At 38.9% G+C, this 144,179-nt stretch overlaps 1 pseudogene; it reads left to right on the forward strand.

The window, feature by feature from the left end:
• Positions 1-22,066: 22,066 nt before the first annotated feature.
• On the forward strand, positions 22,067-79,583 carry LOC149221783 (glutamine--fructose-6-phosphate aminotransferase [isomerizing] 1 pseudogene; annotated as a pseudogene).
• The last annotated feature ends 64,596 nt before the right edge of the window (positions 79,584-144,179 follow it).

Consider the following 144,179-nt stretch of genomic DNA (forward strand, 5'->3'; position numbering starts at 1 on the left):
TCACTTACCCCATGTTGATTCATTTTTTGTAATTTTTTCTTAGTTTTCTCAATGCACCATTTGAGTGAGGCTGCAACCTCGTTCAGATTGGATCATTATATTATTTTTCATCTATCTTGATGCTTTCAAAGTGGAAAAATTGGAGGAATTCACTCACATGACCTTTTTTACTAGCGGGAACTAGTTTGGGAAATTGAGCTCTGGAAACTTACGGGATCATTTTGATGCATCAAACGAAATTTTTTGGGGGTAAAATGTTGTCACTTTAGTGCAACACCATTTTTTCTTATTCGACACATAGAAACCTTTCCAACAATGCAAGAATCACCTCATTTAGAGATTTTATGCAGAATGTATTCCACTTGAGAGTTGACCTTCCTATTTTAACCACCATAATTCGAGAGGATGCCACTTTAGCCCCCCATTATTCATGGAAAAGGGGCTAGACACATGATTATGATGATGAAGAATCTAGAAGAGTCCATATTGTAACTCTAGTTAAGAGTTGAAGGAGTCAAACCTAACCAATAGTAGGCTATCGGGTAATGTTATAACCGACCCACTAGGAGGAGAAGGGGTTGTATTCTTTTCAAGTGCATTTTGTTCCATAGATGAGTAGAGTAACCAAGAAAGATAGGGAGAGTGCACACAAAGAGTATTTATTGGTGGAAAAAATGAGGAATAGGTTGAGACCTTGGGATCAGGCACAGGGGCCAACAAAGGCTTTATCATAGTCTAGTGTAACACTGACATTTTCACCTTACTTAGAAAGAATAAGGCATCTCGCCAGAGATGCACCACGACCTTACTTAGTTAAGGGGATGGAACCAAGCATCAAGAGAAGTCACATGGAACTATTAATACTCATTAAACATAGAACCAAGACATCGGAGATACAATCATAACATCTTAAGCATTCAAAAGGAACATGTACTATGCATATGCATTCATAACAAAAATTTTAAAAGGGGCACATAAATTCACACAAGAAGACTCTCATATATCCTTGCAACTTCCTCTTTCATTAGTTCCGACAACACAACATCTATACATTCGGCTCGAAAGCCCCATCGATAGAACATAGACTAGCAATATACGATATTACATGACCAAGACAATATAGAATAGTGCAGGCTCAATAGGCTCCACGACAACATTTTGGTACACTTCTCCCTTTTTCTCCTCGTCTGGCTTTTACTTTAGCATTTTTAAACACTTTTCTCACTTGGACTGCTACTTTGCCCTTGGATACTTCGTTCTTTCCTTTTCACCTTCCTCTGTTTCTTGTCTTTGTTTGCTTCCTTAGCTGTCAGTGAACATTCTAATTCGAATACAACTGCATGTGCCTTGATTTCCCTGGTCAATCTCTCACAACTACCAAACTTCCCCAAAGCTTTCTCCTTCCTCGACTACCTTCTTCACGAATTCCGATCGGTCAAATTTGTTCAAAAGGTTGTCAAATGTCAAAACTTGTTAAACTTAGTTCTCAAAATGAAGGAACCAATGGGCCCTGACCATAGTCCATTGAATCATCCCTGAGTCAATAATTTGCTGGTGTTGCTGGTGCTTGCTCCTGTGTTTCTCCCCCTTGGCTTGTTCCTTCAAATGAATGAACCAACTCTGGAGTGGAATCAATGGTTTCATTCTTAAACTGTGTGTATTCAGCTAGTGTTACATGTCATGAGCCTATGAGAGTGCTTTCTTGATCGATGAACTGTGCTGCGAGTTCAGTCGTTGGTTGGGTAGGGCATGTCATAAAAAGGGTATTCCATTGGGTGCCTGCCTCCTCATTGATTTTTTGGGGCATCTGAAGTGATCCTATGTTGGCAACTTAAGGTCTCAGAGTAGACTCTTAGTCTTGCTCGATTCATCCTCAATTTATTGGATATGGATTTCGATGGCATCCACCTGTGCTAGGATCTCCCTCCGATGCGTTTTGTCTTTGGTACCCATGGATTTGTTGAAGAGGTGATTAGCTTGATGGTGAAGTGGTTAAACTAGTTGATTTTTCTTCGCAATGTAGCCTGGCCAGTCACGAACTTGTGCTAAGAGTCCTTGAGCTTCCTCCGTAGCCTGGAAAATAGAGCTTTTAAGACAAGTCACTTTCATAATTTTTTGGTTGATCTCGTTGGCATATTGTGTTGTTGGATCTGATAGCGGCCTCAAAGCGATGACAATAATTCTTTTGAGATCTTTGTTCACCAAGATGAGATCAGTACAAATACTTTTAATATGGTCGCAACACATGGAAAGGGTGCATGCCAAAAAATATTCTAGTGCATCTATTATGATTTCAAAAATTGAGGGTGAAAGAGCTTGGCTCTTTGAGGTAACTTCCTCAACCTATGTCTATAGTGCCTACTTCTCCTAAAGAGTTTGGTCTCTTTCTGCTGCTATCAAGAGAAATTGTTTCTTTTGTTGCTCGTGTTTTGTTGCCAAATTGTTTTGCAATGCCTTTGTTTGGCATGAAAACAATTGAATGAAAGTGAACAGTTGGGGAGACAACCAATTCTGGAGGTCATCAGAGGTCATAGTGATGGGTCCAGGGTATCGACTTTGTAATTGTTGGTTGTTGGAAATTTATTTCTCAGACTGCCTTGTGTTGAGGTCTCTCATTGCGAGGGTTCAATGGTTTGAGTACCAATATGGGCTAGGCTGGACTATGGTGGTGGCAAAGAGATGGGATTGAGAGTTAGGGGTGAGGTGTGTTTCCAAGGTATAAAAGTTAGTAGGTTGAGTGGTGATCGTTAGTAGGCCTGATTCAAGTAGTAAAGATAACAGGTACGTTGTAACGAGCTCCTCATTTAAAGGGTGAACTACAAGTGCCTCATTTTTATTACCCGTAAAGGGATGGATAACAATCTACCCCCATTTCCAATTCAGTAACCAATGGAGTTCCAGATGGAGGAATGTATGAGATAGTGGCTGAGGTGGAGGTTGTTCACAGTGATTGATTGCACGACCTTAGGGATATGACAGAAGTGGAGGGCATATTCTCTTCAGTGATGCTCGTGCTTCCTCGTTAATAATATCAACAACTTGAGTAGAGGTGCTTTTAATCAGTTTCTTGGGAATTGACAATGGCTTGGTAGCAAGTGAGTGAGTATTCCTGATGGTGGTTTTAGTATGCGAATGAGGGCCCATTGGGGGAATTGAAGAAATTGTTGGGCTGCAGGTCAAAGTAGATGTAACAACCTTGGTGGAAATTTCATGTAATAAAAGTTAATAAAGGTAAAAATAATACCACAGGTAAGGGACACTTATTCCAAGCTGAATGCTGGGTAGGAAATCCTGGTGTGGGTGTTCATTTAAGTTTATTATGTCTTAGGAAATTGGCAAAGGCATTAAAAGGCAAAAATGCATTTTTGGCACATTTATTTATGAAAATAAAGGAAATTAGGAGAAAAGGAAGGTGAAAGGTCACAGTGATCCAAGTGGATATTGGTGGTCACCTTCCTATTCTATTTGGACCCCCAACACTGTCTCTCTCAGTTCTTTGGTTTCCTTAATTGTAGCACAATTTACTATTTTTGGCAGTTTTTCGGGTCCTAAACTTTTGAAGCCATTTTGAGGCCCTAAACGACGTTTTTAGGGAAAACGGAGAAACCAGAAATTTCCTATCATCACTAAAGAATTTTTTATGGGTCTCCTCTTCGAAATCTTTGAAACGAGGTATTATGATAGCTAAATTAATATCGTATGCCAAATATATGACCTCGGGAAGTTGATGTACCAATTTACCCAAATGGGGCCCACAGTTTTGGTGCTTCATCTCTTAGAGTTAGGTTTTTGGATGTTTAGGGTTTTCCATTCTTTCTCAATAATAAATAGGCCTTTGAGCCTCATTCTAACACAATTCATAGGCATGTAGCCACCACATCTCTTCTCAGAGATAAGCTACCATCGCCCGAGCTAGTTTATTTCCATTATGTTTGTAAGCATATTTTAGTATTCTAATATTAATGAAATGAAATTATATTTCTGCTGCATTTCTGTATTTATGGTTATATGTGTAATGTTGTTGTGTTCCTCTTTAAGTTCGAATCAGTGGTATCAGAGAGGTCTGCTATCTTTGTTTTTCTTTGCATGTCCCCAACGAGGTTAGGGTATAAGGAGTTAGGGCTCGATATGGTTGAACCTTTGCAAGACGAGCCTCGCAAACACTGATGACCTCCCATGGCAGAATAAAAGAAAGACGAAGGGGGAGGATATCCTTTCAAAATATTGCTCGAGGAAGCTCTCAAGTGATAGAGGAATGTGATGATGGATAAGTTTGCCCAGATCCTTTGACAACTACCCATAGGCAACACATCTTCATCCAAAAGCCACTTTGGAGGCGCCACTCCTTTTAAGGTACAAGTTAACTTTGATATTCCCGTATTTGAGGGACATATATATGCATATGCCATAGATAAATGGTTGAATCTGTTGGAAGTATATTTTTCATTTCATGACTTTTCCAATCGAGAAAATGTTACTTTTGCACTTCTTAAAGTTGCCCCACACGTCAAGGACTAGTGGGAAACCTACTGTGAACAAAAGGATGAGAGGGAATCCTCACTATTTTTAGCCACACCCACTTGGGATTCTTTCCGAGATGCCATCAAGGAACAATATTAACCTATCGGGAGCTATGAAGATAAATACATAAAGTGGACCACGCTACAGCAGGGAAGGGACCAAGATGTGTCAGAGTTCACAAATGTTTTCCATACCATCAACATGAAGTTGGATATCAAGGATTATGAGTAGCATTTGGTACTCAAGTATTACGGTTGTCTACACAAGTAAATCCAGGGTGAGATGGAGTACTTGGACATCTCCTCGCTCAGCACGACATACCGATGCATTTTCAAGATTGAGCAGAAGTTTAAACCGAAGAAGTGACACTTTGGATATATGAATCTGAAGCAAGGAAAAGGTGCCCCCAAACCAAAATTAGAGGCCAAAGCCAAGGCAGGGCGACCCAGGACAACTCGCCGAAGCCGTAAGAAAATAAAAAAAACACTAAGACAAAGAAGGACACAGGAAAATGGTGTGAGTTCCATAAGAGCTTCACTTACAACAGAAGTGTGTGTCGGGCGAAGCACTCACTAGTGGTTGAGTTGAAGGCTTTTGAATTAGACGCATGTTCCGACTCTGAGTTAGAACCCAACAAGGGGAATGAGAAAGGGAAGCATATCATTGATGTGGAGCCCAGTGCCATCGTGGCCACCACTAAGATCCAGAAGAATGAGCCCGAAGATCCATAGGAGGGGAAACAGATTTTCCAATCATAGATGTGGTTGAAAGGTTCTTCGTTACAGTTCATTCTCAACAGCAGGAACCAAAAGAACCTCATTTCAGCAAAGGTCATGAAGTAGTTGGGCCTAACGATGACAACACAACCACATTTGTACACCATTCGGTGGCTTCACCAAGGACGAGATCTCCACGTTAGCTAGCAGTGTCAACTTCCCTACAACATCAAGCCCTTCACGAATGAGGTACTATGTGATGTTTCTCCTCTTGAAGTTTGTGTTGTATCATTATGACAATGATACTTGTGGAAGCGACATGTTGTATATGATTCTAAACCTTGCTATGTGATTATTACTTTGGGAAAAAATTTGTACAGGATACTAGAGGTAGCCTTGCCTACTACCATCTCTTTGATCACTGCATATAAATGCAGTAAAATCATTTCCCAAACCAAGAAATTTGTTTTCCTTATGATTTGAATTGAGGGCAAGAAGAAGGTTGCGGCCACGACTTCGAGATAGGGCTCCTCCGCATAGCAACAATAGATGGACAAGGTCATGGAGGAGTACAAGGACATTTTCGTCTCACCTACAGGGGTACCTCTCCACTATTAGGTCAAGTACTCCATCGATTTGGCCCTAGGTGCGCCACTGCCCAATGGTACGATCTATTGATGCTCTGTTCTGGAGAATGATGAGATCAAGAGGCAGATTCAAGAGTTTTTTCAAAAAGGGCACATCTGGCCAATCTCATCACCCTGTGGGAGCTCAATTATATTGGTACAGAAGAAGGATGGGACCTGGAGACTCTGTATTGACTATCAGGCACTGAATAGGATTACTGTCTAGAATAGGTACCCAATACCACAGAGTGACGAACTTCAAATCCAAGGAGGGCCTTTTCAAATGGTTGGTCATGCCTTTCTAGTTGATGAATTCCCCCAAAACCTTCATGATATTGATGGATGAAATCTTGCGAGCCTTCACCAATGCATTCATGGTGGTGTATTTTGATGACATCTTGATGTTTAGTGAGATTTGGGAAGAGAACCTCTGCCATATTTGACAGGTCCTTCAAACCCTACGACAGCACAAGTTGTGTGCCAATTTGGATAAATGCAGTTTTGGCATGACCCGGGTTCAATATCTGGGGTACATCATTGATGAGCAGGGTGTGCATGTGGACCTAGCCAAGATACAAGTCATTCGGGGTTGGTTAGCTCCAACCACGCTAAGATAGTTCCACAGCTTTCTGGGTCTTGCCAGTTTCTATCGTAGGTTTGTGTTGTGGTTCTCTGATACCACTTGGAATTTAAGTCAAGTCACCAAGGGCGGAGTGACATAATTTTTTTTTTGGTTTGAAACTCAACAGAAGGAATTTTATGAGTTGAAGCATCGCCTCTGCTATGCACCAGTGCTCACATTACTAGACTTGCAACAACCATTTGAGATTGAGACATATGCCTCCAATTATGATATTGGTGTAGTTCTTACTCAGAAGGGGCATCTAGTGGCTTACCACAATGAGACAATTTCAAACACAGTCTGAAAGTATCCCACTTACGACAAGAAATGTATTCCATTGTGCACACATGTCGTCGATGTAAGAATTACATTCTGTGGAAGGAAATGGTCATCCACACAAACCACTGATCCTGACAGTTCATATAGACACAAGGGAAGTTGCAGAACTATCGCCATCAGAAATGGTCTACATACCTACAATAATTCCATTTGAACATTAAGTACAAGAAGGGCAACACCAATAATGTTGCAAACTGCCTTAGCCGACCATCAGTCATGGCGTTGATCATCGTGCTCGACTCCTATGGGAATGAGACTTTGAGGTGTCTGCATCTTTATGAGTGCGATCTAGAATTTCGCAACATATACTAGACACTCCTAGAAGGTAAGCAAGTTCAAAATTTTCACCTCCAGGATGCACTGTTATCCCACTTGGGAAAAATTTGTGTTCCTTCAAGCAAGAACACTAAGATTATTTGGGAGGCGCATTACAATTGGGTTGCTGGAAATTTCGGAGTAGAGAAAACAATGGCAGTACTGCAGAAGTATTTTTATTGTTCGAATGTTCGTCAAGATGTTGGGAGGTACATTAAACCCTGTAGTACCTGCATCATTGCCAAACCAACCATCAAGAAGCAAGGCCTATATACTCATCTACCTACTCCTAGTCGAATTTGGGAATCCATCTCCATGGATTACATGTCGGGACTTCCTTCTACTAAGCATGACAACGACTGTGTTTTCGTGGTCATCGACAGATTCTCTAAGATGGCCATTATGGCAGCCTGCAAGAAGAGTATCATAGTAGAGGCCACTGCTAAGCTCTTCTTTGAGCTAGCGTGGGTACACTTTGGGATTCCATGGTCCATTGTATTTGATCGGGATAGAAGATTCTTAAGTGAATTTTGGTCAAGTATCTATTCGATGTTGGATACCAAACTCACTAAGTTCATGACTTTCCATCCCCAAACTGATGGCCAAATAGAAGTCGTCAACAGGATGATCGTACACATTTTGCGCATGTACAACTCAAAACATCCACACACATGGGATGAAAGCCTCTCCTATGTCCAGTACAGCTACAACAGAGCTCTCCATAGTTCAACGGGCCATAACCCCTTTGAGATAGGGCTGAGATTTCAGCCATTATGTCCCATTGATGTGGCCCTACCATTTGCAGCTACTCGGGCATATTCGGCTCATGTCCAATTCGAAGCTGATAGGGCTAACAACTTCATTGAGCATGTTCAACACATCCACCAACAGGTCCATGATATTTGAAAGAATAACTTCGGCGTAAATCACATGTAGACAGACATTTGTCGACGCGTTTCGAACCAACTAGTGTGGTTCATCGTCAAGACAAGTTGAAGAAACAGATCGAGCTTAGCAAGATAAATAGTCTAAGCAGAGTCTCCAACGGCTAAATTGACTAACAACTAATTTTGACCTTAGGACGCAGGTCTAATTAATATTTATTAATTTAATATTATTATTATTTTTATTATTATTTATCTTGATATTATTTTTTAAAAAAAATACATAAATAAATTAATATCAATGGTTGGTTTAAAAAGAAATTTAATTATTTATTTAAATTAATTATTAATATATATATATATATATATATATAAATATAAATATATAAATTAAAGTTATAATATTAGGTTAATAAGATAAAAGTTGGGATTAATAAGTAAAATAATTTCAATGATTAGTTAAAAAAAAATTAAAAATAAATAATAATAATAATAATGATAATAATTTATTTATTTAAATTAATTCATATATATATATATATATAATAATTAAAATCATAATATTAGGTTGTTAAGTGACAAGTATTATAATGGTTAGTTTATTTTTAATTATTATTATTTATGGAAATTAGTTATATAAAATAATTTTAATGGTTGGTTAAAGAAGTAATTTATTCTATATATATATATATAATAATAGGTTGAGACTTTTCATTTATTAATTTAATAATAATTTATAATGGTTAGTTTAAAAAAGTAATTTAATAGTTTATTTATTAATAATCATATATATATATATATATATAATAATAATAAAAATTATAAAGTTAGAATAAAATATATATATATATATATATATATATATATAATTTATATATATTATAATAAAAATTATAAAGTTAGAATAAAATACTATATAAATAAAGGTTAGTTTAAAAAGATAATTTATTTATTTAATTAAATTATTTATTAAATATTGTTAATGTTGCATATATACATATATATTAAAAAAAAAAGAAAAAAATAGGAGGGGGCAGAAAACCGACTAAGAAGAGAGTGCTGGAATCCAACACCTACTGATTTTCCAGCCATCATCTCTATTGAGATTGCTCGGCTTCTTTTCTATCTCAATAGCTTCCCTCAATTTACGATGGTGGAACTGAGCAACTTTGGAAATAACCTTGGCCTCCTCAATACACACCTGATGCTTGGTCTTTTCCACATGCTCAGCTAATGTTGAAGACTTGGATCTCCCATGTCTTAGGTCGGCCGCATGTGCGCAGATCCTTTGATGGATGGAGCGCCCTGTTTCCCCAATATAGGGGGTCCCACAAGAACAAGGGATCAAGTAGACACCCTTCACGTCTTTAGGGTTAACGAGATCTTTCACCGATCGGAGGGATTTGCGAATGGTGTTGAGGGGCCTAAAGGTTGAGGGAATATCATACCTTTTAAGGATTCGTGCAATCTTGTCTGTGGTTCCTTGAACATAGGGAAGATGGACACCTGGATGACGCTCTTTTGGCTCTTTCTTAATTAACGCGTTTTTAGAGTCTTTATGGAAAGCCTTCTGACCCAGGCGTCTACTATATACATTCTCCACAAAGACATTAAGGAGATGGGATCTATCCTTATCAAAGCTCTCACAATCAGAGATCCTAAGGGCACGAGTAGCAAGGGTGTTAAGAACACCAAACTTTTGAGCAGGGAAATGATGGGAATCGGCATGAAGATACTGCTCAATATGCGTTTTCTTTCGAAACCCAGAGTGGGAGAGAAAGCCATCTTTATTCCGAGATATAAGAATATCCAGGAAAGGGAGGCAACCATTGACCTCTTTTTCCATGGTGAACTTAATGGCAGAGGACCAGCTGTTGAGGTGATTAAAGAAACGATCCAACTCCTCCGGGCCATGGGGCCAGATGACATTAGTGTCATCCACATACCTTTTCCAAAGCTTAGGAAGAAGACGAGATGAGGATAAAGCTTTGGCTTCGAAATCTTCCATAAAAAGATTCGCAACAATAGGGGAAAGAGGGGAACCCATGGCAACACCACAAGTCTGCTCAAAGAATTCACCCTCGAAACAGAAGAACGTGGAAGTGAGACAGATCTCTACCAGATGCGCGGTATCGGGATCTGTTAGGCGATAGATCACTTCCAAGGCCTCCTTTATAGGTATGCAAGTATAAAGGGAGACCACATCAAAGCTGACGAGAATGTCCTCCAGGCTAAGCTTAATATCCTTAAGCTCCTTAATGAAGGATGCAGAGTCTTTCACGAAGGACTCAGTGCGGCCAACCAAGGGCTTAAGTTTAAGGGCAAGGAACTTAGCCAGAAGATAGGTCCATGATATATTGGACAGAGCCAATGCTAACTACAAGCAACACCATGATCAACATTGGGTGTCGCACAAGTTCTAGGTGGGTGACAAAGTTTGGCTACATTTGCAGATGGAGTGCCTCACTTGACCCTGCCGCTAGCTTCGCCCACTCTGATATGGGCCATATACCATCACCAAGGATATAGGGGAAAACACCTTCGAGCTTAGCATTCCACTGTTCCTTGGTTTTCACACAATGTTCAATGTAGACTACCTTCGACCATACTTTCCACATTGTTGGACACATCTGATGTTGCAGAACGACTCACACCAACATAGCTAAACCCAGTCTGCATGGAACACACCACAACTAATTGGATCATGGACACATAGATCAAGAACACTTGCCAACAGAAGATACAACTATATTTGGTTATCAAAGCTGGCCAATTCCTTCACCAAGGCATGTGGCTCACCAGGGACCAAGTTCAACAGAAGTTTCCCCATCTCATGGAGGCACTCAATGCAATGGGGACCATTGATTCCAAAGGGAGGAGGAATGATATAGGTGGATATTGGTGGTCACCCACCTATTCCACTTGGATCCCCAATAGTGTCTCTTTCAATTTTTCAGTTTCCTTAATTGTAGCACAATTTACTACTTTTAGTAGTTTTTGGGGTCTTGAACTTCTGAAGCATTTTTGAGTCAGCAAATGACGTTTTCAGGGAAACCGGAGAGACCAAAATATTTTCAAGTTGGATTACATTTTTATTTTCGGCCTCCTCTTTGAGATCTTTAAAACAAGGTAATATGATAGCCAAATGGAGATTGTATGCCAAAGTTACGACCTCGGGAATTTGATGTACCAATTTACCCAAACGGGGCCCATAGTTTTGGCACTTCATCTCCAAGGGTTAGGTTTTTGGATGTTTAGGGTTTTCCATTATTTCTCAATAATAAATAGGCCTTTGAGCCTCATTGTAAAATAGTTCAAAGGCATGTAGCCACCACATCTCTTATCAGATATAAAATACCATCATCCAAGCTAGTATATTTCCATTATGTTTGTAAGCATATTTCAGTATTAATATATTAATGAAATGAAGAGTTATTTATGCTGCATTTATCTATTTATGGTTATATTTGTAATTTTTTTGTTCTTATTTAAGTTTGGATCACACGCGTTGCATGTGAGGAGGAAAATGAAGGAAAATAATGGAAAATGAAGAAAATAGAGGCCTCATTAATAAAAAGGCTTCTGAGGATTAGTCAGCAAGCTCTTAGTCAGTGCAAGTTCTTGGCTCAATCATAGTTAGTGTTAAGCTCTTGATTAGTTCAAGTTTGGAGCTCTCTCATTATTCTATCCCTCTCTCTCACTCTTGGTCACTTATAGTTTTCTTGGAGCACTCTAGCTCTGGATCAAGGAAGGAAAAGAAAGCAAAGGGAAATCAAGGAAATCAAGGATCAAGGAAAAGAAAGAAGGGTCAAGCAACTTCAGCAGGAATACTTCCAGGTAACCTTTTTCATGAGTGATTTCCTAGTTGGCTTGGACATGCATGGCTTTGTATAATGGTGTATGATTCTCTTGCTGTCGGTGGCAGGGTTTTGTCGGGTTATGAAAGTGGTTTTCAACCTAGCCTTTCCTTTTTCTAGATGTAGAGGTGGTCTAAAGTTTCATTCCCAAAGGTCTAGGAATCCCTTGATCGATTTTGGCGAGATACACGGTAAAGCATAAGGGAGAAGTATCACTTTAGGGCCTAGTGATTTGGGTTTGAATTGCCATAAAGCCTGAGAGACTGGTCTCAGTTTAGGGCCTATTGATCTGGGATTGGATTGCAGTAAATCCTCAGACACAAGGAGATAGAAAATTCCTCAAGGATAGTGATGGATTGCGGATGGCATTCCAAGTTCAGTTTGGTTGTGATCAGATCACCGGTTTTGGTGCGATCACAGTTTGATGAGGGTGGATGTGGTTTAACCTTTGGATTCCCATGGTTGTTCATGTATTGGTTGTTCTATGAGATCCCACATTCATGCTTGGAATATGGAACATGGGTGACTAGATGAAAGAGAGATTTGGTTCAGCCATGTCTATGGCTGGGTGGTATGTGGAAGTCTTGAACCTGGTCGGATTTGCCTATGATTAATAAAAGCTACGTTCTCTTACTTTTGCACTGGTTTATATGTGGATTTAATGGCTATCATATCTCTTATATTTATATGGTTTTATGTTGGTTGTAAGCATGGTTATATGACTGGTTCATGTCATGGTTATTTCATGTATTTACTTGTAATTGTTAAATGATGGATGCAAGACCTAATGGATGTTATAAAAGTTCAATGGAGAAGTTGGTGATCCTTCTTCTTATGTTTCATAATTATTTTAAGTCATTTATGCTTTGTCTTGTATCCTAGACTTGTAGGTTGCATTGATGCCAAGTGTTCGACAGAATGTCAGTCTTGGTTGGGGATGCCCAAGCCTAGTCCTGAGGTTGATTTTTGATTTGTTTATATTTTCATCATGTCTTTGATTAATTCTGATGGTTATAACAAGTTTTTGGCAGAGGTCAAGATTCTGGGCTAGAAAAGTGGCTCAAATCTCGGGGACGTTGGCACAGGTCTGCTGAAAAGAGTTCAAGGATGCTGGAACATAGGCCCGTGAGAGAGACTTTCGCTTATGGTAATTTTCTTGCATATAGCATGAGAGCAAACAGGGGTTAAAAGGCTTAAATCATCAGTGGGACTTAGGGACAGGATGTATGAGTGGCTGACATGTCTCCTGAGGATGTTGTTGTTGATGTGGATGGGTTTTTTGATATGTTCCATCGGTTCCATTTCCTTAAGGTCACCGAGGAATTTGAATCCCTTATAGTAGCCTCCCTCGTGCATGTTTACCCTAGCTGGCCGGTTTCTTGGGTGGACCTGGGAGGAGGGTGTGTTACAGATTTGTATCAGAGCATGGTTGTGCTCTCCTTGGGTGGATGTGTTGGTCATGCATGCATGTTAGTTGCATGTGTGTCTCTTACACTTGCATTCCATGTGCTTGTTGCATTGCATCATGTTGATCATGGTTGTAGTAAGGTTATCATGAGGAACTTGATGTTGATTTTGTGGAATGCATCATCAAGAGTAGATGACTAGTTACATGATTATATGAATTTTGATTACATCCTTATGTGTTAGGTTGCATTCTTGTATGTTTGATTACATGTATCGGTCTTGTAGGTTGGTTACAAAAATTGATCACTCATGCTCGACTACATGCATTCATGTGCATGTGTAGTTGATTAGGGATTGCTTATGCATGTTGATGGTTGCATGTGGCAATGTGTACAATGGAGTAATGGTTGTTGTCATGCATGAGTTCATGGTTTGTATAGTTTATATGGTCATGCATTGGTGACTGGAATCTAGCTAAAATGATTTGTATATGGTTTGGTACTCATGTGTTATATGTCTATATGCAGTTATCATGCATGAATGGTCTTGGTTATAGTTGTGCATGAATAGTAGGTCAAACATTCCTTGTGAAGTCATGGTATGAAATCTAGGTCATCAAGGTGGTATTGGTATGTTAAGATGCTAATGTGTTGGCTAAGATAGAGCAGGAGATGCAGATCATCATAATGAAGTTGCAACATTAGACTTTGGGGTAAGAGCAGATCGTCATACAGGTATTGTATGTTGGAATGCATGTAAGTTAAGGATGATTATATGCATTAGGTTTATGTACATGTCTTTTGATGTTGTGATTACATTCATGATAGATGTTAGTTGATTAGTGTAGTTACATGCACGTGTCAGATAGTCAAGGATGATAGTAACTTATAGTTGTATGCAATTCTATTGTTGTTTTACATTAGATAACCTAATTATTAGGTTATATGTTGTTGATGAGCATGATATATAGCTTATTGTTTTTATATTCTATTAACTTGATGATTAGGGTTATCTCATTGAGATCTTGATGTTGTAATTTGGATTGGCATTATGTGTGATGGTTATGTTCATTGCATTGAAAATATTTATGTTATATGTATTGTGTTAAACTGGCTTGGACTATGCATATGGTTATGGTTGCAATATTTTAGTATTAGCCGACATATTTGTGATTTGGTGTCATACTAATCTATACCGACCGTACATATGTGATTGCTATGCATAAATGATAATTTTTTATGAGTTAGGATGTGAACATGTTAGTTAGTGATTGTTATGGATAACATGATATTATTTATGTTTAATTTGATGTGTTGAGAAGTTATATCATGATAACTGGATTGATTGTGCAGACAAGATAGCCTCCCATGAGATACAGTAAGGTACGAGTTTGCTTATGTCGTATATTTGCTTCTTGACTATTTGGTTATGTCATCTAGTTAATTTATTTAACATGGTATGTTGCAAGTTGGTTGAATGTTTGATGAATTGCATAATATGATTATGTGTTCAAATGATTTTGTTTTAAGATGACTGTACTAACACATATATGTTGAGGCAGTTGATATGTACTAGAGTATAGTAGGTGATAGTTGTAGCGTTGTGTCTAAGGACTATGCGTTGACTATGGATTATGACATGATTGTTAGTATTGATAACGATTGATTTCAAATTGTTAGATATGATTGTTTTGATCTTTAGAATGTGAGATTGACATGTGCGAGAAAGTTACAGGGACACATGCTTGTTATTAGCGTGACAAGGTAACAATTGATGTGCTTATATAACTAACAGTTGGGTGATGTGACAATACTAGTAAGCCTTGATTGCAACCAAGTAAAAAGGTAAAAGGAAGGAATTGGACAAGAATTCCTTTGGCTATGTTTGGAAACCCTAATTCCAAAAGAATGAATGCTTTGCATACAGGAAGTATTCTTAACCTTGATTATGTCCGACATTATGTGGATATGTGCTAGACCCTTGAACATGTACTTGAAAGGTACATTAGATAGAGGTGGATCTATCAAGTGGATTAGAGTCCCTTGAGAGGTGGAGTGGATGTGTTCAGTTGCAAGCAACATGCATGGCACAACAAGATAAAGTAATTTGTGTATTGCTATGTTTATTTAGGCACTGAGTGTTATTTGTCTATGACCGTGTGATGCAGGGAGTTGCATGGCAAGAGAAATTTCCATGAAATCTTGAAGGAGGCTCAGGTCGAGCTTTTCTTGGGAACCATGGGGATTGAGTCATGGTGTCTATTGTTAGTCTTGTGCTTTTGGTCTTTTGCGATTATTGCACTTGATTTGCGATTTTGAGTGTGTCTGGTGCATAGCTGTGCCACTTTGTTCGCAATGTCGTACTATTTGCAGTGGTTTTCTTGTTGTTGTTTCTTGGGTTGCCTTTTATGTTTTGAGTCTTGGGAATTGGTCTGGAAAGAGGAAATTTAATGGAGTTCGGGGAGAGTTGTGTGGTACCCAACAAAATGTAAGACTCAAATGAACCTCTGTGCATGAGTAAGCGTGACAGAAGGTAAGACTATGACAATCGGTTGGATTGGTTGGGCCCATTATGGTAAATGGGCAGTGGCAACACAAACATGAGAAAGGAAACCAAGAAGGTAAAGGAAATGGATCTGAGGTGTTGGATGCCTTGGCTATGTTGGGAATTATTGTTCTCAATGTCGTGCATGAATAAAGGAAGTCCTCTTAACTTTGACCTTGATATCTGGAACTATGTTGTGATCATGATTATGCCAATGTTTATATATATATATATATATATATATATGTAGGTTTGTATCTATGTCATGTTTGATAGGGTCATCATGGATCATGATTATTAACACTAACATTTATATGTATATATATATATATATATATATATATATATATATATATATATATATACGTGTGTAAGTATGTCGTTATTTGACAAGGCCATGATTGTTTTATAGTAATGTTTATATATATATATATATATGTATGTATGTGTCCATGTATCTATGTCATTGTCTGACAGGGTTATCAAGAATTGTTCTTGTGGAGGAATGATTGCTTACGCAAGTAAATGACATGAAGAGGTTCTTGGTCTTATGAGGAATCAATGGGAGGAGTAGCCCTAAAAAATATATGAGGTGAGTATCATGTGTTTATGAGTTGATACTATGTAATTATATTATTTCCATGTTCTGAATAGGTTATACCGAGGGATACAACAATGAAATGAAAGCATTGTGGTCTACAACATGCTGGGACAAGCATGGATAAGACATTGCAAGCGAGGTTTCTTGGTAAATACATAATGGTTTTGGATGTGTGGTACTATTGTTGTGCACATGTTTCATATGTGATATTATGTGTATGTAGTGTTGTGCAGATATTGCATATGCAATGCTAGGTATAGATGGTGCCATGTAGATGTTGTATATGCAGTGTTGTGTACAGATGATGCTATGTACATGTTGGATATGTAGTGCTATGTACAGGTGGTGTTGTGTGCATGTTGTACATGTGGTGCTATGTACATATGGTGTTGTGTGCATGATTGTACAAATGGTGTTGTGTGCATGTGGTGTTGTGTAGTTGTTGTACAAGTCGTGTTGTGTGCAGGTGGTGTTGTGTAGATGTTGTGCATGTGGCGTTGTGTACATATGTTGTTGCATACATGTTGTGCGTGTGGTATTGTGTACATGTTGTATAGTGGTGCAGTGTACATGTGGCATCGTGTACATATTGTGTAGGTGGTGTCATGTACATGTGGCATCGTATACCCATTTTGCAGGTGGTGTCGTGTACATGTGATGTTGTGCACACATTGTGTAGGTGGTTGCAGTATATAGGCGGTACTGTATACATGTGGTACATATGGTATTGGTGTAGATGCATGTATTGCATGGTGTTGTATGATGTATGTAGTTGTATGTGTGTGATGCACATTATGTGTATGTGTACATGGTTGAGGAGAAGGCATTGGGTGTTTATCTAGTGTGGCAACCGATCTAGAGTGCATATGGAATAAAGACAAACGTAGAAGCTAAGGATGGATAAAATGATAAGTATTAATATTTTATTCTAGTTTTATTATGCATGTGATTTATGATTATGTTCTATGATGATTATATGTGATCTATGATTCTAGTTTATGATGGTTACATGTGATTTATGATGTTGATCTATGATGGTTATGTTTTAAGCTAACCTGATGTAATATGTTTATACATGATGATTTGGTCAAAGGTGCTAGTTTGACTTGTGGTGACAGGTGTTAGGGTCCTATAATAATAGGATTCATAATTTTGAATTGACTATGATTATTCTTGTAATATTGTACATACTTCTGCTTTCTGCAAAATGTTTTCCCATATTAAAAATAAAAAATGTAAAGAAGGTAAGTTTTAAAAGAAAAATCAAAGGACTAAAAGAAAAGGATCAAAAAAGAAAATAAGATATGAACCCCACCAAAAGAGATAAAAAAATAAATTCTGAAAGCGATGCAAATTCAAATGCCACTACTTTTAACTTTTCCTTTCAAAAATAAGATTGTGTGAATCTTGTCAAAAATACCACAATCCATGATGGTCAAAAAGTTTAATCTTGATTCATTCATGCTTTAAATTTCATGTTGATAGATCGAGAATAAAGACCTAGCCAAACTGTTTAATCTTGGTAGATCAGTGGTTAGGTAGAGAATAATAATGAGCTCAACAATTTAATTTGAGCCATTGGAAGTTATAAGATTAGAATTAGATAGTCTTCTTATCAAAGAAAAATAAATAAAGGGTCAGCAAGCTCAAATGCACCCAATAAATGAAGAGAAAATGCTAGGGTAAAAAAGGGTAGGTAGAAGAGGTTTTGGAGTGCACAAGGTTGCAAGCTTAAATGCACCTTCATTATTCTTAATCCTATGTTTCATGTGCAGGAAGAATTATCAAAGAAAAACGACAATGACAAAAGTCATATATTACTTTGCGTATTTACCCTAAAAAGTTCTATATAATTTTGGGCCCGAAATACTAAAGCTTATTCACTAATTTCCCCTCATTTCATTAAACCCCTACATGTCTAATTTATTAATTTCCCTTCATTACCCCTTCATTACTTTTCATTCCCTAATGTTTTTCCCCTTCTTGATTCCAAATGACCCTTCCCTTTTAATTTCCCCTTATTCTAACACATGTCCATTGTGAAAACCATTTCCCTTCATTTTAACCCTTTTCCCCTTTATCTCACCCCTTTCCTTTCATTTTAAACCTTTTTCCTTTATTTCACACCTTTCCCTATACATTTCCCTTTAAAAATCATTCTCCCCTTATCACTTTCATTTTCCATTTAAACCCACTAAAACCCCCTTATCCTAAGTTTAAATAATGTATCGAGCCCCATTAAACCCTTCACGATACCATTTTTTAACTCATCCTAAATGTTTTTTCTAACACCCGCTCCCGTATCCCCAAACCCTTTATATTCTTTTAACCTATAGTTTCTATACATTTATTCCTGCTTTGTATATTTCACCCTCCCACTATATTTTATTCCCGATCCCAAAAGCCTTTGTATATGGGTTATAACCCTCCTCCGTATAACCCACGATCCCTACCTTTTAATACCCACCACATATATTATTTCCCCATACAATTAAATTAAACTTGGCCCCACACCCCGACTCAACCCTCGCAACTCCGCCATGCGATAGCCCTCCGATCACCCACTTCCAGATTTGACGGTCCATAACCATATAGCGCGCTCCCATCATCTGACTGTTAAAATCTCAAAAGCATGCGAGATTTGTGATTTTGCCCGATCACCTTTTTGCTACGTGGCAGCCCCACGTTATATCGCGTGCTCTGAAAAAATACCACCCTACACTCAAAAGCGGTGCGATAAGCCATAATACCGCCTCCCTGCATAGGATGAAACCACCTACTATTCAAACATTAATTTCGTGCCCAAAGGTTAACCATTGTTGGTTAAAAACCAAAAAGATGCCCTTTTACCCTTTTCACTTTTATTCCGTTACCAAGCAACCTCACCCGACCAATTCTAAACCCCAAAGCTCTGCTCAACCGTTTTAACCCCACTTACAACCAGAAGACATTGCAGACTCCGATTTGAAGCAGCATAAAGACTATTCAAGCCTCAAAAAGCCTCCGCTGCTACCACAGAACCCTGACTGCACACCAAATCATTGTTTTCCAGGTATTCCTGAAAGTACCAGAAAGGCCCTGTACTTAAGCTCTGCACAATGTTTAAAAAAAATAAAATTAATTAACTAAACTAATTAAAAATAACATTTCCAAACTAAAGAAACCAACTATGCATCCAAAAGACCCTTTTTTCTGCAAACTATATTACCTTTCGCCCTGTTCCAGAAGCCTTGAGCTTACTCCTTAAGCCAAATAGTCATTAATTCAATAAAATAAACAAAATTATGGCTTCCCAAATCATTCTGAATGAAAAACCCCTGCAAACCCCTCACCTAGATATTGACGACCTCCCATTGGCTGACAGAGATTTCCAAATCAAAGACAAAGTTTTCCCTAACCATCTATTGAAACTCCATTGCTGGAGTAAAGACAAATTCCTTAACCACAGTGATGATATTCAATTATGGGAATCAAATTTGCCCAAATACTTGTTCCCATTGGTATACCAGTTCCCTAAAATCATCCACCTATGACAACTCTGCTATATCCCAAGCCAAAGAGCCATAGTCTCTCCTAACCAGTAGATTTTATTTACAATCACTGCAGAGTCAATAAACCAAATGTTGCAGGTCCAGCCAAAGCCAAATGAAACCTCATTTTCTATTGAAAACCTACTTGAATTGTACTTGAAGCTGGACCTTCCCAAGAGGTCTAAATTTTTTCAAACTTTCATCCTAGAAGAAGCTCATATTCCTACAGACAGTCCTCCATACTCTGCCACCATTTTCTCTGAGAGGGACAGACAGATTGTCACCATGCTGTCTTGTATTCTAGGATATACCACTGATGAGCATGTAGATGAGCCTATACTTGCTTTCCTCTCTATTTTTTTCCCAGGCAAGCCTCCAGCTACAATTTTCAATTTTGCCCAGTTCTTAGCAGACAGAATCCATGATCAATTGATCATATTTCCAAATGAAAGAGTATTCAAATACTCTTTAGTATTGTTCCACATGTTCTTATATTTCCAATCAGATAGGTTTCCAGTCAACATCCAAAAGTTGGACACTAAGGGCCATCCTAGATTTGTTATCTTTTGGACACCCTTAATCCAAAAATATTCCACTGTTTTCAACTACAAGGAGTTCATTGATTCCTTTGTTCATCCAGTTGTTAATATGCTAAGTAGTAGCAATCAGCCCAGGATCAGTGATGAGATAAATAAATTTTTACAGTTGTCCAAGCACAGTAGAATAGGGGACTGGTATTTATACTAGGACCACACTAAAATTAGGGTGTATGGATGCCAGCTCACTCCCTATAAGCTACCCAAATATCTCCCCATGAGAATATTTGCATTAGAGTATATCAGGCAGATTATAAACTCAGATGATGTGAATTTTCTATCATCTAGGAAGAAAACACAGTTCAAAATCAAAAACCATCTAGGTCCTTTTATCTGCAATAATAGGGAGGATGGAGAAGAAGCAGAAAAATGTTTAAAGGAAATGAAGTCCAGTAACAGTTTCAAATGTCAATATGACCCTTTAGGAGTCATAAACAAACTAAGACTCAAGTTCAAATTGAGCCCTTTTATGCATGAGTCAAAACCAAACATTGAAAATTATGCCAACCAATCAGAGTGGTCGGAAAACACCTTAATAGATATGGAGAAACAAATGGATACTAGTTCCCTTCTGCATACTCGAGCCCTGCAAGACAGAAATGCAAAAAGGACCAGGGAAGAAGGTTCTTGCTCAAACATAGATACAAGACATGACCAGATTTTAAAACATGTACAGAAAGAAGCCCAAGCTAAATCCTGTAAATGAGCAAGAAGAGACAGTTGAGACAATTGAAACAATTCAAATCATTGGTACAGATACAATGGTTAGAGAGAGTATAGCTTCAGTAGTTTCAGAGGGAACTCATCATCCATCAACCTCTAATACTCAAATTATTCAGAAGTAGCTTAGTATTGAAGTTTGTTCATCTAGCAAACCAGTGGATAAAGACAAAGTTATAAAGGAGAAGCATAATGAAATCAAGTTGAGAAATGAGGCATTGAAAGCTGAAACCTATGCCCAATATTTCAAACACAATCCTAGCAATCAGAATAGATTATTTTCATCTTTTGACATTAAGACATGGAAAATGCAGATGGCCTTTTTGCAGCCCACAATACAACAACCTAAGTCATCAGTAGATTACAAAAAGACAGAATTTGAAGTTTTGGCCAAGGATGTTCATCCCATAGATCAGATTGAATTTCATAAGCAAGCAGGAGAAATGATATACTCAAAGATGAACAAAAAGGCTATGAGTGTACAAAAAATTCAAAATTCTTTCGACAATATCACAACACAGTTTAAGGTAGAGAAGGCATCCTCACAAGCAAAGGATAACATAATCAAGTCACTAGAATACTTGGTTATTGAGATTGGATATAATCCAAATGACATCAAGGTAGCAGAAAAGCTCATAAAAAAGAAGAATGAAGACATTGCTGCATTAAAGAAGCAACTAAAGTTGCCTCCTTCTGAACATCCATAGACCAAGGAAGTTCTAGAGAGCCAAAGCCAGAAAGATGAGATGATGGACCTCATTCTTCAGTTAAATGCTCAATTAAAAGAAATGGAGAATGAGATGGATAAGTTAGTACAAGAGAAACGAGCCACCATTGAAGCAGCTACTGCTACTGCTATTCCTACAGTTACTACAACAGTTCCTTCTACTTTGGCAGCCTCACTGGCCACAACAACTGCAGCAGCTACAACACTTCCCATTGCATCAACAACTACATTAGCACTAGTTTCAACAAGAGCAACAACTCATCCTAGTGATGAAGCAAGTAAACTGATCAAAGCCATGGAAGATATGTCCATCCAAACCACTGAAATAAATAGACTTAAGGACCAAATAAAAAGTGTAGAGGATGAAAAGAAATTGGCTCAAATCATGCATAAGAATGAAGCTTAAAAGTCAAGCAGATTGAATGAAAGGATACATAAGTTAGAGAAAGAATTGACACTCAAAGAGCCACTATCCCAAGCAAAACAACTTTTATGGGCTAATATCATTGACCGAGTCAATGATATTTGGCCTTCTATACATGTGATATTTGAGCATAATGACTTGGTCAAAGAGGCTGGTGAGGCAATTCAAAGGGTTAGAGCTGAACTTGGAAATATGCCAGAAGAAGCCTCAAGAATAATCCAGCTCCTTAACTCAAAGAACAAGTATGAATTGCAAGAGCTTGGAATAGTTGACAGAACTGAGACCATACTATAGGTAAAGAAGGTAATCACCAAGATGAACCTAATGATACAACTTGAGGAGAAGTTCCAAACAATGGAGCTAGCAATAGCCAGGTTCATGGTCAAATTTGATGCTTTGAGGCAGAAAGGTCCACCTAATCCAGTGGTGATTAATGACAGGTTGATGCCACATGAAGACTATGATAAGAGAAACAGAGAAGTGGCAAAGGAACAAGCCAAAAATTCCTCCATTGTTACAGGGAAAAGTGTCTATATAGAATTGCTCTATCCCACTAAGGTGTGACAACTGCCTTAAAAACAAACAGAGAAAAGCTACTTTCGTTTTTCCTTTATGAATTATAGATAGAGAGGAACAGAAAGACCAACCTCTGTCTTACGCTAATCTCCTGATTTGATTCCTCTCTTCTTTGATAGTCTTCAGCTACCTGCTCCCTTGCACGCCCAGCTTCACAAAGTACCTGTAAGATCACAGAAGCATAGCACTATACAAAGACATGGATCTATAATCATAAACAATCTAGGATCAGATGTAAATTGACCATACAAATGTAGCAAGCATCAATGACACAAAAGCATGGAGGAAAACTTGAATAGCTTTTATTGATAAACAAGAAAAGAGCCAAGAGGAGTTACAACCAGTTGTTCTGACCCAGCATCAACCTCCCAGCAAAGAAGCCCCTCTTCACCTCAAACAAAGCTTAGATCACCCAACAATCTGATGTTTGTCTCAAGAAACCAACAGCAATTCCTTACAATGTGCAAAATTCCAGCCTCTGGATCTCTGGGATGAGGGATCCATATATAGATGTTTGTAATGGAGATGAGTGAGCTCAAGATTTGATTAGTGTCTTCCCTCTGATAGTTCTTGCTTCCACTTGGAGATTGATGGTCTCTTACTCATCCTTGGTCGAATTCAGTGAGGCAAGTGTCACAGGAGAAGATTCTGGAAGCTTCCATTGCCTCTCCACCTTGCGGAATGACACTGCCATTTGTTATTTCTCACCCATCGCACCCCACAGAAGGGATTTTTGAAATGCAACGCACCCACGCAGTGTATTTAGGTGAGATGCAACACACTTAGCCAGTGGAGCAGCTGAAATGATCCTGTTTTGACCAATTCTGAGCAGTTTTTCATGGAGAACTTCTGGGAGAAGCTGTAATCTGTTGACCTTGTTCCTTTAGGGGTTAGAACAACACTTTTAGGGACTTAGGAGCCCTTGATTTATGGACATTTCATGCTTGGGGTTGTAGGGCCCAACAATGTCTATAACATTTGCCCCCTAAAGCATGAGGTCGTTAATCTTTTGATGTCGGGTGAAATGCTTTATTATGAGGATCCGAAGTTCTTTCAATGCTGGGAGGAGACCTGTAATAAGATACAATACAATGCATTATCTTCATAATATTTTCATGATCTAGCTGAGGCGGGCATTCCCATGCTCAGCTTTATAAATTCATTTTCATGTACATAGGACAGACAATCATCTGAGTGTAGACTGATGATTCTGATAGAGCCATCATCCTTTTGATTGGATGATTATCTGTGCAGCAATGATGTACATTTGATGTCTTTATTTTCCCTGAATATATATCGCAGCTCGGATGGATGAAACTAGATCCGGGGTCTTCAATCTCGTTCGATCTTCACTCGGAGTACAAGTCGATCCATGTGAGAAATGTCTCGAAGTCGAACATGGAAAGACATCACTTGATTATCAGCCAATGATGTAAACCGTTAACAAGCGTGAGAGGAATCACCGATAATGATAATGACCCTCAAGGTACTACAGTACAATTTACGTGGTGTGAATAAAGGACTTGGCGTCGAACACCACGCAAAATATTTTGGTCGAAGGCCATTGATGTAAACCTGTCGCCGGAAGTGAGAAACTTGCCATTGAGGCATGCAAGCTTCAAAGTACTGAATGGGGTGTTCCTAGATACTCTTCTTGGATAATGAGTTGATGTCGACAAGAAGTGATCCGTCAAAGGAGGGCCTTAATGAATCCCACATCAATGACACGGAACAGAGCAAATGATTTTAATGGAGGTGAAAACGATCTGGTGATATAAGGTTCAGGGTGGCGGTCATGAAAGAATGGAGTATAATGTATGGCAGTGGGTGAGACATAGGTGAATTCTCTGAATGACATCTCTTGAACATATCGGTGACACTGTTGTGATGGATTGGTAGCATTAACCCCAAATGTGGATGGTATGATGGGACGATGGTGATGTGACCGGTGAATGAAACAACCCAACCCGACTTGGACACGGAGTGGAAGTGTCATGTTCAAGAGCGACTCGCTACCAACAAAGTTTCTTCAAGTTTTCTTCCTAATTTTCCCCAGTCATTGCTGACCAGTACCTCTTTATTTTGTCAAGCTTGAGGAGGATAACATATGCTTGTTCTATAATTTGCCCTTCGGGCAAACCCATCGGTATGTTTTAACGAGCCTAGCGATAGTGAAACTCGTTCTCGTCTATAGACAAGTTTGTTGCTATTACACTTTTAACGAGTTTAACGACAAAGATAACTCGGTCCTTTTCAATTTTAGAGAGTCTGAAAAGGAACGTAAAGATAACTCCAAAATTCATTTTTCGTCATCTAATCCCTTAAGTCCGAAAAAGTATAAGACAATACAGAAGGGATGAATTTTCGATACTTTTAACGAGCCGAACAAAACAAGCACTCGATCTTTTTGTGTAATAATCCCTCAGGTCCAAAAAGATTAGAATTTAGAGGACGGATAGCACTTCCTGTCCCTTTAATGAGCTGGAGAGGCCAATGACTCGACAATCTTTTCATATTTTACGAGTCAGTTGAAAAGAGCTTAAAGGAGACTTGTCTTTTGAGGAACGAGTGATAAAATGGGTAGCAGCTGATTCCAGGTAAGGTTTGGAATTTTCCAATCACGGCAGTGTTACAAGGATGGCTAGTGAAATCACTCTTCGCAGCTGTTCCTCAAAATGGGTAAACAATCAAATGGGGGTGAATGATCAGCCAATGAAAAAGTGGAGGTGACGGTGCAAACACGACCAAGGCTTTAATGGCTGAAGTACTACATTCATGATGGTTATTTACCGGGGAATAGTTCATTTTTTAGCGAGCTTAAAAGTGGGAGGAAACATTTGCTCATGGCTTATGTTTATTTTTTAACGAGCTTGAACTATGTGCTAAAACTTCTCCATGCGGGTTTATTTTTTAACGAGCTTGAACCTTGCGGTAACACTGCTCGATTAATCCAGTCGTGTGATAAGAATGTCTCATATAAAAACGGAAAATTTTAGAGTTTTGCCCCACATCCTTTCTTTATCCAAGTTAGGAAACGACCAATCCAAAAAAACAGATAAATGATCGCTCTTTGCTTGCACTCCAAAAGGTTTGCATGCCCCCACGTATAAAGCAGAGTTTCAAGGTTACCCCTTCTTTAGTCCGTTAAAAAATTTGTTTTACCGAGAAAGGCCTACCTCTTACAGGTTACCCAAAGATCGTTTTGTTCACAGCGCAAACAAAACACTTCTTTGGCGCTGTCTACCGAAATAGACAAAGGTGAGTGAATGAGGCTACTCCACTCACATAACTTTGACAAGAGAATCTTGTTCTAGAATAACCCCCTCTTCCAATCACGGATGGGGGTACAAACTAGTCATATTCTCTCATGGAAACCTACCCTATACCCGAAGTTTTCCTGCCAAAGCAGACCAGGGTGCATGCCCCCTGGGTTTCAGTCATGTTCTCCCGAATCACTCGCGCTCATCAGGTGGACGGACTGGAGATTGAGACATTTCTTGTGTGAAAAGACCATTTAGGGATGGTATATGACTATTTGCTCTGCGTGATCCAGGAAATGAAAGCTGGTCTACGAGCTTGACCACTCTTCCTTCGTGCAGAAAACACATCACTCTAAAGAGTGATGAGACAATGGCTCTCATGCAATAAATATAGTCTCGTCCAAGGAGTAGATTGTAATCCAAGGGTCCTTGGACTACCATTACTTTCATGTGAACGGTTTTCCCTCTCAATGTTATGGGCACATCGGGAAGGATCCCTAACGGTCGACTGGTTCCTTTATCAAAACCTGTTAGATTTCTCATCTCAGGAAAAAGCGATGGCGAACCAAGCGCTTTCCAAGCAGTTGAGGAAAGGATACTCACAGAAGCCCCCTCATCTATGATGGTACCAGCCATAACCATTCTATATATTTGAACAATAATTCGGAATGGTACACTAGCTGGTAAACGGGGTCTGCCTAGTTGATTACAGTCGAAGGAGCCAACTAGGTTGCTTGGAGGTGGGACCGAATAGACAGCCGGGTACGAGTCTGACGAACTTCCTTCCTACGGTAAAGGAATGGGTAAATTGCCCCCATGTTCGTTGGAGTCTGTGCTTATGAAAAGAATTTGGATGGTGTCATCCTTATTCTCTTCAGTGACTGTATCATCTGAAGATGGAATCTCTGAAGGCAAGACTAGGTCAACTGCCACCTCGACCTTTTGACTTTTGTCAGGTATGGGTTCAGATGGTTTATCTTCAACGATAGATGCTTCGGCTGACCACCTGAGCGGGCCAACCGGATTTTCAACTAGCGACGGACTCGGCAAGAGTTTTTTATATCCAGGAGGAAGTCGTAACGGTGAAATCGGACGATCGTCCAAAACTCTTTTAGCCTCATCTAAGAAGGGACAACGGTGGACGGCGTGATCACCTTCGCATAGTTTACAAGGAAATCTATATTTTTCTTTTTGTCCTGGGGCTTCACTTTCACTAGTTGACGATGTGTTTTCAACATGATTATCAGAGGTTGACGACACCGGGTTGTGCAAACGAGGAGACCAGTCCCTTAAGATCCGAGGGATGCAAGGACAATCTCTGTGATAGTGGTCTCCTTTGCAAATGACACATGGCGATTTAGGCCTGGTCGGTGCAGTGTGTGGATTTTCGCTAGACGACACTCGTTTGCCCCCATTCGCTTTTGGCTCCTTCTTCTTCTTCTCTTTGTTCTTCTTTTCCTTCTTCTCCTTAGGTACTTGACTTTTGGCTTTACCAGCCCCATCAAGCGAAGAGGAAGGAGGAGAGGAAGAATTAGAGGAAGTAGAAGGTTGGTGGGTAACTCTGGATTCGTCTAGTTGCTGATTCAATTGTTCAGGAATTGCGGTGTTCTGAACGACAGAGGTTGAGAAGAGCCATACAGGCAAACCAATTGTCAGTCCTGGAAGCGACAATGTGGCCATATGGGGTGCACCAACATCTCCCCAAGAGGAGAAGGGACTAGGATTTCCTCCAAGGGGAAATCCTTGGTTGGTGGATTCCATTTTCTCAACCCAAGATCAACGTAGGAAAGGGTAATGACTATTCCGTTTAAAATAAATTTTAGACGCTTTGACACAACTTGTTTTTTCAATTTTTAAGAGTCGAGAAAAAACAAAAGATGACTCTAGTCTCCTTCGATTTTTAATGAACCTGAAGTGACAAGTGCTCAGATGGACCTTTTCTGTTAAGGAGTCTGAAAAGGAACGAAAGGGACTGCTCTGGAAATCTAGGTAGAGGGATTACCAAACCAATCGCAAAACTGCAGAATACTTTTTACAGTACGACAGTCAATCTTCCCGAATGCTGTGTTCAGTGCATTGCGATCAATAGGGTGGCAGACACGGCTTCCTATGGATAAAGGATTAAGCCTATTGGGGTCTCCCAAAATATACTCGACTGTACGTGGGAGCACAAGTCCGTACTGGCACTTATCATCTCAAAGTGGAGGAATCACCCAACCATCAGTGAGAACAACAGTTACCAGGCTTTACGACGCCGGAATACGTCTCTAGCCTAGACTTCTAAATGTTGTGCGTTAAGTTCCAAAGCGTTGTTAGATTCATTGAATTTATTTTAAGTTGATCTTTTTTATGAAGTTTGCCTTTCAGGTTCACCACGAGATGTAGATGCAATTCCTAAAATGCAATCTAAGATGATAAACAAACTTTTTATCTTCTTTGTGCAATGAAAATCCTAGCTACTAGGGAAAAGAAAGACAGAATCTTTTCACAAAGAGCAAAGAGCACACTCTAAATGCACTTTCCTAAATCAAGCCAATTAGACTGTCTATATGAAAATGCACACGCATGTATTTGTTTTCGACTTTCTTAGTATATGAATGCTAAGAGAAAGTTGATGCACAAATCTGAATTTCTTTTCAAGCGACAAATATCAACAAGTTTCTTTTCGAAATCAAAAAATGGAGACGATCACAACACTTTACAATTTTGAACTGAATACTTGTTCTCGACACTAGAAAATTACAAATTCAGACCAAAAGCAATAGTAACGGGATAATCGACCATCAACAGAAATCAAACTCTTTCCTACGATTGAAATCGACACTTGCGACGGTTTCAAATCAAAGGACGACAGTACGATTACGCTACTTTTGCAAAGGAGAACTGTAAATGACTCAACAAACACACAAAAACATCTACAGTTCTTTTGTACAAAGGAGGTGGAATAACAGCAAGGAAAAAGGGGTTCCAAACAGACATATACTGATCATAGGCAGCAAACTTCAGGAATAGAACTGGAAAGAATGAACCACAGAAGCCAAAACTGCACAGAGCTAGTCTGATCAGTGCACCTGTAACACAAAGAATTTGAAATGCAGCGCAACTTGTCCACTCGGGAAGTGCGCTGAAGTTCAGAATCTTTGAACAGTACCTGCACTGGGCTAGAAACGAGACTCTGTTCGGGTTCCGGGTCACAGTTTGCAGTTCAGTTCTTGGGTTTTGGCCGAGCAAAAAAGCAATCAGTAATGCAACAATCAGGGGTAGATCTAAGGAGGATCTAAGAGCTATCACAAGGGAAATCAGATAGTTTGTGAATCAGTGGTTTAAATCATAAACAGATCCAGTAGATGGATTGAAGTAGCAGTTATCTACTTTGCATTTGTTATGGCAAATGCAGTTCGAATGCTACTTGTAAGTTTATGAAATAGACAACAAAGAATGATAAACAAACAAACTAATTATCTCCCTAGTGGAGTCGCCATTTTGTTACAAGGAAAAGTGTATATATAGAACTGCTCTATCCCACTAAGGTGTGACAGCTGCCTTAGAAACAAACAGAGAAAAGCTACTTTATTTTTTCCTTTATGAATTATAGATAGAGAGGAACAAAAAGACCAACCTCTGTCTTACGCTAATCTCCTGATTTGATTCCTCTCTTCTTTGGTAGTCTTCAGCTACCTGCTCCCTTGCACACCCAGCTTCACAAAGTACCTGTAAGATCACAGAAGCATAGCACTATACAAAGAGATGGATCTATAATCATAAACAATCTAGGATCAGATGTAAATTGACCAAACAAATGTAGCAAGCATCAATGACACAAAAGCATGGAGGAAAACTTGAATAGCTTTTATTGATAAACAAGAAAAGAGCCAAGAGGAGTTACAACCAGTTGTTCTGACCCAGCATCAACCTCCCAACAAAGAAGCCCCTCTTCACCTCAAACAAAGCTTAGATCACCCAACAATCTGATGTTTGTCTCAAGAAACCAACAGCAATTCCTTACAATGTGCAAAATTCCAGCCTCTGGATCTCTGGGATGAGGGATCCATATATAGATGTTTGTAATGGAGATGAGTCAGCTCAAGATTTGATTAGTGTCTTCCCTCTGATAGTTCTTGCTTCCACTTGGAGATTGATGGTCTCTTACTCATCCTTGGTCGAATTCAGTGAGGCAAGTGTCACAGGAGAAGATTCTGAAAGCTTCCATTGCCTCTCCACCTCGCAGAATGACACTTCCATTTGTAATTTCTCGCCCATCGCACCCCACAGAAGGGATTTTTGAAATGCAACGCACCCACACAGTGTATTTAGGTGAGATGCAAGGAACTTAGCCAGTGGAGCAGTTGAAATGATCCTGTTTTGACCAATTCTGAGCAGTTTTTCATGGAGAACTTCTGGGAGAAGCTGTAATCTGTTGACCTTGTTCCTTTAGGGGTTAGAACAACACTTTTAGGGACTTAGGAGCCCTTGATTTATGGAAATTTCATGCTTGGGGTTGTAGGGCCCAAAAATTTCTATAATATCCGTGAAATGGATTCCTACAGGAAAAGTCCTTTACCAGACTTTTGAGAACCTCTTTTACCTCGAGCATGAGGTAAAACATCTTTTTATAATCAAGCCCACTTTTGCAAAATACATAGAAACTGACGAAGTCTACACAAGAATGGTAAATATTAGATTATCAGATGTAGAAACTTGGGAAAAGTTGAATGATTTACTGTAAAAATGCAAGGTAAACAATGAATACAGAGTAGTGAAGGTAAAACAACAAATCAACTAAGTCAAAGAGTATCAGATAAAAAACAGAGTTCAAAAATGAAAGAGTATCAGTCAAAGGAAAAGTAAAAGGACAGCCAGCGTAGAGCAACAACTAAATAGAGAAAACAAAAAAAGATCAAAACATCAAACAATAAAAGAGGGACATCTTGCATCAGTTACATATCTGTCTCTATCTTCTTGCATGAAGATATTTCTTTTTCCTTGAATAATTCCTAAAACAGTTTAGGATATTTTGTAATAAGTTTTTTTTTTGAATAAATACTTCATAATTCAAAGTATAGAGTGTGGATTGCTGAACATTTCTATAGTTATTATTGATCTAAAAACCTGAGGGTTTATTATAACATTTTCAAGTCAACAGACTGGACTTAGTAATAAAGGCATTGCATAATTTACAGAATTCATGTGTTGGGCCACTTCAATGAAGTATCTTTCATTTGTTAAATTTTTATTTTCTTAAGTATTTCACATACATACATGTTTTCCAATTTGAATTAAATAACTGGAATGTTACTTCAGAATTTGTTTAAGTACACTCTGTCTTGAACAATTATTCATTTTCATGTTTTCTTATGATATCCAGAGTAGGGAATTCTTCATTTCTCCCTAGTTTCGATTGACCTCTTTCGTTTCCTTCATTATCTGGTTTGAGAAATCCTTAACTGCTCCTTGACCCCAACTGAAAAACCACTTCACCACCCAACCTAAAAGATCTGAATTTACTCAGCTACCTTGCCCTGTGAACACTATCTTTAGAACTTGATTCGATCTTGTTTTCTTGACATTTGGACTCCATGGCCCAATGGTAAAAAAACACTTATCTATCCATCTAAATCAGTGATTCCACCACCAAATCAAATCAAAACCAACCAAGCCTAAATAACTAACCTAATAATCAATTAATCCAACAAAGTTAAATCATTAAGAGAGAGCCCTCTTTGAGCATTAGGAAGGCTAGATCTTTTTCTCAAAAGTAGGTTTGTGGTTACCTCTATTATTTCTTCAAACACAACATGAAAACCCTAAGGAAATTTTAGAGTGATAACATAGTGGAGACCATACTAGAGAAGCGAGTCCTCAGTTTAATAAACCTTAAAGGAAATCCTAAATCTCATCTTTTCACTTTAAGGCCATTTGAGGGTTGTCAAAGGTTTCATTAAAAAATTAAAAAAATTAAAATTCTGTCTTCCAAAAGAAAATATTATACCAGGGCACATCCAGATCAAAACCCTGCTATAATTGTTGATAATCCAGACTAAATCTTAATAAAAAACAATAAAGTAGAAAGTCAAGAAAGCATTAGTCAGCTAATCAAAGCAAATTCACTTCCTAAATAGTTATCAAACTTAGAGGATCTTTAATTTGATTTACCATTTGAGCATTCATTGTTTCGTACCAAATCTAAAACCTCAATCCATGATACTGTAATAGACCCTGTTTTTATTCAATTTATTGAATCAAAGAAGAATACTATACATCCTAATTTAGATCAGCATGTTCTAGACACTTTTGACAAACTTGATGCTTTGACCTAAAATTTGATAAGACACATAGATGAAGCTTATTTTCAACAATTAGTTGAATTAGCTGCCCTAATTGCTGCTACTCCTAAGCCTTCTACCATTCCTTCAGAATCTGTAAATTCATATTTATTTAGTACTACCTCATCTATTATTTCCACTATACTTCATTCCAGTGAAACATTCATCCCCAAGTTTCCTCTTCAACCTAGAGTTTTATTTCAATCTCCCAATACTTCAACTTCATCTTCTAGCACTTCTGCTAAATTTTCAAGCCCTTCAAGCTCAACTTTAAGCCCTTCAAGTTCATCTTCAAACACTGCCACTTTACCTCCTAGTCAAGATATAATCTTAGCCATGGCTACCAGATATGCTCCTTTTACCTTACCAACTCAAGTACATGCCATTCCCCAAGACTATGAGAGCAAAATCTTTCAGTTTGATGGTACTGGTCAATATATTGCACAACAACATGTAAATAAAATGAGTGATTATTTTGAATTACATGAAATTAATGAATAATATGTACAAATGAGATTATTTGCACAAACACTAGCAGGAGATGTCAAGAAATGGTTTAAAGGTTTACCTGCTGGTCATATTGTCGATTTACCTGCTTTCCATAGATTGTTTGTCAAGAGATGGGAAAGGAAGAAAAATCCTTTACAAATATTGTCTGAATATGAAAACATTAAAAAGAGCTCCTAATGAATATGTTGAGGACTATTGTACTAGGTTTAACAGTATTTATAATGCAATCCCTACAAATATCAACCTCCACCAGACTTGGCACTAATCAAATTCCCTGATGGTTTTGACACTGATATGTCTTACCAATTGAGAGAAAGAAACCCTCCAACTTTGGAACAAATGAAGAGTGATGCAATTAGTGTAGAAGCTAACTTGTTGGCTAAAAGAGCTAGAATGAGGAATGAAAGGAGAGTTACCATTAAGGAAGAATTGTCCACTTCAGATGTTAAGATGGATACTTCGGCTAAAAGTTTAGAAAAGTTAGTGGATAGATTAGAAATTATGGAAAGAAAACCACAATGGGATAATCAACAAAAAGCTCCTCAAATAAGAAATCCAAACTTTAGGAAGAATACCAATGCTGGTAATTCTAGAGAAGGGCCACCTAATCAACAGATTAGACCACCTTTCCAAGAAAACTATGTTGAAAGTTATCACCAAAATGAAGAAGATCAAGACACTCAGATTAACTTAATGGGAATAAATGATGGTAATACTATTTTTCTTACCCAAGAAGAACAAGAATTATGCATGTTACAACAATTACAGTTACAATCTGGAGAGTCCTTTGATTATAAACAAGGTTATGAATTTTCCATTAATGAAGTTCATAAACAATATAACCTTAGGAGTAAGAAAAACACAGAAGCTCCTACTAATAAAGCTATCCAAATTCAGACTAAGAAAACAGTGGGAGCTCTTGCAACCAAAGTGCTGCAAATTCTCTCAAGAGAAGCCCAAAACAATTTCACTGCAAAGATTGCAGCCAATCCAAAAATTTTAGACATTATAGATACTGTTGTCAAAACTTCAACTGATATTCAAAAATCAGCTGCTGTGAAAACTTCAAAAGATGTCCAAAAATCAAATGATACTCAAGCTTCAAATGCTACTCATATTTCAACTGCTTCCCAAACTATTCCAAATCAAAGAATTGAAAATAGTAAAATAGTAGACACCAAAACAGAAATTGAATTACCAATTGAAGATAAGAAAGGAAAGACTACACAAACTCCAATTGCCAAGGAGGAAGTCATTCAGTTAGGCAAAATGCAAACTCCATTTAATATCCAAACTGAAATTGCCAAATTGAAAATATCTATTCCTTTAACAGAATTGATAAAAAGTGATTCGTACAAAGCCCAAATCACCGAAACACTAAATATAGATGAAGGAGAAGACTCTGTTAATCTAAATGATGACTAACCAGAAATAATATTTGGTCTGAAGGTAAATGGAAAACATGAACAAAGTGGTATTCCTCCATTCTACATTAGCTTGACTATTCATGATCAAATCTTACACAATGCTATGTTAGATTCAGGAGCATCTCACTATTTAATGCCAAAAGCAATCATGTAGACATTGGATTTAGATATAACTAGACCATACAAAGATCTTTTCTCTTTTGATTCTAGTAAAGTTAAATTTCTGGGTCTGATAAAAGACTTGTGTGTCACTCTAGTTCAATACCCAGGTAAGAGTATTGTCATGGATATTCTAGTTGTTGATATCCCTCCAAAGTATGGAATGCTATTATCTCTCCCATGGGGAGCAAAATTACAGGGATCTCTATAGTTAGACATGTCTTATGCCACAATTTTAGTATTTGACCAGCCCAAAAAGCTTTATAGAGAAAATTTAATGAAATACATGGTCAGTAGTACATATAAACCACAAAAATATCCTATTTATTCTGTACATTCTGATATGAATTCTTTCATTTTATATAATTCAAACACTGAAAAAGAAAATAACACAGTTGTAAAACAAAAACATAAAGAACGTGACAGTGATAATATATTTCATGAATCTAGGTGGAACTTAGTTTTTGATGGTTCAGTGAACATATTAGGAGCAGGTGCATGAGTTTGGATTCATAACATGGAAAATAATCATTCTGAAGGTCATGCCTTTAGATTAAACTTTAAATGCACAAAAAACATGGAAGAGTATGAAGCTTTAATCTTAGGATTGCAAATTGTAAGAAACCTTGGAGCCAAGAGAGTGTCTATCATGGGAGACTCGGAATTAATCATAAAACAAATTAAAGGAGAGTATTCTGTGAATAATCCTAGACTTAGCCAATATAGAGAAACTGTTCTAGATCTGATTAAAGAACTTCTTAAAATTGATTTTGCTGCTATTCTTAGGAAACAGAACATGCAAGATCATAGTTTGGCCACTTTTGTTAGCACTTGTAGATTGCATTTTCAGCCTAATCACCAGTACACTGTAGAGGGAAGACACATTCCTCTTATACCTGATAATTTGAAATATTGGCAGATTTTTTCACAAGATTCTCAAATCTATGATTTTATGAATGCTAAGGGAGAATTCCAAAACTGTAACATAGATACTGATTGTATAGTAGAAGACAACATAGATAGTGAGATTGATATAAATGCTGTAGATGTAAATAAACCCACTAAATTCACTAAAGTAGAAGTAGATAACTTAGAAAAAATAGAAATAGAAGAATTAGTTAATGATGATTCTGAGATTTTAAACCTTAAAAATAACTTTTTACCTAAGGGATTATTCCCATTAGAAGATTTTTTTGATTCAAATGATGTGGCTAGAAAACCAAAAATGGAGCCTTTAAGATCAGACATAGAAGAATGCAACCTAAGAACAAAAGTAAAACCTAAGCTGATTAAATTATCCAAAGCATTACCTCCAGCTGAAAAGCTAAAATACATAAGTCCGTTTAAAGAATTTCAAGATGTCTTTGCCTGGAGTTATAAAGACCTCAAGTATTATGACACCAACATTATTCAACATAAAATACCCATCAAAGAAGATCATAAACCCTTTACAAAAAAGCTTAGGAGGATTAATCCAGTTCTTATGCCATTAATTGAAAAAGAAGTAAAAAGGATGTATGAGGCGCAAATCATAGCACCTATTAGATATTTAGATTGGGTCTCTAATTTAGTCACCACTAGAAAGAAAATAGGAGAAATCAGACTTTGTGTTGATTTCAGAAACTTGAACAAAGTATCACTGAAGGATAACTATCCCCTCCCTAAAATGGACCACATTCTCCAAAGGGTAGTAGGCTCATCTAGAATTTCATTACTAGATGGAGCATTATTCAACATAAAATACCCATCAAAGAAGATCATAAACCCTTTAAACAAAAGCTTAGGAGGATTAATCCAGCTCTTATGCCATTGATTGAAAGATAAGTAAAAAGAATGTATGAGGCACAAATCATAGCACCTATTAGATATTCATATTGGGTCTCTAATTTAGTCACCACTAGAAAGAAAACATGAGAAATCGAACTCTATGTTGATTTCAGAAACTTGAACAAAGTATCACTGAAGGATAACTATCCCCTCACTAAAATGGACCACATTCTCCAAAGGGTAGTAGGCTCATCCAGAATTTCATTACTAGATGGATTCTCTGGATACAACCCTATCTTAGTTCAACCAGAGGATCAAGCAAAGACTGCATTTACCACTCCCTAGGGTAATTTAATCATTTGAAGATGCCCTTTGGATTGATGAATGCTGGCGCAACATTCCAAAGAGAAATGGACATAGCTTTTGCAAAAGAAATCCATGAATTTTTGGTTGTTTACCAAGATGATATCACAGTGTTTTCTAAATCAGATAATGAACATCTAGATAACCTAAGAAGAGTATTCATAAAATGCAGAAAATTTGGCATATCCTTAAATCCTAAAAAGACATTCTTTGGGCTAGAAGAAGGTAAACTCTTAGGACACATAATTTCAAAAGAGGGAATTAAAATTGATCCAACTAGAATAGAGGAAATCTTAAACATCAATCACCCTAGAAATATTAAAGAATTGCAATCATTCTTAGGTAAAATAAATTTTCTTAGAAGATTCATTTCTAACTTAGCAGAACTAATCAGAGAATTGAATAACATGATAAAGAAAGATTCAACACTTAAGTGGACAGTAGAAGCTAAGCAGTCTTTTGAGGAAATCAAAGAAACCCTTACTAAAACACCTGTCGTCATAAGTCCTGATTTCAAAAAAGATTTTATAATTTTATGTTTTGCTTCAGAACACACTATTGTAGCAGTCTTGTTGCAAAGGAATGATCAAGGTTATGAGCAGCCTATTTCATTTTTCAACAAATCTTTGAGAGATGCTACACTAAAGTATAATATAATATAAAACCAAGCTCTTGATTTAGTAAAAGCCATAAAGGATTTCAAAGTGTGCATTTTATACTCACACATCATTGCATATGTTCCAAATTCAGTAGTAAAGGAGATTCTAACACAAAATGGGCCTGAGGGAAAGAGAGGCAAATGGATTGCCACTGTTTTGGAATATGATATTGAAATAAAGCCCACAAAACTAATCAAAGGCCAAGGTTTAGCCAAACTTATGGCTGAACCGAACTGTCAGGCGTTAGATATAAATTTCATTGGTGCTCTAGATGATTAGGAAGAGATGGCAACTCCATAGATTAGTGAAGCTTTTTTAGATTCACCTTGGTATACAAATATCATATTTGTTTTACTAAATTTACAAGCTCCTCTTGGTTTATCTAGAACTAAAGGTAGATTCTTGAAAATGAAATCAATGAAATATTGTATCATAGACAATGCTTTATTTTGGAAAGATAATGGTGGCATTTTGTTAAATTGTTTATTAAAAGATGAAGTTGACAAAGTCATGCAAGAATTTCATGCAGGAGATTGTGGAGGAAACTTATACTGGAAAACAACCGTTGATAAGATTTTAAGGGCATGTTTTTACTAGCCCACTCTTTTTGCAGATGTCAGAAAATATGTGACCTCCTGTCACAAGTGCCAAATATTTGAAGGCAAGAAGAAACTCTTACCATTACCCCTCAAACCCATCTCCACAGAAATCCCATTTCAGCAATGGGGTCTAGACTTCATTGGTGAAATTCACCCATCCTCCTCAGCCCAACATAAATGGATTTTGATAGCCATTGATTACTTCACTAAATGGATAGAAGAAATCCCTTATAGACAAGCCACAAATTCTGTCATCATCTCATTCCTTGAAAACAATATCCTTTCAAGATTTGGATGCCCACAAAATCTCATCACTGATAATGCAGCTACTTTCAAATCTAAGAAAATGGTAGACTTTTGTAATAGATATCACATTACTCTTGGCTATTCCATTGTCTATTACCCTCAAGGAAATGGGCTTGCAGAATCCTCAAACAAAAGCCTTGTTAATATCATCAAGACACTGCTAGAAGACAATAAGAAGAACTGGAACAAAAAGCTGGTTAATTCCTTATGGGCAGACAGACTCACTACAAAAAAGTCCATTGGTACATCTCCTTATTAACTAGTATATGGAATGGATGTTGTTTTCCATCCTCTTTAGGAGTACCAGTAGTGAAGATGATCTAGGAATTGCACGTAGAATCCAATAATATCCAAAGGGGGATAAATTAAACAATACATTTGCAGCAAACTAGAGAAGAACTTTATGTCAAATCCCAAGTGATCCAAGATAAAATCAAAAAGATTTTTGACAAGAAAACCAAAGCTGATTATTTTTACATAGGTGACAAAGTACTTAAATGGGATTCCAGAAGAGAAGAAAAAGGTAAACATGGGAAATTTTATTTCCTATGGCAAGGCCCTTACATCATTTATGGTTACAGAGGTAACAATGCATTTTCTTTGAAGCAGTTAGATGGAACAGATCTACAGGTGGACCAGCCAATGGTAAAATGTTGAAGCATTACTTATCCCCAGATTAACATTTGTTCATTTGTTTACTTTTCTCATTGTACATAACATTTCAGAGTTTAGATTGGATTGGATGATTATCTTTTGAGGTTGAAGCCCATAGAGAAGGCCCTAAGCTTTGAAAGGTGCACCATCATATGTATGAATAAAGTAGATCACAGAGAAGCAGTTACAAGGAAACCATAGTAAAAGTTTCAAAGGCTACTGATCTTAAAGTTCTTGACATTTCACCAAGAAATTCCATCCCCATGTGGAGCCACTGTTAGGGTGCTATAATAATAGGATTCATAATTTTGAATTGACTATGATTAATCTTTTAATATTGTACATACTTTTGCTTTCTGCAAAATGTTTTCCCATAATAAAAATAAAAAATGTAAAGAGGGTAAGCCCTAAAATAAAAATCAAAGGACTAAAATAAAAGGATCAAAAAAGGAAATAAGATATGAACCCCACCAATAGAGATAAAAAATAGATTTTGAAAGTGATGAAATTTAAATGCCACTACTTTTTACCTTTCCTTGTAAAAATAAGATTGTGTGCAGCTTGTCAAAAGTGCCACAATCCATGATGGTCAAAAAGTTTAATCCTGATTCATTCATGCTTTAAGTTTCATGTTGATAGATAGAGAATAAAGATCTAGCCAAACTGTTTAATCTTGGCAGATCAGTAGTTAGGTAGAGAATAATAATGAGCTCAACAATTTAATCTGAGCCATTGGAAGTTATAATATTAGAATTAGATAGTTTTCTTATCAAAGAAAAAGAAATAAAGGGTCAACAAGCTCAAATGCACCCAATAAATGAAGAGAAAATGCTAGGGTAAATAAAGGGTAGGTAGAAGAGGTTTTGGAGTGCACAAGGTTGCAAGCTCAAATGCACCTTCATTATGCTTAATCCTATGTTTCATGTGCAGGAGGAATTATCAAAGAAAAAGGACATTCACAAAAGTCATATATTACTTTGGGTATTTACCCTAAAAAGTTCTATATAATTTTGGGCCTGAATACTAAAGCTTATTCACTAATTTCCCCTCATTTCATTAAACCCCTACATGTCTAGTTTATTAATTTCCCTTCATTATCCCTTCATTACTTTTCTTTCCCTAATGTTTTCCCCTTCTTGATTCCAAAGGACCCTTCCCTTTTGTTCACTCCTTTCCCTTATTTTTAACCCTTTTTCCTTTATTTCACACCTTTCCCTAGACATTTCGCTTTAAAAATCATTCTCCCCTTATCAATTACCCTTTTCCATTTGAACCCACTAAAACCCCCTTCTCCTAAGTTTAAATAATGTACGGGCCCCATTACAAAACCCCCCCAATACCCTTTTTTAACTCATCCTAAATGTTTTTCTAACACCTGCTTCCGTATTCCCCAAACCCTTTATATTCTTTTAACCTATAGTTTCTATACATTTATTCCCACTTTGTATATTTCACCCTCCCACTATATTTTATTCCTGATCCCAAAAACCTTTGTATATGAGTTATAATCCACCATATAACCCACGGTCCCCACCTTTTAATACCCACTGCATATATTATTTCCCCATACAATTAAATTAAACCCAACTCCACACCCTGACTGAGCCCTTGTAACTCTGACACGCAATAGCCCTCCGATCACCCACTTCTAGATCCAACGGCCCATAACCATATCATGCACTCCCATCGCCCGACTGTTAAAATCTCAAAAGCACGCGAGATTCATGACTTTTCCTGATCATTTTTTTGCTACATGGCAGCCCCACGTTATATCGCGTGCTCTAAAAAAGCACCACCTACACTCAAAAGAGGTGCAATAAGCCATAATATCGCCTCCTCGCGTAGGATGAAACCGCCTTGTGTTCAAACATTAATTTTGTGCCCAAAGTTTAACCACTATTGGTTAAAAACTAAAAATCCATCCTTTTACCATTTTCACTGTTATGTTGTTACCAAGCAACCTTGCCTGACCAATTCTAAACCCCGAAGGTCTGCTCAACCTTTTAACCCCACTTACAAACATAATATGTTGTAGACTCTGATTTGAAGCAGCATAAAGACCATTCAAGCCTCAGAAAGCCTCCACTGCTCCCATAGAACCCTAACTGCACACCAAATCTTCGTTTTCCAAGTATTCCTAAAAGTACCAGAAAGGCCCTGTACTTAAGCTCTACACAGTGTTTAAAAAAAAAGGTTAATTAATTAAACTAATTAAAAAAAACCTTGCCAAACTAAAGAAACCCACTGTGCATCCAAAAGACCCTTTTTCTGCAGACTATATTCACCTTTTGCCCTATTCTAGAAGCCCTGAGCTTACTCCTTAAGCCAAATAGTGATTAATTCAATAAAATAAACAAAATTATGGCTTCCCAAAGAATTTTGAATGAAAAACCCCTGCAAACCCCTCACTTGGATATTGACCACCTCCCATTGGCCGACAGAGATTTCCAAATCAAAGACACAGTTTCCCCTAGCCATCTATTGAAACTCCACTGCTAGAGTAAAGACAAATTCCTCAACCACAGTGATGATATTCAGTTATGGGAATCAAATTTGCCCAAATACTTGTTCCCACAGGTATACCAGTTCCCTGAAATCATCCACCTATGCCAACTCTGCTATATCCCAAGCCAAAGAGCCATAGTCTCTCCTAACCAGTAGATTTTATTTACAATCACTGCAGAGTCAATAAACCAAATGTTGCAGGTCTAGCCAAAGCCAAATGAAACCCCATTTTCTATTTAAAACCTACTTGAATTGTACGTGAAGTTGGACCGTCCCAAGAGGTCTCAAATTTTTCAGACTTTCATCCTAGAAGAAGTTCATATTCCTACAGACAATCCTCCATACTCTGCCACCATTTTCTCTGAGAGGGCTAGACAGATTGTCACCATGCCGTCTTGTATTCTAGGATATACCACTGATGAGCAAGTAGATGAGCATATACTTGCTTTCCTCTCTATTTTTTTCCCAGGCAAGCCTGCAACTACAGTTTTCAATTTTGCATGGTTCTTAGCAGACAGAATCCATGATCAATTGATCAGATTGCCAAATGAAAGAGTATTCAAATACCCTTCAATATTGTTCCACATGTTCTTATATTTCCAATCAAAAAGGTTTCCAGTCAACATCCAAAAGCTGGACACTAAGGGCCATCCTAGATCTATTATCTTTTGGAAAACCTTAATCCAAAAATATTCCACTATTTTCAGCTACAATGAGTTCATTGATTCTTTTGTTCACCTAGTTGATAATATGCTAAGCAGTAGCAATCAACCTAGGATCAGCGATGAGATAAAGAAATTTTTACAGTTGTCCAAGCATAATAGAATAGGGGAATGGTATTTATACCAGGGCCACACTGAAATTAGGGTGTATGGATCCCATCTCACTCCCTATAAGCTGCCCGAATATCTCCTCATGAGAATATTTGCATTAGATTATATTAGGAATATTATAAACTCAGATGATGTGAATTTTCTATCAGCTAGGAAGAAAACATAGTTCAAAATAAAAAAACCAGCTAGGTCCTTTTATCTACAATAATAGGGAGGTTGGAGAAGAATCAGAAAAATGTTTACAGGAAATGAAGTTCAGTAACAGTTTCAAATGGCAGTATGACCCTTTAGGAGTCATAAACAAACTAAGACTCAAGTTCAAATTGAGCCCTTTTATGCATGAGTCTAGACTAGACATTAAAAAATATGCCAACCAGTCAGAGTGGTAGGAAAACACCTTAATATATATGGAGAAACAAATGGATACTAGTTCCCTTTTGCATACTCGAGCCTTGTAGGACAGAAATGCAAAAAGGACCAGGGAAGAAGGTTCTTGCTCAAACATAGATACAAAACATGACAGGTTTGAAAACTTGTACATGAAGAAGCCCAAGCTAAATCTTGTAAATGAGCAAGAAGAGACAGTTGAGACACTTCAAATAATTGATACAAATACAGTGGTCAGAGAGAGTACAACTCTAGTAGTTTCAAAGGAAACTCATCAGCCATCAACCTCTAATACTCAAATTATTCAGAAGCAACTTAGTATTGAAGTTTCTTCATCCAACAAACCAGTGGATAAAGACAAAGATATAAAGGAGAAGTATAAAGAAATCAAGTTGAGAAATGAGGCATTGAAAGCTGAAACCTATGCCCAATATTTCAAACAGACTCCTAGCAATCAGAATAGATTACTTTCAGCTTTTGACATTAAGACAAGGAAAATGTAGATAACCTTTTTGCAGCCCACAGTACAACAACCTAAGTCATCAGCAGATTACAAAAAGACAAAATTTGAAGTTTTGGCTAGGGATGTTCATCCTATAGATCAGATTGAATTTCATAAGCAAGCAGGAGAAATGATATACTCAACGATGACCAACAAGGCTATGAGTGTACAAAAAATTCAAAATTCTCTAGACAATATCACAACATAGTTTAAGCTAGAGAAAGCATCCTCACAAGCAAAGGATAACAGAATCAAGTCACTAGAAGACTTGGTTATTGAGATTGGCTATAATCCAAATGACATCAAGGTAGCAAAAAAGCTCATAAAAAAGAAGAATGAAGACATTGCTGCATTAAAGAAGAAACTAAAGTTGCCTCCTTCTGAACATCCATAGAACAAGGAAGTTCTAGAGAGCCAAGGCCAAAAATATGAGATGATGGACCTCATTCTTCAGTTAAATGCTCAATTAAAATAAATGGAGAATGAGATGGAAAATTTAGTACAGGAGAAACAAGCCACCATTGAAGCAACTACTGCTACTGATATTCCTACAGTTATTACAACATTTCCTTCTACTTTGGTAGCCTCACTGGCCACAGTAGCTCCAGTAGCTACAACACTTCCCACTGCATCAGCAACTACATCAGCAACAGGTTCAACAATAGTAGCAGCTCATCCTAGTGATGAAGCAAGTAAACTGGTCAAAGCCATAGAAGATATGTCCATCCAAACCACTGAAATAAATAGACTTAAGGATCAAATAAAAAGCGTAGATGATGAAAATAAAATGGCTCAATCATGCATAAGAATGAAGCTCAAAAGTCAAGCAGATTGAATGAAAGGATACAGAAGTTAGAGAAAGAATTGACACTCAAGTAGCCACTAGCCCAAGCAAAACAACTTTTATGGGCCAATATCGTTGACTCAGTCAATGATATTTGGCCTTCTATACAGGTGATATTTGAGCAGAATGACTTGGTCAAAGAGGCTAGTCAGGCAATTCAAAGGGTTAGAGTCGAATTTGGAAATATTCCATAAGAAGCCTCAAGAATAATCCAGTTCCTTAACTCAAAGAACAAGTATGAATTGCAGGAGCTTGGAATAGCTGATAGAACTGAGACCATACTAGAGGTAAAGAAGGTAATCACCAAGAGGAACCTAATGATATAGCTTGAGGAGAAGTGCCAAACAACAGAGCTAGCAATAGCCAGGCTCATGGTCAAATTTGAGGCTTTGAGGAAGAAAGGTCTACCTAACCCATTGGTGATTAATGAAAGGTTGATGCCACATGAAGAATATGATATGAGAATCATAGAAGTGGAAAAGGAACAAGCCAACAGTTCCTCCATGAAAGGGATTCCTATAGGAAAAGTCCTTTACCAGACTTTTGAGAACCTCTTTTACCTCCAGCATGAGGTAAAACATCTTTTTATAAACAAGCCCACTTTTCAAAAATATACAAAAACTGATGAAGTATACAAAAGAATGGTATATATTAAATTACCAGATGCAAAGTCTTGGAAAAGTTGAATGATTTACTGTAAAAATGCAAGGTAAACAATGAATACATAGCAATGAAGATAAAACAACAAATCAACTACGTCAAAGAGTATCAGATGAAAAACAGAGTTTAAAAATGAAAGAGTATCAATCGAAGGTAGAGTAAAAGGACAGGCATTGTAGAGCAACAACGAAAGAGAGAAAACATCAAAAGATCAAAACAACAAACAATAAAAGAGGGACAACTTGCATCAGTTACATATCTGTCTCTATTTTCTTAAATGAAGATATTTCTTTTTCCTTGAATAATTCCTAAAACAATTTAGGATATTTTGTAATAAGCTTTTTGTATAAATACTTCATAATTCGATGTATAGAGTGTGGATTGTTTAACATTTTTATAGTTATTATTTATCTAAAAACCTGAGGGTTTATTGTAACATTTTCAAGTCAGCAGACTGGACTGAGTAATAAAGGCATTGCATTACATGATTCATATGTTGGGCCACTTCAGTGAAGTATCTTTCATTTGTTAAATTATTATTTTCTTAAGTATTTCACATACATACATGTTTTCCAATTTGAATGAAATAACTAGAATGTTACTTCAGAATTTGTTTAAGTACACTCTGTCTTGAACAGTTATTCATTTTGATGTTTTATTCTCATATATAGAGTAGGGAATTCTTCATTTCTCCCTAGTTTTGATTGACCTCTTTCATTTCCATCATTATTAGGTTTAAGGAATCCTTAACTTCTCCTTAACCTCGATTGAAAAACCACTTCACCACCCAACCTAAAATATCTGAATTTACTCAACTACCTTACCCTGTGGATACTCTCTTTAGAAATTGACTTAGTGCTGTTTTCTTGACATTTGGACTCCATGGCCCAATGGTAAAAAGAAACTTACCTATCAATCTAAATTAGTGATTCCACCACCAAATCAAATCAAAAATCAACCAAGCTTAAATAACTAGCCTAAAAAATAATTAATCCAACAAAGTTAAATCATTAAGAGAGAGCCCTCTTTGAGCATTAGGAAGGCTAGATCCTGATCTCAAAAGTAGGTTTGTGGTTACCTCTATTATTTCTTCAAACACAACACGAAAACCCTAGGGAAATTTTAGAGTGATAACAACGGGAAGTAAACAGGATTGCAAGTGTACCTTATTGATGAGATACCAATAAATTATGATTTCAAGTTATTTCCGTTTATTTTAAATGTAATGGAAATTATGTGCTTGGAATAGGAATGCATGAACATGCCCAGTTGAGTGGTGGAAATCGGCAACAAGAATTGGCAGCATCAACAAAACAAAATTGGAAGATGCAGCAGTATGTTGGTAAATTACTTCAAGAGCAGGGCCATTGTGGTACACTAGTACCCGATAGTGTCCATTGATTTCCATGAGTATGCTATGACCGATGTTATGGTTTTGAGGTAGGTATATGCCTTGGTTGTTTATCTTCTGATGTGAGGAAGCCTTGCCAAGGGATGGATCGCCTGGGATAGGGGATTCCCGGAACTTGGAGGGTGAGTGACTACACGAAATGGGGTGACTGTATTTCCCGAGGAACTGTGTAGCAGATAAGGGAAGGTCATAGATATATTGGTTTTGGTCATTAGAATTTCTAGATGGAATCATATTCACATTTGGAGTGCATCCCGAAACAATGAGTCGATAATTGTTCACTAAGAGGACAAGTGGCACAAGATTGTAGCGCTAGACATTGGATGCAACTTTGACTATGGTAGTGGATTTTGGACATCCTGGGAAGGAGGTGAATCCTAGTATTACCTTGAGGGTGGAGGTGTCATCCTCTAGATTCCCTTGTTGATTGATACGAGCATCATATCCTTTTATTTTTCGGTTTAGAAAATGTACATATGTGTAGATGTGGTTATTGTAAATACCATAATGAGCTGTGTTATAAAGCTGTAGTACGCAGTATGATTATTATCTGGTCAGGTTGTCATGATGTTTTACTTTAAAGTGTTGGGTGTGGAGCCTGATTATCTTCTATAGTACCGGCATATTGGACCCCAGTTCAAAATGGGGCGGCAACGCTGCCCGTAAAATAATCGCTGCCGTGGGGGGTCCAGGGGGGGGCGGCAGCGACTTTTGGGAGCCCCCCCCTGGTGGGGGGTTTCGAGGGCAGCGCCCCCGAAGCTAAAAACAGCTGTAAAATTGCCTTGTAAAAGTATAGTAATTTCTAGTCAATCTGGGCCGTTCATTAGGCGGATGATCTGACGGTAGAACTTATGTTTAGTTTAGGGTTTTTTTCCCTAGAAGGCAACCCCTCTCTTTATATGAGGGCATTGTATTTGAGGCTGTGATATAGATGTGTATTCGGTGAGCGAGAAACATAGAGGTGAGACTGTGAGAGAAAACAGAGGATATTACAGCGGATTTGCTGTAGGTTGTGTCTCTTCATTTTGCTGGATAATAAAAAGGAAGGACTGGATGTTCGGGGTGGACGTAGCCCAAACTGGGTGAACCACGTATATCTGTGTCTCTCTTGTTTTGTGCGTTTTTTGTGTTTACATTTATGCAATATTTTATGTGTTCCATTGCTCCGTAATATATAATTTTCTAACATAAAGCAGGTCTTTCATTGTAAATATTGCAACAACCTAAGTTATAAAGCTCCATGGGAAGTATGTTTACTTTTCAATGATTTTTCTGAGGTCATGGTGTGGTTACACACCGAGGATGGTGTTCCTCAAGGGGGAGGGTTCTATAACAACCTTGGTGAAAAGTTCATGTAATAAAAGTAAATAAAGGCAAAAATAAGACCACGGGTAAGGGACACTTATTCCAAGCTGAATGTTGGGTAGGACATTATGGTGTGGGTGTTCATTTAGGTTTATTATGGCTAAGGAAATTAGAAAAGGCTAAGGCAAAGGAATTAAAAGGGAAAAAGGCATTTTTGGCACATTTATTTATGAAAATAAAGGAAATTAGGAGAAAAGTAAGGTGAAAGGTCACAGGTTGCATGTGAGGAGGAAAATGAAGAAAATAGAGGCCTCGTTAATAAAAATGCTTTTGATAATCAGTTGGTAAGCTCTTAGTCAGTGCAAGCCCTTGGATCAAGCTTAGTCAGTGTTAAGCTCTTGGTCAGTTCATGTTTGGAGCTCTCTCATCATTCTCTCTCTCTCTCTCACTCACTCTTGGTCACTTAGAGTTTTCTTGGAGCACTCTAGCTCTTGATCAAGGAAGGAAAAGAAAGTAAAGGGAAAGGAAGGAAAGCAAGGATCAAGGAAAGGAAAACAGGATCAAGCAGCTTCAGCAGGAATACTTGTTGGTAACCTTTTTCATGTGTGATTTCCTATCTAGTTTGGACATGCATGGATTTGAATGTTGGTGTATGGTTCTCTTGTTGTAGGTGGCGTGGTTTTTCCAGGTTATGACAGTGGTTTTCAGCCTAGCCTAGCATTTTTTTGAGTGCCATGTATGTTGGGATGTTTATCTCGGTTTTGAGTTTTTGTTTATCGGATAGATTTTAGAATTTGGAGTGGAGGTGGTCTCGAGTTTCATTCCCAAAGTCCTAGCAATCCCTTGACCGAATTTGGTGGGATACATGGTAAAGCTTGGGGGAGAAGTCTCAGTTTAGGGCCTAGTGATTCGAAATTCGATTGTGGTAAATCCTGAGAGACTGGTCTTGGTTTAGGGCATAGTGATATGAGATTATATTGCGGTAAAGTGTGAGAGACAAAGAGACAAAAAATTCCTCAAGGATAGTGATGGATTTCGGATGGCATTCTATGTTTGGCTCGGTTGTGATCGGAGCACCGATTTTGGTGTGATTACAGTTTGATGAGGGTGGAGGTGGTTTAAACTCTAGATTCCCCTGGTTGTTCTATGAGATCCCACATTCATGCTTGGAATATGGCACGAGGGTGACTGGCTGAAAGAGAGATTTGGTTCAACCATGTCTATGATTGGGTGGTACGTGGAAGTCCCGAACCTGGTTGGATTTTCCTATGATTAATAAAAGCTAAGTTCTTTTAAATTTTCTTTGTTTTATATGTGGATTTAATGGTTGTCATATCTCTGATATTTATATGGTTTTATGTTGGTTGTAAGCATGGTTATATGACTGGTTCATGTCATGGTTATTTAATGTATTTACTTGTAATTGATAAATGATGGATGCAAGAACTAATGGATGTTATAACAGTTCAATGGATAAGGTGGTGATCCTTCTTGTTATGTGTCATAAGTATTTCAGACATTTATGCTCTGTCTTGTATCCTAGACCTGTAGGTTTCATTGATGCTAAGTGTTTGATAGAATACTAGTCCTGGTTCGGGACACTCAGACCTAGTCCTGAGGTTGATTTTTTATTTGTTTATATTGTCATCATGCATTTGATGGATTCTGAAGGTTATAATAAGTTCTGGGTAGAGGCGGGGATTCAGGGCTATAAAAGTGGTTCAAATATTGAGGACGCAAGCACAGGTCTGCTAAAAGGAGTCCAGGGATGTTGGCACATAGCCTTATGAGAGTGACTTTGGCTTTTGGTCATTGTCTTGCCTATAGCATGAGAGCGAACAGGGGTTAAAAGGCTTAAATCATTAGTGGGACTAAGGGACAGGATGTGTGAGTGGCTGACATGTATCTTGAGGGTGTTGTAGCTGACATGGATGGGTTTGTTTGATATGTTCCATCAATTCCATTTCCTTAAGGTCACCAAGGAAGTTGAATCCCTTACAGTAGCCTCTTGCATCGCATGTTTACCTCGACTCGTCGATTTCTTAGGTGGACCTAGGAGGAGGGGGTGTTACAGTATAAATAGGACTAGAATTGATAAATTTAGAAAAGGTAGTAAAAGGACTTACTAATGCCCCGAGATCCTCTAGAGTTCTACGGAAGGACTGCATCTATGTCTCAAGCTTCTTGATGGCTCAATTGATTGTTTCTTCAGCCAGTGTCTTTCGAGAGGCGGAAGGGATTTCTCTCGGTAGCGGCATATGAAACATTCCTTCAAACGAATATGTCATCCTCCCTTCCCAAACTATTCCATCCACGTCATGTAAGTACGAGACTTCAGTGTGGAATGCTTCCTCTGACAGAAAAATGGTTAGGCCCGCATTTGGAACGTGTCAGGGTTGACGCACTTAGACCAAACCTAGGTGTTTCCATGGCTTATGCCAAATCATATATCTTATGAATATTCATCTAGGAGCACCGTCGGATCCTAAGCTTGGCTTCAGTGATGTTCAACATTTTTTCGTACCATCCGAAAAAATAAGCCTCATTAATTTCCTTGCTGCTAGGATCCCTAGAGGTCTACCATTGTAGATATCTGAGGGCAAGGGGATTATCGTTAGCAACTTGTGTTATCTCTCTACTCTCTGGTGGGCACCACTTCCACATTGTGAAGGAAATAACAATATATCCATAAATAAAATATGTTTCCCTCTTGTAGATATCCTCACAAGCTTCAAAGAGCTCATGCAATAGAAAACTGCACCAATTCAATCATGCACCCTATACATAGGCTTCCACGATTGAGATAGTGTCTAAGGTGCATTCGTCTCTCGATGAATGGTGCATGATATTTCCAACAATCATATAGCAGGCGAACTTTATGGTAGGCTTTTTAATTGGTTCGATCAAGGCTCCCTTACCACCATGCTAGGTATCATATCTATTGTAGTAATTTTCATCACACATCTTCTTCCCTTGCTTGGAAGTATTCTAAAATGCAGTTGATACTGTGGCTCCTGCAATAGAAAATCCTGTGAGTTTCTGAATGTTGATGGCATGGATTGGGTATTCCTTGTCAATCCATAGAGACCCTCCATGCATTCTGCTCATGAGGATTTTGGTACATTGCATCGCTTCTCCTGTAGTGTCGAACACTGGGAGACTCTACAGATTTAGCAACATCGACCTCTTTAGTCCACTGAAGTATTATTTAATGCTTGACGAATGGCTTCTGTCGGATTTGGCAACAACTTCTGTTTAAACTTCACATTTGAGTGCTAGAAAACGTAATGAGTCTGAGAGGTCACTATCCACAAGTGCAACCTTGTCCTATTTATCATAGAGAGGCTCAATTTTGGTGATTCTTGAGTCTAGTTTGGTTATTGGAACAAATATTATGGTCTTAGTCATGGTTTCAAGCCGATGAATATAGATAGGAAATACAAGAGGCTTGAATTTGGGCTGAGGGCCAGGAAATTTGACACAAAATTTGGACTGGTAATTCAACCACCTGTGCTTTCTTCTAAGGAACTTATCATTTCCATGCAAACTAAATAGAAATAACTGACACGACATTTGTGATTAGACCACTTAACTAATTAATACGGTAACTTTCCATACTTGATTCAATCATGGAAATAACAATGATTGTGCGTGGACTTAACATAGATGATGAAAAAACTGAAAAAGGATGGTGGGGATGATGTATAATTATGATGATATGATGGCAGGTTCCTAGAATTTGATGAATAGATCATTTCAAGGATATTAGAGGAGAGATTTAGCCCAAATTCAAATTGACACAGGGAACTATTACTAATTATTACAGATAAGACGACTGACACGTGTGACTCCCCGACCACAAGTAGTTGAGGAGGGTTTCACGTGAATGACACTACTAAAAGAACTGACATAAATTTATTCATAACCAGCTCAACTGAAATAATTGACATAACTAAAATAATTGACACAACTGAAAAGACTGACATGCTGAAATGACTTACTTACTATGCCTAGACCTAACTATGATCCCCTTTCGAAGATCAAACCATTTTGATATAGGAGTGGTTGTGCTATGGAAGGGCTTCAGGCATGCACCATTAACCCAGCCATGCAATAAAAATCCATCCAGTTGTGCGAGCTTGACATCTTCTGATTCCTTTACTTCCACAACAATAAATGGTCCTAACTAATGCATTCTCAAATTTCCAAGATGTTTCAAGAAATTACTGTCATATAAGAGAACCTGATCTCCAACTGCAAATGATTTTCACTTTATGTGTCGGTCATGCCATGCTTTCTTCCTTTCCTTCTTGAAAGCTGGGTGGAATTCTTCTAGGAATCTAGCTTCATCTAACTCCCAGATCCCATCCAAACATTTTGTAATTGATTCATCTCCTATCATGTGAGTAGCCCATTCAATGAAAAGGTTGGGGATGATGAACTCAGTAGGTACTACAACTTCTCATCCATAAACAAGTTGAAAGGGTGTATACTTGTGTAGGTTCTTGATGATTTTACAATAAGCCCATAATGTTGTTGGCACCCACTCGTCCCAGTCATCTCAATTGGCATAGCATATCTTGGTGAGGCCCCTCTCTAAGATTTTGTTGAAGGCTTCCATAGTACCATTTGCCTGAGGCTGGTATGGGTTGATCTTATGGTGTTGAATCATAAATTTCTACAACAATGAAGCGATTGTCTCATTAATGAAGTGGGTCCCCTGGTCACTTATGAGGCTCCAGGGCCACCCAAATCGAGTGATAATATTTTCGAAGATGAACATGGAGGGAGCGTCTGTAGTGCAATCTTTAACTTGAATAGCTTCAACTCATTTGGTGAGGTAATCTATGGTAGTGATAATGTACTTTACATGGGAGTGGCACACTGGAGGATTAACGGGTCCCACAAAACCAATTTCCCACTTCTCGAAAGCCTGCAGTGCCCATACGGACTGTAAGGGAAGCTCATCTCGGTGTGATGGCTTTCCCATGCATTATAAAATGTTACATTTCCTAGTGTATTCCCTTGCATCTCGAAAAAGTGTAGCCCTTAGAGTCCTTCTTGCAACACTTTCCTAGTGGTGGCCTTCTCGCCCATATGTCCACCCATGACTCTCGAATGGCATTCCCATAAGACATCCTATTTCTCATGATCAAGAACACACCTTTGCCATATCTGGTCAAGGCCCAACTTGTACAATGGACATGCAATCAGTTGGTAGTCTATAGCTCAGACCACCATGTGCCTCCATTTTGTTGTCATGTACTCCTCTAGGTATTTACCTGTGGCTAAGAATAATGCAATATCCTCCAGGTAGTCTAGTACGGCCTCAACTAAAAAAATTTCGGCATCTGGAAATTGGTTGTCTACTGAGCTCCTAGCTTCACCTGATTCTAACTAGGAAAGATGATCATGTCCCACGTTCACCCTTCTTGGATTAACAATGACTTCAAATGTGAACTCCTGAAATAGCAAAAGCCATCTATAAATCCTTCCTTCAAGTACATGCTTGTTCACTAAATACTTTAGGGCTGAATGATTAGGAAAGAACTTGTACAGGCCCCCCAGAAGATAGTGCCAAAAATTTTGTAGAGATTACACCATTGCAAGTGCTTTGCACTCAGTTATGGTATAATTTCTTTCTGCGTTAGATAATTTTCTTCTAGAAAAGTAGATCAGGTGATCAAGATTTCCATCCTTGGGTAGAGCCAAAACAACTCCCAAGGTGATTCCCAATGCATCAATATGGACATGAAATTGCTTGTTCCAATTAGGATAGAGCAAGGTTGGTGAATTTGCCAATTTTTCCTTTAGCACATTGAAATTAGCTTCACATTCATCGAACCGTGCAAACCTTTTAGATTTCTTCAATAGCTTTTCTAGCGGTGCAATGATCGAGGCATTGTTGTAGATGAATCTACCATAATATCTGGTATGGTTGAGGGTGGATCTCACCTACTTAACACTCGTCGGCAGGGTCATATTTAGGATTACTGCGACTTTAGTGGGATCAACACAGACTCCCTCCTTATAGACTATATGGCTTAGAAGTTTTTTTAAAGGGGCGATGAATATGCACTTCTTCAAGTTTAAATAGATTTGCAACTATCTACAATGATCAAAAATCACTCGTAGAAAACTACAATGTCTTTTTAGCAAACTATAGATGGTCCAATCATTCATGTAAAGCTCTATAAACCTATGAATATAATCTTGGAAGGTAGCGATCACAATCCTCAAGAAAATTTTTGGTGCATTCTTGAGTCCAAAAGGCATGACGTGATAAGCATGCGATCCCCATTCAGTGGTGAATGTGGTTTTCTTCTTATCCTCTTCCGCAATACGGACTAGATGGTAACCATATAATCTGTTTGTAAAAGAGTAAGCTTCATTTCCTACCACATTGTCTAGAACCTCTCCATTGAAAGGGATGGAGAAAGGGTCATGAATATAGGCATTGTTTAGGTTTTGATAGTTCACACGAACCTAGATTTCTTTAGAGTCTTTTTTTTTTGTATAACAATTGGACTAACCCACTCAACCTCGTCAACTGGGAAGATAAGCCCTGCTGCCAACATTTTGTTTATTCCCTTCTTCACCTTCTCTTTAACTCTTGGGTTCAGTATATATGGTTGCTGTTTCAATTTCTTGGAATTAGGTTTAAGCACAATATTCATCTCCCCTATCTCCCCCTTAATCCCCTTAAGCTACGCAACAAACGAAAGGAACAAGCCTTCATATTCTCTTAGGAGATCGAAGATTTCCTTGGTACTCTACTCATCCCAATAATCTCCAATTGAAGCTAATTTCAACTTCTCCTCAGTACTGATATTGTGCTTCCATAACCTCAGAGGCAGTAACTACAAACCAACAGTTATAGGCCCATCGTTAACACTCTTCTCCCTTTCATATTCCTTAAATTTCAAATGCCTTAGTTCCTCTAAATCATCCTCATCAGGTTCAAGGTCTATCTTTCCACGGGCCATGACTTCATGGAATCTTGACTCATATATATGATCCAAGGCATTCTTATCTCAGTAGCCCTCAGTCAGCTGTCCTACAGAGAAGAAGACCCTTTTTACAGCTTGCAGAGTAGTTATTAACCTTTCATCGTCGTCAGTGAAAGAAAAAACACTGATAAACTTAGTTGTCATACGATCCCATTCATTGGTCTATCTTCTTATTTCTTTCTTCATGTACCATGCTTGTGAAAATGTCCCTAGAGTATGGAAAAATCTATGAACCCATAAGTTTTCTGGAATTCCTTCTCTAATCCATTTGGCCTTACAGTCCTATAGATATTGCTAAGGGTCGATGCTCCCCCGATACTTAACAAATTTAGGTGGGTAGTCCTCTAAAGACCTGAATCTGAGATGGTTCTGGTGAAAGCCCGACCACCTTGCTGGCATTACTTGTAAGGTGACATCCAGTAAGGGTACTTTGTGTACTTAGGAGAGTGTTGTATCAACTTCATTAATAAAATTAGTAACAAAAACCATGCCATTAAAAATAGTAAATTCATATACCTCAGTACCAACCCAGTTGATAGGGTGGATCGTGGCACAACGTCTAGTGTTGATCTCATGTTTGCCTTGTTTCTATTCATCCCATTCATCCTTAGATTCAAACTTAGAGATCTAAACACTTCTGCAACTGATTAATCCTCTTGTTGTGGGGTTAATATAGTCTTCCCTTATTCCTGTCATCAGCCTGTATAACTAGTATGGCAACTCAGGTTCTTCCCTATCATTTGCTAGCTCTGTGAACCTCGACCCTTGATATGGATTGAGGGGCTAGATCACCCTAACTCGCTCCACCTCAAAGGTCATAATCTCCTTCAGATCAATTACTTCATCATTTTCAAAGGCCCAGAGTATTCCTAGCAATGCTATATAGGGGTATTTGTCTCCCATAATATCTATTACTTCAAAGTCAACATAATTGTTTACCCCTTCTATGTCAATCTCTACATCCTCTAGACATCCCACGGGGAGGATACAATATTGGTTCTCCATGCGTAACTATATTTGAGAGAACGCCAAATTAGGCCTTCCGAAGGCTTCCCAAGTTTTCCTTAGTAGCATATTCACATCTGAGCCCAAGTCTAGCATTGTATATTTAATCTGGAATCTTGAAATCTGTTCATCAATCCATAACTCCCTCCCCATTCTCTTCTTGTTCTTGTGCACCTGTCTAGAGTGTCTTTCAGGCAGATTAGCAGAAATGAGCCCTTCTTCGACCACCCCATCGTTTACAACAAGTTAAATATTTTCTCGCAATTGTCTGAGCATTTTCTCATCGTTTACAATCAAGAGAAAAATCATAAACCATTCAACCATGGGTTGGGAATTATGTTGTAGGAGGTTCAAACTCTTGGATTTTGAAGGCTTTGGTTGTTCTCCTTGAACCCCAATAGTTGTATTCAATTTGGCAAAAATATCCGCGGCCTCTTTGTAATATTTCTTCTACCAACTGGATTTATACAAACGCTTTAGTGAGTTCGAATTTATAATTCTTGGCTAATTGACAGCTCCCAAGTCAGCTCTGGTCTTCTTCACTCCATGGGTAACTATATTAATGTTTGAAAGGAGATTTGTCTCACATTCCCTTGGTTCGACATTAATTATATTTTCTCCCATTTGGAGGTTGTGCTTTTCCCATTTAATAATCATCTTTAAACAGTCTTCATTGGCATGTGTGTTGACCTTGCACTGGGAGCACCATGGTCTTCTAGGCAGTGGATAATATCTTGCAAAATGCCCTTATTGATCAAAATTGTAACAACGGATCATACCTCTTCCTCCTATTCTCCCCCCCCCTTGTTCCTCCAACTCCTTGCCCTTGAGGAGCTTCATTGATCCTATAAGCATAACATTCTAACCAATCAGCTAAGGCATCCAAATCCCTACATTGATCAGTGTGGTGAGTAGGCAATCCACACAACGCACAGAAAACATTATTTGGGACATTTGAATATGTCTGTAAAAGTGGACAAAGGTGAGTGAGATGCCCATAGGTGCTGCCAATTTCACAATATTCGGTTAGGGCTGCACCCTGGTGATTAAGAAAGGTGTGGAATTGTGTACAACCTACATATAACCCTTGCATACCAACCTACGCAACTCTGGTGATGAGTAAATATGTGTAGGGCCCCACCGGTACGGAGGGAGTGATCGGGCCTCTCAGTCATGGGATATTTGTGGCATGATTCCAATCAACATTGCAGTTGGACACCATATGCACGGTCATGACAGTCGCACTGACTGCATGTCCCTTAACTTCTCTGTCAGATCAGTGATCTAATGCTATAGTCCTATGAGGCTGGGATCGTGGGATACCATTCCTCCTCAATGTTCATGTGGGTATCCTTCCATGGCCTTAATTTGTGTCACTTGTTCTATGGCGTCTTGAAAAGTATCAATATTTTTTGATTAAATGGTGTGCAAGTAAGTGGCAATAATGCCTTGATAAACCAATCTCATTGATGATTGGGGTCAATAGGGTAGTTTAGCTTGCCAATGGCATCCTTAAATATTTTCATCATCTCACAGGTGGTTTCACCCTCCCTCTGCATAATTTCCCATAGTTATGATAGCCCTTGTTGGTTAGTTTGATGAAGTTTAAACTATTTTACAAACTCCTTCCAAACCTCATCTATCGTCGAATTCTTCTGTAGTGCAGACAACTTGATGAACCACATCAGGGCTCTATCTTGTAGAATGGAATGTAATTAAATAAGCTTCGTAGGATCTAGAGTATGGAGAGCTCTCCAGATGGCCTCACATAGATATCAATGTTGTTCGAAATCTTCATTCCCTTTCCAGGGAATTCAAGATATCTAGTAAAGGATCCCACCATGTTACCAACCATACATGATTGAACTGATGGAACAAGTATAAATCCTTGGGAACTCGGTTGTGATGATCCTTGGGACATAAATTGAAATTACTATTTCTACCAATAGGGTGACCAGCCTTGCAGGAAAGGTGTACATAGTGGACCTTAATAACTTTAACTAGCTTAGACAACAATTGAGCAGGGTTGTTATAAAGTACTAGGGGAAGGTTGGTGGAGGCAATACCTGAGATATTGGGCAATGAATCACTACTTGCGGGAGACACATCATTCTCAGAAAATAATATTCTCATAGTGAACTGCATATCATCTTTTGGGCTTACCTCACAGCCCAGAGGGCCCAATCCATCTGGCGTTCCCATCTTTGTTGGCAGTGTTACACATGGATTGAACCTCGGGCCGAAGGAAGGCAATGCCAGGGTAACCACAAACCAAGCTTAGCCAAGCAGCTAGCCCTACTAAGCTGGGAGATGGCTCTCTCCTTATGGATCTGAGTCAATGTGACTGGATCAGGTAAAGGATTTTAGGCTAGGTATAGTAGCTCAAGATTTTTGATTGGATTTTGTAGAGGTTTTTCTGGATCAGGAGGAGTTGGGCAGTTTAGGTCTGGGAAATTAGGTCAGAAATGCAGGGTGTTCTATGGGGCAAGGTAGGCATAGGCTTTAGCACTTTAGGGCTTGATGAGGTGAGATTTTTAAGACTGGTGAGAAGCTAAGAAGGGCATGTGACAATCATGGATCCTTCTTAAACAGTAGAAAACATATAAATGTGAATATTTACCCAAAGCAGAGCAGTGTTGTGATGGATTCTGCCTATCAACTTGAAAACATTCACTAATAAGCAATGGAATGACTAATGAAACATACAAAGCATTCTAACATATGATCACAAAAGAAGAAACTGTACTAAAACTCCATGCCACATGGATCCCATAGAAAATCATTGCAATTCTTATTAGTCTCCTGCCAAATTGCTTACAAAGATGTACAATCAAGGTCTGAGCATCCAACTGAGTCCAACCCTCAACAAAGAGAAAGAAGAATAAGATATAGACAAGTATTCAACCTCTTCCCATCCTCAGGGGTCGAATCCATAATATTAGGAGCTAATCTAACTGATACTGAACAAGAAATAGGAATATAGGCATCTCAACAACTTGCCTCTAAAAGTGAAAAATTGATTCATTTGAGCTCAAACTAACTCCTAAAACAATGAATCTACCCTCTATTACTATTTATCTATCATAATTTCATGCCAAGTCATCATTTACAATGGTAAATTGTCCACCATGAGAGAAAATCCATGATTACGGTCAAAAAACTGGAAAAATAGCAACCCTGAGCAAAAACTGTGAAAAGCACAGCGCCACTGGGCAAAAGCGCAGCGCCACTTTCAGGTCCCTTTTGGAGACCTTCCCGACATCCAAATTGAGCCCATGATAGCTCATTGGAAAGGTATTCAAGTCTAATTTCCATAACACCTATAATTTATACATTTAGAGCTCATGTGACCCCTAAAAACTGGATTCTCCCAAGGTTGCTTCTGTGTGTCCAAAAAGTGGCAGAAAGGTCATTTTTAGGGTGTTTTTTGACCTTTTGGTGGACTAGTTCTGCCCCAAAAACTTTGAAACTTGCTAGGGTGCATGTCCTCATCTCTCTGAATCCAAAAATGTAAACCATTTCTTCAATGGGTGCCCCTAGGAAAAGCGCAGCACCGGTGGTGTTGCGCTTTTAGGCAGTTTTTTTGTGTAATGAAATTCAAAATTGCAAATGAAAAAAAATGTTTAAAACTTGCCCAAAATTGGTGTGAAGCACCACCATAAAGAATCTTGATGAGGCAAGGAAGCTTCAGCAAGTAACCTAAGCCTTCCTCCTCTTTTTTTCCCTTTAGGGCCCGCCTTAGCGTAGATTTCATTTTTAGGTGTTTGATCATCTAATTGTCTCTATTGGCCTTCCGTAGTAGCTGCTCAAGGTGTAAGTTGACTCTCTCAAGCCAAGCCTCTCTATCATTTTCAATTTTCTGCTCAATAGGGGTAAAAGTTACTTGTGTTTCTTTGCCACTTTATCGTTTTGCCTTGAGCACTTCTAGCTCCAGGAAGACTTGTTTGTCACTCAATTTCTTGTTTTCTTGCTCCAAATATGTGATAACATATTTGGCCCTCTCCAAATTGTCCGCCAAAGCTTGTACTTGAGCTTCCCTTTCTTGTATGATAATGTCCTTAATGGTTTCTTTGTCCTGAGCCTCTAAGTTAATGATTTCAACTCCATGACAAGTATAACATTGCTCCGGCTCATCATGCTCAATCAAGTCAAAATCCCTTTCCTCCTCCTCATCAAGACTCTACTCTGGCATCTTTTCCTTCCCTTTGTGCAGCTGCTGCACCTATACCTGTTGTGCTGAAGAAGAAGGTAAAGCCCCTTCCACATCTTGTGGAGCTAGCATTTGCCTTTGAGTTAATGAAGAAGGCAAGGCCCCTTCCACATCCCATGGAGAAAACACTTGCCTATCTGTTGCATCCTAGTGCCCCTCTGCTATGTCATGAAAACGGGCACCTCAGTAGTTCTTGTCTCCTTGGCCTCCTCATCTATTTTCATTGGGCTAGAAGGTCCTCCTACTTCTTGAGGCATTGGTGGAGGAATTTGAGGACCCTTGAAGATCTCATGAGAAATAAAGGTCTCCCAAGGGATGTTAAGGAGACTGAGATGATGAAGCATAATGACCTTGATCAGGGAGTAATGATAAAGGTTGCTCATCTACTGAGGGTAAGGCTTCCTTTGGACAATAAAAGCCATCTTCTCAATACTCCTGAACAAGTAATAAGGGATGTTTAACATCCTCACCCTGGTAAAATGCATGAGGAGCCTGATATGATAAGTATATAGCCTGGAGAACCGACCCTCACAAGTGAAATACTTCATGATGATTTTCATCATGGGGACATACTTGTTCTCAAGAAACTTGAAAGGAAACAGTCTCTTCACCTGATTTCTATATTGGGGTTTGATATAAGGTTCATAATAGTACTCATCTAGATCCTGGTGCTTGAACCACTTCTCCCCTACATTAGGAATCCTGGTAGCATCTGCAATAATAGAAGATGAAATGGTGAAAGTTACCCCAGCAAGAGTCACCTTGTTGTCATGAAGATGTGCTGCAAAAAGTCTAGTGAGCTCTGGGTGATATTGCACTCTCTCAACCTGTTCACAGAATTCATAGCAGCCAAGGTACCTGAAGCATGTGACAACCAACTCTGAGGCCTGCAATTCCCTAAGGTTTGATGGCTCTTCTCTGATAATCTTGCCTCCCTTGTGTGGTTTTCTCGGTTGCATGGCTCTATCAGCTGAGGTATCACTGCTTGTGTTCTCCTCCTCATAGTCTTGGTCTTCCAGGTCCATGTTTGCAAGGTTGAGGTGTATGGAAATGAGGAATGAGGGGATGGAAAATGGGCTTGCAACTAGGAAATGAATGGAGTGGGAAATGAGAAGAAGGGTTTTGTGTCTTGAGCTCTTGGGGAAGAGAGACAAAAGGGAATGTGAAGGAATAGTGGGAAAGAGGGAAAAGGGATAGGGTGATTTTAGGACTGTAGGGCTGGGTGCTAAGAGGAATAGGAAGGAGTTAGGGTTTAGGTAGAATTAGGGAGAATTTAGGGTTTCGAGATTACAAATGACCAATGATGCTTGTAACTTAGATTTAGCAACCCAAAACCAAGATGAAGGACATGTACTTACTTGTAATAATGGAGAGAAAAACAAATTTGAGGTCTGCTGGAAGATTTGGAGGTTTTTGGTCACTTCTGGGAAAAGCGCAGCGCCTTCGCTCAGAAGCGCAACGCCATGACAAAAGCGCAGCGCCCGTTCATTTTTGTTCTGGGAAAATCAGGGAAAATCATAGCGCTGGGTGAAAAGCGCAGCGCCTACCTCCAAAAGTGTAGCGCCAGTCTATTTCAGCCAAAAGCGTAGCGCCTCTCTGCCAAAAGTGTAGCGCCGGGATTTTTTCGCTCAAACTCACTCAAACTCGCCTTTCTTTCTTCTCCCTTTCACTTCTTGCTTGGAAAATGAAGATAATGAATTTGAAAATGAAGTATGAGGGCTTAAATAAAAGAAGATTTTGATTTTTCACTTGAAAAACCCACTTTTTCAATGTTTCTTGTTCTCCTTTAATGCCTTTTCCTTCTTGTGTTTTTGCAGGTGGATAAATGCTCAATTTGACCTGAATTTTTGTAGTGTTTCTCTGTCTAGCAGCAAGGAGAAATGCTCTGGTGCAGCTGAGATCAATTATTACATATAGGAACTTAAAATTACATATGAAATACAAATAAACTAAAATACTCTGTTTTCACCTCAAAAACATGTTTTTGAGGTGAAAATTACATTAGTTTAAAAAGATAATAATTTTAGTAGCTATGACTTACAAGCCATCATGCTTGATTTATTGATCATCCTCATACCCTTGCTGACCTTTATTTACACTTTGAAATCAGTTTCTTGACCTTGGTGATGAAACCCTAGACCTAATGAAATCATGCCCTATGACCTAATGAAATGAACTGCAGATTGATTATGAAACCATAACTGAAGACAATTTGAAGAAGGATCAACAAGTATACTCTATGAGGGAAAGATTTTCTAAAGAGAAAACAACCATCAGTGCATCAGTATATCATGACCTAATGGAATGATGCAAAATTTTCAATATGAGACCCCTACTATGAAAATGTAAAGAGTGAGTTTTGATCCCTGATGGAAGTATGCAGATACTGACACTAACAGGCAGGGTGATATCTCTACTGCCTTTTTGAATCTCTGTCACTGTAGCAACCTTGGCCTCTCCTATTGGACCATATTTCACCCTATCATCAACCCCATCGTTCCATGGCCTCAACTGACCTCCTTCTCTTTCTCGTACCCCTAGATTGCTAAACACCTCTCTTGCTTGGTGTATCTCCCTTTCTTGTCTATAGATCTCCGGTAAAGCCTTCTCTCACCATTCTTCAGTTATATTCACTCTCATTTTGGCTCTCAGATCTCTATCCTTCCAGAAGTCATAGCCATCCATTTCTCCAATATTTTCATAGCTCCCAACTAGGTAACATTCCTCCCCTTAGGCCCTTCCCCAAGTACCGAGCTTTTAAGCTTCCATAGGTGGCTTCTGGAACACCAACAAGTTATCTTCTACCATTAGTACTTTAATCCACAACGGTATTTTATTCAACAGTCTCCCTCGAAACCCTAACTTGAACACAACCTCAGCCTTAGAAAAGTATTGATGACCCTCCATAGCAAACTCAATAATATACCCCTCTAGAGTGGACTTCACCCAGAAGTTGACAACCTGTGTCAGATCTGTGTCGAGCTGATGTAATTCAACAAGATCAACTTGAGTCCAAGTATGAGGAGATCGACTTTGGCCACCGGTATTTTCTTTTATATGCAACCTCTGCAACTAATTGTATAGCTCCTCTGGAAACTTGCACTAGAATATCTTGTATTGATTTCTTGTAGGTTCCATATATAGAATCTTTTCCTTCAGCCTCTTTTCACTCCGTTGATAGATCTGAGCCCATTAAGAAGCAAACCGCTCTACTTGTTCATGCCACCAATCTTGCAGATCCTTCTTAAATATCCTCAACACCATATTCTAGACCCCTTTGGATCTTTTCAGGTTGCGACAATAGAGCCATTTGTTGGTGGAAAAATAAGGAATAGGTTGAGACCCTAGATTCAAGCACAGGAGCCAACTGTTAGGGGGTTTTTGAGGTCTAAAATGGGCCTCCCACGAAAAATGTACAACCAAAATAAACTTTATAAGAACCCATAGGATTCAAGATGATGATCTCAACCATGGGGGATGATTCACCATTTTTGGAGTAAAAAAATACAAAGATTAAAAAATAATAACATAATAAAACTACTTTTTCAACTTATCTCCCTAAGTTTTTACTCAAATTTCGAGCGGTAGTACTCATTGGATGCAAAATTTAATTCCTCATCCAAGAAGTACCCATGTTGCATACTTTCTGTTATCACTCAGGTTATTCCCCAAAAGCAGTGGGAAAAGGGAATAGATAGAGGTAACCACTAACCAATCTTTTGGATGCAGATTCTAGCCAATCTGCAGCCAGAGAGGGCTCTCTCTTTATGATTTAGTTTTGTTTTGCTATATGTTAGGCTAGTTATGAAGCACGAGTATTTGTTTGAATTTTGGATGGAGACATTCAATAGAACACGACTGCAAAGTATGAGAAGTTTATACCATTGGATTAATGGAGTCAAATGAAAATAAACTTCTAGGTATGATTTCTTTGGCAAAAGGAGGAACTACAGAGAAAGATAAATACCCACGAAACAATCTTCGAGCTGGAGTAGGATAAAATGAAGTCAGGGAATGAAAGGCAATTAAGGATCTTTCATTATGCTAACAGAGGGAAAATGGATAAATATTACCAAGGAGCAGTTAAGAATTCCTTAATTATATTCAGAGTGTAAGAACCAGGGAGACAGGAGCAGTTAAGAATTCCTGCCTATGCTAGTCCTGAAGAAAACATAAAAAATGACAGGAATTAAACACAGAGTACAACAAAGTAAATTCTGGGCTATTCTTTTTTCCTACAATTTAGGGTATGATATGTAAATGATATATAAAACATAGAAACAATAAAACGTGAGTTAGAAAAAACTTATTGATCCATGAGATAATCCAAGAATTCTGCAACATGGGCTTCTGCCATTAATTCCATAACCAGAGAGTTTATCAATAAAGCATTCCAGCAATCTTTATTCAGAAGAGTTCTCAAATTTACAGCGTAGGTCCAAAATGATATTCACCAACCCAAATTACATCTCTAGGGGAGGTATTTATACAAAAAGAGTTACAAAATATCTCATAGGGAAAATATCAAGCAATAACTTTATCCATCTACTTATTCAAAGGAAGTAAATGACATTGAAAATAGAGCGCAATGAATGTAGGAGTAATTTCCGCTGTAGTGGCTGCCTTAGGTGGTCTGATATATTTGACTTTTTAACTCAACAAGTCGGTTGGTAGCTATCTCTTTATTTCGCGTTCCTGCGTTGCTGTCCTGACCCTTTCATCTGTGCCTGATTCCGCTTTAATGCGTTTTGGCGTGAATTCCTTCCTCTGTTGTTTTCATTTTTATAATAGGTGGCACGTGCATTGAATTTGATTCAATGCAGATGATCAAAAAGAGAACTAAAACTACATTAGTAAAATCTCCAACATGCTCTACCACCATTGGTCTATTGGCAACTGGTGTCTTTGTAGTTTTATCAATATTTCATCAGCTTCAGTATACCTGTAGAAATTGGGCTGGATTTCAAAAAGATGTGTTATTTCATGCTCAATATAGAACAGATTTTCCAACTTGTCATATAAGCTCTTTCTAGAGGGAGGTACTATGTCCTCTGAAGTGCTTGATGATGCCGTGATCTGATTGGTAACATATGTATTCACCCTGTGAGCATATTGTTCATATGTCAACAGCCTCTGATTGCTGGTTAACAAACTAGGTAGACCCTTTTGCTGCAAGATTATAAACTTTTCTGTAAAAGCATTTATTTCCATCTGCATTTCTTGACACTTTCTCTCCAGATTTTGTATAAAAATTTTCATAGTCAGCACCTTTTTAATTGTCAAAATGGTACCTGTTCTGTCCCTGATATCTAGAGCTGTTAGTTGCTCTTTGGTATGAGTATTCAAAAAATGAATTAGTCTATTGGCCTATTCGGGCATGTTTCTCAATAATGCTCTGGCTTTTTGAATCTCCACTTGGGCTATTTCTATCAATTCAATTTGCTCATGGATAGTCTGTATTGATCTCCATTGATCAGTGATGGACTGGCCAATTTTAGTCCACAAAATTGTTTTGATTTCTAATAAAGGTTTATGAAGAGTAAGATCTTTCTCCAAGGATTTTACCTTATTTTCCAAGGCCTTTACCACGCTTGTTTTTTCAGCCACAATCATTTTAGATTTATCATAGCTTACCTCTAACTTGGCCAGTTTTTCCTTGGCTTCCTTTAGCTCTGCCATTTGGAGTTCTAATTCTTTTATTTCCTTCATCATCTCTTCCATGCTCATGCTGGTATCCGGTACTGTTGTTGTTGTTGCTGCTGAAGTATCTGCGACTGATGTACCTGTTGCTGGGACAGCAGGAGGCACAATTGTTGTGGTTGTAGAAGGAGATGTTTATGGTGGCTGGGAGGTCGACACTCCCTGCCTCTCCTGTAATGCTTTCTCCAAAGCCTTCTCAGTTTCACTTAGCCTTTGATTCATTTTTATTAACAACTCCATCATGTCTTCTTCTTCGTTTTCTTCACTATCTTTGTGGTCTGCGGATGCATAGTAATTGGCAATTTTAACTGCTTTTTGAGGGCAGCTATGCCATCCTAATTTTTCTTTATTAGTGCTTTTATTGCCTTAGGATCCTTGGGATTATGTCCCAGCTCAATGATGATTTCTTCCAAGGACTTTATCCTGTTGTCCTTTGCCAGAGAGGATGCTTTTTCCAACTCTAATTGGGCAGATGTGTTGTTTAATGAATTCTGCAATTGTTGAGCTAGTATGGCTTTGTCTGCTAAAGTAGAATAAACCATTTCACTTGTTTGTTTGTGCAGCTCAACTTGGTCCAAAGGGTGAATATATTTGGCAAGAGCCTCCAAATATGTTCTAATATAATCGGCAGCTGACTGTGGCTGCTGCACTGTGGGTTTGAAGTGACTCAAGATCATTTTCCCTTCCTTGATATCATATGCAGACATCAATCTCTGCTGTTTGGCAGGAGTCATTTTGAGGAACTGATTGTAAAGCTGCATTATTATTGGCTCATTTTGTGCTTTGATGTCCATGAATGGCCTTTTAATATTAGAGCTTTATTTGCTTTGTGGCCGTGTTGATGAAATTTCCATACTAGGTTGTTTTCCCAACTGCTGTCCATGAGAACTGGTAAGTGATTCCATCCTTGGGGAAGTTAGTGGGTTGGCTGCCCCTTCACTTCTTGGACTTTCAATGACCTCCTCTATAACTTCCTGTTCATGTAGATGATCCACTCTCTGTCTCTTTGCTTCTGTCTGCTCTATTGGCCCACTTATGGGTGTGGCCTCTTCTCGATCCCTTTTTTTGCTCTTCTCCTCATTGAGAGGAGTCTGCAATGCTGGTATTTCTGGTGCATTGGTCTGGGAAAGAGGACTTTGCCCTTAGCCTTTCTGCTTTGATGAAGTTGGCTGATCTGTCATTTCTTGTTGCTCTGAATGCAACACTTCTTTGCCTTTGGATGTCCCTGCAGGTGGAGTACTTTCTTGGGCAGGTTGTTGTGAAGTTGTAGCAGATGATGTGCCCGCTCCAATATGTTGAGGCAATTTGAAAGAAACTTGTCCAAAAGAGTCCAGGTCAAGAGTTTTTTCAAGGTTTTTCATTGCCTGCTCCATTTTCTCTTCCTCAGTAATATGTTTTACCAATGTGCCCTCTACCCATTCATCTTGATTAGCATACTGTTCTATATCATGGATTCTACAATGACCATAGACTGATAGCCTATTTTTTGTCTTTCTGTCATGAATAAATCCCTTTGGGTCATAGGGTACCCACCAAAAAATCCTTTTTTAGTTTGAGTTGCTCATCTAATATCTTTTCAGCATCTTTCCACCCTTCCTTTTTGTTAATAATGAAGGGGCCTAGTTGGTTTCTTAGCTTCAGCTGAGCCTTTTTCTTGGCAGCATAAAAATGAGTCAAATCTGAGCTAATAAATTTCCTAAAGTATTCAAGGGCAAACAGTCTCATAGGTACATACTTTGGCAGCTTGTAGGGGCACAATTCACAGCCATAAATCCTGATCTCTGTGTGATTTTGGTAAAAGTACCAATCACCTATTTTATAGCTTTTGGACAGCTGCAATTTTTTCTCCATTACAACTTAGAGTCTCGGAGGGGGACTTCTCATCAATAGAGATGAGACTGGATATATAAATAAATCAATGAACTCACAATAAGTATAAGGAGAATTATGGACTAGATGGAAGACTGGGTCAAAAATATGACAGATCTCCTTTCTCCTTTTGCATTCAATTTCCTGACAGGGAACTGAAAACTATCTGTTTGATAGTATAAGAACAGATGGTATATATATATGTTGTATACTTGAAAACCCATTCTCTATTTAGATTCATGAATTGTTCATGGATTTTGTTGCAAATGTAGGTAGCAAAGTCAAATTTGATAGCAGGTGGGTGTCCTGGAATAAATATAGACATCAGAGCTAGAATGGTTTCATCAACATACTCACTTGTTCTAAAACCCAGGACATAGGATATCATGTCAATGACAATTCTCCCAACTTCATTGAGATAGACCTGGTGAAAAGGAGGTGAGTCTCTGGGTTGGGAGTCTGGGCTCATGAATAACTTGGAAATTCGGCATATTTCTGCAGAGGATAGTTTGGAGCCTTGGTCCAGCAAGTATTTCATAGACAAAGGAGCCAGAGGTTGATTAGGCTTGAAATGCAACATCTCATTGATTGATTCAGAAGTGATATAGAACAGGACAGTGCCATTTGGGGACATGACTGCTCTTTGAGTAGGCTCATAGTTAGCACAACACAAGCGGATTATATCTGGAAATACATTAACTGATGGAAGATAATATATGGGCAGGTTGGACTCCCATATTCCATAGAGATCAGTCTTGTTTAGGTAGTTGTTTCTAATTTCACAAAATGTTTGCAGATGGTCTTTGATACCCATTAAGTCTTGTATTTGGAAGTCCCTATCAACTAAGGGCAACCATTCCAGCTCCTTGTGTGGTGCATTCAAGGGGGCAACATTGAGGGCCACTGGAGCATCCATTTTTCAATCCTCTATGATTATTTAATTTGAAATTTTGGGTTTTCACAGCAACAATAGGTAAAATATCGGTTTCTGGGGCTTTCTGTGGGAATTGCAGGCTGAAATGAGCTTGAACTTTAGCTAAATGGGTGAGTTTTCAAAGGGAGATAACTCTGAGGAATTTCTCGGAGAAGATGGGCAGAACAGTGGTTAAAATGTGCAGTTCTTAGAGGCAGCATGGTTTTTTAATTGAAATTTGAGTTCACTGGGCAATTTTTGTAGAGAAATTAAAGAAAACGGGGTTCGGGAACGAAGTGTAGGTAAATACCTGTTATATCCAGCAGATTGTGCGATTTGAGGGTGGCGGGCCGAGCTTGGAGACTGGTTTGCAGGTTAGAATTAGCTGGGTGGCAGACTGTGCAGTGAAACAGGTATTTTGGTTGAAAATCACATGAACGCGTCGCATAGAACAAACCAACACAAATGGATGAAAAATGACCTTTTCACACCAATTTGACAAAAAATTTGGTTTTGGTAGGTTTTGCGCGCTTTGGTTGGGTGACGTCAGAATGACGCAAGGATTTTGTCGTATAGCGGAAGTACGGAGTCCGACTTGGCAGTGACGTGGCAGACAGGCGGATGATACAAAGGCGGGGTGGCGGATGACATGTTTGATGACGTGAGGGTGAAGAGAGGGTGACGTTGGCGCGGAAGGGGCATAGGCGGTAAGCGGTTTGGCCCTCGCACCACCTTTGGTCCATAATGGTATTGGCAGGGGGGTAGCGATCATGCCGGGCGTCTGCCGCATGTCTTCTGTACGGCGGAAATACTCCCCATCCCCCAGACACTATCGTTCGACATATAAAGGCTTTCGATATGCATGTGGGCCATCTAATCTGGGGGATCGGATCCAATGGTTGGAGGCATATAAAATAGGTGGAAAGCTATGCCATGGGGTCTCGCCATAATATTTCATCGTTTTGTAAGGTTTGCGGGGTATTACAATGTATTTCAACTTTGGGTTTTGCGGGCTGGTTATTTAATCAACCAAATGTTAATTAAATCCCAAGGTTTATGCATGCGGAGGGGTTATTATAAGGTTCCAAGCGAACCTATAATTCCCAAAATTCTACAGTTTATGGCTATAGTTGCCGAGGTGGGGAATATTTAAATATTTGGGGGTTTTTATGTATATTTTTATAAAATAGGGGCGGGGAAAGATTATATAGGAGCTATATAATAAAGTTAATGTGTTAATATGGTTTTATGAATGGAGAACGCTAAGTTTATAAGGTACAAACTTAGGTTTTTTAGGGTAATGAAAGGGAAATGAAAGGATTTTGTTTACATAAGAAATGTGGCTTGTTTTGGCTAAGTAAACATAGAGTTCCACTTGGTACTTTTCATAAAATGAAGTGAACTAGGAACAATGAACAGATCTCAATGTCCTTGTGGAGAGGTTAGTAAATGATTTTTGGGGAAATGAGAAGGGAAATTAGTCATGCTCTGAATGTTTTGCAACCAATTTTCCATGGCACCTGTGATAGGCATGAGATAGATCATAAAAAAGACAAAACTGTTCATGAACTTGCTTCTGCAACATCCAACTGCCTACCCAGCCTATTACACCTAACATTTTTTTTCTTTCTCCTTGGGTGCATTTGAGCTAGCAAACCCTTTCTCTCTTGTTTTCTTTTAGCTGTCCTCCTATCTAAGTCTGCCCTTATTTCTTCCAGGGGCTCAGATTTAGCTATTGAGCTCCCTTGCTTCTCTACCTAACTAATGACCTACCAAGCTTGAACTGTTTGGACAGACCTTATTCTCTAATGCTAAAACAAGAAATTTAAACATGGAGAGGCCAAGATTGAGCTGTTTGGCCATCCATCAAGTGTGACAGAAGTCATTGATTGCATAATTTGAACTTGTTTGCAAAAAATAGGACAATAGTGGCATTTTGACTAGCACAATTTCCTGGTCTTTTCTTTGGGGTTCATTTTCTTTCTTTCTTGACCAATTCATTCTTTTTTCCCTTTGATTTTTCTTTTAGGGCATACCCTCTTTACATTTTTTAAATTTTTTGGTTTTTTGAAAATATGGAATCTTTGCAGCATGGAAAGGATGATCATATTTGGCATTTCCACAGTCAATCATGAAATATGACACCTATTGGTATAGGAACCTAACAGTGGCTCCACTTGGGGATGGCTTTTCCAGATGAAAAGCCAAGAACAACAGGTCAGATAGCCTTACATTCAACTCTTGCTGTAATCTGAAATTTCCTTTTGCTGAAGACAAACAAATCTGTATCTCTGTAACATATATGCTTTTCCCATAAGTTGTTTTGAACAATTACAGTTGTGCCTCTGATAGTTTGTCTGAGTATTGTCATTATTTTTATAGCTCCCAAGTTTCCTTCTTCACTTCTTCTGATAAACTCAAAATTTCATACAAAAAGGTGGAATAGTTTCTTGTCTCTTTCTCAAACATGTTGCATCTTATTCCCTATCTTATTGCTGAAATAAACTACAGAAAATAAACATTATTATGTACAAAATATAGTCCTAACACCTTAACAAAGTGGATCAAAATAATGCTTGAGCATCCGACTACTGACTGGCCCATCCTCTGCTTCTGTACCATCCAAACTTCTCAAAAACTAAGTGTTGTTTCCTTGTACAGCCTGAATAATAAAAGGTCCTTTCCATAAGAAATCAAATTTGCCATGTTTTCCTTTATCTTCCCTCCTAGAGTCCCACTTCAGCACTCTATCTCCTATGAAAAATTCCTTGGCCTTTGTCCTTTTTTCAAAAATCTTCTTAAGTTTCTCTTGTAGAATCTAAGATCTGTGATACACTTCTTCTCTGGTCTGTTGTAAATGAATTGTTTGATTGATTCTTCTCTGAATATAATTGGGTTTTGCATGTATTTCTTGTAGCAATTTTATCACAGGGATTCCCAAGTATGAAGGGAATACAACCTCCATACCATAAACCAACTCATAGGGGCTTATTCCAATAGATCTTTTTGTAGTTAACCTGTCTGCTCACGGTGCATTAATAAGCTTTTTGTGCCAATTCTTCTTATTTTCCTCCAATACTTTCTTTATGATGTTGATCAAGCTCTTATTGGATGATTCAGCTAGACCATTACCTTGAGGGTAATAGGCTGTGGAGTGGCCTAAGGTAATGTGGTACTTGTGGCAAAAATTGATCATTATTTTGTATTTAAAGGTAGCAGCATTATCTGTTATAATCTTCTCCAGACAGCCAAATCTAGATAGGATATTGGTTTCTAGGAATTGCATGATGATTGAGTCATTGGCCTGTCTACAAGGGATGGCCTCTATCCATTTGGTGAAGTAATTTGTGGCAGTCAAAATCCACTTATGCTGGCCAGAAGAGGGAGGGTGAATCTCCCCAAAGAAATCTAAACCCCATTGTTGAAATGGTCTCTCAGTGGAAATGGGTTTTAGGGGTAAAGGTAATAGCTTTCTCTTGCCTTCAAAGATTTGACATTTATGGAAAGAAACTACAAATTTCTTTACATCAACAAATAGAGAGGGCCAATAAAACCCAACTCTTAGGATTTTATCAGCTGTTGATTTCCAATACAAATGTCCACCACAGTCCCCTGCATGAAATTCTTTCAGCACTTTGTCAGTTTCATCATTTGTTAAGCAATTTAGTGAAATGCCTTCATGATTTTTCCAAAACAACACATTATCTATAATACAAAATCTTGAAGCTTTCATTTTCAAGAATCTTTTTTTAGTTCTGGACAACCCTGGAGGAGCTTGCAGGTTTAACAATACATAAATCATATCAGCATACCAAGGTGATTGTAAGAAGGCTTGATTAATCTGTGGAGTCGCCATCTCCTGTTCGTTATCCAGTTCATTGATGTCAAGGGCCTGAAAATTGGTTTCAGTCATCAATTTGGCTAATCCTTGTCCTTTTATTAGTTTTGTTGGCTTAATTTCAATGTCATATTCCAAAAGGTTAGCTATCCATTTGCCTCTCTTTCCTTCTATTCCTTCTTGAGTTAGAATATCTTTGACCACGACATTTGGGACATAAGCTATTATATCAGAGTATAAGATATAAACCCTGAAATCCATGATAGCCTTTACAAGGGCATAAGCTTGTTTCTCCATGAATTGATATTTTAAAGGTGCATCTCTAAGTGCTTTGCCGAAGAAGGCTATTGGTTTCTCACATCCTTGATCATCTTTTTGTAATAGGACAACAGCAATCGTATGTTCTGATGCAAAGGAAAAGATTATGAAGTCTCTATCCAACTTTGGGCTTGTGAGGATTGGTGTTTTGGTTAAAGCTATTTTGATATCTTCAAAGGCTTGCTTGGCTTCTATTGTCCACTTTACTTTGCAATTTTTCTTCAGCATGTTATTCAACAATCTTATTAGTTTAGCCAAGTTGGGTATGAATCTTCTTAGGAAATTGATCTTTCCTAGAAAAGCTTGCAATTATTTGATATTTCTTGGGTGAGGCACCTGGAGAATAGCTTGTATTATGTCCGGGTCAATTCTGATGCCATCTTTTGAGATTATGTGACCTAAGAGTTTGCCTTCTTTTAGGCCAAACAATGATTTCTTTGGGTTAAGTGATATGCCATATTTTCTGCAAATTAGGAACACTTGTCTTACATGTTCTAAATGTTCTTGATCTGATTTGGAAAAAGCAGTGAGGTCATCATGATATATGACTAAAAAATAATGAATCTCTTTTGCAAAGGCTATGTCCATTGCTCGTTGAAATGTGGCCCCTGCATTTTTAAGTCCAAAAGGCATTTTCAAATATTTGAAAGTTCCCTAAGGTGTTGTAAAGGCAGTTTTGTCTTGATCGTCCGGGTGAACTAGGATCTGATTAAATCTTGAGAATCCATCTAACAATGAAATCCTAGAAGCTCCCACTACCCTTTGTAAAATGTGATTCATTTTGGGTAAGGGGTAATGGTCTTTGAGAGAAACTTTATTCAGATTTCTTAAGTCAACACACAGTCCTATCTCTCATGTTTTCTTCCTAGTGGGCACTAGATTTGAGATCCATTTTGAGAATCTAATAGATGCAATTATTCCAGCTTGGTACATTCTTTTGACTTCCTCCTTCCAAGTTTTTGTTTAAAAGGTTTTTGATTTTCTTTTAAAGGTATTTTGTGTTGGATGATCGAAATATCATAGAACTTGAGGTCCTCATAGCTCCATGCAAAGACATCTTGAAATTATCTAAACAACTCAATATATTTCAGTTTTTGGTCGGGAGGCAAGGCTTTAGACAATTTTACCATCTTTGGGTCTTCTGCAGTTCCTATATTACAGCCCTGGATTTCTGCGTTTAACGGCTGCATTTTTGGCTTTCTTGGCATATCATTTGAATCAAAAATATCCTCCAAACGAGTCAAGCCTGTGGGCAAAAAATTATCCTTCAACTCAATTACTTCAAATTCTCCCTTAGCAATTTCATCAAGGTCCATATGTTTTAGCTCTTGTAAATTTTTGCTGCTAAAGATTGTTGGATGCAAAATGTGATTTGCTGCTTTAGCTGATATATTTTTCTCAATTTTGTCTATTTGTTGTTCTTCACAAATGGTGCTTGTGTCTATGTTTGTGCGTGAAAATTCCTCTTTCAAAGTCAAGAAATTATTAATTTGTGTGTCATTGTCAAACACCTGCCAATTTTTAACATTGTCTAAAACAGCAAGTCTGTGTTTAATCTCAGCAGTAAAGTGATGGTTGGGCTCGAATGGCAGCTTACAAGTGCTGGCAAATGTTGCCAAACTGGGAGCATGTAAATTGTGGTTTCTCGGAATTTTGGTTAGCTGAGATTCTAAGGAGGTGTTGAGTATTTCAATTGTTGCCCCTCTATAAGCCCTTAGCCTGAGATCATTTGTAACAAAGTTTCCCTTCATCTGTTGGATAATCAAATCTGAGTCCCCTAGAATTGAAATCCTAGTTGCCCCTAGACTTTTAATCAATTTGAGACCTAGCAAAAGGGCTTCATATTCAGCCATATTGTTTGTACATCTAAAATTCAACCTATATGCATATCCTTCAGCATGATCATTTTTTATGTTATGTACCCAAATCCCTGCCCCTGCTCCTAGTTTATTTACTGACCATCAAATTCTAGATACCATAAGATTTCTTGATTACCACTAGGATGAGGAGTTTTAGAAACTGTCTTAGTGGGAATATTTGGATTTTGTAAGTCATATGTTTCGGCTTGTGTGTCTGTTATATCAATTATTTCAACAATTTATAAATCTTGAGCAGTAGATTCTTCATTTATGTTTCTTACTTGTGCTGATTGTAGAAACTTGCCATCAGTTTTGGGACACATTTCAACATTGTATAAGATAAACGAATCCATATTAGAATGCATGGAATAAATGGGGAAATTTTGGGGTTTCTCTTGACTTCTGACCACATATTTCATCAATGTTTCTCAGTACAATCTATTTGGTTGGCCAAAGACTGAAATGGTGGCATAAGACATGTCTAGCTGTAAAGATCCTTGGAGTTTTGCACCCCAAGATCTGGACAAAATCATTCCATACTTTGGTGGGCTATCAGCTACCACTACATCCATTAAAATAGTATTGGCAGGGTATTGCACTAGAGATACACACAAATCTTTGATTAGGCCTAGACACCTGACCTGGTTAGAATCAAATGAGAACAAGTCTTTATATGGCCTTGTGATATCTAGGTCCAATCTTTCCATCACAGATTCAGGCATCAGATTATGGGAAGCTCCCAAATCAAACATTTGCATTATGTAGTACTTTGTCATGAATGTTTAGGCTTACATAGAATGGAGGAACTCCATCTACTGACTTACCATTAACTTCAGGACCAAAAATCAATTCTGGTTGGTCATCTAAGACATTCATTGTATCTCTATTCTCTGATATTTGAAGTGACCTGCTGATTTGTTCTCTATATACCTCATGTTTAGCCAATTCAGACAATGGAATGGCTATTTTTAACTTGCCTATTTTTGTTTCAAGGTTGAAAGGTTTTTCCACTTGAATTTTTGTATTCCGGGCAGCAAGGTTTTCCTTTTCTGCTGTGTTTTTAGTGGTTTTTCTTCATCAGGAGTGCTGTTATGAACTAAATCTGCTTTGAAATTATTTTCAGGAGAGTTGTTTACGTTCTTTTTTGGAGTGAAAGAGGTGGATGGCTAATCACTTGATGGCCGCAAGTCTGATATGTCCTCAACCATGGGTTCTTTTGGGTTAATGTCTGTTTTAGTAGGGAGTTCTGTCATGGCAGTTTTATCCTTTGCTTTTTTAGGTTTCTTGGTATCTTTCAGCTTGCTGGGTTCAGGAACATCTACCGTTCTACTTCTCAATTTGTATTGTTTATGAACCTCATAGACAGTTGCATCATACCCCTCTATGAAATCAAATGATTCTCCGGATTTGGTTTGAAATTGGTTGGAATTATGAGCTTCTTGGTCATCTTGTGTTAAAAAGATTTATTTTTCACTGTTTAGACCCATTAGGTTGATTTGAGCATCCTCTGTTGGCTTACTAGAGGTTGAGGCTTCGACATAGTTTTCTTGGAATGGAGGTCTGATGTTCTGGTCAGGACCAGCCTTCCCGGTGTTAGGATTTTGATTTTTCTAAAGTTTGGATTTCTTAGTTATGGTGTTGCTTGGTTAACCCTCCCAAGAGGATTTCCTTTCAATGGTTTCCACTCTATCACCCAATCTATCCATTCCTTTGATGATTTCATCTAATTTTTGCTCAAATGCATAAGGCTCTTCTTTGAAGGGAGTCCTTCTTTCAGCTCTAGCTCGAGCTCTTTTAGAGATCATATTGGCCTCTACACTAACAGCTATGCTCTGCATGTCTTCCAAGCTTGGAGGAGCTCTTTCCCTTAGTTGATATGCCATGTCAAAATCAAATCCATCAGGGAATTTGATCAGGGCTAAGTCAGGTGGCGGTCTAAGGTTTTGAGGGATAGCATTGTACACGTTATTGAATCTAGCACAGTAGTCTTGGACCGTTTCTTGTGGGCCTCTTTTCAAGCTTTCATATTCTAATAGGATATGTAATGGGTCATTCTTCTTTTCCCACGTGTTCAAAAAGGTTTGGTAAAGGGCATCTGGATCAGCAATTGTGTTTACAGCAACTGCCCTAAACCAGGTCCTTACATCACCTATTAAGATTTGGACAAAAAAATTCATCTTGACATCATTATCATCAATTTCATAGTTCTCAAAATAGCCCATCATTTTCTTAGTGTGTTGTTGTACTGTGTAGGAGCCAGTACCATCGAAATAAGTGATTTTGCTTTGATAATATTGAGGCATAGCCCCTGGATTTGCAGGCAATTGCAGGGGAGCATATCGGTTTTCCATGTTAACAGGTATAAATGGGACAACTAGAAGCATAGGGATAACAGCTGAAATAAACGGAGTGGATGGAGGAGTGGAAAATGTGCTTTGAAGTGATGATGGTGAACTAGAAGACACTGCAGCAACAGTAGAAAGAACTGCTACTTTTCCAGGAGGCGATTGGGTAAGGTTTTGCTGAAGTACACCAAGGTTTAAATCAGTGGAATTTTCTTGACTATTTTGGCATCTAAGTTCCTTTGGGATCAAATTGGGATTTTCAAAGATAGCTGGAGGATTTGGATTAGGATTTGATCTTGTGTAACGGGTTTTATTCTTTGGAGCCAGCTTCTAAATCTGTTTTTGGTATTTTCTGGAGATATTTGAAGAACACTGCTTTTGACAATATCTTCCTAGGAAATTATAAATTGTGAGGGTTTTGAACTTTCCTGAAGGTCCTTTGAAAACAAAAGGAAACTGATCAAATTTTTAAGGCAGTTGTTTAAAGCCTAAAACTAGACTAGAGATTGACTGAAGTAACTTTTATTTACTCCTGGAATTGCACAGCAAAGACAGTTTCAAAGGCTGCCTGGCTAACTTCAGGCTCCATCTATAGCTTTAGAAAATAGACAGCAGTAACAGTAACAAACACAGTCATTCAGTTCCCCAGTGGACGCCAATGATGTTATCACTTAGTTTGTTCCCCAAAAGCAGTGGGAAAAGAGAATACGGCTGAGGTAACCACTAACCAATCTTTTGGATGCAGATTCTAGCCAATCTACAGCCAGAGAGGGCTCTCTCTTTATGATTTAGTTTTGTTTTGCTATATGTTAGGCTAGTTATGAAGCACAAGTATTTGTTTGAATTTTGGATGGTGACATTCAATAGAACAGGGCTGCAAAGTATGAGAAGTTCAGACCATTGGGTTAATGGAGTCAAATGAAAATAAACTTCTGGGTATGATTGCTTTGGTAAAAGGAGGAACTACAGAGCAAGATAATTACCCATGAAAAAATCTTCGAGCTAGAGTAGGATGAAATGAAGTTAGGGAATGAAAGGCAATTAAGGATCTTTCATTATGCTAGCAGAGGGAAAATGGATAAATATTACCAAGGAGCAGTTAAGAATTCCTTAATTATATTCAAAGTGTAAGAACCAGGGAGACAGGAGCAGTTAAGAATTCTTGCCTATGCTAGTTATGAAGAAAACATAAAAAATGACAGGAATTGAACACAGAATACAACAAAGTAAATTCTGGGCTATTCTTTTTTCCTGCAATTTAGAGTATGATATGTAAATGATATATAAAACATAGAAACAATAAAACGTGAGTTAGAAAAAACTTATTGATCCATGAGATAATCCAAGAATTTTGCAACATGGGCTTCTGCCATTAATTCCATAACCAGAGAGTTTATCAGCAAAGCATTCCAGCAATCTTTGTTCAGAAGAGTTCTCAAATTTATATGACGCAGTCCAATCCCTGCGATACCCAGAATCACAATCTATTCATGCACACAACGAATACATCAAAACTGTCCATATAAAATTTCAGATTGCTGACAATTGCATACACTTCAATTTGCGGAAGTATGTGATATTGATTCACAATTTCAACAGTCAGTAGTTTCAACTCCTCTCAAAAACTCTGGTTCAAACTACAATTCAGCAATCAACACACCTTTAATCGGAAACCATAATGTAATTGCCAACACCCATATATAAATTTAAATGCAACACCCTTCTATTGATCGGACTGAATATCAATTACATTTTAATTCCCACACCCATCCAGTTTTGGAAATCATCAATAATTGCGCACCCATTAACTTACCATTCGCTCTGTCAACATCCACACATCGACCTTTGGTTCATCTTCATCGTTCTCTGGCTCCGCGCAGAAACAGAGTTCTGTAAATTCACCACAGAATCGAAATGGTCTTCCTGCATTCGACCTCTATAAATTCGATTCAAGATTGATCCCTTCCACCCATTCTACAAATCGATTGCTCCAAGGCTTTCTGCGCATATATCAGTCAACCAAATGAACGCGGGGTTGCCAGACTCAAACTTAAAACCATGTCGGAGTAGAGTCTCCTTCAGAACCATGTAATTGGTAATGACACCATTGTGAACAACCAAAAACTCATTTTCTTTTCCAGAAGACTGTGGGTGGCCGTTTCTAGGAGAATTATTTTCATTGGTTGTGGTACAAGCTATAATGCTGCCTTGGCAACTAGATCGATTGTTGAGGAGCTTTCTGGTGTCCCCGTGACAATGGAGCTTGCAAGCGATTTACTAGATAGACAAGGACCAATTTATAGAGAAGATACCGCAGTATTTGTCAGTCAATCAGGAGAAACAGCAGATACTCTGCTGGCATTAGAATATGCTTTGAGAAAAGGAGCATTGTGTGTTGGAATTACAAATACTGTGGGTAGTGCCATAGCAAGGAAAACACACTGCGGTGTTCATATCAATGCTGGGTGTGAGATTGGTGTTGCTAGTACTAAGGCTTACACAAGTCAGATAGCAGTAATTGCTATGTTGGCCCTGGCTGTTGGAGAGGATTCAATTTCGAGTCAATCACGTAGAGAGGCAATATTAGATGGACTTTTTGACTTGCCAAACAAAGTCAGAGAGGTATTGAAGCTGGATGGTGAAATGAAGGAGCTTGCGATGCTATTGATGGGTGAGCAGTCACTGCTAATGTTTGGCCGTGGATATAACTATGCCACAGCATTTGGAGGGTGCCTTGAAAGTCAAAGAAGTGGCGCTTATGCACAGTGAAGGAATTCTTGCTAGTGAAATGAAGCATGGCCCTCTAGCACTTGTCGATGAGACACTTCCGATAATTGTGATCGCGACACATGATAATTGTTTCAGCAAGCAGCAATCGGTAATTCAACACACTTCAAGCGATTTTTACACACGGAAAAGCAAATACATCCATTCTCACGAATTCATCATATATACAAACACTAATCTTATTCATATCAGAGTAACAAACAGAGTTTCGCCTTTGCTTCTATTACATAGAAATAAACTCTGTATCTAATTTAACTTACACAGTCTCCTCTAAAATCTGAGCTTTTCGCTCCACACTCAAAACTATACACACACCAGTATCGCTCTTCTCCTCCTCCCAGCGACACACAAACTCTCATCAATCTAAAAAGAAATCCCCTGAGTTCATTACAATTTTCCTCTATTTATTCTCCTAAATTATCTAACAGAGTTTCCTATTTTTCCAAGAAAGAACAGAATTCTTCTATTCCGTTGTTTTCCAAGCACACCTAGACTAACAGCCCTATCTCAAAATCCAAAATAAGCTAATCTCCTATTTATTACAATAACAAATTATTTGAGGAATCCAATCTCCTCAGTAAATTGTTTTTTTGACCAACAGTAAATAAATTTCACTGGATTTAACCACAACATGTGGACAAATCTCCACATTGCTGGCTGGGTCTAGATGCTCCTGCATCATTATAGCACAGGTACATAATGATATTCACCAACCCAAATTACATCTCTAGGGGAGGTATTTATACAAAAAGAGTTACAAAATATCTCATAGGGAAAATATCAAGCAATAACTTTATCCATCTACTTCTTCAAAGGAAGTAAATGACATTGAAAACAAAGCGCAATGAATGTAGGAGTAATTTCCATTGTAGTGGCTGCCTTAGGTGGTCTGATATATTTGACTTTTTAACTCAACAAGTCGGCTAGTAGCTGTCTCTTTATTTCGCGTTCCTGCGTTGCTATCCCGACCCTTTCATCTGTGCCTGATTCCGCTTTGATGCGTTTTGGTGTGAATTCCTTCCTCTGTTGTTTTCATTTTTATGATAGGTGGCACGTGCATTGAATTTGATTCAATGCAGATGATCAAAAAGAGAACTAAAACTACATTTGTAAAATCTCCAACATGCTCTTCCACCATTGGTCTGATGGCAACTAGTGTCTTTGTAGTTTTATTAATATTTCATCAGCTTCAGTATACCTGTAGAAATTGGGCTGGATTTCAAAAAGATGTGTTATTTCATGCTCAATATAGAACAGATTTTCCAACTTGTCATATAAGCTCTCTCCAGAGGGAGGTACTATGTCCTCTGAAGTGCTTGATGATGCTGTGATCTGATTGGTAACATATGTATTCACCATGTGAGCATATTGTTCATGTGTCAACAGCCTTTGATCGTTGGTTAACAAACTGGGGACACTTTATCTCCAGATTTTGTATAAAATTTTTCATAGTCAGCACCTTTTTAATTGTCAAAATGGTACCTGTTTTGTCCTAGATATCTAGAGCTGCTAGTTGCTCTTTGGTATGAGTATTCAAAAAATGAATTAGTCTATTGGCCTGTTCGAGCATGTTTCTCAATAATTCTCTGGCTTTTTGAATCTCCACTTGGGCTATTTCTATCAATTCAATTTGCTCATGGATAGTCTGTATTGATCTCCATTGATCAATGATGAACTGGCCAATTTTAGTCCACAAAATTGTTTTGATTTCTGATAGAGGTTTATGAAGAGTAAGATCTTTCTCCAAGGATTTGACCTTATTTTCCAAGGCCTTTACCTCTCTTGTTTTTTCAGCCACAGCCATTTTAGATTTATCATAGCTTACCTCTAACTTGGCCAGTTTTTCTTTGGCTTTCTTTAGCTCTGCCATTTCAAGTTCTAATTCTTTTATTTCCTTCATCATCTCTTCCATGCTCATGCTGGTATCTGGTACTGTTGTTGTTGCTGCTGCTGAAGTATCTGTGACTGATGTACCTGCTGCTGGGATAGTAGGAGGCACAACTGTTGTGGTTGTAGAAGGAGCTGTTTCTGGTGGTTGGGAGGTCGACACTCCCTGCTTCTCCTGTAATGCTTTCTCTAAAACCTGCTCGGTTTCACTTAGCCTTTGATTCATTTTTATTAACAACTCCATCATGTCTTATTCTTCCTTTTCTTTCACTATCTATGTGGTCTGCGGATGCATAGTAATTGGCAATTTTAAATGCTTCTTGAGGGCAGCTATGTCATCCTCCTTTTTCTTTATTAGTGCTTTTATTGCCTTAGGATCCTTGGGATTATGTCCCAGCTCAATGATGATTTCTTTCAAGGACTTTATCCTATTTTCCTTGGCCAGAGAGGATGCTTTTTCCAACTCTAATTGGGCAGATGTGTTGTTTAATGAATTCTGCAATTGTTGAGCTAGTATGGCTTTGTCTACTAAAGTAGAATAAACCATTTTATCGGTTTGTTTGTGCAGCTCAACTTGGTCCAAAGGATGAATATCTTTGGCAAGAGCCTCCAGATTTTCTCTAATATAATCGGCAGCTGACTGTGGCTGCTGCACTGTGGGCTTGAAGTAACTCAAGATCATTTTCTCTTCCTTGATATCATATGCAAACATCAATCTCTGCTGTTTGGCAGGAGTCATTTTGAGGAACTGATCGTAAAGATGCATTCTTATTGGCTCATTTTGTGCTTTGATGTCCATCAATGGCCTTTTAATATCAGAGCTGTGTTTGCTTTGTGGCCGTGCTGATGAAATTTCCATACTAGGATGTTTTCCCAACTGCTGTCCATGAGAACTGGTAAGTGATTCCATCCCTAGGGAAGTTAGTGGGCTGGCTGCCCTTTCACTTCTTGGACTTTCAATGATCTCCTCTATAACTTCCTCTTCAGGTAGAGGATCCACTCTTTATCTCTTTGCTTTTTTCTGCTCTGTTGGTCCACTTATGGGTGTGGCCTCTTCCTGGTCCCTTTTTCTGCCCTTCTCCTCATTGAGAGGAGTCTGCAATGCTGGTATTTCTGGTGCATTGGTCTGGGCAGGAGGAATTTTCCCTTGGCCTTGCTGCTTTGATGAAGTTGGCTGATCTGTCATTTCTTGTTGCTCTGAATGCAACACTTCTTTGCCTTTGGATGTCCCTGCAGGTGGAGTACTTTCTTAGGTAGGTTGTTGTGAAGTTGTAGCAGATGATGTGCCCGCTCCAATGTGTTGAGGCAATTTGAAAGAAACCTGTCCAAAAGAGTCCACGTCAAGAGTTGTTTCAAGGTTTTTCATTTCCTGCTCCATTTTCTCTTCCTCAGTAATATGTTCTACCAATGTGCCCTCTACCCATTCATCTTGATTAGCATACTGTTCTATATCATGGATTCTACAATGACCATAGCCTGATAGCCTATTTTTTGTCTTTCTATCATGAATAAATCCCTTTGGGTCATAGGGTACCCACCAAAAACTCCTTTTTTAGTTTGATTTGCTCACCTAATATCTTTTCAGCATCTTTCCACCCTTCCTTTTTGTTAATAATGAAGGGGCCTAGTTGGTTTCTTAGCTTCAGCTGAGCCTTTTTCTTGGCAGCATAAAAATGAGTCAAATCTGAGCTAATAAATTGCCTAAAGTATTCAAGGGAAAACAGTCTCATAGGTACATACTTTGGTAGCTTGTAGGGGCACAATTCACAGCCATAAATCCTGATCTCTGTGTGATTTTGGTAAAAGTACCAATCACATATTTTATAGCTTTTGGACAGCTGCAATTTTTTCTGCATTTCAGCTGAGAGTCTGGGAGGGGGACTTCTCATCAGCAGAGATGAGACTGGATATATAAATAGATCAATGAACTCACAATAAGTATAAGGAGAATTATGGACTAGATGGAAGACTGGGGTCCAAAATATGACAGATCTCCTTTCTCCTTTTGCATCCAATTTCTTGATAGGGAACTGAAAACTATCTGTTTGATAGTATAAGAATAGATGATATATATATGATGTATACTTGAAAACCCCTTCTCTATTTAGAGTCATGAATTGTTCATGGATTTTGTTGCTAATGTAGGTAGCAAAGTGAAATTTGATAGCAGGTGGGTGTCCTGGAATAAATATAGACATCAGAGCTAGAATGGTTTCATCAACATACTCACTTGTTCTAAAACCCAGGACATAGGATATCATGTCAGTAACAGTTCTCCCAACTTCATTGAAATAGACCTGGTGAAAAGGAGGTGAGTCTCTGGGCTGGGAGTCTGGGCTCATGAATAACTTGGCAATTCGACCTATTTCTGCAGAGGATAGTTTGTAGCCTTGGTCCAGCAAATATTTCATAGACAGAGGAGCCAGAGGCTGATTAGGCTTGAAATGCAAAATCTCATTGATTGAGTCAGGAGTGATATAGACCATGACAATGCCATTTGGGGACATGACTGCTCTTTGAGTAGGCTCATAGTTAGCACAACACAAGTGGATTATATCTGGAAATACATTAATTGATGGAAGATAATATATGGGCAGATTGGACTCCCATATGCCATAGAGATCAGTCTTGTTTAGGTAGCTGTTTCTAATTTCACAAAATGTTTGCAGATGATCTTTGATACCCATTAAGTCTTGTATTTGGAAGTCCCTATAAGCTAAGGGCAAAAATTCCAGCTCCTTGTGTGGTGCATTCAAGGGGGCAATATTGAGGGCCACGGGAGCCTCCATTTTTCAATCCTCTGTGATTACTTAATTTGAAAATTTGGGTTTTCACAACAACAGTAGGTAAAATATCGGTTTCTGGGGCTTTCTGCGGGAATTGCAGGCTGAAATGAGCTTGAACTTCAGCTAAATGAGTGAGTTTGTAGAGGGAGATAAATTCTGAGGAATTTCTCAGAGAAGATGGGCAGAATAGTGGTTAAAATGTGCAGTTCTTAGAGGCAGCACGGTTTTTTAATTGAAATTTGAGTTCACTGGGCAATTTTTGCAGAGAAATTAAAGAAAATGGGGTTCAGGAATGAAATGTAGGTAATCCGGCGGATTGTGCGATTTGCGGGTGGCGGGCCGAGCTTGGAGACTGGTTTGCAGGTTGGAATTAGCTAGGTGGCGGACTGTGCAGTGAAACATGTATTTCGGTTGAAAATCGCATGAATGTGTCGCATAGAACAAACCAACACAAATGGACGAAAATGACTTTTTTCACGCCAATTTGACAAAAAATTTGGTTTTGGCGCACTTTGGTTAGGTGACGTTAGCATGACGCAAGGATTTTTTCGTATAGCGGAAGTACGGAGGCCGACTTGGCAGTGACGTGGCGGATAGGTGGATGATACAAAGGCAGGGTGGCAGATGACATGTCTGATGACGTGAGGGTGAAGAGAGGGTGAAGTTGGCGCGGAGGGGGCATAGGCGGTAAGAGGTTTGGCCCCCGCACCACCTTTGGGCCATAGTGGTGTTGTTAGGGGGGGCAGCGATCATGTCGGGCGTCTGCCGCGTGTCTTCTGTACGGTGGAAATACCGCCCATCCCCCGGACGCTATCGTTCGGCATATAAAGGCTTGCGATATGCATGTGGGCCGTCCGATCTGGGGGATCGGATCCAACGGTTGGTGGCATATAAAATAGGCGGAAGGCTATGCCACGGGGTCCCACCATAATATTTCATCGTTTTGTAAGGTTTGTGGGGTATTACAATGTATTTCAACTTTGGGTTTTGCGGGCTGGTTATTTAATCAACCAAATGTTAATTAAATCCCAAGGTTTATGTATGCGGAGGGGTTATTATAAGGTTCCAAGTGAACCTATAATTCCCAAAATTCTACAGTTTATGGCTATAATTGCCGGGGCGGGGAATATTTAAATATTTGGGGGTTTTTATGTATATTTTTATAAAATAGGGGTGGGGAAAGATTATATAGGAGCTATATAATAAATTTAATGTGTTAATATGGTTTTATGAATGGAGAACGCTAAGTTTATAAGGTACAAACTTAGGTTTTTTAGGGAAATGAAAGGATTTTGTTTACACAAGAAATGTGGCTTGTTTTGGCTAAGTAAACACAGAGTTCCACTTAGTACTTTTCATAAAATGAAGTGAACTAGGAACAATGAACAGATCTCAATGTCCTTGTGGGGAGGTTAGTAAATGATTTTTGGGGAAATGAGAAGGGAAATTAGTCATGCTCCGAATGTTTTTCAGCCACTTTTCCATGGCACCTGTGATAGGCATGAGATAGATCATAAAAAAGACAAAATTGTTCATGAACTTGCTTTTGCAACATCCAACTACCTACCCAGCCTAATACACCTAACATTTTTTCTTCTTTCTCCTTGGGTGCATTTGAGCTAGCAAACCCTTTCTCTCTTGTTTTCTTTTAGTTGTCCTCCTATCTAAGTCTGCCCTTATTTCTTCCAGGGGCTCAGATTTAGCTGTTGAGCTCCCTTGCTTCTCTACCTAACTAATGATCTGCCAAGCTTGAACTGTTTGGACAGACCTTATTCTCTAATGCTAAAACAAGAAATTTAAACATGGAGAGGCCAAGATTGAGCTGTTTGGCCATCCATCAAGTGTGACAGAAGTCACTGATTGCATAATTTAAACTTCTTTGCAAAAAATAGGACAGTAGTGGCATTTTGACTAGCACACTTTCCTGGTCTTTTCTTTGGGGTTCATTTTCTTTCTTTCTTGACCAATTCATTCTTTTTGCCCTTTGATTTTTCTTTTAGGGCATACCCTCTTTACATTGTTAAATTTTTTGGTTTTTTGAAAATATGGAATCTTTGTAGCATGGAAAGGATGATCATATTTGGCATTTCCATAGTCAATCATGAAATATAACACCTATTGGTATAGGAACCTAACACTTTCAATGGACCCTACTGCATGAAAAATGAGAAATACATGAAAACACGTGATTGCAATCACATTTTTCATGTATTTCTCATTTTTCGTGTAGCAAGGTCCATCAAAATTATGAAACATGGGTACTCCTTTGATGGGGAATCAAATTATGCATCCAACGAATGTTTCCACCTGAAATTTGAGTAAACCCATACAGAGATAAGTTGAAAATACGAGGTGAAAAAATAGTATTGTCTTTTTTCCCTCTAATTTAATTTGATGATGTAATCTAATCTTATTTTATTATTTCCACTATTATTTTATAATTTCCTTAGGAGACCCATTTTAGACCTCAAAAATCCCCTAATGGATGGATTTGTCGTGGTCTAGCTTAATGCTAACATTTCACCATACTCAGAATGATAAGGAATCTCACTCGAGGCGCGTCACAACCTTTCTTAGTTAAGGGGCTAAAACCAAGCATTGGGAGAAGTCATATGGAACTATTAATACTCATTAAACCTAGAACTAATACATCGGAGATACAATCATAACAACTTAAGAATTCAAAAGGAACATGTACTATGCATATGCATTCATAACAAAATTTTTAAAAGGGGCACATAAAGTCACACAAGAAGACTCTGATATATCCCTGCAACTTCCTATTTCATTAGTTCCGATAGCACTACATCAATACATTCGGGTCAGAAGCCCCATCAACAAAACAAAGACTAGAAATACAAGATACTACATGACCAAGACAATATAGAATAGTGTGGGCTCAATACGCTCCGCGACAACATTTTGTTACACTTCTCCCTTGTTCTCCTTGTTTGGATTTTACTTTAGCATTTTTAAACACTTTGCTTGCTTGGACTGCATTTTTAAACACTTTGATTGCTTGGACTGTTGCTTCTCCCTTAGATTCTCCACCCTTTCCTTTTCAGTTGCCTTTGTTGCTTGGTTGTGTCTGCTTCCTTGGCTATCAATGAACATTCTAGCTCAATTGTCTCTACTTCCTTGGTTGTCAGCGAACATTCCAACTTGGCTATGATTGCATGTTCCTTGATTTCTCTCATCAATCTCTTGTGAATTCCAAACTTCCCCAGAGTGTTTATCCTTACTCAGGTACCTTCTCCACAACTTCCCACTGGTCAACTTTGGTCAAAATGTGGTCAACTCTCAAAACTTGTCAAAACTCAGTTTTTGAAACGAAGGACCCAAAAATATTTGTGGGTTGCAGTAGCCCATGGGCCACAAGACTTACTTCTTTGTACGTGCATCCATTTTCTATTTAGAGAAAGCGAGTAGAGCAACCTCACCTTCTAGCTAGGTTTTCTCACGAAATGATTTTATGGGATATATCTTGTGTCAATTGTGGTTTGCACGTTTTTTATTTCATTGTTCTCCATTTTTCATATATCTTGCATATGCAATAAACAATAATTAATAGATCCATAAATCTAAGGAGAAAAAAACCATGATAATATAGATTTTAGATTTTCTTATATATTTTAGTAGATATGTTGTGATGAACTATCTAGTGGAATATCGAGAAAATTTATGGATCACAAACCATTATCACTTACACCTAATCATTTATAGAGTGTATATTTTTATTTATTCTTTCAAAGTAGATATCTCACCTAGATTGGTAAAACAAGAAAAATAATGACAATTTATTTCCATTGCCACATTGATGACCATTTAAAAATAATTTGAATTTCTTAGTAAGATTTTCTTTTATTATTCATGGGATTAAATGATCTAGGTGAATATCATTGGCCACCCATTTATGCCACCGGATTAAAGCACATTTCTCCATCTTGGTAATTTCTCTACAATTTTTTGGGTCGAAATATATACTTCTCAGCTAGACCTTTCCAATGGGCTATCAAGCATGCCAACCAGCGATTGTATGCAAAAATTACAACATTAGGAAGTTGATGTACTAACTAACCCCTCAGGGCCATAAAATTTTTGGTGTTTTATCTCCTAGGATTAGGTTTTTGAATGTTATTATTTCTTCATTGTTGATTTATGTTAAAAAGGGACTTTGAACCTCATTGTAAGTTGCTCTAGAAAATATGCATAGTTGTCACATCTGTTCAAGAGATAATCTACCACCATTCGATTAGGTTTATTTCATTATGCATTATTTATAGTTTCAACACGTTCCATTTATTAATAGAAGTCAAGTTTTACTGTATCTCTATGTTTTTGTTATAAATATGCATTTGATTTTGTTATGTTCATAAATCTGGATCAGTGGTATTAGAGTGGTCTACTATTTATCTATTTTTTATGCATGTCCCCAATGATGTCAGAGTATAAGGAGTTGGGACTCAAACTACTTGAACCTTTGCAAGACCATCCTTGCCAACCCAGACATCCTCCCATGGTGGAAGAAAAGAAAGAAAAGGGAGTAGGATATCCAATTAAACTATTGCTTGAGGAATCCCTCACATGGCAAAGGAACAAAATGAAATAAAAATTTATAACAAAAACAAAGAGATATGGTAAAACTTGAATTCTATTAATAAATGGAATGCACTCAAACTGTAAATAATGTAGAATGAAACAAACTAGCTTGAATGGTGATAGATTATCTTTGAGAAGAGATGTGATGACTACAAACATTCACTAGAGCACCTTAAAGTGAGGTCAAAAGCCCCTCTTTAACATAAATAAATATTGGGTTAACCTTAGCATCCAAAAACGTAACCATAAGAGATGAAAAACCAAAATGTTTGTGGCTTTGATGAGGTTAGTTGGTACATCAACTTCTCGGGATATTAAATTTTGCATACGTGTTGTTGGGAAAAGTATCCAATACGGAATGCCCCTATCCCACTCTAAGAGGTGATAGTGCCTTAGCAACAAACAGGTAAACTTATTCGAGTATTCTTCTTTATGAAATGCAAGTGAGGAAGAAGGATCTAACTAACATGTATCTTCTGCTAGTTTGTCGATCCAAATCACTCCTCTCTTCAGTAGCTCCTAACTTCTTGCTCCTTCACTGGCCCAGCTTCACCGAATTCCTGCAAGATCACAAGAGAGAGAAACTACACAAAGATACAAATATACATTCATAAAAAGCTCAAGATCAGATTAAGCTAAACATGTAAGCATAACAAAACATCATTGGTATACAACATGTAGGAGAAACTCAAATAGTATATTGATAAGATAAGAAAGTCTGAGAGGAGATACAACCAAGTGAGTTCCGATCCAGCATCTACCTCCTAGCAAAGGAATCCCTTCCTCTCCTCCAACAAAGCATAAATCACCCAATGTGCTAATATCAATCTCAAACCAACAGCAATTCTCTGCAAAGTACAAAATTCCAGCCTCTTGAACCTCTGGGTGAGAGATCCATATATAGATGTGAGCAGAGAGGATGAGTCAGCTCATGTTTTGACTTGTGGCTTCTCTCTATCAGTTCTTGCTTCCACTTGGAGGTTGAGAACCTCTTACTCATCACTAGTCGAATTCATTAAGGCAAGTGTCATTGGAGAAGATTTTGGAAGCTTCCAGGGTCTTCCCACCTCGTTGAATGAACTTGCCATTTGTCATTTCCCGCTCAGCGCACCCTGGTAGTGCTTCTACCTGCGTTGCAGTGCACCTAGCCAGTGTAATCTCTTCATTTCAGCGCAGACAGCTAGTGGAGCCTCCGAATTGATCCTGAATTGATTGTTTCTGAGTGGTTTTTGGTGGAGAACTTCTGGGAGAAGCTGTCATTGGTTGACCTTGTTCCTCTAGGGGTAGGAACAACTCATTTAGGGACTTTGGATCCCTTGGATTATGGACATTTCATGCTCAGTGTTGTAAGGCACAAAAATGTCTATAACAGTTGCCCCCTAAAGTATGAGGCCGTTTATCGGGTGAAATGCTTTATTAGGAGGATCCGAAGTTCTTCCAATGCTGGGAGGAGACCTGTAATAAGATACAATACAATACATTATTTTTCATACTGCTTTCATGATCTAGCTGAGGCGGGCATTCCCATGCTCAGCTTTATAAATTCATTTTTCTGTACATAGAACAGACAATCGTCTGATGGTAGACTGATGATTTTGATGAAATCATCATCCTTTTGGTAGGATGATTATCTGCTGTAATGTTGTTGTTGTTGGGAAAAGTATCCAATACGGAATGACCCTATCCCACTCTAAGGGTGATAGTACCTCAACAACAATCAAAGCAAAGCTATTCGAGATTACTTCTTTATGAGATGTAAGAGAGGGGAGAAAGAGATCCACTAACCATTGTCTTCCGCTAATGATTGATCCAATCTTCTCTCTTTGCTGCTTGCTCCCAGCTCCTTGCTCTTTCACTGGCCCAGCTACACCAAGATCCTGCAAAATGGCAAGAGAGGGAAACTACAAGAAGCATACATTCATAATTGATTCAAGGATTAGAATAAATCAAATACACAAGTATAACAATACACCATTGAGACACATGCATATAGAAGAACCTCAAATGCTTTATTAATGGAAGAAGTAAAGTTCAGGAAGTGATACAACCATAAAAGGCCCAATCCAGCATCACCTCCCAGCAGAAAGAAATCTCCTCTTCACCTCCTTCAAGCAAATCACCCAATAGTTCTATACTCAAACCAACAGCACTTCCTTACATTCACAAGATTCCAACCTCCCATAGACCTCATGAGAGAGCTCTATATATAGGAGTTTTGGAGAAAGGATGAGTCAGCTTGTAGCTGGCATGAAGCTGACTAGTGTCCTCTCCCACTTTAGTTATTCTTCAGTTCTTGAGTCCACTTGCAGGTTCTTGCTTCCACTTGGAGATCTAGACCCTCTTACTCATCACAAGTCGAATTCCCTAATCCAAGTGTCATTTTGGAAGCTTCCTGGGCATTGACACCTTGAGGAATGACTGTGCCACATGTCCCAACTCGCCCAGCGCAAGTAGCCTTCTTTGCAGTTGACATTCAGCGTAGGTAGACAATGTAGCTCTTGACATTCAGCGCAGATGCTCAGTGGAGCAGTTGACATGATCCAGAATTAGCTTGTTTTTGAGTGTTTTCAGGTGGAGAACTGATATTTAGTGCTGTGGTTTGCTGACCTTGTTCCTCTAGGGGTAGGAACAACATGTTTAGGGACTTTGGATCCCTTAGATTATTGACATTTCATGCTTCATGCTGTAAGGCACAAAAATGTCTATAACAGTTTCCCCCTAAAGTATGAGGTCGTTTATCGGGCGAAATGCTTTATCAGGAGGATCCGAAGTTCATTCAATCGCTGAGAGGTGACCTGTAATAAAATACAATACAATACATTATTTTTCATTTTTCTTTCATGATCTAGCTGAGGCGGGCATTCCCATGCTCAGCTTTATAAATTCATTTTGGTACATATAACAGACGATCGTCTGATGGTAGACTGATAATTCTCTGCTGAAATTATCATCCTTTGAGGGATGATCATCTGCTGCAATAATGCACACATCAAATGTCTTTATATTCCCTGAATATATATCGCAGCCCGGATGGATGAAACTAGATCAGGGGTCTTCAAACACGTTCGATCTTCACTCTAAGTACAAGTCGATCCATGTGAGAATTGCGCTGAAGTCGAACATGGAAAGACATCGCTTGATTACCGGTCAATAATGTAAACCGTTAACAAGCGCGAGAGGAATCACCGATAATGATAATGACCCTCAAGGTACTGCAGTACAATTCACGTGGTGTGAATAAAGGACTTGGCGTCTAACACCACGCAAAATCTTCTGGTCGAAGGTCATTGATGTATACCTATCGCCGGAAGTGAGAAACTTGCCATTGAGGCATGCAAGCTTCAAAGTACTGAGGGGGGTGTTCCTAGATCTACTTCTTGGATAATGAGCTGAAGTTGACAAGAAGCGATCCGTCAAAGGAGGGCCTTAATGAATCCCACATCAGTGACACAGAACGGAGCTAATGATTTTAGTGGAGGTAAAAACAATCTGTGAAATATGATTCAGGGTGGCGATCATGGGTGGATGAAGGATAATGTATGGCAGTGGATGGGACACGGTTGACTCTTTCTGAACAACATCTCTTGAACATATAACGACACTGATGCGATGGATCGGTAGCATTACCCCAAATGTGGATGGTTTGGCGAAGACCATGGTGATGAGACCGGTGAATGAAACAACCCAACCCGATGTGATACGGAGGAAAAGTGTCATGTTCAAGAGCGACTTGCTACCATTAAAGCTTTGAGGTTCTCCCAATTTTTCCCCAGTCATTTCTGACCAGTACCTCTTTATTTTTGTCAAGCTTGAGGAGGATAACATATGCTTGTTCTATAACCTGCCCTTCGGGCAAGTCCATCGCTATGTTTTAACGAGCCTAGCGATAGGGAAACTCGTTCTCGTCTAAAGACAAATTTGTCGCTATTTAATCATTTTAACGAGTCTAACAACAAGGAAAACTCGGTCCTTTTCATTTTTAGAGAGTCTGAAAAGGTACAGAAAGTTAACTCCAAAATCCCTTTTTCGTCATCTAATCCCTTAAGTCCGAAAAAGTATAAAACAATACAGAAGGGATGTGTTTTCGATAACTTTAACGAGCCGAATAAAACAAGCGCTCAACCTTTTTGTGTAATAATCCCTCAGGTCCAAAAAAGATTAAAATCTAGAGGAGGGATAGCTCTTCCGGTCACTTTAACGAGCTGGAAGGCCAAAACTCAGCAAACTTTTCATATTTTACGAGTCAGATGAAAAGAGCTCAAAGAAGACTCGTTTTTTGAGGAACGAGTGATAAACAGGGATAGCAGCAGATTCCAGGTACAGGTTGGAATTTTCCAATCACGGCAGTGTCACAAGGATGGCTAAGTGAAATCACTCTTCGCAGCTGTTCCTCAAAATAGGTAAACAATCATATGGAGGTGAACGATTGGCCAAATGAAATGGAGGTGGCGGGTGCAAACACGACCAAGGATTTTTATGGCTAAAAAATTTACGATCACAGTGGTTATTTACCGGGGTATGTTCATTTTTTAATGAGCTTGAATGCTCAATCTTATGTTTATTTTTTAACGAGCATGAACTATGTACTAAAACTGCTCGGATCTCGCTTTTCTATTTTTTAACGAGCATAAATTCCACGGTAAAACTGCTCGAATCTCGCTTTTCTATTTTTTAACGAGCATAAATTCCGCGGTAAAACTGCTCGATTCATTTTACATGCCCCCAGCATAATAACGCAAACGAGGCGCATGCCCCCTAGACTTCAGGGGGTCGTTTCATTTTTTAATGAGGTTGACACAAGAAAGAACTATCCTCTTGACTCTTCATTTTTTAACGAGGTTGACCTGAGATAGGAACTATCCTCGAAGTTTTAGATCCATTAGAAATAGAAGGTTTCATATTCCACTGCGGCCATTTCTGCCAGATTACTTGGAGGCGGTAAGGCAAAAGTACCCATTAAAGTAGGGTCTTTTAGGAAAATGACTCCGATATTTTGGAGAGGATGATTGCTTCTATGGATCTTTGGAATGCTTCCTGTAATGAATGGTGGCATAACTTCTGCCGAAGTTGTCGTCGAACTGCTTGGTTGATCTTTTCCTTTGCCGTTCGACAACTGCGGATTCCCGCAATCTTTGCTTCTTGTCGAAATCAAAGCATCATCCTGTTGCTCAGAGGTCGACAACATTAGCACCTGGCACCGGGAAGCATTTCCACTATCAACCAGATTTTGACCTGGATTGGGAAACGGATCAGTCAACACAGCTGGATTTTTCGGACTCTTAAAGAATCTTTTTATCTCAGCTTTGTATGGACAGTCTGCTGTCCAATGATCCTCGTCACATATAAAACATGGACTTTTTGGTTTTCCTTTCCTGGGAGAGTTCAAAGAATTCTTTCCAGGAGATGACTCACCCTGTTTCTTCTTCTTCTCTCTGTTTTGCTTCTTCTTGCTTCCTGGTTGATTGGTTTCTTTGCCTTTATCTTCTGATATGGCATTTACTTCCGAAGCAAGAATTTCTTCTTTTGCATTTTGGTCCGAATTCTTACGGGCTTTCTTTGATGAAGCCTTTATCGATTTCGCGTTTGCCGTGCCAAGCACACCGTCACCGGCATGAGAGTCACTGTTGGATTTAGGAGGGGGAGGAATTGAAAATTCCGATCTAGGGGCGTCGGGTATTTTGTCATAGAGCGTGCCGGACTGAGTATAAACTAAGTCCAAATACTGTGCACGAGCAATAACTTGCTCCTCTGTTACGACTCCCCCCTTGGCCACATCTTCCGTAATAGCAGGAAGTAACAACTTTATAAACCATTCAACTAATAGCTGATCGGGAACGTATGTTTTCACCATCCTACGACGACGACGCCACTCATGTATATGATCAGATATATGGGTGGCAGTTGTCTGCTTGAAGTTGGTTAATATTTCTGTTCCCGTTTCATACCTTATCGGTAATTGAAAATGGGTTAAGAAAGTCGTGGCTAGGGAACTAAAATTGTCGAAAGAGGCTCTTGGCAATTCAATATACCATTTAGCCGCTGGACCTGTCAAAGTCCTCTGAAAAAGGCGAAGCCTTATCGAATCGTCGTTTAGGGTGTTCGACGAACACATGGGTCTTCACCTGGATTTCCATTGAATTTAGGAATGTCAGATGGAAGTTTATGAGGGATCGCTGGCCACCAAGGGGCATAAGCAATCGGATCGTTGGTTAACCGGTGTAAATCGGGTAACTCTAAAGTTGCCACAAATGGTAACTGTTGATTCAGGTTAGGCGAAGCGTAACCAGGGTACGATGGAATCGCTTGAGCAGTGGGCCTTTGCATACCAGCATAATGTAATTGATGTTGGTATGACTGATACGGTTGGTGGACTTGACCACTGTAAAGTGGTTGGTTTTGACCGTTTTGGATATACGGTTGTCCACTGTTCGCAAATATCTGCTGCTCAGAACCTTGGTACACCTGCTGGAATTGCGGTTGTTGGTATTGCACAAGCCATGGTTGCGAAGCCATGTTTTGTTGTGGGGTAATTGTACCCGTTTGGACCTGTGTCGCCCCACCAGCTGGCGATTATGGTTGTGACCCATGGTCAACTGGCTGTTGCATTACAACCTGAGATATCTGAGGTTGACATGCAACAGGCATTGCTTGAACTTGCGACACTGTTACAATAGCCGGTGTGGTTGGGATGTTCGTCATAGGTACACACTGTTGCATAGTATATACAACCCTTGGTTGTTGAGGTAGCATAGGTACCCAACTACTTGACGCAATTCCAGTATAACCTGAACATTGTTGTGAACTCACGTATGGGTACCCTCCCGGAGGGGGTAATGAAAGGGCATACTGCCCCCCATACGGTATCAATCCAGAACTCAAGGGGATTGATTGCCCAGATTGACCTCCAAATGGATCAATTTGGCGAGTTTCAACATAAGAGTTGCCGGGTATTACTCCGGATGAACAAACTGGAACAGACCATACTGTCGAAATAGTCCCTTGGTGGACTCCTTCTAGCTGTTGTGAGCTAGTTGGGACAGCTGGTATGCCGACAAACATCGTTGGAGTGACGGTAGGGGCTTCTGCTGTCGCTGTGTCATTTGACATAGTCCTAGATGATGACGGTTGTTCAGACATCTTAAGTCTATCCAATAGATTGCCTAGCGATTCTACAGGAACTTCCACTTGTGGTGGATTAACCTTTGATGAAGGAAATAGAGTGACCCCGACTCCAAAATGAGTTGGAGTACTTGCTTGCGGATCCTCTGCAAATTCCTCTATCGCAATCAAACCCGGTGGAAGAGGAAGACCGTCAGGTCCGTAAAATATTTCTGGTGCCGAAGAAGTGGTTGCTTCGACAGCGACAGTTGTTTGAGGAACAAAACTCTCTGGACCGGTTACAGATGGAACTGGTTCAGTTATACAAGTATTTGCCCCCAGACTAGGATCAATATTACTGTCCTTCTGTGGCTGTTGAACTTCTTCTATAGAGGCAGGGTTTCCAGAAATGTTAGGAGTAACCGGAACCTCAGATGCAGTTGGAACACTTGTTCTAACTTTTATAGGAGATTTTGAACCGGTTAAACGAGTTCGCTTTGTACGTATTGTTTTCGATTCCGGAGACAAAGACGGTTGACTCGTAAGCCTCCGTGAACGACGGGGTTTCAATTGACTTTCTTCCACGATTGCGGATTACTCGATCAACCAAAATATTAAAAGGAGAAATTTTTGTTTCCGAATTGAATGAATTTTATTAGACGCTTTTAGACACAACTTGCTTTTTCACTTTTTAAGAGTCGAGAAAAAGCTAACGATGACTCTAGTCTCCTTCGATGTATTAACGAGCCCGAAGTGACAAATGCTCGGTTGGACTTTTTCAGTTATAGAGTTTGAAAAAGGCCAAAAGAAACTGCTCTGGAGATCTAGGCAGAGGGTGTGCCAAACCTTTCGCAAAACCACAGAATACGTTTTACGGTATGAGTGGTCAATCTTCGTGAATGCTGTGTTCACTGCATTGCGATCAGTAGGGCGGCCGACACGGCTTCCTATGGATAAAAGATATATGCCTATAGGGGTCTCCCAATATATACGCGACGGTACGTGGGAGCACAAGTCCGTATTAGTGCCACCGACTCTCAGGAGGAATCACCCACCTTCGTCGAGATCGACAGTCACTACGTTTAACGACGCCGGAACACGTCTCTAGCTTAGACCTCTATGTGTTTGCGTTATGTTTCAAAGCTTTGTTAGGTTCATTCAATATATTTTAAGTTGGTATTTTTAAAGTTTGCCTTTCAAGGTTCACCACGAGATGTTTGATACAAATTCCTAAATGCAGTCTAAGATGAGAAGCAAGCTTTTTCAATCTTTTCGACTTATGAAAATATTAACTACTGAGGGAAAAGAAAGACAACATCTTTTCACACAGATCAAAGAGCATACACTAATGCACTTTTTCCCTAAATCAACATACAAACTTATCAAATGCAAAATGTACAATGCAGGTATTTCTTTTCTCTTTCTTAATGTTGATGTAATACAGAAAGAAAGCTGTTGTATAACTTTGAATTCAATTTCAAGTGAGAGCAAACAAGCTTGTCCAAAATCAAAAGACACCTTAAGATTTACTTGTTTCGACACTAGAAATATATGAATTCAAACCATATGACGAAAGCAAAAGCTCAATCAGCTATGAACAACAAACAAACTAACTCTTAAGATCAAAACGACACTTATCACAGGTCTAGATCTAAGAGGCCACAGCAAGACTAGTTCACTTTTCGTTATGGGAAACTGCAAATGATATAAGAAATACACAAAGAACAAATACATTTTCTATATACAACCGAGGCGGAATAGTGGCAAGGAAAGTTGGTTTCAGATAGGTACATTGATTGGTAACAGGCTACAAAAAACAAGGGTGAAAACAGGGCAATAAACAGGAGGGAACCCCAGTAGCACTAGGCAAAACTGGTTCAGCGCAGGTAGAACACTGGCAGTTTGACCTTCAGCGTAGGTAGCCCCTTCGGGAACTGCGCTGAAATGCAGACTGCCTTCACAGTGCCTGCACTGAAGAGACAAACTTTCGTTTTTCTCAGTTTCCGGGTCACAGATTGCTTAAAAATTCACAGTTTTTGGCCAAATCAGAAGCTATCAGTCAAGTACACACTAAGGGATGAAAAGGAGGATGAAAAGCTATCACTAAGAGCTTATTTAGAGTCCTTGTGGATCAGCTCTTCAAATCATAAACTTGCCCAGAAACTGAGCTAGAGTAGCTGCCCTCTACTTTGCATTTGAAAGATCCAAATGCAGTTCGATTCGGTACTCCCTGTGTTTATGAAATTAATAGCAAAAACACAAACAACCAACAAGATACGATCCCCAGCGGAGTTGCCAATTTGTTGTTGGGAAAAGTATCCAATACGGAATGACCCTATCCCACTCTAAGGGTGATAGTACCTCAACAACAATCAAAGAAAAGCTATTCGAGATTACTTCTTTATGAGATGTAAGAGAGGGGAGAAAGAGATCCACTAACCGTTGTCTTCCGCTAATGATTGATCCAATCTTCTCTCTTTGCTACTTGCTCCCAGCTCCTTGCTCTTTCACTGGCCCAGCTACACCAAGATCCTGCAAAATGGCAAGAGAGGGAAACTACAAGAAGCATACATTCATAATTGATTCAAGGATTAGAATAAATCAAATACACAAGTATAACAATACACCATTGAGACACATGCATATAGAAGAACCTCAAATGCTTTATTAATGGAAGAAGTAAAGTTCAGGAAGTGATACAACCATAAAAGGCCCAATCCAGCATCACCTCCCAGCAGAAAGAAATCTCCTCTTCACCTCCTTCAAGCAAATCACCCAATAGTTCTATACTCAAACCAACAGCACTTCCTTACATTCACAAGATTCCAGCCTCCCATAGACCTCATGAGAGAGCTCTATATATAGGAGTTTTGGAGAAAAGATGAGTCAGCTTGTAGCTGGCATGAAGCTGACTAGTGTCCTCTCCCACTTTAGTTATTCTTCAGTTCTTGAGTCCACTTGGAGGTTCTTGCTTCCACTTGGAGATCTAGACCCTCTTACTCATCACAAGTCGAATTCCCTGATCCAAGTGTCATTTTGGAAGCTTCCTGGGCATTGACACCTTGAGGAATGACTGTGTCACATGTCCCAACTCGCCCAGCACAGGTAGCCTTCTTTGCAGTTGACATTCAGCGTAGGTAGACAGTGTAGCTCTTGACATTCAGCGCAGATGCTCAGTGGAGCAGTTGACATGATCCAGAATTAGCTTGTTTTTGAGTGTTTTCAGGTGGAGAACTGATATTTAGTGCCGTGGTTTGCTGACCTTGTTCCTCTAGGGGTAGGAACAACATGTTTAGGGACTTTGGATCCCTTAGATTATTGACATTTCATGCTTCATGTTGTAAGGCACAAAAATGTCTATAACAGCTGTACATGTCAATGTCTTTATTTTTCTTGAATATATATCGCAGCCCGGATGGATGAAACTAGATCCGGGGTCTTCAATATCGTCCGATCTTCACTCTAAGTACAAGTCGATCCATGTGAGAAATGTTCTGAAGTCGAACATGGAAAGACATCACTTGATTACTGGTCAATGAGGTAAACCGTTAACAAGCGCGAGAGGAATCACTGATAATGATAATGACCCTCAAGGTACTGCAGTACAATTCACGTGGTGTGAATAAAGGACTTGGCGTCGAAAACCACGCAAAATCTTTCGGTCGAAGGTCATTGATGTATACCTGTCGCCGGAAGTGAGAAACTTTCCATTGAGGCATGCAAGCTTCAAAGTACTGAAGGGGTTGTTCCTAGATCAACTTCTTGGATAATGAGCTGATGGCGACAAGAAGCGATCCGTCAAAGGAGGGCCTTAATGTATCCCACATCAGTGACACGGAACGGAGCAAATGATTTTGATGGAGGTGAAAACGATCTGATGATATATGGTTCAGCGTGGCGGTCATGAAAGGATGAAGTATAATGTATGGTAGTGGATGGGACACGGTTGACTTCTCTGGATGACTTCTCTTGAACATATCGGCGACACTTGTGTGATGGATTGGTAGCATTTACCCCAAAGGTGGATGGTATGGCGAGACCATGGCGATGTGACCGGTGAATGAAACAACCCAACCCGACTCAGGCACGGAGTGGAAGTGTCATGTTCAAGAGCGACTCGCTACCAATAAAGTTCTTTGAGTTTCTCCCAATTTTCCCCAGTCATTTCTGACCAGTACCTCTTTATTTTTGTCAAGCTTGAGGAGGATAACATATGCTTGTTCTATAATTTTCCCTTCGGGCAAACCCATCGCTATATTTTAACGAGCTTAGCGATAGTGAAACTCGTTCTCGTCTAAAGACAATTTTGTCGCTATTTAATGCTTTTAACAAGTCTAACGACAAAGATAACTCGGTCCTTTTCATTTTTAGAGAGTCTAAAAAGGTACGTAAAGTCAACTCCGAAAGTCCTTTTTCGTCATCTAATCCCTTAAGTCCGAAAAAGTATAAAACAATACAGAAGGGATGAGTTTTCGATAGTTTTAACGAGCCGAACAAAACAAGCGCTCAATATTTTTGTGCAATAATCCCTCAGGTCCAAAAAGATTAAAATCTAGAGGAGGGATAGCACTTCCGGTCGCTTTAACGAGCTGGAAGGCCAAAACTCGGCAATCTTTTCATATTTTACGAGTCAGATGAAAAGAGCTTAAAGAAGACTCGTCTTTTGAGGAACGAGTGATAAAACGGGTTAGCAGCTGATTCCAAGTAAGGGTTGGAATTTTCCAAGCATGGCAGTGTCACAAGGATGGCTAGTGAAATCACTCTTCGCAGCTGTTCCTCAAAATGGGTAAACAATCATATGGAGGTGAACGATCGGCCAATGGAAAAGTGGAGGTGACGGTGCAAACACGACCAAGGCTTTAATGGCTGATAATGTTACATTCACGGTGGTTATTTACCGGAAGATAGTTCATTTTTTAATGAGCTTAAACGTGGAAAAACACTGCTCAGTCTTATGTTTATTTTTTAACGAGCATGAACTATGTGCTAAAACTGCTCAATTAATCCAGTCATATGATAAGAATGTCTCATGTAAGATGCCATTTTTTATGGAGCTTTCGCCTTACCAAAGCTATGCCCCGCATCGTTTCGTTATGCAAGTTCGGAAACGACTATTAATCTTTCAGGTTACCCAAAGATTGTTCTATTAATCTTTCAAACAAAACACTTCTTCGGCGATGTCCACCGAGATAGACAAAGGTGAGTGACAACGAGCGCCAAACACATAACTTTGACAAAAGAATCTTATTATAGAATAACCCCTCTTCCAAGACGGACGGGGTATAGACTAGTCATATTCTCCCGCAGAAACCTACCCTATACCCAAAGTTTTCCTGCCGAAGCAGACCAGGATGCATGCCCCCTGGGTTCCAGTCATATCCTTCCGAATTACTCGCGCTCATCGGGAGGACGGACCGTGGGTTGAGACATTTCTTGCGTGAAGAGACCATTTAGGGATGGTATATGACTATTTGCGATGCGTGATCCGGGAAATGAAAGCTAGTCTACGAGCTTGACCACTCTTCCTTCGTGCGGAAAACACATTACTCTAAAGAGTGAGGAGACGATGGCTCCCATGCAATATATATAGTCTCGTCCAAGGAGTAGGTTATAATCCAAGGGTCCTTGAACGACCATCACGTTCATTTCAAGGGTCTTCCCTTTCAATGTGATAGGCACATTGGGGAGGATCCCTAAAGGTCGACTGGTTCCTTTATCAAAGCCTGTCAGATTTCTCATTTCAGGCAAAAGCGCTGGCGAACCAAGCACTTTCCAAGCAGTGGAGGAAAGGATACTCACAGATGCCCCTTCATCAATGATGGTTCCAGTCATGACCATTCTGTATATTTGGACGATAATTCTAAATGGTATGCTTGCTGGCAAATGGGGTCTGCCTAGTTGGTTCCAGTCGAAGGAGACAACTAGGTTGCTTGGTGGTGGGACCGAGTAAACGGCCGGGTATCGCTCTGACGAACTTCCTTCCTGCGATAAAGGAATGGGGGGAGTGCCCCCGTGCTCGTCGGAGTCTGTGTTGATGAAGAGAATTTGGATGGTGTCATCTTTATTCTCTTCAGTGACTATATCATTCGAAGATAAATCCTCTGAAGGTAAGACCGAGTCAACTGCCGCCTCGACCTTTTGACTTTCTTCGGGTATGGATTCAGCTGGTTCATCTTCAATGACCGGCGCTTCAGCTGACCACTTGAGCGGGCCAGCTAGATTTTCAACTAACGAAGGACTCGGCAAGAGTTTTTTATATCCAGGAGGAAGTTGTAACGGTGACACCGGACGATCATCCAAAACTCTTTTCGCTTTGTCTAAGAAGGGACAACGGTGGATGGCGTGGTTGCCTTCACACAGTCTACAGGGGGATCTAGCTCTCCCTTTTTGTCCAAGGACTTCACTCTCACTAGTTGACGGTAAGCATTCAACATGGCTATCAGAGGTTGATGCCACCGGATTGTGCAAACGGGGAGACCAATCCCTTAGTATCTGAGGGATGCAGGGACAATCTCTGTGGAAGTGGTCTCCCTTGCATATGACACATGGCGATTTAGGCCTAGTCAGTGCTGTGTGTGGATTTTTGTCAGATGACACTTGTTTGCCCCCAGTCGCTTTTGGCTCTTTCTTCTTCTTCTCCTTCTTCTTCTTTTCCTTCTTCTCCTTAGGAACTTGGTTTTTTGTTTCACCAGTTCCGTCAAGTGAAGAGGAAGGAGGAGAGGAAGAAATAGAGGAAGTAGAAGGCTAGTGGGCAACTCTGGACTGGTCTAACTGTTGATTCGACTGTTCAGGAATAGTGGTGTTCTGAACGACATTGGTTGAGAAGAGCCAGATCGGCAAGCCAATTGTCAGTCCTGGAAGCGACAATGTGGCCATATGGGGCGCACCAACATCTCCCCAAGAGGAGAAGGGACTAGGATTTCCACCAAGGGGAATTCCTTGGTTGGTGGGCTCCATTTTCTCAACCTAAAGATCAACGCAGAAAAAAAAGGGGTGATTGTTCCGTTTTAAAATAAATTTTAACGACGCTTTAGACACAACTTGTTTTTTCACTTTTAAAGAGTCGAGAAAAAGCTAAATATGACTCTAGTCTCCTTCGATGTTTTAACGAGCCCGAAGTGACAAATGCTCGGATGGACTTTTTCTGTTATAGAGTCTGAAAAAGGCCAAAAGGAACTGCTCTGGAGTTCTAGGTAGAGGGTGTGCCAAACTTTTCGCAAAACCACAGAATACTTTTTAAGTTACGGGCGGTCAATCTTCCCGAATGCTGTGTTCAGTGCATTGCGATCAGTAGGGCGGCCGACACGGCTTCCTAAGGATAAAGGTTTTATGCCTATAGGGGTCTCCCAATATATACTCGACGGTACGTGGGAGCACAATCCGTACTGGCGCTATCGTCCCTCAGGAGGAATCACCCAACCATCAGCGAGATCGACAGTCACCAGGTTTTACGATGCCGGAACACGTCTCTAGCCTAGACCTCTATGTTGTGCGTTAAGTTACAAAGTGTTGTTAAGTTCATTCAATTTATTTTAGGTTAATCTTTCTTAGAAGTTTGCCTTTTTGGATCACCACGAGATGTATGATACAATTCCTAAATGCAGTCTAAAGATGATAAGCAAGCTTTTATATCTTTTCAACAATGAAAATCCTAGCTACAAGGGGAAAAGGAAGATACAACTTTTCTCAAAGAGCATAGAGCACACTGTAATGCACTTTTCCCTAAATCAGAGCTTGCAAACTATCAAAATGCAAATGCACAAATGCATGTATTTGTTTTCGCTTTCTTAATATTGATGCCTAAAAAGAAAGTTGTTGTACAAATTTGAATTCGATTTCAAGTGAAAACATAAACAAGTTCCTTTTTCAAAATCAAAAAGACGATTACGACACTTTATGATTTACTTGTTTCGACACTAGAAATGCATAAATTCAAACCAAACGACAAAAGTAAAAGCTCAATCAACTGTGAACAGCAAACAAACTCACTCCTAAGATCAAAACGACACTTATGACAGGTCTAGATCTAAGGGCGACAGTATGACTAGTTTACTTTTGTAATGGGAAACTGCAAATGATGCAACAAATACATAAAGAACAAATACAATTTCTTTATACAACTGAGGCAGAATTGAGGCAAAGAAAAGGGGTTTCAGATAGGTACACTGACTGATAACAGGCTGCAAAAAACAGAGATGAAACTCAGCAAAAGGAAGCAGGGAACCACAGCTGCACAAGGCAAAGTCTGATCAGCGCACTCCCAACACAGAGGTTTTGACATTCAGCGCAGGTAGCCCTCACGGGACCTGCATTGAAATGTAGAACCTCTTCACAGAGTCTGCGCTGAAGCAGAAACGAGAGTTGTTTCTGGGTTCTGGGTTACGGTTTGCAGTTAAATCAACAGTTTTTGGCCAGATCAAAGCTATCAATTAGGTACAATTAAGAGGATGATTTATAGGAGGACTAAGATCTATCACAAAGGGCTGTTAGAGCACTTGTGGATCAATTTGTTCAGATCATAAAAACAGGCCCAGTGATTGGACTAGAGTGGCAGATCTCTACTTTGCACTTGAAAATGGCAAGTGCATTTCGATTCGGCACTCCTGAGTTTATGAGAAGAACAACAATAGAAACACAAATAAACCAACAAGATACAGTCCCCAGTGGAGTCGCCAATTTGTTGTTGGGAAAAGTATCCAATACGGAATGCCCCTATCCCACTCTAAGAGGTGATAGTGCCTTAGCAACAAACAGGTAAACTTATTCGAGTATTCTTCTTTATGAAATGCAAGTGAGGAAGAAGGATCTAACTAACCTGTATCTTCTACTAGTTTTTCGATCCAAATCACTCCTCTCTTCAGTAGCTCCTAGCTTCTTGCTCCTTCACTGGCCCAGCTTCACCAAATTCCTGCAAGATCACAAGAGAGAGAAACTACACAAAGATACAGATATACATTCACAAAAAGCTCAAGATCATATTAAGCTAAACATGTAAGCATAACAAAACATCATTGGTATACAACATGTAGGAGAAACTCAAATAGTTTATTGATAAGATAAGAAAGTCTGAGAGGAGATACAACCAAGTGAGTTCCGATCCAACATCTACCTCCCAGCAAAGGAATCCCTTCCTCTCCTCCAACAAAGCATAAATCACCCAATGTGCTAATATCAATCTCAAACCAACAACAATTCTCTGCAAAGTACAAAATTCCAGCCTCTTGAACCTCTGGGTGAGAGATCCATATATAGATGTGAGCAGAGAGGATGAGTCAGCTCATGTTTTGACTTGTGGCTTCTCTCTGTCAGTTCTTGCTTCCACTTGGAGGTTGAGAACCTCTTACTCATCACTAGTCGAATTCATTGAGGCAAGTGTCATTGGAGAAGATTCTGGAAGCTTCCAGGGTCTTCCCACCTCGTTGAATGAACTTGCCATTTGTCATTTCCTGCTCAGCGCACCCTGGTAGTGCTTCTACCTGCGTTGCAGTGCACCTAGCCAGTGTAATCTCTGCATTTGAACGCAGACAGCTAGTGGAGCCTCCAAATTGATCCTGAATTGACTGTTTCCGAGTGGTTTTTGGTGGAGAACTTCTGGGAGAAGCTGTCATTGGTTGACCTTGTTCCTCTAGGGGTAGGAACAACTCATTTAGGGACTTTGGATCCCTTGGATTATGGACATTTCATGCTCAGTGCTGTAAGGCACAAAAATGTCTATAACAATACGATCTCCATTTTTTACACTTGATATCTTATTGGAAATATCTAGCTAAGAAGCACACATTCCAACCAAGCCCTTCCACATCAATAAAACATTTTTTAGGGCCTCAAAATAGCCTTGGAATTTTAGGACCCAAAAATCTGTAAAAAAAATGCCAAGATAGAGAAATGTGCTTTGAGTGCGGGGCATAGGAGGATGGCTAATGATATCAACCTAAATAATTATAAGCATTCATTGTGTCATAGTAAGTTGTCCACCTTACAACTTATGTGATTTAAGTGTATTAGAAAGGCACAAAGTCTCCTTCAACTTCCTTGTTTCAGTTTGAATGAACAATATAGAATGAATTATGAAGAAGAATAACACACCCACACATGCACTAATAATATTTTTGCATAGTTCTAATTTACAAAGATTAATTAGACAAGAAGCAAGTATCCCAAGGTATCCCTGCATTCCAATTTTACATATGCAATTTAACCTTTCACTTGCACAAAAGTTGTTAGAAAATTATATATTACGGAGCAATGGAACACATAAAATATTGTAGAAATATAAACACAAAAAACACATAAAACAAGAGAGACACAGATATATGTGGTTCACCCAGTTTGGGCTACGTCCACAGAGAAACAACCAGTCCTTCCTTTTATATTATCCAGCAAACTGAAGAGATACAACCTACAACATATCCATTGTAACACCCTCTTTGCTCTCAATCTCCTCTCTCTTCTTCACTCAGAATACAGATATGCATAGACGCAATACAATTCCCTCATATATAGTGAGGGGTTTCCTTTTAGGGCAAAAAAACCTAAATTAAACATAACTTCTACCATCAGATCATCCGCCTAATGAACGACCCAGATGGACTAGAAATTACTATACTTTTACAAGGCAATTTTACATCTATTTTTAGCTTTGGGGGCGCCGCACCCGAACCCCCGCTGGGGGACCGCTAGCCCCTGAACCCCCCAGCCGAGGGGGATTAGCCCCCCGGACCCTGTGGGGGGGACAAGTCCCCCCCGCACCCCTCCCCACGTGGAGGGGTGTAGAATCTTCCTGGGGTATACATCCGGTTGAAACCTTTGAATACAGAAGATAATCAGGCTCCACACCCAACACAACCCACTCACACATGATAAGTTCCTAAGGTTCCTTTTAAAGAGACTACTCTCCTCCTTAGACTCATAAGCGATATGGGAGGATTAGAAAATCAAAGGAACTCTTAGGAAATTCTTCAAATCAAGCTTTAATTCAACAATTTGGGCCATTGTCCCAACTCAAATCCTATTTAAAAACAACTTTAATAACCAACTAAATTCCTTTAAGAGGTCACAAAACAATTGTTTAGTATAAGTTAGGATTTAGAGGTAGGTATCTAAATAGAGCCTTGAAATCACTCTTCATTTTAAAATATAGAAAGTTGATTTTTAGGGGACTTGAAAATCCTACACCATCTGGTGTTCAAAAGGATAATGGAAGTGAAGCAACTCATGAAGGGGGTAAGGCTAAAACCCATGATTTTGTGAAATTTCTCGAGTATCCCAACTCTTGGTTGGGGTTTCAGATCCATGGTTGACACCCAAATCTCAGATTCCCATACCCACAATGAAATAGGTAATATAGTGAACAAATCATAGGGCATATATATTATAACTAGTTTTCATGGGAAGTGATTGCATTTCATTCAAGCATTGCATTCCTATTGGAATTGTTTCTAGTTCTTTAGGACATGCCTCTGGTACGCCACAAGGGAACTAACTCATTCACACCTCCCCTAGTTATTTTGGTGGATTCATTACTCACTTTTGAAATCTATTAGAAGGTAAAATTAATTTTGAGATGAAGGACATTAATTCTTGTAGGGAATTAGATATGAAAAACATTACATCTTAGCATAACATTATAATATATAAACTATGAAGCATTCATATTATGTCATCCATTGTAGTTCACTTGTTTTAAATTTGGGTTTTGGATTTAACTAGGCTAGATTGATTCATCAAAATTTTATCCCTCAACATTTAAAAGTCACATATTTCACACAAGTCAAGAACTATAGGGTACACTTCAAAACCCTAATGCTCTCAATGCTCGCTTAGCCTCCTACTAGTGTAGAGAGGTGTTCCCAATCTTATTATTTTACCATCTCAATATACCCCTCAATGTTCACCCGTGAATGCGACCTTAAAAGGATCATAAATTCTAGGAGCAATCTTGTTTGGAATAACCTCACTTCACACAAATCCTCATTTACATCAAACTTATACTCCTCAAACACACATGTTGGCTAGTCAGGTTCCAACTCAAACTTTTCCATACGTGGCTTTGCTAAACATCCTAGATTTGACAAAGTTGATGAATTAAATTTATTTGGATTGGATAATTATATTATTTTCATCCATATTGATGCTTTTAGAGTGGGAAAATTCAAGGAATGAGCTTGCGAGGCCATCTTTACCAATGGTCCTAATTTGGAAAATTAGATGAAAGTTATTTAGGAGCCTTTTTTAGGCCTCAGGTGACCACTTTTTATGGCCCTATCCTTAATATTGAACTATATTCCATAATATACACATCAATATATCTCCAAAGGCTTAAGAATCACCTTAATTAGATCTCATATTAGAAAGTTATGCTTCCTAGAAGTTGATCTATCATGTTTGACCACCATAATTTGAGAGGATGCACAGCAGCTTCTGTTACTCATGGAAAATGGGGTAATCGTATGGGAAATATGAGTAATATTATATAAATTCCAAGTTGTAACTCATATTGGAGGGTGAAATGGGTCAACTTTAGCCCCTGTTTGGCTATTAGGTTGTGTTATAACTGGGTTAACTAGGAGGAAAATGGGTTTGATTCTACTTTCGTGCATTTTGTTCCATAGTTGAGTAAAGAAGCTCAAAGTGGTTAGAGCGAGGAAATAATAGAGAGAAATTTTGTTTTGTAGTATCCCATGTGTTAGTGCCGGTATCTTCATCCCTCCATCAGAGATCAAATCCTCTTGTTGCATTGCATATTAGGTGTCCCGCCCAGTCAAATGCATTCCATTAGGTGCATGGATCATCTGATGGTAGTGGCTTTCCTACAGTTTCCCTCATGTCATTTACCTGTTGGCTCATGTTTGTTCATTTAAAAGCATATACAATCATCTTTTGTCTTAAAGATTGCAAAGGTTTTGCTTTAGGGTTTCATTGTCATTTAGGTCTAGGGTTTCATTAGGGTTTTGTCAAAAAATGTTTCGAAGTGTCCAATAACAACCAGCAGGCCATGAGGAGGTTCCAGCATCAATAAATTTCATCATCACGTGCTCAGATATGTGTTTTTCCTCAAAACTCTGTTTTGAGGAAAGAAAAATCAGAGTATTTTTGCTTTTATTGTACAAAAATCATGAAATTTTGTTGTCTTCATTGTATATCACTCCATCTGCAACCCTGGTTTCTTTCCTTAGCCCCAGTAGCTCCAATCACCTGCAAAACAAACAAAGCATAGGTCGTTTAGTTCATCACAAAGCTAAAAAGAAGTGAAAAAGTCCAAAAACAGAGTTTAAAAAATAAAGTCATTTCAAAACATTGTAAAAATGGGTTTTATGAGCCAAAAATTTAAAAGCTCCTTGTTTATAAGCCATTTCTTCATTTCAAGAGTTCATTTGCAAAGTAGAAGCAAGGCAAAGTGATTTTGGTGAGCAAGTGAGAAAATTTGGTGAAAATCACTCCAAGTCACTGGGCGCGGCGCACTGGGCAGGAGGTGCGACGCACACAACCGGCGCGGCGCACTGGGCCTCAGACTCTAGTTCAATTTTGCACAGGCACGGCGCATACACTGGGCGTGGCGCATTGGGTTGGATGCATGGCGCACACAGCCAGCAAGCCCGAAATTTCAAATACTTGCTCCAAAATCGCCCAAAACGCGTGGATTGTCACTTGTCCAAGTAGGTTGACCCTTTGTCATTGCTCTTCGTCCAAATTTGATGGTTGTTTGATGGTGTTTGTTGCATGGTGAATGTTTAAAGGAAAACAAACCCTATCTCTTCAAAATTTTCAAAGGAGATTGCTGCTAGGGTTTTGTATTGACTGTTTTGCTACCAAGTATCCCCTCACCTCATCACTCCCTTATTTCATATTTCCCTTGTTTTCCCTATTCCCCAAATTCACATACCCCTAAATTCACTAATCCCATACCCCAATTCCCATTTCCCAAAATCCAAAAAACAAACTCCCAAACCCTAGCCCCTTCTAAATCATTCCCTAATTCCCTATTTCCCTAAATTACCCCTCCACAGTCCCTCATTTAACTATTTTCCCTTGGTGGCAGAGGTCAAACACATCATCAAAGACAGTTCAAGACAGTTCAACACATCATAGCTCACCTATTTCTCATCAAGGAAGCTCCAAGATATTTTATCCACCAGTAGACATGGCATCCGATCCTTCATATGATTATGAAGAGGAGACCCACAGTGACTCACCTACAGAGGGACATGCACCCAAGAGGCCTCATAGAGGTGGCAAACATATTAGAGAAGAACCAACCACTCTTACTGAATTACAGGCCTGCCCTCTTGCCATCTCTTGTTTCCAACATCAGTCATGTTATGAATTTTGTGAGAAGGTTGCTAGCATTTAGTTTCATCATGAGTTGGCTCGTTTGTTTGTACTACATTTACATGGTGATCAAGCCACTCTAGCTAGTGTCACTTTCACATTAACACCAGAATCCATTTCAATAGCAACCGGTATTCCCAACATTGGAGAGAAATGGAACAAGGGGTAGAATATTGATTGGCAGCATTATGAACCGTACATCAAGCCTGACTTTTTGAGACAGCTCAAGAGAGTGTTTCCTTTTCGGTACCTCAAAGATGAATATGCTCCTTTAATGAAACTGATCATGAAGTATTTCAACTGTGAGGGCCGGTTCTCCCCTTTATATGCTTATCATATCAGGTTGTTGATGCATTTTACCTGGGTACGGATGATGAAAATCCCTTACTTCATGTGCCGAAACATAGAGAAGATGACCACCCTAGTGCAGCACAAGAATCCTGAGTAGCAGTTCAACAATATTTGCCATTTTGCTCTTATCAAAATTGTGGTCATTCATCGACTTGGCTTATAGGGCATCACTTGGGAGTAATTCATCTCTCGTGATTTTTTCAGAGCTCCTCAGGGACCTACAAAGGCTTTGCATGAGACAGGTGGACCTTCTTATCAGCATGAGGGTCACGAGGCACAGAACGGCACTAGACGGTTGTTTGCAGCAGCCAAGTGAGTGTTATCTACACCCGGGGTGGAAGGGGCCTCACTTCTGTCATCATCACAACAGGTTCAGGACCGAGGCAAGAGGCCACTACAGGAGGAAGGACCATCAGGTGATCAAGAGATTGATTTCATTCTCATTGAGGGTGATGATACTGATATGGGCCCGCAAAGCACAAATCTTAGAGAAATCATTCAGGAACAGCAGGCGGATATTGATGCCTTGTCTATCAACTTGGATAGAGCCCAATGGAAAATACAATATGTGGAGCAAAGGAATAAGCAGCTTGAGGACTAGCAGGTGATTATGGAGTTGCAAAACATTCGGGAGAATCACCAAGCTGCCCAAAGGAGGAGGGTGGAGTTCACTTCACTCGAGCAGGAGGTTAACGATGATAGGGAGTAATGGCTTGAAAGAGTCAATATCCACTTGGAGAGGAAGCTAGAAAAGGCCAACAAGGAGAAAAACTTGTTGAGACACATCACTGTTCATTACATGGCGAGGAAAAAAGTTTGCAAGGCGAGAATCAAGAGTTTGAAACCAAAATTGAAGAAGGCATCAAAGAGGCGAAAGAATCATGATCGACTTCCGATATTGGCTGAGGCTTCCTTGGCCCAACATAGCTCTTGATAGAGAAGACTCAGCCCAAATTTCAAAAAATTTGGAGCAAGTTTTTCATTTTGGAAATTTTTTTGGCACAAAAACAAGATTTTTTGCCCTATGCGCCGCGCCATGTGGCCCTTGATTTTTCTAGGAGCCTCCAAATCACAAAAACTCAACATTTTTGGATTTAGCATGAAAAATTATGCTTTCCTACCTATGGCCAAGAAATTTGGGCAGGTTTTGAGCCCTCAAAAAGGTCAAAAACACTCAAAAAATGACCTCACTACCCCTATTTTGACACACAAGAAGCAGTGTTGGGAGAATGGACTTTCGGAGGGGAAAATGGAGGCCAAATTGAAAAATTCCACTTGGTTTGGAAAGTAGACAGGTATACCTTTCCAACAAGGACACCTAGAGCTCATTTGGACAATGGGAAGGCCTCCAAAAGTGGGTCCAAACAGGCGCGATGCATAGAGAAACAAGCAGGGTGCATAGAGGAAAAATTGCCAGTTTGACCAAGTTTTACTCTGTTTTTCGCCCAGCTTTGGCTAGTTTGAATTTTTCACTTTTATAATGGAAAATTTGTGATGTAATTTGATGAAAATTGATGGATCATGATGTAAATCTGTTCAATTTTCACTTGTAGAGGTAGATTCATCAGTTTAAAGGTTGTTGAAACTGAATGAATCAGTTCCCTTGTTTCTAGAGGCATGTTGTTATGTTGCCTAATTTCTAGTTCTCAGTTTAGAAATAGTTGGTTCAGCTCCTAAACATGTGTGCTCGACCCCTAGAGGCTAGAATGAGCTATGGTTTGTCTATATTATGTTGATTTTCAGTCATTAGCATGGTTGGACTTTTGAGAAAGCCTTGAGCTTCATTGTACACACATATAAGCATTTTGGCTAAGGAATTGAGACCAGGGTTTGTAGCACTCTTTGGGATCCATGTGGAAATTTTTCTTGGTACAGTTATTTCCTTTGTAATTGTGAATTTTCTTATATGTCATGTACCCATTCTCTATCTTGTTTCTTCTGAACTAAACAAACAAGAGTGTTAGTAGAATCCATTGAAAGTGCAGTGCTCTACTTGAAGTTTGCTTTAGTTTCTTGATGTTTTCAGCTATTTGGAGAGGATCCATGATTGCTATTGCCCTCCCTCACCTGTCTAAATCCATCCGTCTCATTAAACTTTAAGTGCCAAAAACAATTTCCTGCCTTGCCCCATTGAGACCTCTGCAAGACTGAGCCTCAATCCCCGCACCCAAAATCTACCTTTCCATCTGAGCCAACAAAACTCCATTTTATCAAATCAAACTCTCTTGTACCTATACCTAGCCTAATATCAGTAGATATTTCAGTCATCTCAAGACCTCATCGATCAGTATTCGCTGAGATTGACTCGGAGAGAGCCCTCTCCTGACCTGGTAGGGCTAGCTACTAGGCTGAGCGTGGTTTTATGTTGGCCTTGGATCCTACCTTTTCAGCCTAAGGTAAATCTAGGCACTAACACCATGAGCCACAAGTCTCACTCGTTTGTAGTTGCACCATTTTCATTTAGAGAAAGAGAGACAAAAGCAACCTTTCCTTCCAGTTGGGTTTTCTGCTGAAAGGATTTTCCAAGTCATATCCTGATGTTATTTTGGTTTGTGAGTGCTTGTTTTATATGCTATTTTTTCTATAAATTTTGTATATTTCATGGCATATGTATAAAATTCATTTAATGAATCAAGAAACTATAAGGAAAATTAACCCTCATAGTATAGATTTTGGATTTCACAATATTTTTATTAGATTTGTTGTGATGAACTATTTATTGGAATATTCACAATAGTTTATGAATCATATTGGTATGAAAGAAAATTCCTTGGGTATATTATGAGGAGTTGCAGGGGACCCAAATTATTTAATATGAAATTCATAAAACCCTCATTATGGTCAATGAATTTAGATTTGAAAGAGGATATATGTGCAAGGATGGAAGAGAAGGTTACAAATATCAACCAGAATATGGACCTTCTCATTGTGGCTTTGGAAAATAAGCTTGGAGTCAGAGGAGATGGAGGTTCCAACTTAGTTTTCACATCAGAGGGAAAATCCAAGGATTGCGAAGAATCAAATAAGGAGGCTAAGAGAGAGCCTAAAGAAAAAAAAACAACCTAGTTCAAGTTCCATGAACCATTCACAATCCTTGTTCAAGATGGAAGTGAAGGTTAACATCAAGCCATATCAAGGGAGAAATTGACATGTTGAAATCAAATCATTGATTGCAACAATTAGATGTTTATTTTAGCATTCATCACATAAAGGAAGAACATAACTTTTTTTTTTTCCCATTTGAAACTAGAGGGCCATGCCCTAACCTGATGGGAAAGCCATACAAATTCCTAATGCTAGAAGGGATCCTCCAGTGACTAAGTGGGAGGATTTAAAAACTCTCATAAATTCCTACCTCTACCCTATTGGGTATTGTTACACGGAAAAGTGTCTATTTAGAACTACTCTACCCCACTAAGGTGTGACAGATGCCTTAGAAACAAACAAAGAAAAACTACTTATGTTTTTCCTTTATGAATTATAGATAGAGAGGAACAGAAAGACCAACCTCTGTCTTGTGCTAATCCTTCGATTCGATCCCTCTCTTCTTTGATAGTCCCCAGCTACCTGCTCCCTTGCACGCCCAGCTTCACAAAGTACCTGTAAGATCACAGAAGCATAGCACTATACAAATACATGGATCTATAATCATAAACAATCTAGGATCAGATGTAAATTGACCATACAAATGTAACAAGCATCAATGATACAAAAGCATGGAGGAAAACTCAAATAGCTTTTATTGATAAACAAGAAAAGATCCAGGAGGAGTTACAACCAGTTGTTCCGACCCAGCATCAACCGCCCAGCAAAGAAGCCCCTCTTCACCTCAAACAAAGCTTAGATCACCCAACAATATGATGTTTGTCTCTAGAAACCAACAACAATTCCTTACAATATGCAAATTCCAGCCTCTGGATCTCTGGGATGAGGGATCCATATATAGATATCTGTAAGGGGGATGAGTTAGCTTGTGATTTGATTAGTGTCTTCTCTCTGATAGTTCTTGCTTCCACTTGGAGACTGAGGGCCTCTTACTCATCCTTGGTCGAATTCAGTGAGGCAAGTGTCACAGGAGAAGATTTTGGAAGTTTCCATTGCCTCTCCACCTCGCGGAATGACACTGCCATTTGTCATTTCTCGCCCATCGCACCCCACAGAAGGGACTTTTGAAATGCAACGCACCCTCACAGTGTATTTAGGTGAGATGAAACGCACTTAGCCAGTGGAGCAGCTACAATGATCCTGTTTTGACCAATTATGAGTAGTTTTTCATGGAGAACTTCTGGGAGAAGCTGTAATCTGTTGACCTTGTTCCTTTAGGGGTTAGAACAACACTTTTAGGGACTTAGGAGCCCTTGGTTTATGGAAATTTCATGCTTGGGGTTGTAGGGCACAAAAATGTCTATAACAGTTGCCCCCTAAAGTATGAGGCCGTTAACCTTTTGGTGTCGGGTGAAATGCTTTATTATGAGGATCCGAAGTTCTTTCAATGCTGGGAGGAGACCTGTAATAAGATACAATACAATACATTATCTTCATACTATTTTCATGATCTAGCCGAGGTGGGCATTCCCATGCTTAGCTTTATAAATTCATTTTCATGTACATAGGACAGACAATCGTCTGAGTGTAGACTGATGATTCTGATAGAGCCATCATCCTTTTGAGTGGATGATTATCTGTGCGGCAATGATGTACATTTAATGTCTTTATTTCCCTGAATATATATATCGCAGCCCGGATGGATGAAACTAGATCCAGGGTCTTCAATCTCGTCCGATCTTCACTCGAAGTACAAGTCGATCCATGTGAGAAATGTCCTGAAGTCGAACATGGAAAGACATCGCTTGATTACCAGTCAATGATGTAAACTGTTAACAAGCGCTAGAGGAATCACCGATAATGATAATGACCCTCAAGATACTGCAGTAAAATTTACGTGGTGTGAATAAAGGACTTGGCGTCGAACACCACGCAAAATCTTTCGGTCGAAGGCCATTGATGTAAACCTGTCGCGGAAGTGAGAAACTTGCCATTGAGGCATGCAAGCTTCAAAGTACTGAATGGGGTGTTCCTAGATCAACTTCTTGGATAATGAGCTGATGTCGACAAGAAGTGATCCATCACAGGAGGGCCTTAATGAATCCCACATCAATGACACGGAACGGAGCAAATAATTTTAATGGAGGTGAGGACGATCTGGTGATATAAGGTTCAGGGTGGCGGTCATGAAAGAATGGAGTATAATGTATGGTAGTGGGTGAGACACAGGTGAATTCTCTGAATGACTTCTCTTGAACATATTGGCGACACTGATGTGATGGATTGGTAGCATTTACCCCAAATGTGGATGGTATGGCGTGACCATGGTGATGTGACCGGTGAATGAAATAAACCAACCCGACTCGGACACGGAGCGGAAGTGTCATGTTCAAGAGCGACATGCTACCAACAAAGTTTCTTTGAGTTTTCTTCCCAATTTTCCCCAGTCATTGCTGACCAGTACCTCTTTATTTTTGTCAAGCTTGAGGAGGATAACATATGCTTGTTCTATAATTTGCCCTTCGGGCAAACCCATCGCTATGTTTTAACAAGCCTAGCGATAGTAAAACTTGTTCTCGTCTATAGAAAAGTTTGTCGCTATTAATCTTTTTAATGAGTTTAACGACAAAGATAACTCGGTCCTTTTCAATTTTAAAGAGTCTAAAAAAGAACGTAAAGGTAACTCCAAAATTCATTTTTCGTCATCTAATCCCTTAAGTCCGAAAAAGTATAAAACAATACAGAAGGGATGGATTTTTGATTCTTTTAACGAGCCGAACAAAACAAGCGCTCGATCTTTTTGTGTAATAATCCCTCAGGTCCAAAAAGATTAAAATCTAGAGGAGGGATAGCACTTCCTTCCCTTTAACGAGCTGGAGAGGCCAATGGCTTGGCAATCTTTTCATATTTTACGAGTCAGGTTAAAAGAGCTTAAAGGAGACTCGTCTTTTGAGGAACAAGTGATAAAACGGGTAGCAGCTGATTCCAGGTAAGGTTTGGAATTTTCCAATCACAGCAGTGTCACAAGGATGGCTAGTGAAATCACTCTTCGCAGCTATTCCTCAAAATGGGTAAACAATCAAATGGAGGTGAATGATCGGCCAATGCAAAAGTGGAGGTGACGGTGCAAACACGACCAAGGCTTTAAAGGCTGAAGTACTACATTCACGATGGTTATTTACCAGGAAATAGTTCATTTTTTAACGAGCTTAAACGCGGGGGGAAACATTTGCTCATGTCTTATGTTTATTTTTTAACGAGCTTGAACTATGTGCTAAAACTGCTCGATCAATCCAGTCGTGTGATAAGAATGTCTCATATAAAAACGACAACTTTTAGAGATTTGCCCCACATCCTTTCTTTATGCAAGTTAGGAAACGACCAATCCTACGAGTTTAAAGGGTTAGAGGTCCTAAAAATTTTAAAAAATAAATATTCGCTCTTCGCTTGCATGCCAAAAGGCTTGCATGCCCCCAGGTATAAAACAGAGTTTCAAGGTTACCCCTTCTTTAGTCCGTTAAAACATTTGTTTTACCGAGAGAGGCCTACCTCTTACAGGTTACCAAAGATAGTTCTATTTACGGTGTAAACAAAACACTTCTCCGGCGATGTCTACCGAATAAACAAAGGTGAGCGGCGATGCCCGCCAACTCACATAACTTTGATAAGAGGATCTTATTCTAGTCCAACTCCCTCTTCCAATCACAGATGGGAGTACGGAGGTCATATTCTCACGTAGAAACTTACCCTATACCCGAAGTTTTCCTGCCGAAGCAGACCAGGGTGCATGCCCCCTTGGTTTCAATCATGTCCTCTAGAATCACTCGTGCTCATCGGGTGGACGGACTGGAGATTGAGACATTTCTTGTGTGAAAAGACCATTTAGGGATGGTATATGACTATTTGCTATGCGTGATCTGGGAAATGAAAGCTGGTCTACGAGCTTGACCACTCTTCCTTCGTGCGGAAAACACATCACTCTAAAGAGTGATGAGACAATAGCTCTCATGCAATAAATATAGTCTTGTACAAGGAGTAGATTGTAATCCAGGGGTCCTTGAACTACCATTACGTTCATGTGAACGGTTTTCCCTCTCAATGTTATGGGCACATTGGGAAGGATCCCTAATGGTCCACTGGTTCCTTTATCAAAACCTGTTAGATTTCTCATCTCAAGCAAAAGCGATGGCGAACCAAGCGCTTTCAAGCAGTTGAGGAAAGGATACTCACAAAAGCCCCCTCATCTATGATGGTACCAGCCATAACCATTCTATATATTTGAAAAATAATCCAGAATGGTATACTAGCCGGTAAACGTGGTCTGCCTAGTTGATTCCAGTCGAAGGAGACAACTAGGTTGCTTGGAGGTGGGACCGAATAGACGGCCGGGTACGACTCTAACGAACTTCCTTCTTGCGGTAAAGGAACGGGTAAATTGCCCCCATGTTCGTTGGAGTCTGTGCTTATGAAAATAATTTGGACGGTGTCATCCTTGTTCTCTTCAGTGACTGTATCATCTGAAGATGGAACCTCTGAAGGCAAGATCGGGTCAACTGCCGCCTCGACCTTTTGACTTTCGTCTGGTATGGATTCAGATGGTTTATCTTCAATGATAGGTGCTTTGGCCGACCACCTGAGCGGGCCAGCCGGATTTTCAACTAGTGACAGACTCGGCAAGAGTTTTTTATATCCAGGAGGAAGTCGTAACAGTGAAACCGGACGATCATCCAAAACTCTTTTAGCTTCGTCTAAGAAGGGACAATGGTGGATGGCATGATCACCTTCGCACAATTTACAAGGAAATCTATATTTTCCTTTTTGTCCTGGGGCTTCACTGTCACTAGTTGACGGTGTGTTTTCAACATGATCATCAGAGTTTGACGACACCGGGTTGTGTATACGAGGAGACTAGTCCCTTAAGATCCGAGGGATGCAAGGAAAATCTCTGTGATAGTGGTCTCCTTTGCAAATAACACATGGCGATTTAGGCCTGGTCGGTGCAGTGTGTGGATTTTCGCTAGACGACACTCGTTTGCCCCTATTCACTTTTGGCTCCTTCTTCTTCTTCTCTTTCTTCTTCTTTTCCTTCTTCTCCTTACGTACTTGACTTTTGGCTTTACCAGCCCCATCAAGCGAAGAGGAAGGAGGAGAGGAAGAATTAGAGGAAGTAGAAGGTTGGTGGGTAACTCTGGACTCGTCTAATTGTTGATTCGATTGTTCAGGAATTGTGGTGTTCTGAACGACAGAGGTTGAGAAGAGCCATACAGGAAAACCAATTGTCAGTCCTGGAAGCGACAATGTGGCCATATGGGGTGCACCAACATCTCCCCAAGAGGAGAAGGGACTAGGATTTCCTCCAAGGGGAATTCCTTGGTTGGTGGATTCCATTTTCTCAACCCAAGATCAACGTAGGAAAGGGGTAATGAATATTCCGCTTAAAATAAATTTTAGACGCTTTGACACAACGTGTTTTTTCAGTTTTTTAAGAGTCGAGAAAAAACAAAAGATGACTCTAGTTGCCTTCGATTTTTAATGAGCCTGAAGTGACAAGTGCTCAGATGGACCTTTTCCGTTAAGGAGTCTAAAAAGGAACGAAAGGGACTGCTCTGGAAATCTAGGTAGAGGGAGTACCAAACCAATCGCAAAACTGCAGAATACTTTTTACGGTACGGCAGTCAATCTTCCCGAATGCTGTGTTCAGTGCATTGCGATCGATAGGGCGGCAGACACGGCTTCCTATGGATAAAGGATTAAGCCTATTGGGGTCTCCAAAAATATACTCGACAGTACGTGGGAGCACAAGTCCGTACTGGCACTTATCGTCTCAAAGTGGAGGAATCACCCAACCATCAGTGAGAACAACAGTTACCAGGCTTTACGACGCCGGAATACGTCTCTAGCCTAGACCTCTAAATGTTGTGCGTTAAGTTCCAAAGCATTGTTAGATTCATTGAATTTATTTTAAGTTGATCTTGTTTATGAAGTTTGCCTTTCGGGTTCACCACGAGATGTAGATGTAATTCCTAAAATCCAATCTAAGATGATAAACAAACTTTTTATCTCTCTTATGCAATGAAAATCCTAGCTACTAGGGAAAAGAAAGACAGAATCTTTTCACAAAGAGCAAAGAGCACACTGTAAATGCACTTTTCCTAAATCAAGCCAACCAGACTGTCTATATGCAAATGCACATGCATGTATTTTTTTTTCGACTTTCTTAGTATATGGATGCTAAAAAGAAAGCGGATGCACAAATCTGAATTTCTTTTCAAGTGACAAATATAAACAAGTTTCTTTTCGAAATAAAAAATGGAGATGATCACAACACCTTACGATTTTGAAAAGAATACTCGTTCTTGACACTAGAAAATTACAAATTCAGACCAGAAGCAACAGTAACAGGATAATCTACCATCAACAGCAATCAAACTCTTTCCTAGGACTGAAATCGACACTTGCGACAGTTTCAAATCAAAGGGCGAAAGTACGATTATGTTACTTTTGCAAAGGAGAACTCTAAACGACTTAACAAACACACAAAAAAACCTACAATTCTTTTGTAAAAAGGAGGCGGAATAACAGCAAGGAAAAGGGGTTTCAAACAGACATATGCTGATCACAGGCAGCAATAATTCAGGAATAGAACTGGAAAGAATGATCCACAGAAACCACAACTGCACAGAGCTAGTCTGATCAGCGCACCTATAACACAGAGAATCTGAAATGCAACGCAGGTTATCCACTCGGGAAGTGTGCTGAAATTCAGAATCTCTGAACAGTACCTGCGCTGGGCCAGAAACGAGACTCTGTTCGGTCTCCGGGTCACAGTTTGCAGTTCAGTTCTTGGTTTTTGGCCGAGTAAAAAGCAATCAGTAATGCAACAATCAGGGGTAGATCTAAGGAGGATCTAAGAGCTATCACAAGGGCAATCAGATAGTTTGTAAATCAGTTGTTTAAATCATAAACAGATCCAGTAGATGGATTGAAGTAGCAGTTGTCTACTTTGCATTTGTTATGGAAAATGCAGTTCGAATGCTACTTGTAAGTTTATGAAATAGAAAACAAAGAATGATAAACAAACAAACTAATTATCTCCCCAGCGGAGTCGCCATTTTGTTACAGGGAAAATTGTCTATTTAGAACTGCTCTATCCCACTAAGGTGTGATAGCTGCCTTAGAAACAAACAGAGAAAAACTACTTATGTTTTTCCTTTATGAATTATAGATAGAGAGGAACAGAATGACCAACCTCTGTCTTGCACTAATCCTTCGATTCGATCCCTCTCTTCTTTGATAGTCCCCAGCTACCTGCTCCCTTGCACGCCCAACTTCACAAAGTACCTGTAAGATCACAGAAGCATAGCACTATACAAACACATGGATCTATAATCATAAACAATCTAGGATCAGATGTAAATTGACCATACAAATGTAACAAGAATCAATGATACAAAAGCATGGAGGAAAACTCAAATAGCTTTTATTGATAAACAAGAAAAGATCCAGGAGGAGTTACAACCAGTTGTTCTGACCCAACATCAACCTCCCAGAAAAGAAGCCCCTCTTAACCTCAAACAAAGCTTAGATCACCCAATAATTTGATGTTTGTCTCTAGAAACCAACAACAATTCCTTACAATATGAAAATTCCAGCCTCTGGATCTCTGGGATGAGGGATCCATATATAGATATCTGTAAGGGGGATGAGTCAGCTTGTGATTTGATTAGTGCCTTCTCTCTGATAGTTCTTGCTTCCACTTGGAGACTGAGGGCCTCTTACTCATCCTTGGTCGAATTTAGTGAGGCAAGTGTCACAGGAGAAGATTCTGGAAGTTTCCATTGCCTCTCCACCTCGCGGAATGACACTGCCATTTGTCATTTCTCGCCCATCGCACCCCACAGAAGGGACTTTTGAAATGCAACACACCCTCACAGTGTATTTAGGTGAGATGAAACGCACTTAGCCAGTGGAGCAGCTGCAATGATCCTGTTTTGACCAATTCTGAGTAGTTTTTCATGGAGAACTTCTGGGAGAAGCTATAATCTGTTGACCTTGTTCCTTTAGGGGTTAGAACAACACTTTTAGGGACTTAGGAGCCCTTGGTTTATGGACATTTCATGCTTGGGGTTGTAGGGCACAAAAATGTCTATAACAGGTATGTAGAGGACCAATGGACTCACTGGCATTACTTGAAGTAGAGATAGGGGAAACGGAGAGGAGTACACCAAAAAATTGATGACGATGGAAATAATATTGGGTACCTCTCCCAATAACCTAGATGTACTCTTCAAACATATGGGGGGTCTACACAAAAATTTTCAGAAGCAAGTGATTATTTTCAAACCCATAACATTGATGAGGCTTATGTGCAAGCACAATACCTAGAAAACATATGCCAAAAGAAGCGGAAATCAAGTGGGTCAAAGCAAAAGGAACACCAGGAAGCTTCTAAAAAAGGGAAGAAGAAATGGAAAGAGGTGAAGGAAAAAAAAAAGATAATGAAAGATATATTGTGCCCCTTTATAATTTATTTTTTATTGCTTATTTGGATGATATATCGATATACACTGCTACCTGATAGGAACTCATCTCACATTTTATTTAGGTGCTAGAGACATTGAAGAACCACTAACTGCTAGCAAATATCAAGAAGTGTGAGTTTGCACAACAAATTTTAGTGTATTTAGGATATGTGATAGGTGGAGGAGAGAATAAGATGGATTCTGCCAATATGGATTTCAACAGGAAGTGGTTGATTCCTATCAATGTTTCCATGTTTAAGAGTTTTTTTGGGGCAATACGGTACCTGAGGAAATCTATAGCATCATTTTTGGTAGTAGTAGTACTACTCCACACCATCGTTGTAAGTCATAAGAGTTTCTAGTGGGGAAAGGGTAAACAAAAGGCCTTTGAAGAGTTAAAGAAGAAAATCAATCAAATGTCAGTTCTTTTATTACTGCACTTGTAGTAGCACTTCAAAGTGGAGAGAGATGCAAGTGGGTATGTCGTGGGAGTAGTCTTGATGCAGGGAGGAAGGATTGTATGCTACCATTGTGAAGTGTTTCATGGGGTGGTTCTCAACTACCCCACCTATGAAAAGGAGCTTCATGCTCTAGTGAAAATTGTGAAAATGTCGAAACACTATTTGATGGGAAAGGATACATTAATCCATAGATCACTAGCCACTACATTACTTGCAGTCCTAGAGTAAGTTACAATAGACTAGGCTTTACAAGTGGATGGGGTTTCTACTGAAATTTCATTTGGTAAGAAATTACAAGAAGGGCATAAAAAAAAAGTTGGCCAACATGCTTTCAAGGCTACCCACATAAAATATCACAATTATGGGAACTCTAATTCACATGGAGCCTTTCACCCATGATGCATATAAAGAGGCACACAAAGAGGAGGAGGAATTCAAGGAGGTTTTTCAAAAATTATAGAGCCAAAATTATGAGTGCAATGGCGATAGTACATTTGACTAGCATATCCACAATGGGTTACTCTATAGGATGGACAAGTTATGTATTCCTAAAAGTGAGTGATTGCAACTAATGAGAGAGGCTCACACCTCCAAGGTTGCAAGGAACTTTGGTGTAAGGAAGAGAGTGGCCAACTCATAGAGGTATGTGTACTAGCCTAGAATGCAAGTATGTAGCTAGGTTCATAAGAGGATGTATGTTTTGTTGTACTAGAAAGCCTAGTAACATAAAATATGGTCTATACCATCCCTTACCTATACCCACTCATCCTTGGGAATGCATTTCCATGGAGTTTTTGGGAAGTTTACCAATAACCAGGAAGGCACATGAATACCTATTTATGGTAGTTGACAATTTTAACAAGATATGTGTTCTCATGCCCTCTAAAAATACCATCAATGTGAAAAAATAAACAAACTTATTCTCTGGACAGGTCTAGATGCACTTTGGAATCCCAAGGAGAATCATTTCAGAAAGGGACACAAGATTTCTTAGTGCATTTAGGACTACATTAAGGGATAAGATATACACTGAGTTGAAGAGGTATACAAGATTCTATCCATAGTCAGATGGGAAAAAAAGAAGTTGTCAACGTGAATTTGATGAAGATTTTGATGGGTTAGAATTAGAAGCATTCAAACAATTGGGATGAAAATATGTTATATATAGAACATTATTATAACCTAATAGTCCACACTTCTACTAGTAAATCCCCATTTGAAATTTATTTTGGATACTTGTCACCTTCACCTTTGGATCTTGAATATGGACAACAAGGAGGAGTGAGAGAGGATCTTACAGGGGATGCCTTAATGGAAGAAAATATTGTTGAGAAGATCAGGTAGATCCATCAATAGGTATAGGAGATGCTACAAAAGTATTAGGAGACATACAAGTCCATGCATGACCAACACAAAATAGAGACATCATTTAGATTGGAGATAGAGTATGATTACAATTGAATAAGGACATGCTATAAGGTCCCAGTATGAAAATCAAGGCTTTGAAATATGGTCCCTTTGATATATTGGAAAAGGTGGGGCGTAACACCTATAGATTCACTGTATCGCCATAAATATACATTTACTCAGTGCTGAAAGTAAAATATATGAAACTCTATTAGCCTTTGATGTTGGATCAAGAAGAGGAAGAAGCCTTACATTCTATAGAGGATTTAGATACTTAGGTAGAGTTGACAACAGATACAATTTTGCAGAAGTTGTCTAGAACTACAATATGGGGGAAACATGAACTTTGCCATATTGGGTTGAAAGGACAACATCAAAGAAAGGTTAAATGGTACTCCATGGATAAGGTAGAGAAAAAATTCCCTCACCCCATCTAGAAAAATATTTTAAGGACCAAAAGCTTCCAAAAATGGGGAGATATGACCCAGATTATATCATTATATTATTTTTCATCCATATATATGCTTTAAGAGTGGGAAAATTAAAGGATTCATCTTGCAAGGCCATTTTTACCAACGATCCTAGTTTAGAAAATTGGGAGAGAAAAACCTCGGGAGCAATTTTGAGGCATTGAATCACCATTTTTTTGTCCCCTTCTTATTATGGACTTGATTCCATAGTATACACACTGATATCTTTCCAATAGTGCAAGAATCAATCAAATCTAATACGATAAATTTATGCTTCGTGGAAGTTGACCAAATGTTTTTGACCACCATAATTTAAGAGAATGCCATGCTAGCCCCCATTACTCAGGAAACGGGTCTAGTCATGTTAGAATTATGACAAAGGATCTATAAGATTTGAGTTGTAACTTATATTTATGGTTTAATGGGTAAAATTTAATCCCTAATTGGCTATTAGGTTGTGTTATAACTGGGCCACTACGAGGAAAATGGGTTTGGTTCTATTATAATGCATTTGGTTCTACAGATGAGGAGATTAACTGAGAGTGTATAGAGAGAGGAAAGAATAGAGAGGTTTTTTTATTCTATATCATCGCATGGGCCATATATATAACTCTTTTGTATTTGAAGCATTTACAATCAAAGAAATAGAGAGCATAGTAGCCTCTCCTTCCAGTTGGTGTTATTGTGGTTTGTGAGTGATTGATTTATCTGTTCTCTATTTTTTGCATTTTGTATATTTTATGCATAAGAAAATTGGCCTCCACAAATTATGGATCAAATTCCATTACAAATGATGCTAATTGGACTCAAATGTAACCTAATATTTATTTATCTATTCCTAGGTTTGAATCAAATCCAAGTGAAGACCCATATACTCACGTCATGACCTTTCACTTGTGGTGTTCCTTGAATAATATCATGGATTATGCCATCAAGTTGAGACTTTTACAGTGCACCTTAACTATCTCAGCATCCAAGTGGTAAATAAGTGAGAACTAAGGAAATCATACCACCTTTTTGTCATTAGACAATTCCTTTCTTACCTTCTTGATCTACCAATTCCTCATGATATGGAGTTGGAAATTCTAACGTAGTTTACACAAAATGATACTATCCACATCATGGATCACATCTACTAATAGTGGTGGAATTATAACACCTACAAGATTGAAATTACATACCAAACTCTCCTCAATTTCTTCCTCAAATCCCTTTTGCCTCTTATCACAAAATATTTATCCACAACTGTGTCATAAACTGAGGAAGAATATGTGATTAAAGCACAACATTTTGAACTAATCTATCCCCAATTGGGATATATGCCATCATCTGAGATGTGAAGCATGAAACTTCAAACTTTGTTGATGGACTCATTAATTCCATGGTGCACTTCAAACCCTCTAAAATGCAATTGCTTCATATGGAAATAGTCATTTTGGGAATCATTATTGTCCTCCTCCTTTTTACTTCAATAATGTTGAAACATCATACACTTCCAGTAGTATGACACACCCTCCTTCCATGTAAATGGTAGGGAGGCATTACCCTAGCCAATTAGGTGCCTCAAATCCACCTACCAATATGATGACTTCTTCACCTCTATTGGGATATTCCTACACCAATATATGCAATAATAAAGGAGCATCCACATTATACATTGCATATGGGAACTAGCCATAGGGTAACCCATACTACCCTTTCCCACCACTACTTCCAAATCATGAGGCTCCACAACAATAAGAAGGGGTTAATTTCATACAACATTCACTCATTCAACAAAAAAAATTGCTTTGATTAGATGAAAATGGTCAAACTTTCTTATCAATAGAATAATTAAAATAATAAGGGAAAAGGAAAACAAAAGACCAACTAAATCCAAAGGGGAAATCTGCAAAACCAAAACATGAAAGTGATGGGAAATGCAAATGTCAAAAATTAAAACCAGAATGTTGGTAATAACAATTAACTAAAACAAGGGGAGAACAATGGGTTACACACTAACTTCCCTTATGAATTATGTGGAGAAATTAGGCATTACACCCACCATGTCACTCAAATTTTTAACTATAAGTGCGTGAAGAAAGCCATGTTCCATTCAGTTATTTCTCTCAAGCATTAGAAAAAAATTCAACAAAACTTCGCTCTGCCCCACAACCTGTAGTTCTATGAAACCCTATAGGGAGTTGTGGCTACCCAAAAGAAAATGGGGAAACCCACCCCCCACCAAATCTACTTCATGACCCAAAACCATCCATATGGACTTGGAGCACCCCTTCCACTCCTAGTGCCAAAATTTTCACTATACCTTCTCCTTTGAAGGAAAATGGACATTCTTACACATGCCCATCACAAGCCATCAATTTTTATTAGGATCAACATAGCTAATCACCTTCATGTGCTATGTCCTCCTCAGCATAGGAACAACTTGGCTCTCCTACATTTATTCCATCAATGAATGATTTTAGAGAATTTTATGGTATACTTTGTCCCCCCTTAGGTATCTTACCTAATTCCCCTATCATATTGGGTGATAATACCATTCAAGATCAATGTCGATGTCATGCTCAACCCTGTTAATTACAATATCCTCCTTGTATAGGATTACATCTATGCCATGAATAGAGTGATGTATTCACTCTTTTGAGTCATGATATTTCCATATGAGGGGCATATAATCTCCATTGATCAACACTCTTATTATTATCCCCCCCTCCTCACCAATGCTTCTCCGTAAAAAAATATCACCTTTTGTTGCTTTGGTTGAGTCCATGCATTTGTGTTTACTATCACTAGCCATGCATCCACTCTCATTAGATGTGAGCCCATGTCTCCAAAGCCACCTCCTCACTAATTCGTCCTAGAGGTTAGATAGATTCATTCACCCTTAGAGGCATCTGCACATGTTTCCTCCCCCAATCCCAATAGAAACCATGACCTCTCAACCACATCCTTCCTAAAGGATGAAAAGGCTATCACTACTCTCACCAGTCTTAGTGATAAACCCCACCTAAGTTCTCCTATCAACTACTTGTAGGGTTCTCACCACTCAACCAATACACCCCCTATTTACCTCTCGCTTGGAACTACCATTATTCCCTCTCATTTAGGTGATCTATTTGACTAATAGGTGTTGGTCACTTTAATTGTTTATTAATAAAACAGTCAAGTTCCACATAAATTATCAACCCGGGAAAGTCTGATTATTCCAAAGGTGACTACGTACTGTATGTACTCAATCTTAATAGTATTAAAAGTTGTAGTATAAACAGTTCACTATCTATTAAACCCCTACTCTGTGTTACAACAGTTACAGCCTATTGTAGGAATGGAATAAGAATAAATGATTAAAGAAAACAAATCTGCAAAAGGGAGTGATGGCTGTCCTGTAACAAAGGATCAGGACCCTATCCTTAGAGTAAGGACTTTCAGCACCTGCCTCTGTTATCCAATTCACCAATACACTCTGTAAATCCTAATCACCGGTGAGGCACTCATATACAACATCAGTCAGTTAAAAGGAAAACAGACTTTCAGCAAAAGTAAAATATCATTAGAAGCAGTACTCGTGAATAAGATGTAAACATAAATCACACACAAGACACACAACAGAAAGAAGATGGGTGAATCTTGTGATGAAGGTGGGCCCTGTCCTTCTCACAAGATTCCCCAGGACACAGAAACTAAGATGAAATACTCAGAACAGAACTTTATTCATCTGTCAATATACCATATTACAAGAAAGATTCAGTCTCATCCCTTTACTACAATCTTTGTGTTACAACTTGTTCATATTCTCTCTAAATGTCTATCCCCCTCTCTAATGTAGATGGCTCCTCTTTATAGAGGAGACATCTATTACAAAAGATTTTCGTTATACATTCTGGTTCAACCCTTTGTACCAAAAATAGGAAAATCAGTTCTCGTTAACAGAATGTTGTTACAGTCATGTGGATCATGATCATTACGACCAATATAGTAATTGGTCGGACTCCTTTGCTGGTGCAGATTTGTTACGCAAATCTCAACTATCTCCTCGAAGTTTGCATGTTGTTCTTGCTGTTTCAGCTTCAAGGTTCATGCTGTTCTTACTGTTTCAGATTCACGGTTTGCGCTATTTCCGTTGTTTCAGCAACTGCAAAATGTGTTTCTGCCAGTTAGGCAGTTTCAACAATCGTTCAGCAACTTAGTCAACTTCAAGGATCAATTATAAAGATAGCATGATTACGTGTTGAATAATTAAACATATAGCATTGAGGAGAGTTACTATATACCTTTTGGAATGATTAAGTCAAAACACTAGCAAAGGCTTTCAACTAAGGGTTGAAGAGGTTAATATAATGACAAAATATAAGGTCAAAAACAGACAATATGGGATCCTAACATCCCCCCCAACTGAAAATTTTGCATGTCTGCATGCAATGTCTACTCTGAATCTGAGTCGGAATACTGGGATGAATAGTGTAAATTGCTTATGCAGTAACTGTAGAAGGTGTTGTCAACCATGTCTCTAAACCCGTGGACACTCTGAAGTTTCTTCCATGCTGCCAACTCTTCCTTTTTAGTCAATTTAAATTGAGCCTTGTATTGTTCTCCGGGAAGCCATAAGAGAGGGAAATGAAAATGGTAACCAATCCACCGTTCAGCACACTGTCTAATGCATTTTACATAATCAGGTATGCGTGAGATTGCCGCCTGAAGATTGAGGGGATTGTAGGGATGATATTCCCGTCTTTCTTTAGGACAGTGTTCCCAGAATAAGTTATTTTCTTTTATAGCCAGAGCTCCTTTAGTTTTCACATAATGTTGGCAATCTTCCAAGACTGCTGCTTGCAGATTCCTAATATGATCGGTCATCCCTGGTTCTCGTAGAATTCGTTGATGTTCTGCAATGAAGATGGCTGCATTCTGCGGTTCCAGACGAATCCAGAGAAGACAGTTCTCCTCATTGTGTGCTGCAGACATAAAAGCATTCTGCCAAGTAAGCTGATTGGCCAAGAAGGAAATAAAGGCTCTTATTTGGATATCACCACAAATAGGAAGTAAACTAATCTTTCTATCTTCAGGCATAGCCTCATTGTGAAGATAAAGTTCACACAGCAAGTTCTGGTCATTGTTTGGTGCTTCTGCAAAAGTCTCAATAAATTGTTGTGGTGTAGAGACCTGGTGGGGTCTTCCATCCTTGATTGCTTTTAATTGGAGGAACGCTAAACGTTCTCTCAAAAATATAGAATAGTTAAAAGAAGGCTTCCTTGTAGCAAGTAACTGCTAGACCAAATCAAAGATGAGGGATAGTCTGGCTTTTAATTGCTTATTCTCCTTATGTTGTGCACGACACTGTTCAAGTACTTCCCAATTTCTGTATGTATAGTTGAGCCATAATGACTTCTGTTGCTGAAATGCCTTTCCTTGGGAGAGCTCATATTCTGTCTTCCATGTGTTACTTAGTTCTTGAAAACTGGAAGTCTGTGCGTGAGCATTGCTGACACAGGGAGGTTCAGTTTGTGTATGCACAGTTGTAAAAGATTTTGGTTATGGTTTCTGTTCATCAACAACTTGGGTAGGCCAGGGTGGTTGTGTTTCTTCCTCTAAAATTCTTGAAGACCCTGTTGGTTCTTGTGTAGCAGCAGGGTGTTCCTTTTTTATTATAACAGGACTGGCTCCAGTCAACGGGACTGCAATTATCTTATATCCTGCTAGAGTATAGATATCCCCACATTCACTGCACATGTATTCACTGTATTGATCCTTCTATGCACTCTTTTCATCTTGACATGCTACCTGAGCTAACATGTACAGATTGAGTTCCTTTTCATAGGCTTCCCTAGCCATTGTTAACTCTTGCTGATAAGCCTTAATTTCTGATTTTAAAAACTCATTTTCTTCCTGCAGGGAGGCTAAAGTAACCGGGGCTTTTGTAGTTGCAGATTCAAATGGAGAAGAGAATTGTTGTTCAACATTAACTTCATCATTTGCGTCCACAACAGGTGGTTCTTGTGTATCACCTGTTGGGTCAGTGGCTAGTTCTTGTGTATCAGCCACGTCTAGGGAATCTTATTTTTGTTCCCCAACAGGTGGTTCTTGTGTGGCACCTGTTGGGTCAGTGGCTGGTTCTTGTGTATCAGCCACATGTAGGGCATCTTCTCTTTGTTCGCCAACAGGTGGTTCTTGTGTGGCACCTGTTGGGTCAGTGGCTGGTTCTTGTGTAATAGCCACATGCCCTATATCGTTTTGGGTGTATACTTTAGATGTATCGGCAGCTGGTTCTTGTGGAGCAGCTGCCTCTGTGGAGAAAAATGATGTCACAAAATCGTGAACGCTCTGTATTTCGGCACCTGAGGGTGAAGAAGGTGAAGGTTCAGGGATATGCGGGATATGGGGATTTAGAATGATAGGAGGGACGTTTGGGATAATGGCCTTAGTTGCTGCAAACGACCTTATTCATTGCTGAGGTAGGGAATCAGGAGAGACAGTAGTTTTTCTCTTGCGAGCACTTTTCCCCAGGGTAGGGGAATTATCAGAAATAATGGCTTCCTTAACTGAGGCCCTGGTTCTTCTTTTTAGTGGGATTGCAGCTTTCTGTTGCTTTTTCCTCTTAAGGAAAGTGATGAGGGTATCATCATCTGAATCATCGGTAGGGATATGGACTATGGGGGTGGATGGTTTAGCTTTATCAGGGGGTGAGGACTGCTGCAAATTTTCAGTGCTCAATTGGGGTGTTTCCGTTGCTGGTTGCTGAGTTTCAACAGCTTGTTGGGAATTTTCCTCGGATTGCTGAGAATTTTCTTCATTTTGCTGAGGATTTTCCTCAGCTTGCTGAGGAGGGTTATTGAAGGGAGGTGGATTGTGCAGGGTGAAGCCTCTATTTATTAGGAGTTGGACCAAACGATGGTGCGTGAGGCAACGGAGTTGGTGCCTTGCGTTCACGGTATAGTGTGCCATATTTTTTAGACAGCCAAGGAGATAATAGGGCATATTTATTAGACGACCATGCCACAAATGATTTAATAAAACAAAGTCATGTTGGTAGACTACCTGATAACGGCCCTCGCAGGTGAAGTAATGCTTAACAAATTCTACAACCTTTGGCCATGGTGGTGGTAGTGATCGAAGTGCAACACCCCTGCCTTTGGTTTCCACCTGCTCCCCTGGTAACAGGAAATCTTGTTGTGAATTGAGAATGAGATGTTTCCTGTTGAACTAGCGAATACCATTGGTTGGAAGCCCTAAAACTTGCGCTATGTCTTCTTCTGTTGCTGGAATTCGCACCCCTCGAACAGTAGAGTACCCTTCCCTCAAATTGCATGCAAATTCCAGAACCTGCTGTGAATCAAAATCCGGAAGTCTTCTGAAGTAGTCCACCCATCCTGCTTGTAGAAAGATTTGGTATGCCTCCTGGTAGAGTTCCAGTAATGCCGTCGAGCCCAGTTCATGTCTAACAGCATCTCCACCCATAGTTACTGTTTTAGGAAAAATACAAAGTGCAGAGCCGAGTTGCTGAGGTCGAAACAGAGCAGAACATTACAAATGAAATTACGACGTGATAAGGTATAGACGAGGTGGATTAGACACTACCGCGAGGAATAGAGATGGCGCCGATCAGTGTGTCATATAATGATTACAATATTTTGGTAATCCCCCCCAACTGCGGCTGAATGATATGGTTGGTGGTACGACGCTTTTGGCAGTCGTGTCAATTATCTCCTCATTAACTACAATTTAATATTCACACTTAAACACACATACCTTTACATTTACCTTTGGTTGTTGCGCCGAAAAGTGTTATCTCATCCTTAATAGGTTGATGATCATTATAGAAAGGGTTTGCAAGGTATGAGGGTTTTTATACACGAGTTTTTTATTATTCACAAGAGGTAGTAGTGAAGGGACATTATTAACAAGATAAATGGTTGATTCCTTTGAATAAAGAATAATATGTTTCTATCGAAGTAATAATTCATTCTCGGGAGCAAAAATGGGGACATTCGTATTTTTTTTTAGGAAAATGGAAAAGATTGGTGTTTAAGCAGTGGGATTTGGTGTTTCAGCAACGGGAAATGGTGTTTCAGCAATGGGAAATGGAAGAGGGAATGAATTATGATCTGGAATGACATGGCAATGCTTTCCAATTTGCAGATTAGTTCTTCCTATATTGGAATTTTTCTTTTCAGCCACCCTCCAAAGCTAAGATTTGCAAAATAATTAATTGTAACATGGAAAACCTTGACAGGGATTATTAGTTAAGAAATCTAATCTAAAAATAAATACATAAACAGAAAATTAAGTGCATTGAGGGATAGCCGGTTCCCCCAAAAAGGCATAGTGTATGTCTGCCATGCAAGTAGCTTTGAAATCCTCTTTAGAAATAGGTTGTTGATACAAACGAAGTCGATACCCATTTACTAATAATGGTGTTCTAGAATCATCAATCGTTAGGAGTCTGACTGTTCCATTTGGAAAAACAATATCTACTTCATAAGGTTCTAGCCACCTTGTTCTTAATTTACCTTGAAAATTTTCAAAACAGGAGTCATACAGTAGGGCCCAATTACCTTTTTGGAACTGCTTGTGCTTAATAGTTTTGTCATGCCACCTGGTTCTTTTTTGTTGTATCATGGTTGTTTGATGGATGGCATCCAACCTCTTTTCATCCAATTCCTCAAGCTGTTGTAACCTAGCTGTCTGTGCATCAGTAGAGTCAAGGTTAACAACTAAAGCAGTCCTTAAGGTTTTGATTTCAAATTCCACAGGAAAAACAACACTTTTACCATAAACTAATTCATAAGGTGAAAACCCGTAGTATTCCTCCAAGTAGTTCTGTAAGCCCATAATGCTTCAGGCAACCTTTGAAACCAGTCCCTTCTATTCTCCTTGACTATTTTTGTTAAAATGGCTTCTATGACTTTGTTTGTACTTTCCACTTGCCCATTTACCTGGGGGTGATAAGGTGTAGTCATTTTATGCTTAATGTGATATTTCTGGAGTGTATCTTTGAAGCCATGAGAATTAAAAGGGGGTCCTCCATCTGTAACTAACTCTCTAGGCAAACCAAACCTAACAAAGATTTCTTCAAATAGAAAAGTTAACACTAATTCTTCATTAGCTTTGATGAGTGCCTTAGCTTCTACCCACTTAGTCATATAATCTATGCAAACTAGTGTATAAACTCTTTTATTGGATGGGGGATTGATGGGACCTATAAAATCTAGTGCCCATCTTTCAAAAGGTTCAAGTATTACCTGGGGGTTAAGTGGCATTTCATCCCTGTGATTAGGCTGGCCCATTCTTTGACAGTTATCGCAGGCCCTAACATATTTCTTTGCGTCCTTGAAAAGTGAGGGCCAATAGTAACCCATTCTAAGAACTTTATGTGTTGTTCTTTTATCCGCAAAATGCCCTCCACAAGGGCCATCGTGGCAAGCCTTCAATATGTCATAAACTTCATCTTCTCTGATGCATCTCCGAATTTCCTGATCGAGTCCTGTGTGAAAAAGACACCCACTTATCCAGCTGTACCTAACACTTTGCTGAACGATCTTTCTTTTCTCTCCGTGCGATAGGTGTGATGGTAGTTTACCTGCAACTAAGTAATTGGCAATGTCTGCATACCAAGGTGAGTGAGCAGATACTGCAAATAAATATTCGTCGGGAAATGAATCATCTACTAGAATATTTTCATCAGTTTTTAACCGAGAAAGGAAATCAACAACTACATTTTCTTTACCTGGTCGATCTACAATTGTGATATCAAATTCTTGTAATAATAGTAACCATCTGGTAACTCGAGCATTTGTAACTGATTTGTTCATTAAATATTTAATGGCCGAGTGATCAGTATGCACAAAAGTAGTATAACCGGTAATATAATGTAAAAATTTATTAATAGCATAAATGACTGCTAAAAATTCTTTCTCGATGACTGTATAATTAAGTTCAACAGGGGTCATATTTTTACTAATAAAATAGATAACATAGGGAAGATTGTTTTCTTCTTGACCCAAGACAGCTCAGATTGCAGTATCTGAAGCATCAGAGGATATATGAAAGGGGAGTTCCCAGTCAGGTCCTCTTAAAATTAGAGCTGTAGACAATTGATGTTTAAGTTCATTAAATGCTTTTTGACAACCATCAGTCCACTTAAATTCAGCATTTTTCACAAACAAAGGAGAAGTTATTTTAGAAAAATCCTTGATAAATCTTCTATAATATCCAGCATGTCCTAAAAAACTTCTTACATCAGTTTGTGTTTTATGAATAGGAAGAGTCTGAATTACTTGTACTTTAGCTGGATCAACTTGAATTCCTACGAATGAGATGAAGTGTCCCAATACAATACCTTGATTCATCATCATATGGAATTTTTCAGTGCTTAAGGCAAGATGTGCTTCTATACATCGTTTAAGTACTTTTTCAAGGTTCTGTAATGCATCTTCAAAAGTCACACCATAAGGAGTAAAGTCATCCATAAATATTTCTAAGGAATCATTAAGCATATCAGAAAAAAAAAATTCCTATCACTGCTCTTTAAAATGTTGCTGGGGCATTACATAGTCCAAATGGAAGAACTCTATAGGCAAAATTCCCCCATGGACTAGTAAAAGTGGTATTGTCCTGATCTTGGGGTGCAATCTTGATCTGATTATATCCACTAAATCCATCCAAAAAGGAAAAGAATCTCTTACCTGCCAAATTGTCTAGTACCTGATCAATAAATGGTAAGGGGAAATGATCTTTCTGAGTGGCCTTATTTAGAGCTCTGTAATCTACACACACTCTCCATTTGCCATTTTTCTTAGGTACTATTACTAATGGTGAAACCCATTCACTATCAGATATAGGATATATAAATCCCGCATTCAACAATTTTTGAAGTTCTTCCTTCACAATTTCCCTTAAATTTGGATTCATTCGTCTTTGGGGTTGACAGACTGGGCGGGATCCTTCTTTAATATAAATACGATGAGTACATAATTCAGAAGAGATTCCCTTCATATCTGTGTAATCCCATGCGAATGCTTCTTTATTATGACGGAGTAACTTCATTAACTGTCGTGTTTCAGCATCTGTTAGGTTAGGGTTTATATTTAATGTTTTGCCAGGCTCGATTTCAACTGTTATACTTTTGGAGGAGGTGTCAGCTGATGTCTGAGATAAATCTTCAGTTCTAAGGTTTTGTTGTGATTCAGATTCCAAGATTGTAGTCAAGTGATCATGTATTTCAGAGTTAACCGAAGAAGGTTCAGAAATAAAGCTACTAATTTATTCATCTTCGGTTGAATCTTTAAAAGTTAGAGCTTGTCCGACAGTCAAGATGGGTTGGGTCTCATCGTCCTCATAATCTAACCACACAGAGTTATCATTATTAATCATAGGTGTAGCACGAGGGTAAAGAGTAAGCTGTTTGGTTTCACATCCATTAGAAATTGTCATTGAACCTGACCTACAGTTGATGAAGGCATCTGCTGTAGCCAGCCAAGGTCTTCCTAAAATCAATGGATGACCCCCCAACTTTTTTTTGGTCTGTAATACAACAAAATCAACTGGGTAGTTCCAAGATTCGACTGAAATTATCAGGTCTTCAATGACTCCTTCGGGTTTGATTGTGGCACGGTCAGCTAGCTCTAGAATGGTTGGGGTTTCCCTAATTACATCCTTTAACTGTAATAACTGTGCAGTTTCAAGTGTCATGATGTTTATTGCAGCACCCAGATCTACTAGAACTCTAGAAACAAATTTTTTTCCAACCTGTACTGTGACCGTAGGATGACCAGGGTCACCATATTTCACAGGAGGGTTTTTTTCTGACATTAGAGCAGCTAGATCACCCATCACATGAACTGTGAGGGGGTCCTTAGCTTTTCTTCCAGGTTTCTTAATACAAATATCTCTAACAGTTCTAGCATAAATTGGTAGATCTCTCAGTGCTTGTAAGAGTGGAATTTTAACATATAAATTCTGCAGTTCTCCTAAAAGATTAAAAGCAGGTGGCTCAAGTGTTTTGGTAAGAGCCAAACGTTCAGGGAATGGTGGCTCTACTGCTTCAGCAGTCTTATTAGAGGATGTTTCACCTGTTTCAGCATTGTTATTAGAGGATGATTCAACTGTTTCAGCATTGTTATTAGATGACTTTTCTTTTCCGCTTTCTTCTTTATCAGAATCAGAAGAAGTAATGTCATCAATAATGGGTTCAACTATTCTCCTAGAGCGTAAATGAATATCATTACATTGCATAGGGGAAACAAGTTGGTTTTGAATATCAATTACCTGCAGAGCTTTATTATTATTCGGGTTGGGGTTAGGTTGTACAGGCAGCTGGGGTCTCATTGTCTAATTATTTGGTGGAGCATTTGATGGTAAGGAGAGAGATTGCTGATACTGAGGTAATGGGATCTGTGGAGCTGTCCAATTTGGGTTCCATTGATTAAATTAGGTTTGCTGTAGAGCCCAAGGATTCCATATCGTAGGATCAACAAAAGGAGGATTCGGTTGTTGCATGGGTGGGAAATTCATTTGATTAAAGTGTGGGTACTGCATTTGATTGAAGGGCGGGTAATTTGCTTGAAAAGGAGGATGATTATTCCAACGATTAAACGACATGTTAGAATTCGTACCTTGTCCTCGTGGTTGCCATTGCCTCCTCTGTGTGAGCAGGTACACTGCTTCAGCTTCTTCTTCAGTTGGCTGCAGTGCTGCTTTTATTCCTGGCAAAGAAGGGCATTGTTGAGTCTCATGGTCCTTTTCACAGATAGTGCAAATTGGTACCTTGTCCAGGGGGCATTCCCTTAGTGGGTGTTTTTCTCTGCATTTAGAGCAGAAAATAGCCAGAGCAGCTTCTTCTTCTGCCTGCTTCTTTTTAACCTGCAAGGTATCAATTTGTGAAGCAAAAGAGCTTAACATTTCAGTTTTAAATTCTTCAAGTAAGTTACCTATTTCGGCCTGTGTTGCTCCTCCACTTGCTGATTTCTGGACTCTTGAGTATGTACTATCTTTGCTTTTTGGTCTGCTTGCTGCTCCTCTCGAACATCTTTTACAGAGATTGACAATCTCATCATATGATTCCTTAGATATGTCTCCTTTTCCAAGCATATTCAACATATCTAAACAATCATCTCGTACCCCTTTTAGCAATATTGACTTGAGAATATCCTTACTCATATCAGGATGATCAGATCGCTGCAAGTTATACTGTAGCCTTTCCACGAAGTCCTCCAGAATTTTGTCCTCCTTCTGAGTCATCTTGAATAATTCCTCATTCCTTTCTCTTGTTCGACAATAATCTTGGTATTTGGCCAGAAATTTCTCCTTCATCTGGTCCCATGTCGTAATCACATGAGCTCCCAAGCTCATGAACCATCTTAATGCGTTCCCCTTTAATGTAGCTGGAAACAACTTCAATTTCTGAGCAGCATTAACATAGTCATAGCTTCTACACAATATATCAAATTCAAAAAGAAATTCATCAGGATCTTCTATGGATAACCCATGGAAATTGGGTAATGCTGAAAGTGGGATATTCTTCATAGGAGTTGCTCCTCTGGGGAGATCCCCAATAGGGAATTTTAGGGTGGAGAGAGAATTCTCTCCCCTTCCTTCTACTCTGTGACATCCACCAAAAAGTCCTTCATTGTTATCCTCCATTGGTTGTTTTCCTGATGCGCTTGCCCGGTCTTCGGAATTTTCTGTTGGAATTTCAATGTCCTGCACTGGTTCCTCCACTTTAATTTCCTCTATTGGCTCTTCTACTGCTCATTTGTCTTCTTCCACCGGTTCCTCAGTATATTCTGATGGTTCTATAACCCTCTCTGGTCCCACTACTTCCTTTGTCTGATAGTCTGTCTGGGAAGAGTGTTGGGTTTGTGGCCTTCGAGAGCTTAACCTCTGGGATGTCTCAGCTTTTGAAATAATATCATCAATAAAAGTTTTTCTTCCTCCTCCTTTGCCCTTGCCACCTGAATGGTTAGCCTTCTTGCATCCTCTCATGCATCCTGCATCTCTAAAAGAAAATCGTTAATACTTTTAAAATCTTCAGTCGCCTTCCCCGGCAACGGCGCCAAAATGTTGGTCACTTTAATTGTTTATTAATAAAACAATCGAGTGCCACATAAATTATCAACCCAGGAAAGTCTGATTATTCCAAAGGTGACTACGTACTGTATGTACTCAATCTTAATAGTATTAAAAGCTGTAGTATAAACAGTTCACTATCTATTAAACCCCTACTCTGTGTTACAGCAGTTACAGCCTATTGCAGGAATGGAATAAGAACAGATAATTAAAGAAAACAAATCTGCAAAAGGGAGTGATGGTTGTCCTGTAACAAAGGATCAGGACCCTATCCTCAGAGTAAGGACTTTCAGCACCTGCCTCTGTTATCCAGTTCACCAATACACTCTGTAAATCCTAATCACCGGTGAGGCACTCATATACAACATCAATCAGTTAAAAGGAAAACAGAGTTTCAACAAAAGTAAAATATCATTAGAAGCAGTAGTCATGAATAAGATATAAACAGAAATCACACACAAGACACACAACAGAAAGAAGATGGGCCCTGTCCTTCTCACAAGATTCCCCAGGACACAGAAACTAAGATGAAATACTCAGAACAGAACTTTATTCATCTGTCAATATACCATATTACAAGAAAGATTCAGTCTCATCCCTTTACTACAATCTCTGTGTTACAGCTTGTTCATCTTCTCTCTATATGTCTATCCCCCTCTCTAATGTAGATGTCTCCTCTTTATAGAGGAGACATCTATTACAAAATATTTTCATTATACATTCTAGTTCAACCCTTTGTACCAAAAATAGGAAAATCAGTTCTCGTTAACACAATGTCGTTACAGTCATGTGGATCATGATCATTACGACCAATATAGTAATTGGTCGGACTCCTTTGCTGCTGCAGATTTGTTATGCAAATCTCAACTATCTCCTCGAAGTTCGCATGTTGTTCTTGTTGTTTCAGCTTCGAGGTTCATGCTGTTCTTGTTGTTTCAGCTTCACGGTTTGCGTTGTTTCCATTGTTTCAGCAACTGCAAAATGTGGTCCTGCCAGTTAGGCAGTTTCAACAATTGTTCAGCAACTTAGTCAACTTCAAGGATCAATTATAAAGATAGCATGATTACGTGTTTAATAATTAAACATATAGCAATGAGGAGAGTTAAAATATACCTTTTGGAATGATTAAGTCAAAACACTAGCAAAGGCTTTCAACTAAGGGTTGAAGAGGGTAATATAATGACAAAATATAAGGTCAAAAATAGACAATATGGGATCCTAACAATAGGGAATTTGTAGAATCCAATTCCATGGTTATTGGTCATAACTCCCCCACATCTCCCTTGGTACTACCATTATTCCATCTCACATCAGGTCATCTCTTATGGCTCATAAGGATTAAGTGTAATTCAATTATATAAAAACCCTGGGTTAAAGTTTCATGTAATAAAGGACAATAAATAAAAAGTAAGACCAAGGTCACAAGACACATATTCAAAGTTGAATGTTGGGAAAGCACTATAGTGGGCATCATTTTTGGTTTATTAATGGCTATGGAAATTAGCAAAGGAATTGGAAAAGACAAAGAGGAAGAATTGGAATTTATTTATGTAAATAAAGTAAAATATGAGAAAAAGAAGGTGAAGAGACACATATTTGCATGCTAAGGAAATTAGATAAAAATGAAGAAAAAGGGAGGTCAATGATAAAAAAGGAATCAAAGGATCATTTCACATCTTTTGTCCGTTCATTTTGGATCTCTAATTTCATTCTCTCTTGCATGCACCCTTGCACACTTAGAGTATTCTTGGAGCATTTTGGAATTCACTTGGATTTGGAAGTAGGAAAAGAAAAAGGAAAACAAGGAGAAGGTTGGATAAAAAAATTCAATAGGAGGATTTTTCAAGTAGCAGGTTGCATTTCTGGTTTCCTAGCTGAGGTGTGAATGCACGGTACCTGTATTTGTTTATTTGGATTATTTTCTTTCATTGGCATGGGCTTTTCCTAGTTTGATAAAGGTTTCATCCTTGCATTGATATTTCCTGGATAGCCATGGTGTGATGGGATTCATTTTCGATTGAGTTTTGGATTGTCAGAAGGTTTTGGAACTGGGTGAGGTGCTCTTAAGAAAATTCCCAAGGGTTTGGGGTGGAGATGGTTTTCTCTAGGAAGCCCTCGACATGTGGGTGGAGACAAGAAAAATCCTCACGATATGGTGAAGAAATTATGAGGAATCCAACCTTGGTTGGTTTTGTGATCTCCATTAGGGGAATTTCGAGGTCTAAAATGGGCCTCCTAAGGAAATTATAAAATAATAGTGGAAATAATAAGATAATATTAGATTAGAACATCAAATTTTAGAGGGAAAAAAGAAAAAAAAAAAAAAAAAAAAACTATTTTTTTAACTCGTATTTTCAATTTATCTCCCCATGGGTTTACTCAAATTTCGAGTAGAAACACTTGTTTGATTTATAATTTGATTCCTCATCCAAGGAGTACCCATGTTTCATACTTTCGATTGACCTTGCTACACGAAAAATGAGAAATGCATGAAAAACACGATTGTAATCTGATGAGCCTCATCATTGGAGAACTATATGGACCTTAGTACACCTCCTAGCTTATTTAAATCAACTCTTCTCATAATTCCTTACATATTTTGCTTATTTTTTGCTTAACGAGATGACTAAAAGTGAGATATTATGCCTAGTGGACTAATCTACATTGATTGCAGGTCTTTTAGAGAAAATCATGGCAATTTTGGCTAATTAAGGGCAGAAACTCGATTGAGACAAGGAGGAGAGATTGTAGGGGGTATATCCTCCTCATTTACTCCTCACTCATTTGAATACTCCTCCATCAAATCACACTAGCTCGAAGTTGCAAGAAGTCGAGCCATGAAGATCAAAAGGCAGTCAAGCCAGTAATAGTTAAAGAGCCAGTTCATCTTGAGTTTGAGAGTTGAGCCTCCCTAGATTTAAGGAAGTCATTGGAGACATTAGTTGTATAAATAAGGAGGCCTAGAGCCTCATTAGGATTCGAATTTTTGATGTAAAAGCACTAAACAATTTTCAAGTTCAAGACTTGTGGAATACATTGTTATGTAATTTTCTGATTTGATAATGAGAATGAGCATTTCCTTGATCTAGCACTGAGTTGACTTAGAGGGTTGAAGCTCTTGGGTTAAGGCCAAATCCTAGCAGCAAGGGCTCCTTTTTTGTATTTATATGCTTAGTTGATTTCATAGATTAATGGTTGAATTGTTGTTAGCATTATTTCATTGCAAGTAGTTGTGGATTTGATTAGTTTGCTTACATTTGTGCATTTCTTCAAAAGTAGCTTAGGAAGATAAAGGAATATCAAAGGGCTATTAGTAGATGGATTTGGCCTCACTCCTCCCTTCAGGGACCATGGTTTGAAGAAAGAACTCCTATACAACCCCAAAAAGACAACATTCTGATTTCTCATGAAATTTAGGGTTTTCTGTTATTTAGGCCAGCATTTTAGTAGTTTTCAATAATAGGATTTAAATGTAATTTTTTATATCTTCAGCCTTGCATTAGATCTTCTAAAGGTTTCAAATTATTCTGCAAGTTTTCCCATGCATGAGATAGGCAACTAGATAATAAATTATGTTTTTCCTTAGTTAATTGAAATCCTTCTTATTTACATGGTTTATGGATAAATTTCAATGATTGATGTAGTGCAGGAGTTTTATCAGTACAGAGAGATTTCATGACCAGCAACCCCATCCTAACCTCATCCATCCATGATCATCACTTTTTCCACTAAATCCTTCACCAAATTCAGCATTCCATAAGAATACTTCTCCAAGCTTATTGAGCAAATCCAACCATCTCACAAACTTTGTTTTGAGTTCTGAAGGAGTCCTAGCCACTCCTTTGCCTCATTTCTCTCACCATTCACCTTCCCTAAGCCTTACACCACCTTCAAAATCCATCCTTTTTCTCTCAACTGTATCCTGTAGGAATATAGTGGATCCTGTAGGACCATTAGGAAATCCTAAGGAGGCATTAGGACATCCTGTAGGTTGACCTCTAGTGGCCAGTTTTGAGGCCGAATTGTGGAAAAAGCACCTAGGAAGATAGGAGAAGGCCCATACTTGCCTCCTAATCCATCTGACCATTCACTATCATCCCTAATCCACCTACCACGTCACTAAGAGAAGTTAGCATTCACCTTTTCACACAAAAAAATAGACAAAAAGGAAAAGATTTATTTTGTTCATTTACATGCATAGCAGTAGAATGTTTAATGTTTCAAATTGCATGCCTGGGATAGAAGGATTGCACACATGTCAACTTAGCATTCTTTTTGAAGAAAATCCTCTTAGCAGTTAGTTAGATCAATGGTGTGTTTAAGCATTTGATTTCAGTATTCTCTTTACTGCAGTAGACAAGATTTCCTTTAGTGTAGATTTCCCTTTTTCTCATTGGTAATTAAGCTTGTTCTGAATCAATAAAAGGCTAGTTTGAGAAACCATAGTGGTATATCACTAGCTTAGCTGTGACAAAGAGAGGACCCATTGCATCTACTTGTGTATACAACAATGTCACCTCCAGGTTTGTACGAACCCTGGTTTGATAAATTAAAGTTGTTAGCCCCAGGAGTTGCAACATTCTTGCTACAATATTGGTGCTCATCACTTCTCGGTGTCGTTGCCAAGGAGGTGTCTGAGTAAGATGTGATTTTTGCTTTCTTTCTTCCATTTCTTAACTCTGACATTATGCTATTAGCTTCATTTCTACAGAGGCAATTGTAAGTTAGTTTGCTTTCTTTTCCATTCTGCAAATGGGATTTCATTCAAGCAGTTAGTTTCAATTCAGTTTGTGATTTCAATTCTGCAATTAGTCTCAAAGCTTGAAGAAATAAAAAAACACAACAAAAACACTTCTTTCATGCCTCGTAGGAATAGGGATAACTTGGGAAAATTTCTACCAAATACCCCCACCACTTCAAAAAACCAACCTTCCCTCTTCTTCGGTGGCTGTGAATTGGATGACCCCTTAGGTGAACAACCAGAGATATTTGAAGAGCCTACAAGGGGAGAAGAAGAAGGAGAACCCATTCCAGCTGATCTAATGGCTGAAAATTAACATGGGAGATAGAGAAATAATTGAGGGTGTCTTTCCCATTAGAGAAAATAATGGGGATACCAACATGAAAAAAATAAGCCCCTCTGCTCTTCCTCATTTCCATGGCCCGACCTTAGAATATCTAGACACTTTCTTGTTTGAGTTTGTTGTCATATGCAGAACTTATGGTTACACCACTGATGAGCAGAAGTTGAAACTATTCCCATCTGTTAGTGTCAGTCTTTGAAACCTTCCACCAGTGATCAAATAGCTCTTACAAAGTGGTCTCAGAGTGTCAAAGTCAAATTTTGTCATTTCAGTGAGTTTTCAAGTAAAATTTGGTCTGTAGGTATTAGGTTTAGGGTTTGTTTTCACTTCTTTCAAAGTTATCCAAATATCAGTCCATGTCACCATTCAGATGAGTGTACCATCATTCAAAGAGTTGTCATCATCATTTCAGGTTCCAATGGGTCATTATACACCTTGTTCGTGCTTCAATTGTACTTGGGTAAGGATCATTTCCCTATCCTAGGGTTTTGAAGGTAATTTCTCTTGGATGGTCAAATCATCAACAAAACTTGTATCTTGATGTTCATACACCTTCCCCTATCCTTAATGTACCTTATTAAACATTTCCCATCACTGATATCCCTCAAATTCCTTATTTTCCCACAAACCCTACTTTCTTGCTACAATTTGACAATTTTCTAGGCTAGGCCTATGTTTAGCCCTTTGGGACCCCTTCCCATCACTCAATATTTGAAATTACACTTTCCCTTGCTTCCTAATATCCCT

The sequence above is a fragment of the Pinus tabuliformis genome, chromosome Q (assembly GCF_031772625.1).
Source record: "Pinus tabuliformis cultivar Carrire ecotype Pingquan chromosome Q, CPIR1, whole genome shotgun sequence".
NCBI classification, from domain to species: Eukaryota; Viridiplantae; Streptophyta; class Pinopsida; order Pinales; family Pinaceae; genus Pinus; species Pinus tabuliformis.